Source organism: Scophthalmus maximus, chromosome 1 (assembly GCF_022379125.1).
Source record: "Scophthalmus maximus strain ysfricsl-2021 chromosome 1, ASM2237912v1, whole genome shotgun sequence".
Taxonomy (NCBI): Eukaryota; Metazoa; Chordata; class Actinopteri; order Pleuronectiformes; family Scophthalmidae; genus Scophthalmus; species Scophthalmus maximus.
In genome coordinates this window covers 23,645,209-23,782,500 of record NC_061515.1, presented here as the reverse complement: position 1 = coordinate 23,782,500, position 137,292 = coordinate 23,645,209, and the positions used below count along the sequence as shown (strand labels likewise).

The window sequence follows — 137,292 nt, the reverse complement described above, 5'->3', positions numbered from 1 at the left end:
AAAGGGTTCTTCCTTGGGTCTTATCCCACCCCTCCAAAAAAGTTTTGTTAGGGAAGATCGGTTCAGTTATTTTTGAGTGCACGCCAACAAACGGCAATGAAAACAACCTCCTTGGCAGAGGCGATAATCAACTTTGAACCTTGGCTGCTAAGCCAACATGGATGAGATGTGCTTTAAAAGTACCCTAACATAAACTTGGCATCGAATTTGATAGAACTGCAATATTTGACGCCAAGTTTTAGGTTAAAAAGTCAAAATTTTTACCGTAAACCCAGTCTCACTGGGATCTAAGGAAACCTAGGTGATAAACTTGCACCTGAATTCACCATTAGTTTATGTCTATGTGAGGCCAAAACGTGTAGTATGGGATCCCAGCGGCACCATATGCTCACCTTAAACGTCCTTGTCTGTATGGGGGGGGGGGGGGGGGGGGGGGGGGGGGGGGATGTGAACTGAGGAGACGGCTCCTTGAATCACAGCCAGGAACAGAAAGGTAGTGTGAATTAAACCCATATACCAGCCAAATGATATCATGCTACTCATGCTTGGAAACTCCTCGCCCTGCAGTGCTGGTTCATCTCCAACTCCTTTATAGCAGCTGTGTAAGAAAGGCAAAAAGAAAACGTATGCATTTCACAGCCTACCTCTTCATGTCAACAGGCTCGTGACAGGACACCACCCACTGAAGCTTGGGCCTCGGGGGGCCTCAGTGGGGCCCTCGGGCTCAAGAGGGCCAGTATAGACCAGAGACACATGACACGCAATTCTTATCAGCACTCATCTCCTTCAGGAAGTCCTTCAGTTCTCTGACTGTTTTCCTGTATCTTGACCTTTGCTTTTCTTTCTGTAAGCGGAGTGCAGGTCAATCATTCGACAAAAAACATTTACAAATCCTTTTTGGATCAGTAATTAATTGCACTCTCAATAAGATACAACTTTGAGACTTCTAGTTTAAAAAAGAGAGGGAAAAAACACAAACTTGTCATGTTGAACTGATAAAAACACGGCTGCCCCTGTTGCAGCCGCAGATTCAATTCCACCTTGCGGCCCTTTGCTGCGTCCTGTCATTAGAAAAAAACAAAACATGGTCGCTGTCGCCCCTGTACCATTTCAACTTATTTGGAAAACATGTTTAAAATACTTTTAAAGGAAAGGAAATGGAAGCTGGCATAAAAGTAAGAACATGAAACATCGTTATGTTATAAGTTTTAGATTTGGAGGAGTTTTTCTCATACAGCAGTGTTCAAGTCATCCATCATGTGCCCCGTCGTCTGCGTTTCCCTCCCTCTTCCTCCACCATTGTTCCTCCGCTTTGGTCGACAGCTTGGCTTTCGTACTATGACCTACTTTTAGTTATCCGTCGAAAGACACCGAAGCTGCTGCCACACTCATTCTGCGGGAGATAACGGAGCCAAGCTGAGCGGGGACGTCTGATCGGAGGAAAGGATCAAAAGGCGGCGAAGAAGATGGAGCAGTCTCAGCACAAAAAGGCGATAGAATCGACGGGAAAACCACGCTCCGGTGTCGTGTTCCTCTCCAGCCCCAGGACCTCGGGCTAACGTGCCCTATTACAGGAGACAGTAAAGACGACAGTGAAGTAATCCTTGTGAAAGTGACACCGAACTCAAAGCCTGGGCTGCTAAGGTTGTCAGCATGTCAGACACATCAGCCAAAGCCTACTTATTTATATACATTATCTCTTTGACTTTATCTGATGAACTATGTATCACCACCTTCCGAACTCAAGCTAAAGTTGCGAAGCTCAACAGGTTAGCTGACTTTCCAAGTTGTAAAATATTCCATCCTGAGTACATGCGCTGCTAATGTCACAATCATCAGCGATGAGCTGAGAAAATCAGCGCTTTCGTTCCTCTTCATTTGCCACTTGGCTCTTCAAAAGACCCCGAGCAGCTGCTTCTTCATTTGACTCTTTCATCCAACGATCGATTTTGAGATCTGTCCCTTTTTTTTTGCTTCTATAAGAGGTTTTTCTTTCAGACTAGTGGAAAGAAAAACGTTCAGGTATTTATTTTGTGCCACCAGCTTATGGAGTACATCCAGACCTGGTGATTTGAATCTCCTTGACAACCAGAGAGGGTCGTCAGTCTGTAGATTTCCATCACGACACAAAACAAAAGTCTAATCTAATCCCGAGTCAGAAATCTCCACTTCCGCGTCACATTAACCAGACTCTCCAGTTTTTATTGCCGTCTATATTCATGCACAGCCTGATTTATTGAATATTTTATTCTTACAGCATGGCGAAAACATGCTTTTTATTGCTGTTGACAGAATCTTCGGATTTATGGAGTGATGAAAATGGACATCCAAAATCCCCGCCGCAAAATCTTTCTGCTCTAACATTTTGACAACATGAAACAAGAATTTGGATCATGGTTTTGTCCTTTCTTCAAATTTCTGGCGTGGATATTGTGTAAACGAATCACATGTTTAATTAGCTAATGCCTCATTTGCATATTTGAGGGTCATAAGCTTCTGAACGGTTGTTCCTTTGCATCCAGATGAAACCCCTGAGGTGGTTCAGCATCTTCCTTGTGGAAGTGTTGCGCTGCAGGTGGCACCCAGTGGAGGACCCACAATGCACGGTGCAGACTAGATATCTCATCCAGTCTGCCGTGTGGCTGGCTCTGATGTATTCAGCCCACGGTAGATCAGTGGATGACTAGATTTTTTTGCGACTGATGTGAGCCATATGACACAGTGAGAGCCTACTGTAAGCGACAAAAGCCAAGTAAACCACTGGAAATGTGCTGAGGCAGCGTGCATGTCCCTCCCCCTGCCACATACACTCACACTCTCACACACACACACACACACACACACACACACACACACACACACACACACACACACACACACACACACACACACACACACACACACACACACGCAGTTAGTCAATTCCCAGAATACAGTAAGCACTTGATTTTCTGAAATAATTAGAGAGAGGAGTGCAAGTAGGATAAACGGGGCCTGAATCTCCAAGCAATGCAAGTGTGTGTGTGTGTGTGTGTGTGTGTGTCATAAACAGGTGGAGCTCATTGTGACTTCTGTTTATTTCCCATGACGTGTGTTAGAGAAAAAGTTGCTGAGAAAAACCCTAATGTTTAGAAAAGATTATATTTCTTGTCTAATGGATGTTTCAAGTATAACAAAGTGACATTTTCATGAGAATAATCATCCATTTGTTGCTGCACAGGAAGTGATGCGTTTCATGATTCTGGCATCGGCAGCATGTGTTTGTTTGAAATAAATCGATGGAGAATCGGAGAGAACACCACCGACAGGAACCCAAGTGTCAGCGAGTGAAACAACAACAACAACAACAACAACAACATGTGTTGTTTACTGGCTGCATTCAAGATGCAGTCATTATTTTTTTTCATCCCAAAACGTCCTTTTCCTGTAAACTATCTGACTGTGGTTGCTCTGATTCACAAACTTGTTGAGATGACGGTGCACTTTTATTTCCATGACACAGCAGCATTCAGCCACCAACACCGAATTACACATGCAAGGCGGCGCATGTTTGGGAAATGCAGAACCGCAAATCAGCGGGCTGCATACAGAACTATAATGCGTCAAGGTAGGGGGAGGAGGAGGAAAGGGCAACGTGAAGGCGTCTAACGAGCTGTGCAAGGCTGCAGGGTTTGGTGAAGGATTATTGGAAGCAATACGTGAGATGGCAGATTGGCTAAAACCCTGTCAGCACATCTGTGTGGCCCTGGCAACCGTGGATTGGACAAAGGCCGCTCATTGGATCCAGATGTTGGGAAAAGCTCTGGTGCGCCTGTGCCTCGCCGATTCTATTCAACGATCAAGTGTTTTGTTCTCTTCCTGATTTCATGGAACCTGCGCATTCAAATCTGTCGAAGTGAGCGGCGTTCAGGTGTTGTTTCTCTCTCTGGGGGGGGGGGGGGGGCAGCTCGAATTTGATCCTTAACAACTGTGCATGACACGTGGCGAGGGGGATTCCTGAATTTGCCAATATCCCACATACACACACAAACTTTAATGTGCCTTTCCTGAAAGTAAACTTCGGTCCAAATTCAGGGTTTGGCCGCGGCGCACCGCAACGCCACCCGCAGCACCTGCAAAGCGCGGCGTCGGAAACCAGCAAAACATTTCTTGGAAAAAAGCAACTTGGCGTCTCGGTTACCGCCATCACTCAGGCGAAAAATGCTTTCTCAGAATTTGCGGTTCCTGCTGGTCTACTGTGTGTTATAAAGAAGATCTCCCAAGAAAATATGTATGAATCTGGCGAGAGGCGGGTCTCGGAGGAATCGTTCTGATTTACTGCTCCATGGCTTCGGCCCTTGTTGTGGGCCTGAACCGCCTGAGGCTGCGGTCACGCTGCGCCGTGCTCTGCTGCTTTCCCACTGGCGTCGGCGCGCAGTGCACTGAGTGATGGTTAGGTTTCTGTAAGAGGGTCTTTCCCAGAATAAGTCCTGCTGTGGTTTTTTCGAGGTCAGCGTGACTTGCAGAGGCTAAACTAACTTCATCTGTCCTTGTTTGTGTTTCTCATACATCATTTGTGTCAGTGTTTCCTCCAGTTATCGTCCCCGTTTGAGGATGGCTTCAGCTGACAGGAACAAACACACGAGTGTTGGTGGATACACACACATGCACACAAACACGCACAAAAAAATGGCTGATTGGGTTTCAAGAGGCACAGACATGACCTGGCTGACATTTGATCTGTGCTGTCTGGGCTCCATCAATCCACTTGCTGGAATTTGTTTGACTTCATTTCCAACCCTTTTTTCCTCCCCCTTTCAAATCCATAAAAATGGATGAAAAATAGATTTTAAAATGGAGCACAAACAGAAGATGGATAGTCTCACTCCTGTCGCCTCACTTCCCCGGTTCATGTGTTGCGACTGAGCACAGTTCTTCCTTCATAGTGACTGAACAACCGTCCCCACGGTGTGGAGGGGAGGTGCTAACTTGCGATGAACGAGAGAGACATCATACGTGGATCTCTTAAAGGCCAGTACGAACCGGAGGAATGCTTACAGCATGCTAAAAAAAAGCTGTTTGACCATTGCCCGATGGAAGACGTGTCTCCACCTCCCCACGTTACGTGCAAAAATCAGGCAAAATTATCTTGGATACAGGTGCTGCCATCTTGCACTTTGGACATCGTCAGGATGATTAGGCTTCCCTTTTGGGAGCTGTCATGTCGTCCATCTGCAGTATATACAGTCCATGTAATGTGCATATGGGCATATGGTTGGCTTGTGTTGCAGTGGGTCTCTCGTGACGGGGCAAATGTTGGGGGAGAAAATCGACTTCATCAAATAATTGTCAATTCAAATTCTTAATCCATTAAGACGATGGTGTGTCAACCGAGCATCAGGCAAATTGTTTCATCAGCGAGTTTGAAATCAATCCATCTCTTTATTTTAAAATCTCTGCCTGTCCCTGAAAATCAGTGAAAGATACAGTAAAACAGGTAAAAGGGAACCATCACCTTACCGTGGTGGAGGGGTTTGTGTGTCCCTATGAACCTGAGGGCTGTGTTGTCTGGAGCCTAGTGCTCCTGGTAGGGTTTCCCATGGCAGAGTGGTCTCAGGCGAGGGGCCAGACTAAGTATGGTTCAACAAAGACACCATGGACAGCAGAGGAAGAGGAAAAGGGACCCAGCCCGGAGGAAGCCCGGGGCCCCCGTCTGGAGCTAGGCCCAGGCGGCGGGCTCGTCGGCGAGCGCCTAGTGGCCGGGTTTGCCACGGAGCCCGGCCGGGCACAGCCCGAAAAAGCTACGTGGCACCTACCTCCTCTCCATCCTGTGGGCCCACCACTCATAGGAAGAACCGCTGGTGTCGGGTGCGCTGCCACACGGGTGGCAGTGGAGGTCGGGGACCTCGACGAACCGGACCTGGGCTGCAGAAGCTGGCTCTGGGGACGTGGAACGTCACATCTCTGTGGGGGAAGGAGCCGGAGCTTGTGCGGGAGGTGGAGCGCTACCAGTTGGATCTCGTGGGGCTTACCTCTACGCACAGTTTCGGTTCTGGAACTGTACTCCTGGATAGGGGTTGGACTCTTTTTTTCTCTGGAGTTGCCCAGGGGGAGAGGCGACGGGCGGGTGTGGGGATACTCACAAACCCCCGGCTGAGCGCCGCTGTGTTGGAGTTTACCCCGGTGGACAAAAGGGTCGCCTCCCTACGCCTTCGGGTGGTAGGGGGGAAAACTCTGACTGTTGTTTGTGCATATGCACCAAACAGGAGTTCAGAGTATTCGGCCTTTTTGGAGACCCTGAATGGAGTCCTGCAAAGGACCCCAGTAGGGGACTCCGTTGTTCTGCTGGGAGACTTCAACGCCCACGTGGGCAATGATGGAGACACCTGGAGAGGCGTGATTGGGAAGAACGGCCTCCCTGATCGGAACCCAAGTGGTTGTTTGTTATTAGACTTCTGTGCTAGCCATGGCTTGTCTATAATGAACACCATGTTCGAACATAAGGATGCTCATAAGTGTACATGGTACCAGAGCACCCTAGGCCAAAGGTCGATGATCGATTTTGTGATCGTTTCATCTGATCTGAGGCCGCATGTTTTGGACACTCGGGTGAAGAGAGGGGCGGAGCTGTCAACTGATCATCATCTGGTGGTGAGTTGGATCCGGGGGTGGGGGAAGACTCTGGATAGACCTGGTAAGCCCAAACGTGTAGTGCGGGTGAACTGGGAACGTCTGGAGGAGGCCCCCATCCAGGAGATTTTCAACTCACACCTCCGGCGGAGCTTTTCTGGCATTCCTGTGGAGGTTGGGGGCATTGAACCCGAGTGGGAAATGTTCAAAGCTTCCATTGCTGAAGCTGCGGCGGTGAGCTGTGGTCTCAAGGTCTTAGGTGCCTCAAGGGGCGGTAACCCTCGAACTCCGTGGTGGACACCGGTGGTCAGGGAAGCTGTCCAACTGAAGAAAGAGTCCTTTAGGGATATGTTATCCCAGAGGACTCCGGAAGCAGTTGCAAGGTACCGACGGGCCCGAAGGGCTGCAGCCTCTGCCGTGTCAGAGGCAAAACAGCGGATGTGGGAGAAGTTCGGAGAAGTCATGGAGAAGGACTTTAGGTCGGCACCAAGATGCTTCTGGAAAACCATTCGACATCTCAGGAGGGGGAAACGGGGAACCATCCAAGCTGTGTACAGTAAGGATGGGACACTGTTGACCTCAACTGAGGAGGTAATCGGGCGGTGGAAGGAGCATTTTGAGGAACTCCTGAATCCGACTAACACGCCCTCTATGGTAGAGGCAGAGCTGGAGGCTGATGGAGGATCATCGTCAATTTCCCTGGCGGAGGTCACTGTGGTAGTCAAACAACTTCACAGTGGCAAAGCCCCAGGGGTTGATGAGATCCGCCCAGAAATGTTGAAAGCTTTGGGTGTGGAGGGGCTGTCTTGGTTGACACGTCTCTGCAACATTGCGTGGACGTCGGGTACAGTGCCAAACGAGTGGCAGACCGGGGTGGTGGTTCCCCTGTTCAAAAAGGGGGACCAGAGAGTGTGTGCCAATTACAGGGGTATCACACTTCTCAGCCTCCCGGGTAAAGTCTACTCCAAGGTGCTGGAAAGGAGGGTTCGGCCAATAGTCGAACCTCAGATTGAAGAGGAACAATGTGGATTCCGTCCTGGACGTGGAACAACGGACCAGCTCTTTACCCTTGCAAGGATCCTGGAGGGGGCCTGGGAGTATGCCCATCCAGTCTACATGTGCTTTGTGGATTTGGAGAAGGCGTATGACCGGGTCCCCCGGGAGATACTGTGGGAGGTGCTGAGGGAGTATGGGGTGAGGGGGTCACTTCTTGGGGCCATCCAATCCCTGTATACTCAAAGCAATAGCTGTGTCCGGGTTCTCGGCAGTAAGTCGGATTCGTTCCCGGTGGGGGTTGGTCTCCGCCAGGGGTGCGCTTTGTCACCAATCCTGTTTGTGATATTCATGGACAGGATATCGAGGCGTAGTCGTGGTGGGGTGGGGTTGCAGCTCGGTGGCCTGGGGATCTCATCACTGCTTTTTGCAGATGATGTGGTCCTGATGGCACCATCGGTCTGTGATCTTCAGCACTCACTGGATCAGTTCGCAGCCGAGTGTGGAGCGGTTGGGATGAGAATCAGCACCTCAAAATCTGAGGCCATGGTTCTCAGCAGGAAACCGGTGGATTGTCTACTCTGGGTAGGGAATGAGCCCTTACCTCAAGTAAAGGAGTTTAAGTACCTCGGGGTCTTGTTTGCGAGTGAGGGGACAATGGAGCGTGAGATTGGCCGTAGAATTGGAGCAGCGGGGGCGGTATTGCACTCGCTTTGCCGCACCGTTGTGACAAAAAGGGAGCTGAGCCGGAAGGCAAAGCTCTCGATCTACCGGTAAATCTTTGTTCCTACCCTCACCTATGGTCATGAAGGATGGGTCGTGACCGAAAAAACGAGATCGCGAGTACAAGCGGCCGAAATGGGTTTCCTTAGAAAGGTGGCTGGGGTCTCCCTTAGAGATAGGGTGAGAAGCTCAGTCATCCGTGAGGAGCTCGGAGTAGAGCCGCTGCTCCTTTGCGTAGAAAGGAGCCAGTTAAGGTGGTTCGGGCATCTGGTAAGGATGCCCCCTGGGCGCCTCCCCTGGGAGGTGTTCCAGGCACGTCCAGCTGGGAAGAGACCTCGGGGTAGACCCAGGACTAGGTGGAGAGATTATATCTCCACACTGGCCTGGGAACGCCTCGGGATCCCCCAGTCAGACCTGGTTAATGTGGCCCGGGAAAGGGAAGTTTGGGGCCCCCTACTGAAGCTGCTGCCCCCGCGACCCGACCACGGATAAGCGGTTGAAGATGAGATGAGAGGTAAAAGTGAGTCACAGATTTTTTTTTGGTCCACGCGCTTCACATCCTCCCTGCACCAATGATCCTGGCCATACACAGCCCGAGGCTGCATCTTCACGGCGCAATAAAGTGACTGTGTAATCAAGTCGATCAGGTTGGTTCCTGTCTGGATAGAGACAGTGATTTGGTTCTTAAACGGCTGAATCATTCGTTGAAATCTGCTGACGAGGGGAACTCACTGCAACCTTCAATCAAGCAGCAAATGTGTCAGGTTCGAACGCTCATAAAGCAACACCCCCTAATTTCATATTGTTCCACTGCGGTACTAAAACAAAAATGGGCATATCCCTGAGCTCATGCGTTGTCCTGGCATACCCTTGTCAAACACTCGTCCTTCATAAACTCTCTGTCTTCGGTCAGACAACTACACAGACGATTCACCTCTTCAACCAAAAAACTTTTTTTTTTTTGTTTGTTATTAGGTCCGAAAAGATGTATTCCACAGAAAAAATGTGAAAAACTTTTCCTCCAGTGGCCCCACAAGATCAAAACACAATGACATTTCATAAAACACAATGACAAATATGAAACTTGGTTGTGCTTTGACTCCCTGGGCCACTGTACCTCCCAGACATGCATCTGCTGAATCAATATTTGGTTGATTTCTAGAAAAAAGATCTTTAGAAAAATTCAAACAATACATATATTGAGTGTTTCCCAATCTCAGATACATTAAATCAACTCTCTTGTGGGTGCGGGCTTGTATAAACACTGTTACACTGTGGTTTAACACCCACAGAAGAAATAATGGTCTTCAACAATTATGCCCTGCGTGTAATAACATAGCAATATATGGAAGACTCTGCGGTGGGAGGACAATGCAGAGGTTTGTTTCACGGCGCTGGCGCAGCACGCATCAGGTGAGTCGTCTCACTAGTCGAAGAAATCCCGCCTTCGTCAGTGTCCTTGGGGATCCTGCATACCGTGGCAACGTGAGAGGCCAAGGAGACCAGCGCGATAAGCGGACGAGAGTTAAGAAGATAAAAAAAAAAAAAGGTTTTCCGTGAGCGTTGCAGATTCCTATCAGAGTTGCTGAGCTCGTCAGTCCTGCGCCCTGAGATTGTACGCCAATTGAACGCCATCCCCTCTCCTGCAAGCGAAAACAAACCAACAAGCAAAAGGTTTTTCAGCCATCACTCCTCCTCCCCCTCGAAATCTGTCGAGTATCGGATACGTGCAGCACAGCGGCGTTCCAAGAATCAGCCAGACCGCAGCTCTCGTCGTGCCTGCGCTCTCGTGAACGTTTGGTGATCTGTGGGTTCAAGCCAGAGCTGTGTCGTGTGTCTCTGTGCAGGACACGCGATACCGTAAGATGAGGGCACTGTCGGCTTGTTGTGAGTCAGAGTAATGCAGACAGAGAGTCAGGAAGCAGCGAGCGAACAAGCACCTCGAGAGTCCCTTTGAGCTGGTAACAAATGTTGACACGAAACACAGCCGGAGACACAGGACACAAGGTTTAGATCTGTCCTCCAAATAAAAGTGTCGATAAAATGTAGAGATTAGCTTAGCTTAGCATCATGACTGGAAACGGAGGGAAACAGCTAGCCTGGCTCACAAAGGCCCAAGCGTAGAGTGACCTACGTGACCTCCACCAAGGAGGTTATGGTTTCAACTGTGTTTGTTGGTTTCTTTATTTCTTTGCAGGGTTAATACTGACCTGTTCCCCATCAAATTTTCTGTGTGAATGTAGATCAAGGGGCAGATCTAGGATTCTTCTCTTTTGTTTAACCTCGGTGGATATCTAGAGAGAGATAAGATAAGATATACCTTTATTTGTCCAACAATGGGGAAATGTGGGCATTACAGCAGCAAAGTGGACAGAATGATAAAGAAAGAAATTTAAAAAAGCAATAGGTATGTACAAAATATAACAGAAAATATAAAAATAATAAATATGAATACTATATACAGTGCTCCATCCATTTTTGTTTTGTTTTTGTTTGCCTGTTTCATGATGTCTGTGGAGATTCTCATTCATCCAGGCCATATCCATGAGGGTGCTGAATCAGGAGCAACTGGACTTGCTTGTGTCTTGAAGATGTTGTTTTATGATGCCTTATTCTAAATAATTGCCAGACTATTTTTTGCTCCCAGTCAGGAAATAGTCTGGCTCCAAATCCCCTGCGCAACAGCTGCATGTCAGTTTGAGAATTCAGCCAATCATTTTCCAAAAAGGTAAAGCTATAACCTTTATCTCTGGACAACCTATTTTTTTTTTTTTTTTTTTTTTTTCCATTTTTATTATATTTAATCTTTTTTTTTAAAACCCACTTCCACTCTTTAAATCTTCCACCTGCGAACTTTAAGGCCATTATTTCTCAGCTCGCCCGTTTCTCCGCGTCGACTCGTCCGGAGCTGAGCTGCAGCAGCGAAGAAAAACAAACGCTAAACAAACCTTTCACCGAGCCGTCACTGACACGTCTCAATACCCACTACAGTCCTGATTTAATGACATGTCGTAGGTGCGGCCTGAGTCACTCTTCTTGGCAGAGACGGGCGTCTTACAATCACACTCGGGAGTTGATGGAAATCTGTCAAGGGGATGCACCTTTGTCCTCGCAACATATACACACACACGTGCGCTTGTTTTTTTCTTTTCTTCCAGAGCCGGATGTCTGTCATTTTCTTTCTAAAGGGTTTGACAAGGGTTGCGTTTCCACTTGTAAAAAGCTGTGCTTACAGCGAGAGAATCTCCACCTGGATCCTTCAAAACCAACGTCTGCATGTAGATCCGAACCAGTGTCTTACAAGAGCTTTTTGTTGTAGCGCGTTTGCAAAGCAAGGGTCTGAAAGCCTTCCAGGATTACGGCTTTAGACAGTGGCATTTCTCTGGGATTACGCTGATCGTGTGCTGCCCGTGCTCTTCTTGCCAATTCGCGGCAGCGGCTCAGGCCGAGTAAGTGAACCCGCCTGACGTTACACAAGGACGCAGACGTGAATGCATGTGACCATTTTAACCTTCCACCCTTTTGGACTTCTTTTGAATCAAGATTCTTCAAAGAGTCTGTTTTGTCTTGATTTAGTCCGACTCAATTTCAGGCCTCTCACTGGGGCTTTTACTTTGTGAGAAGTGGCTGCAGGAACTGGGAAGTTAGGGGCAATTCTCTCTTTTTTTCTCACTTTTTTCCACAGGTAAGTGAAAAGGTGAAATGGCAGGGGTTCAGTCCTCCACAAAACGTCAGCAGGGCAAATCCCCACCGCCGCATGGACCTGAACCTGAGTTCTCGCAGTCGAGGAGCGCTCCTTCCATCCAGCTCATCCAACTCAACCACGGCCGGCGAGGAAGTTGAAGTTTTCCGTCTCTCGCCGTTCGCAAACCATTTTCCTTCTGCAGCCAAGAGACAGAGAACAGGCTGCTATTAATTACAGAGAAATATTATCCTCTTGCAGGAGGTTCGCAACAACACCAGTATCCAAAGCAAACAGATACGGTGTGCTTGGAAGCTTGGTGCCTTGTACAGCTGCCATGCCAAACCCAGGCCCACAGATCCTCTTACAGCAGATCAGAGGCATGGAGGAGGGGGAGGTCTGTTATCATGCATGCTGCAGCATCGTGAGTCCCATTTCACATCATTCCATCCGCACGTCTTGACCGACGGGAAGGCAGCGAGTGCAAAAGTGATTCCATCGTGTTCTCTAATTGCCACTTCACAACACACGCGAACGTCCTCAGGCTCCGGAGAACCTGATTGCATGATAAATACTTTGGCCACCATGCATGCAGCGTGATAGCAGATGGTTGTGTGGGAGTTTTTAAGTATGCATAACACCATGTCATCCGTGCAACGCGGCGCGGGAGGAAGAGGGGAAGTTGCACGATCATCGCACTCGAGGTTGGTACATTTCTTTGCGATCCAAAGTTCTTTTCAAGAGAAGGTCACGAACCACTGAGATGTGAGGATAAAACTCATCAGGTGCCATGATGCGTTCAAGCGACGCACCCCTCATTCAGCTAGAAATGGATTTTGTTGCTGGAGCTCTTCACTATTGTCAACTTGCCCGGCGGGTGTGCTTAACGCAGCCGCTGTTTTTTGTGAAGGGTTTCGGGATTGGCCCCCAGGCCAGGTTTCGGGAGAGAGGCTACGTGTGTGCATGTTCTAATTTAGGTGTTAGATTTAGGCTAATTTAGTACACTTCAAAAGAGTTTTGTAATAATTTTCAATTATTCAATCAAACAAATTCAATAATATATATAATGTAATATTTCAGAGTTTTCAGGGATGAAGTTAAAGTTGAGACTCGGTTCTACTGGTGCATGTCCATTTCATAAATTCAATTAAATGTCTAGAGAGTCTTTTCCACAGAGCGAGTAAACTGAACAGGCATAAATCTGAGCACACCAGTCAAGACATAACGTGTCTGAAAACACGTAGACTTTTTCATCACCGGTTCCAAATGGATCTCTGTCAGCTTTTTCAGGCTTTTAACATTTCAGAATCTGACATACAGGATTCCTCTGCAAATAACAACTGCTGTAGTCATTCTCTTTGATACACAGTCTATGTTCATAGTGTTCAAGTGAATCTATCAATGTTTCTCTGTAACGGGCACATTACATAGAGACGCACCAGAAAATTATCCAAGAAAACACATGATATTAAAAATAAAGCGTCCGAAAAGAAACCACGTCATGCAATCACCATTTTTTTAAAAATCTCCTGCATCTTGAGCAAACAAGTAAAAAGGTCAACAACAACTTCTCACAACTGAGTTTCCCGCAACATGCCGGTTACTTCAGTAGGATGCATGATCTCCAGCCTGGGACCCAGACAAATTCTTGCGTCCGGAGGCATTTTGGTCTTCGTCCACTGGTAACGCCGCTTAGGAACCGAGAAATGAACCGACTTACATGCATTTGAGTCTGAGTTTGGCTACGCTAGGCTACACGACAAGAACAAAAAATGCAATCCAGTCCATGACTTACGTAAAAGACAGGCCTCCCAAGATGTGTGGGCTGCAGCACTGTCATCAAAGACTCCGTCGTCAGCTTCTTCCCACAAGAGGCTCCGCCGCAGCGCGCTCACATCACCAGGTACAGTAGCTGTTGTACCGAGGCCTGTGATCTTCTGCCTCCCCTCACCTCACACAACGCTCATTGGACTTGGAAGACATTCCTCCGGCAATTTCTTGAATACTTCGGATGTGTTGACAGTAACGGCACCGCCAAAAATAGTTCACACTGACTGCACTGATTGTCCCACCTCTCAACAACTGCACACAACGAACTCGTGGCATCGCAGAAGGCCGATCGACTCGGACCCCGTGCCACATTTTGTCGGTCTCCTGTTTATACCAACATTCTCTTCATGCGATGTCCGCATTCACACTGGAGCCCCTTGGGGGCTGAAGCGAGAGGCTGGCGGGGGTGCGCGTGGTTGACGCAGCCCGGTGACAGTGGCGCCCCCCCCAGAAACCAAAAGCCGTGACTGAATTTCGGACAATTCAATTGTGCCGTGCCGAGCGAAACAGAATGATTGATTACGTTTTGAACATAAACATGTCGGGCCAAGGGCAAGGTGTCACAGTTTATAAATTGCAGCTCGGAAAAGATAACGGCGTCATGCGTACACATTTGCGTGCACAAAATAAACTCCCCCGATTTCAAGCAGCGGCCATTTGAGGACCAGTCCAGCCCATACATGGATGTGGTGATGTCCCTCTTCATTGGTGCACATCATTTTAAAATGGACTAATGCAAGATGGAAAGCTATTTATTGAGGTGGACTAAGGGTCAAACGTTGAATCAAAAGTGTTGATGAGCAGGACGTATACTGCAGGACACTATGGATGCACATGTCTCAGTTTTACCTCATTCTGTTCTGTATAGGTCTATTTATCCTTAGACTGACAGATGGAGCAAGTAGTTGTAAAGGAAGGATAGGAGGGTCCCTTCGCAGAATGTCCCTTAGGGCCCCAGGGAGGTCAGAACCGGCGCTGCGCAGGAGAGACGTGGCTACTAAAGCTTGGTGGTATACAATTTCAAGGGGAAGGAGGAAGAAGAGAGAGCCGATTGGATCCTGGCGATGAACTAGAGAATCGATGAGGGATCAGACTATTCCTCGACCTATTAACTGAACATCCCAAACCATAACGTCATCTCCCCCAAAAAAACACCCTTTTTACACGCATGATTCAGATTTGTTGCAAAAGTCCGTACACAAATCCCTTCATTCATCACTGGCTACCACACCACGTGCTCATTCAGAAAGTACTGGCATTCGGTACCATGAACTCACGTCATCACAACTTGAACACAATTAACACATGATTGCGGAAACACTGGAGTCAAAAGTGTCAGAACCTCATCGACTAATCTTGCACACTTGTACGCTTTCCAGTCGGGAGATGTAGCCCCTGCATAAAGGGTATGGGGAAATAGCACCAGAGGAAGACGGAAAATATGTTATGAATACAAAAAAGTCCACACCACACCGAAGACGTACTGAAGATATACAGTGACCCGTGCGAGATATCCAGTTTATGCCGAACTCCTACAGCCCTGGAAGAATTCTCGCTATGTCGGACCCTGACAGATTTACAAGGGTGGTGGACCTAGGCAGTTTACAGACGGAGGAATTTACAGCGCATGCAGTGTGCACGGTGCACGCTTGTCTCTGACTCCTCGAACAAATGTATCTGGAACGGAAAGAAAGCAGAAGACTCATTCCAAGTCGAAGAAAGAGCTGATGTTTTAAGACTGAAGAAGCGAGGATCTTTTTTTTCTTTCTTCTTTTCCCACTGGCAGCTTAATTTCTGAATGAATGTGTCGAGGGGTGGAAGTTCCACCATGGAGGAGATCGTCTCGATTTTTATTGCCATTGGCAGAATTCATAGACTAAATAATGGTTGTGCAATGGAATCGGTGCTGCCTTAAACACAGGAAATAAATGGTGGTGGTCATGTTCATTCATGCTGGTAATTATCATTGCCTTTTTCAAGAAAATAAGGCAAAAAAAAACCCCTCAAAGCAAAGAAATTATTAACTTTGGAAAGACACCGCCTGCGCTGTGCTGATCCAAAATCTAAAACCGCTCCTGTGTGCTCGTCTGGTAAACTCAACATTTTGATACCGGGCGACCGCCGAAACAGAAATCGCTCGAGTTTCCAGCACGACTGATCTTGTAGTCACAACCTTTCTTTTCCGTCTTGTGCTCGCGAAAAGATGTCCAAACGCAAGTTGCTAGAAAACGAAAAGGCGAGACGGCGCCTTTTTACGTACACGCCGCGCGTTCAAATATGACTTTGAAAGAGTCTTTTGACTCGAGGACCATGTCGTAAAGAGACAACACTTACGCCCCCGCCATCACTCGTGTTTGGGAGTGCTCACATTTATTTCGTTTGTGATTTTCTCTCAGACGTAACGTGTCATAACTCGTGTCCTCCTGCAGGTGTCCTCCAACCCCCTCCATCCCCCTTTGGCCTCATCCTGGACCGTGAGGTTTGCATTGTTTCACCTCAGAGTGTTAACCCGCTCACTTTATTGGTTCTTCCAGTGATGCCTGCGAGATTGCAAGGTCTTCACAGGGGTCGACAATGTAAACAGCAAATCACGCAGACTTTAGTTGTGTGGGAAATAGTCTAAAACCACCATTACTGTAGCTATAAGACACGTTGTGTGTGACCTCTGCATTCAAACGGTTAATACGAAAACAGGTTTATTTACTTTCTTGAAGAGAGTTGGATTAGGAGATTGAAACTATACTGAAATGTCCGTACGGTAAATCAACATGCAGCAGGGGGACAGTTAACTTTTTGACCGCCCACAAGCAACCTCACCAACATGTAAGTACAAAGACCAAAGTTTCAGAGCTGACAAATGACAGTGTTGTGGGGATTCTGCTGAGCCGAGAAAGAGTTCAAATCGCAATTTCCCAATCTGGAAATGCAAGAGTCACAAAATAGATTCCACTTCTTTTTTTTCTTGGTGTCGGGGCCGAGAGGAAACAATTTGTCCTCGTCGCGATCCCGGGCCACGAGAGAAACCTCAATCTACGCTCGGCTGCAGATGCCTCACGGTCGCCGGCCCCAACAGAAGTCGGGCCCACGTGGATTCGAATCTTCGCCCTTGCGCTGGCGTGCGCCGGCGCAGATACGAGCGATGAGCTCTCCCCCTCTCGGGCACAGTCGCTGTTCCGGAGAGATTTCACACGAGCGTGAAGCTAAAAGGGGAGCCACCGAGCTGCCGGGGCGGGGACGCGGTGTGGGAGTCTTAACAGGGCCTGCTTCGCTGCTTTGGCGGGAGAGCAGCTGGCGCGCTTCAGCGCCGAAAATGCTCTTCCTGACTCACATGTGGATGTGAGGACGAGCCCAGTGTACCGTTTCCACCCCTAATTAGCCCGATCTCAGCACTGTTATCTTAAGGAAACCCTCAGGAGCTGTGGGTCGGTCAAACTGCGGATGTGACAGGAGCTGGGAGTGTTTTTTCCGATGAGCGCATGATAACTTCCTCAAACATTATCCAAAAGGCAAAAGGGGCGATCATGCATTCAGCGTCCCTTTTAATGAGCACGGAGCGGCAACAGAACACCGCTCTCATTTTAATCTGAAGAACTGATCGTCTTTGGGACGTCCAAAAAAAAAAAAATAGAAGAACAAGAGACGTGGAGGAGGAGGTGGAGTGCAAACCAAAACAAGCAGGTTGATTTTTCCACTTGATAAGAGCCGAGAGGCAATTTTTCCCCTGTTTGAATATTTACAGTCCAGTGGCATCCGCATGTGCCCGGGTCGGGTTTTTCCGCAGCCTGCCGAGTCTCTGTGTGGGAAGGTCACACGCGGGTCACGGGTTCAGGTTCACGTGGCGCATGGCGGAGATTTAAAAAAAAAAGGGGCGTGACTCACAGCCTCCAAATCCACATCACATTGGTTATTGGTGTTCAATATTGTTTTTCTTCTCTCCAACAACCCCGAAAAAGAAATGACGCTGACGTTTGGTGTTGACTTACGTTAAAGGGGCACCGAGTGAGAAAGTCACCCTGATGATGTCATCGGCGTTATTATCTCTCTGTTTTTGACTCACTCGGGGGACTTGAAATCCGACTATCCTCATGATCATTCGGTGTGATCAAAAAGCCGGGCTGACACTCACATAACAACACTTTTGGTCAAATAGGTTATGGGACATTTATGTGCATCGCACAGCTGACCGTCCGTTGATTCTCATTTACGTAAGGTTGAAATCCAAAGACGTTTCTACTGTTTCAGGGGAATGTCAACTAGAGCAGCGTCTATGCAGAACCGAAAACGTCCATCAATCGACCATCAGCCGTACGGGAAGTGTTTTCCAGAGATGCAAGCACAAGATTAAGACATGAAATCAGAAATTAAAAGTTTTGTCAGCTGTGCATTTGGAGCTGAATGGGCAATTGTGTAAAACTCACTGATGTGTGTTTATATTTGGGCATCGTAAAGGGCGTCCATGGATTTTTTATTTTTTTTTGCTGTCTGTAACTCAAATCAAATCTGCAGTTTAATTCCTCGAAATCGAACGTTTCATCGCTCTGATCAGAGGGAACCCGAAGAAATGCTGGAGGACGACTCGTTCCATTTGACTCAGAGAGTCTGTAAAAATGCTCCGTCGGGTGTATTTGAACCTCAGCACACGAGCGGAGCTCCTGCTACGCTGTTGGACTGAACAAGTCCACTTTTGGACTGGACGCCGTTCCGTCGCCGCAGCTCTTTCAAAGCGGAAGAAAAAATTAAAAAATTTCAATAACTTGGCCGTGGGTTGAACCCCGAGTCAGCCGGTATCAGGGTGGATGTTAACCTGCCGCGCCGCTGGTCTGACGCTTGAACTTTGGCCGCGTTGCTACCGCCTCGACGGATTCTGCGGGTTTAGTTTGTTTTGCCTTTCTCTCCGTTTTGTGCTGTTGAAATGTAACAACTTAGTCTGCGCACGTGGGATCTCTTTCAAAAGACTGTCCCTGAGCAAATAAAGGCGGCAAATCGGATCACGGCAGGACAGAGTGGAGGCCGTCCGTCCTCGGGCCTGTCACCTTTGCATCCGTCCGCACTGAAGATTAACGCACGTGGAGTGTCTACGAGCTTGCCGAAGCCCCCAGACCCACGGTGCACTGGGAGTGTGCCTCCCTCGCAGCTCATAATGTGCCGTGGCAGAGCAGCGGAGAGCGAGAGCGCGTATGCGTCAGGGGGGAAGTGTGTCATGCATATTTGTGAGTATGAACACCGTCTGCAGCCGTGGGAACCTCACAGAGTTTTGATTATATATATTTCTCTCTATTGCCATGTCTCAGGCGCCTCGTTGGTCCCCGGGGCCTCCAGCAGACGCGCCGAGCTGCTGCTGCTGCTGCTGCCTTGTTGACTCGGCAGCCACAAACAGACACCTGTTGTCAATTTGTGACAGTGACGCTCTGGAGTATTTCTGGTTTCTGGTTGTGGTCGACAAATGAGAAGGTTTCTTCAAACAAGATAACAACCCAAACCACAAAAGCAATTGAAAAAAATATAAAAGATTTTTCATGCATCACACTTGGACCGCGAGTAGCAGAACTGAGGGTTTGTGACTCCACTTGGACTCGTCTGCTCTGTGACGTGATTTATTGGCCACTTGAAGGCACAGAGCCGAAAAAGATTTGACCCCGGATCAGTAAATATATATAGATATATATATATATATAAAATCTATCTATGCAATGCTTCATTCTGTTCCCACAAGTTGCATAACACTTGTAGGTGTAGCCGCTGGCACCAGAGCAAAACGAGGAAGAAATTCAATTCGATGAGAAAAAATAGTTTTTCACTATGAAATTATTATTTTTTTATTCAAAAAAGACCTAAAAGGAAAATGAAGAACCAAACTTTAGCGATGGCTAATTCAAGAGTCCCACGACGTCGCAACACGAAGTGTGCTTCCTTTCACCTTTTGTGTCTTCCAGATTGGCTAATTAGAAGTATTTATAATGCTGCGTATTTAGAAGAAATATCGTCAGACTAGAGAAACCTCCAAAATGTTTTAGAAACATTTCAAATGAAATTGCGCTGAGTGTGTGTGGAGCGACGAGGAGAGGGAGTCCGTCCCGTCCTCACATGAAACTCATGTCCCTACCAGGTTTCCAGGTTCAGGGTTCTCGGCGAGTTAGTCCCGTGACACCGACGCCATTGTTTAACTTTATTATTCACACCAGTGATGTGTGTGTGTGTGTGTGTGTGTGTGTGTGTGAGAATGAGTATGATTAAGAGAATGAACGAGATCGATCGGCGTCCCTGTCACAGAGGGATTACACACATGGGAACTGAATACAGGCCGAAGTTTGACAGTGAAATAAAGAAATGAGGGGGAGGAGGGCAGTGGGTTAACCGGCAGTCACGCGCGCTTTCCGAGTTGTTTCACAAGAGGAGGAGGTGGAGAAGTTTTTCATATTTGAGTTTTTACACTTATGACCGATCAATAAAACTGAATGACTTAACCACCATGTACATAAAGGATGTGAAAATGAAAACCAACCTAAGATAGGAAAGCAACAGGTCACTGTAGACGCTGAGGTGTGAAAAAGAAAAAGGTAAAACCTTTGGGCTGTGAGATCTACACTGCAAAAAAAAAAGGAAAGCTAAAATAGAAGAATTAAACATTGAATTTGAGGAGAAAATTACTTAATACAAGTGAAATGATCTGTCCATACAGGAAGATCATGTTACTTGACAAGAAATCGTGAAACAAGACAAAATTCATGATCAATTCAAGAAAATACCATTAATTCAAAGATAGAAACAAGTAAATAACTTTGAAAACAAAATAGTTAATCCCATATTTCCAAATCATATTCTTTTTCTTCTTCACATTTTTAGACAAATGAACACGCGCACAGCTCCAACGTAACTGACTTGTATTGCTTTAATGTTCTTTTTTCTCCTTAGGAACAGGTAAGCCATGACAATATAATGTAAATGATAAGCGCAAACAAAATCCGAGACCCTTCGTACGTCTTATAGTAGCACATTCACACGAGTCCCGTCTGCACACGGGGGAGGGGGGGGGGTCACAGAAATCACTTCTCCTACGGTGGAAACGCACGGCGACTCTCGACTCAAAGTCAACAGGCACTATGCAATGTTATATTTTTCCGTTTTCTTTCTTTTTTTAAATTAATTTAGAGAACGTTTGAGCTTTTGTGCGTTGTTGGGCAATTAAAGGGGGAAATGAAGCTCATTAGTCGTCGATTTAAGTGCACTGTTCCTCTTGGCCTTAAATAAAGCGCCGCTGCGCATTCCTCCGTCCGTTAAAACTGCGATAATGTGATAATGAAACAGGATAAAAAAAAATAAAAAAAAGGAGAAATAAAAGAATAAATAAGAATAAATAAATCAGTGACTTTTTCGGGACCCAGCTTTAGCATCTGATTGTGTTTTACCTCCAGCGCGGACACCCATGTGGAATAATCCATGTCACTCCTCTTTTGGCATTTGTGAATATAAGTGCTTTGTTTACACATTTTTCCAATTGGGCCACAGCAGCAGGTCTGTTCACCGCCGAGCAGGCGACCGAGGAGGACACATCTGCGGCCGAACGTCTCGCCGTAAGGGCCCCCCCGGTGTTACATACAGTATGTGACCTTTGACCTCCGCCCCTGTGTGTCCTGGCTGGTTCAGCTTATTTTTGAGATTTGCTGCTAAAGCTGAGCAAAAGTGTGTCGTTTTGAAAAGGTGAAACATAAAAGTCGAGGAGCAGTTGAACATGAAAAAAAAAATGAAAAAAAGGGCAACATGCATCCCATTGTGCACAGACATGAAGTGTTTGAATCTTTGGCAAAAATTATAAGAGTAACGGTCATGGGTGCATACAGCTGTTTTCATATTGCATTTGAGGTTGGCTGCGGAACATTTTTCGTGCTTTCCCTTTTGTGTCTTTGCCTTTTATTATCTACCAGCTACGACGCGCTGACTTCTACGAGCGTGTTCCCGCTGCTGGAACATGCTCAGACGCTTCTGTCCATGCAACTCAGACTCTCGGCTTCTACGTCACTCATGCCCTACCTCGTTCTGAGAGAACGCAAAAAAAAAAGAAAAAGAAAAAAAAAGAAAAACAAACAAAACTGACGAGCCGAAAAACCAACATATACATGTACAAAGTAATGTACACCATATATTCAAACACATTTCAAAATCGTCAGACTTTGAAATCATTAGCCAAAATAAGTATATTTTTTTTCTCAACCCATTAGGTAATCTTCTTTATCTAGACTGTACAATATATGTATATATGAGTAATCATGAGGGACCAAAGCAACAAAAATAAATACTTTTTCGCTATGTCACCTTTCAAAGTAGTATATCTATGTACATTTATATCAATATCAATTTTCCTTAGCTTATTGTGAATGGTTGAGCGTGTGTTCAACAAGCAGGCATTTTGCGCACAGTGTGGAAACTCCTTGTGTGTTGTTGGTTTTTTTTTTCTTCGTTTGTCCTACGACGTATCTAAATGTAGATTTTGACGACACTGTGGAAAAAAGACTGGACCGTCCTTGATACAGCGAAAAGGTAAACCCTGGCTCAAATGGACCAAAATGAACAGAAAAAAAAACAAAAAAAAAACAAAACAGGAAACAAAAGTAAAAACAGAGCATCTCACCATCATGTGACTACTTCAACAATGGGTTGTCTAACTTCTTTTTCAGGACTCTGAGAGGAGTAAAAAAAATGTCGTCTATTTTCATGCAGTCTTTCGACAACGGCGTACAACCTTGGTGTACGCGTCTAAAGGCTTTTTTTTTTTTTTTTTTAAGTCGTTTTTTTCAGCACACAGCGTAAGAATGTTTTCAGTGATGGTGAATGTAGCTGTGGGGGGAGGGAGGGTTGCGTTTGGGGACAACAACATGCATAAAGAACAGTGCATAGGTCCAGGTCATTGGGGCCAGTCCCTGGCGATTTCCAGTGTGTTTCAGTGGCAGCGTCTATCAACAGATCCACTATGCTGCAAGCAGTCGGTGATGGGCAAGTCTATGGGACGCTGGGGGTGCAGGGGTCCAAGCCTTAATGAGTGGCGCCACCTTGTGGACAAACAGTCTTCCTCTCTCCGTCGGCCATGCTATCAGGCGCTTGCTGATTTCCAGGGCGGGAGTAATCCAATAAGCGAGTTTTGAGAGAGAGAGAGAGAGAGAGAGAGAGAGAGAGAGAGAGAGAGAGAGAGAGAGAGAGAGAGAGAGAGAGCGTGTGATCGGACTTGGACCGGAGTCCGAGGTGATGCTGAAAGTGTGCGGTGACCTTAGCGTGGGATTTTTAGGGGTTTTATTTTTAAAATTTTTCGTCTTTTTTTCAAGTTCGGTCTGCTATGCGCCGTTTAGATCAGTCGTTGTTTCACTGCAGAGCCCTTTCCAACACACAACAGACCTGGAAAAAGACCACCCTAAGGGTTTCACAATGACTTGTGGAAGGTAAGAAGAACCAAGCTTAAAGATCAAGCTAACATGCATAATGTCTTCAGACACTGTTTTGCTAAAAGCCATCGAGGCCAACTTTTTTTTTCTTTTTTTTTTCCTGAAGACAAGTTCAAGAAGAAAACTCTTATTTCTTTTCTCTTTTTTTGTTTTTGTTTTGATCAACACTTCATCTTTTGAAAAGAGGAAATAATAATGGCTTTGTAGCTACATCATTCTTGCACTTGTATTGCAACAGCCTTTGGTAAATCAATCAACAGAAACGACGACAGAAAACCCTGAAACGTACTCGAGTTCTCATGTGTTCCCCGACTAAACTTCGCATTGTTCCTTTAGTCATTTTCCCCTCGTACGGGTGAATAAATGTTCTCCCTTCGGTCGCCTCCACGTTTGTCACGTTCACAGCTCCACATCACAAATCCTCTCGCGCCACTTTGGATCCGTACCAAACCTTCGGATAGACCTTCTTTTCCAAAAAAGACCAAAGTCAAGACAAACCAGCAAGGCAGAGAGAAAACAAGAGAGGGAGGGAAACAGCAACAAATCAACAGGAAACAGAAACAAAAAAAAACAAGACATCATCGAGTCCTGGCGAAACCGACGAAGAAGGAAGGTTTAGAAATGACCACTGCCATTTAAACGTGTGGGTGGGGGGTTCACCGGTTCATCATCTTGGAGACGAAGCTGACGATGGCGGAGGCGGGCTGATCCGTGTCCAGCTCAGCAAACAGGTGGCTCACGTTGTCCGTTGTGCTTCCCTGTTTCCTGGCGACGAATCCAAAAAGCCTGGAATTCGAACAGAAAAAAAACGCCACCTGTGTTAAGTATTTTGGTTGCAGCAACAGAACAACTTACCATCCACAGAAACAGTTTCGACCCAACAATTAAGTATTTAAACTTACCTCACTGAGCCACCTCCTTCCTTGCCCCATCTACGCAGAGAAAACAAAAAATAAATATTGTCTTAACATAATGAAATCTTATGTTTGGGTATTTGCAAATTGAAACAAGGTGCCTTGAAGGTTCTTACTTTCTGTCTTGGGGGTCGGTGTCAATGTAAGTTACCGTGTTGATGGGATAATGTCGCCGGAAGAAGATTCTGGTGCAGGAGAAAGAAACACACACACACACGCACGCACACACACACACACACACACACACACACACACACACACACACACACACACACACACACACACACCACACACACACACACACACACACACACACACACACACACACACACACACACACACACACACACACACACACACACACAGTTGTAATAGGTAGTGAGGAATCATATTTAAAGACTTGTCAGATAATGTTTTTGCTAATTTCACCTCATCCTCAAATTTAAAGATGATGAGAAATTATACATCAGCCTCACGGGAGGGGCTTGGGCAGGCGGACGGTCGTGTTTGCAGTCGCCCGTTGTGTTTACTCACCTCCTCTGACTGTCCGTGAGCGTGATGCCCTGCGTCGACACCTTGAAGTGGACGGTGGTCGCGGCCGGCAGCGGGTTGGTCGCGAGCGTCTGGCTTATCGCCTTGGCGATGGCCTGAGGCCCCGTGAGCGACTCCATGTCGACGGAGTTGATGTAGAGAACGTTGCACGCTAGAAGTGATACAGAGTCGCTGTTGAATAAATACAGATATGAGGGAGGGGAGTGTGCATGCAGGTTGCTGTGAAAGGATGGAGGTTACAGTGACAAGCTTCCAATGAAATGTGTCGTGTGGTTAAGTTTCTCATGCACTGCACAGCTGCCGGAGCACACAATAAGACGGCCTTCCGTTGTGGCCATTCTCAATACGCCACTCATGCTTTTAAACCTTCTACTTTTAATTGGAACTTTTCCTTTTTTTAAATAAATTCTACGTTGAGGTCAAAAGACTAGCTGCTTGTTTCTGTGAGAGCAGGCGTCACCAACATTCACATTCATTCAAAGTGCATGAGAGCAGTGCAAACCAGTATTTATTTACCATGGGCTTCCTCAGGAACCTTCTGAACTGTAAGGTAAGGGTGACAGTGTGTGAACTGGTTGTCGTAGAAACTATACAAGTGTCCTCTAACATCAACACACGATCCTTTTTCCGACTGAAATCTGAGCTGGCAAAGTGACACTTTGGAACTCGACATGAACTTCAGTTTTTTCATGCTTACCTGCTCCCTGCTTAATAAGTTCGACAACCGGATCAGTAGGTGTGGCAAGTTCCAACGCCTCTTCATTTGGGTCTGTGAGCGACAAAAAACATAGTTCAAAAAAAGATAGATAGCAACAAACAAACAGCAGTTTACAATGCAACTAACGTCATCTTAAAAGTACTACTGCATAGCTTCGCTTCCCATAAAAGTCAGCAGAGAGAGAGCGAGATATGAGACAGAGAGTTGGGCTGACCTTTGGTTGGGATCATCAGTTTGCAGGGCAGAGCCAGCGGAGTCATCGAGTGTTGGTACACCAGCGCAGAGAGACAACCTGAGAGCAGAAAGTCATCTCTCCATTAACATTCCCTGGAAGTTTCAGAATGATCTCTGGGACAAAGCTATACACTCACCAAAGTAGGGTTCGTTGGGACAACCCTTCAGTCGGACGCCTTTGGGGCTCGTCTCAATCAGGAAGTGCCTCACCAGCTCGTTAGTAATGTCACCAACTTGGAGAAGAAAGAAAATGCTCAGTGATCATTTCAAAGCTTTTGTAAAACAGCATATTTAATTCAAATTGGATGTGAGAAAATCTTTATGCTGCCAAAGAGTTTTTTTTTACTAACCTTTCTTGGTTTGTTGGACTGTCGGTGGGGGGCAGGCCACCTTCATGGCCAGACCATAGGCCCCGCGGAAGGAGTGGCTGTCCCTTATGATGAACGCCCCGGGCTCCCTGTCCTTCAACAGATTGATGGCTGAAAGACGGAGACGGGAGGAGAACAAGGAGATGGGATGAGAGCAGCCAAGAAGAAACTCATTACTCGATTAATTTCACCACCTCAATAAATTCAAAAAAATTGAAATCAGTGGGTTTGAAACTCTCACCTTGCTCTCTGGAGATGTCTGGTTTGTACCAGTACTTGGAGGTGTCCTGGACAAATTTCACATTCATCTTGATGTCTGGACAACCGTCTGTTTGGATGAAGGGAGACCAGAAACGTGATCAGAGCAGAGGATAAACATACACACACACACACACACATCCTGCGAGCCTGAAAGGAGTCGCATCTGCTTTCAGCGTCTCACCGTATATGGACTTGGAGACATCTGGGAGTGTATGAGTGCCGGACAGATTCGGCGTGCTGCTGCCGCTGGCCGGTGTCGGCGTCAGGTTGTTATTGTCCATCCTCTCTGCGTCTCCACTGGACATGTGCCTCTTCTCTGGCAGCTGCGGGGAGACGGGGAAGGCAGGCGTGGAGGGCAGGTGGGCGCTCCCCTGGCGAGAGGCAGCCCCCAGCTCGTCGGGTGTGCTGTGGCCACTCGCTGCCGTGCGGCGCCCCATCAGGGGGCTGGGAGGCACACCGGCGGCCGCTGTCTTAGGGTTGCGGCCAATCAGAGGGCTGGAGGGGACGCCGGCCGGAGGCGTGTGTCTGGCCATTGAGGGGCTGGCTTGACCCAGGCGTCTCTGGAGGGCGGGGCTAGGCGGCGTGTTCGTGGCCACTGTACGGTGGAGGGTGTTGGGGCTGCCGGGGACGGTGTGGACGCCCATGATGTTGACCTGGCAGCCCTCAGGGGAGGTTGGTCTGTGGGGGTGGGAGGGGGTGGGGCTGTAAGGGGGGCCGTCTGAAGACCCAATCCTCCTACTGCAGAAAATACAAAAACAATGGACAGAATAATTAGTTTCATTATTAGTCTGCATCTATTATTGCTACTTTAAGGCTCGCCTCTCATCATCTCTCCCCCTCAGTTAATGGTTAAGATGCAGAGACGTAAACGTCTCCAGTGTATTTGAACAGTGAAAATGTTTGGCCTCCCTATCTCTCAGCCAGCTCGGTGGCTTTTTGATAATGTTTGCTCCCCCCTGATTTGTGCTTCATCTTCCCCTGCTACAACTTCTCTGCGCTATGTTTCCTCGTCTTCACCAAAGTAGAAGAGAAAAAAGTACAAATGCTTTTCCTAAACCTGAGGACTCACCCGTCAGCGCTGTGAGCTGGACTGCTGGAGGAGAGGGGGACGTGGAACGGTTGCACTCTCGAGTCCCCGAAACCGCAATTATCTAAAGAACACAAGGCATCACAACGCACACACACGGACACACACACACACAGTCTCAGCTCAGTGTGTCACACAATATTTCCTTTGTCCACGACCTCAGTGCATCAGGCATTGCAGCGACAGAAATAGAAAATAGTTCATTCGTAACACGTAAAACGGTCATTCTGTGGAAAGCTAGTGTGATGCATTATAGTCAAAGGTAAAAAAATAGTCAAAAAAAATGTTTGGTTGCAGTGAAACACTCAAAATGTGTCTTTGTTTAGGAGACTGTGATGGTGTTGGGTGCAGAGGCGCACGCAGGAAGTTTCCACAGAAATGCCCTTACCTTGCTCTCCATCGTTAGAATCAGAGTCTAGCGGCAAGGAAAGGCAGAAAGCAAGGGGGAGGGGGAGAAGAAGGAGAAGAAGAAGAATAATAGAATAGAAGCAGAAGAAGAAGATTGAGAAGAAGAGGAAGAAGAAATTTTTGGAGGAGAAGGGGACAGGGAAGACAAACTTGAGTGCAAAGCAAGGAGTGAAGGCTGTGGGGGCGTAGGAAAAGATGTGAGCACCAGGGGGCAGCAGAGACTAACAACTAACTCAGCTACAGCAGGACAGAACACAGTGATGCTGAACGAAGTCCGCCCCCCCATCTATATTATCATGATCTAAATGTTGCTTGAAATAACTCTGTGTCTTTGGAAACCTTGGGGGGTTTTCCTCTAGAGGAAGATCAAGTAGGAACACATCGAAGCAGACGTCTACACTGCACCTTTAAAACGTTATGGATGAGCAAAGAATTAACGAACAGGAAATGCAGAGTTACAGTTCATTCTGCAGGACACAGTATAAATGTAGATTTGAATATTCTATCCAATGTGTGTAAACTCACCTGATCCACCCTGTTGATTAGGCTTCAGTCCCAGTGCCGACAGAGGAGTCTTGGCCAAACCTGGAGGGGAGCGAGCTATCGAAAAATGAAATAGAAGATGAGACAAAAAGAGGGATTTTAAAGAAAAAGAATGAACGAAATCATACACAACAACATGACAATGAGAAGCCATGCAAGAACGTAATATGACCAAATGCTTGGGATAATTCACTGCTACATGAAAATGCATCAGATGGTGCATTTATAAATTTGAGGCCAACTTGGTCAATGAACGATTTCACAGTATATTCTTGTATTTATTGACGTGAAGGCTGAAGCCGTTTTAAATTACGTTTTACTTCTCAGGTTTGTAGCCAATGTTTTCTTCCACTTTCAAAATCCAGTGTAATCATTAAACAATGAAGTATTACTTGCTGCATTTGTTTCAGCGATACTGTGTTACTGAGGGATTTCATCCGGACATGTAGATAAAACAAAATGAATCGATGAGCGTGAACCGTGACACATACGCAAGTCATGAGAGGACGACTGCGGCTGGTCATGTTAATGTCAACATGCGTGGTGGACGAGACACATGAAAGTTATTCCAAACACCGAAGTGTTATGTCCCAAAATGAAACGCAGTGTTTCTGATGCCAGCGATGAATTTGAACACAGCGATGCGTTATTCTCAGCCACTGCTGCCGAATAACAGTTTCAATAGACTGGATCCATGATTCATCCTCCAATGGGAAAAAAAAGAGAAGAAGATAGAATCCAAAACATCACGACAGGGATTTGGGTCAATGCTCAGGTTAGGTGGCGTGGAGAGGGGCGAGGGGGGGGGGGGGGGGGGGTGAATATGACGTTTTGTTTTGTGCCACAGAGCAGATTCTTACTGCAACAGCTGTGTGTTCAGGACTGACTGCAGGAGAGGGGGCAGGGCAGGGTTACAACAGTTATCCTCACAGTCTGTCACACACACCTGCAGGATGCCGTCAGTGTTGTCGCCCATGTGTGTGTGTGTGTGTATATCTTAGCATATTTCATTTTATAACTTCAGAAGATGTTGTCTTTATATCTGCTATAAAACCTGAAATATATTTTTCCACTACAGTCCATGGTTCATATTTCTATACATTTAATTAGGATACAAAAACTGAAGATAAAGAAGATGAAAAAAGAAGCGTGTGTGTGTGTTTGAAGTGAAATTCTTTTCCTTTGCCATCCATCCGTCCATATTAATATTTCCAAATTTGTTTTCCAAGGAGAAACTATGACATATTACTTTCCCTTGTTATTCAAAAACACGATTTGCACACACCTGCACGTGGCTGTTGTTCGCTGTCAAGTAAGACAACACTCCGACGCAAATTCAGAATTTGTTTTATGAGTTGAGAAAAGCCATTCAAATGTCTGAATGAGCACGTGTCCGAAGCTGTTGAGAGAGTGTGACCTCCAAAGGGCTGTCCCTTAACAAAACCTTCTGCTGAGGGAATATTTGTGTGGTATCATTTTTTAAATGCTTTTTAAAATCAGCTGTTATTATTATTTTCTCTCAGACAATGGTTAAAAAAAAAGGACCTCAGCCTGAGAAACTCCATCTGCAAGGGAAGACTGTAGGATGTGACTGAAAGCTCCAGAAAAAGGTTTTAAGCAGACACTATGTAGATTTAAAAATGAAAGGTAAAACCAAGGTAAACAAAGAACGTCTGACGAATCAGCTCAAAATTGAAAGACATTTACTCCTATAATAGTTTCAAAACTGATAAATGACTTCAAATTAAAAATTAAAAATTGTCTACCGACTCGTCAAAAGCTGAAAGTGTTAAGATCTGCAGGTCTAACATAGATGGCTGCAGTAGTCCTCCTCTGTGTGTTCAATCTATGCAAATACTTGCAAATTGCAGCATGTACATCTTCAAAACCCGCTTACATCCCCAGCGTGCTGCGGGACTTGCCACTTCTTTGACTCAGGTCAGTGATGGATCAAATCAAATTCACCCGCTTCCTGCTCCTGCTGAGCTTGTCTGCAGCTTACGGGAAGTACGTCTATGTCCCGCAGTGGGTGAGCTGGAGTGAAGCTCAGAACTACTGTCGGTTGTTTCACACCGACCTGGCTCCTGTCAACGACAGACAGGACACCGACCGACTTCAGAAGCTTGCCGGCGACAGCGAGAATTTCTTGTGGACAGGGATGGAGAGAAGCTCCACGAATGGTGGGAAATGGATTTGGTCAGGCGGCAAGGAGGTGTCCACATTTTTCTGGGCACCGGGCCAGCCTGATAACCGACCGAGTGAAGACTACGGTGTGATTCAAATGTACGGGTGGCACGACGCGGTTCCGAGCTACAGATTACCCTTCTTCTGCTACAGCGCCGTCGTGGTGAGGCAGAGGAAAACGTGGGAGGAGGCTCTGGCGCACTGCAGGGAGCATCACAGCGACTTGGCCAGCGTGGCGTCGGAGACTGAGATGCTGCTGATCCGCAGACAGTTGGACAAGCTCGGCAGCACCGATCACGTCTGGATCGGTTTGCATTTCTTCCCCGGCGGCTGGCAGTGGGTGGACGGTCGGCCGCTGGATTACGAGGCCTGGGGTCAAGGGAACAAGCCTGCATGCCCTCAATTCCACCTGGGGTGTGCTGCCGTACAGGTGACGGGACGGGGACAGATTATCAGCAGTGCAGACCTAACTCTGGCCGTTAACGCCACAGAGGGAATGGGGTCTGTGGGGAACACTGCAACAAATATTGGACTGGATACGTCTGGAGCTGCAGGTGTGTGGGAGGCTCATGACTGCGAGGAGAAACTCCATTTCATTTGCTACTGAGAGTTTATCTATTAAATGTATCTCACATTTGGACTTTTTGGTTTGTTGTCATGGGTACTGACTTTGCTCCGTCTTTTGCGCTCTTTTCTTTTCCTTTTTTTGGATGTGAATTTTATTTTATTTATCCTTTTCTTTCTAATAAACTGGTGATGAACCAGGGTCATAGTTGAAGTAACAATAAAAAAAAATACTCCTTCCTGTTAAATACTTCCTGGCTTTTTTTCCACTTATCCGTGACATCTTTTTTCCCCCCCTTTTATAATCAATAAAATACAAACGAGAGGAATTCAAGGTAAAAGTCGGTGTTATGAGGATATGAGAGCGCCCCCGGCCTGCAGGCAGAGTGGACCTACACATGTTGAAGTAAGGAGTCTGTGGCGACACAGGGAAGCTGGGGGTCTGTGGAGAATTCTCACCACCACCGCCTCCGAAGGTGGGACTGTCGGCAAACCCGTCCGCCTTATCGTCCTCAAACGCCTCCCGATAGCTGTGCATGGGACCCTTGAAAGCAACGGAGAGAAACACAAGGACATTTTCAGTATTTTCAGTAATTTCGTTATTGACCATTCATATATAGAACAGAGACTTCTGCTTCCAAAAAATGACTAAATTCTAATTTCTATGACTAAAGTGTTTCCGAAAACAACATCTCTATTAGCAAAGAAGGCTCATTAAAGTACAAAACCGAATTTGGTTACACCCGAAAGACCTTATGAGGTGAAACAATTAATTTTAGAACTCAATGACATAATGAAATGAAAACTGATTTCTGATGGCTTCCAGTTGTTTATATGAACAAAGGCTACGGTATGTGCTTGATGTTTCAGGTTTTCACCAGACAATGCAGAAGAAAAATTGGCATTTTACATGTGAAATTACACCATATAGGTGAAATGTGCACATGGCTTGTGACCATAAGGCTGAATACTGCACCTCTCGGGGTCTCCCGCCTGGGTTCAGGGCCAAGTTGTTGGCAAAGTCCGATGAATGAACCGCCGGCGAGTTATCGTGGCTGCTCTGGTACTGTCCCTCACTGGTGGTCCGACGCCGGCCCGTTTCTTGCGTGACCTCCGGGGTCATACCTCTGGAGCGAACTCCTGCGTCAGCCCAAAAATATTCACTGAGTGGAACTGTCAACTCACTCAGTACATTTTGAAACTGCTTTTTTATATTTCTTGTGCACACTTTGTTAACCATCAGCAATTTTCCTTTTGTTTCGGAACTTTTGCCATCAAAAGTGACAGTTTCTCTCTCTATGCTTCACTTTTGTGTGCGAGCATAACCTCAGTGCCTCTATCAAGAAAACTGGACACAGAGAGAAGGAGGTGTAAAGTGTAAAGAAGTTATGAGCAGGGAATAAAAGAAGCGGCGGACAGTGAAAAAAAGAGAGAACAAAAAACAGGAACTGGTGAAAAGTGATGAAGAAAGTAATCATAAAAACATCTAAAACCATTTTTTTAAAGAATATTTGGAAAGCAGAGAATGATTCCACAAATGCAGGAACTCAAATGGCAGAAATTAAAAAAAGCGAGGGAAAGTGGACAAACCAGAGAAGGAATAGGAGCGATGGCGGTCAGATTGTTGCGGTGAAATGCTTGCACTGATGCCCCGAATACGAGCGTTGTACTCTGTTCCCCGGGGGAGGGGAGGTCGGGGTGGTGGATGGGAGGCAGGAGGGTGGAGGAGGAAGGTGAGAGAGGTGGAAGGAGACACATAGCAGGCAGATGGGTTTTGTAGGAGAGGAGAAGAAAAATCAGAAAATAAATGAATCTAAAGAAAGTGAAAGGATATTTGTCTGATGAGATGACATCTTGTTCATAGTCCAATCGAGAGGAACAAGGTGTGCGTGACGACACAATGTTAACATGGCAGTATAACACAACCTTTGGATGATCAGGTCCACCTCTGAAAACAAGGGAATTTATAACTTTTTGTCCACTGGATGGCGCCTGTCAGCTTCCACATGAAGGTAAAAACATATATATATATATATATATATATATATATATGAATGCAGACAATGCATGGAAGCAGGAGCCTCTGAACGCTCAGCTATTCTTACTCTCATCCTGTCTCCCCCTCTCACCAGCGCTGCTTTATTTCAACTGCAGGGCTAATTTTATGAGCACGGGTCAGAGCTGCGGTACAGCGTCCAGCAATGGATCGGTAACACAAACTGTCAAAAGCTGCACTCCTCTCGCGCTGTTTGGCGAATATGACTGAAGATGCTTCAAGCTGTTTTCGTAAGGCTATGGCATAAAGCTCTAAATGAGGGTCTGTGTTCATTTCAGTGAGCCACGTCTGCATTTCTGGTTGACACACAGATCATTATAGGTCATTCTAGCTTATTCACAAATAATAATAAAAACTTTACATTACAGCTCAATACTTTTAAAAACACAACATGCTCTTTAAATTCCCTCCCTCCAGCCAGTCATTGTTGATCTTTTGCTAAATAACAGCAGCAAATAATGAGCTTATTTTAGATACAAGAGTAACACCCTAACGCCCTATCTCACTATGTTAAAGAAAGTGAAAACACATTCCTGGATCCGCCCATTTATGTGGATTTGCTCCAAAAGTTAGTGGATGCTTCCTTGGTTTACGCCCCACGCTTCCACAACAGTTCAAATTGGTTTAGTAGTTTTTGGCGTAATCCTGCTGACTAACAGACAAACATAGCCTCCTTGGTATATGTCTGGTGTTTACTGTTACAGATCTCCACACATTCATTTTCATATTTCACAGAAATAAATTTGTGCGGGTATGTAAAGAGTAAAAACTAAATTCAAAGAATCATAATATAGCATGCCCAATATTGTCTTTAGTTGACCCCATGGCATTTTCTCAAAGTCTTACCAGCAATGCGGTGAGCCACCAGGCCTTCCAAGTTCAGCGTCTCCTCCTCCGCATCTTGTTCTCTGGCCAAGGAGGAGGTGGAGGTGTCCTTGGGCTGGGGGGTGAGAGCTGGGAGAGGGGAAGAGGAGGCACTGTAGCCAGGGTAAGGAGATGAACCCTGCAGCTCCGGGGAGTGGGAAACCCCGCTGCTTGGGTGTGAGTTCGCAGGCTTCAGTGGGGCCTGCTGGTTGAAACTTGAAGAAAGGTCAGTGGGGTAGTGGTGGGGCGCTTGGCGCGGCTGGAGGTAAGGCTCGGGGGTGTGCGTCGGGGTGGTGTTTTGGTGTTGGTAGCCGGCGTTGGGCCTCTGGGGGGAATACACTGGAGACTCCATCACAGGGCTCTGGCTGGGCAATGTTGACACTCTCCCGGGCGATCGCAGCGGCTGATGAAAAGCGTTGTTGACCGACCCGGAGCTGTTGTAGCCGTGGATGGCGGAGTCCGCTTGGTATGAGGGTCTGGCGAGGGTCTGAGAGAAGGGCACCTGCGACGAATTCAGGTTGTTCTCCCCAGGGGGTGCACTGTGCGACTTGGACATGTGGGAGTTGACCGGGTCCAGGTCGAGCATGAGCATGTTGAGTGCCTCGATGGACTGCTCGATATCCCGCTGTGAAGCAGGCGTGGGGAAGTGGGGCAAGCTGTGGGTTGACTGAAGAGGGGGGCCAAAGGGATCATCTGGGAGGCTGTACTGGTGCCAAGCGTTAAGACCCCTTTGAACTGCCTCTCGGCTACTGGTGCTTCTCTCGGGGGCCCTGGGCATCAGTTTAGGATTGGTTTCAGGGCTGCCGGCCGGAGGGTTCCCGAAGGACTGTGAGCGGTACATCCCGCCTCCGTTCTGGTAGCTGTCGTACCCCCCCTGTGGTGATGCAGAGTCCACCGACCTATCTTGCATCGCTGTGGGCGTTTGCGCTCCATGCACTGGCATTTCGCTCAACTTTTCCCCGAGGGCACCTCTCTCGAGATACGGCCCGTCGTTCTGCCCGCTAACGGGCGTCTGTGATTGGTAGTAGAGGTCAGCCGGTGTCGCCTGGCCCTCCAGGGAAGAAATTGTGCCCAAGCTGTCGACACTGTTGCCCTCTTGGCTATTGGGCAGCTCGTCGTCGAGGATATCTGTCTCACGCTCCTCTGCTGAAGGGGCAGCAGCTAGCCTGGTGTGGCCCCCGTTGACGTGCACCTGTGCCGGGACCAGGTGCCGCACTCCTCCTCCTGGACTGGTGGACGTGGACAGGTAGGCTTGCCGCAGATGATTCTGTGCCTCCAGACCACTCAGAAGCTGATCGAGCTCTCTCTTCTCCTGCGGGCTGAGCGGTGGGTTGGTCGCTGTGGGGTTGTTGTGATTTGCGGCGCTCTGCACAGACTGGCTTTGCTCATCGGTGCGATCAGTCTTGACGGACGCGGTAGAGTTCCCCGAGTCGCTGCTCACGGAGAGGGTGTGGTCAACGGCAGGGAGGGGGGCGTGGCCCGTCACAGGAAGTGTCTGGTCGGCGGTTTGGAGGGGATGGTTGGCGTGCTGCAGCTGAGTCTTGGCGTTGGTCAAGGGGTTTTCATGGACCGGGAGACCGTTGATGGTGACAACTCCCTCCAGGGAGTCTTTCTTACAGACACGGGCATACAGGCTTCCGTCAAGTGGACCCTGGGTATGAACAACATCTGAGAGGGACATAAAGAGACGTATAACATTATTAAAATGCCTCCATGTTTTCATGCAGTTCCAAGCATAAACAGAATCAATACACTGAACAAAATGTTCTTTCTGTGGATGAAACAACAAAACCATTCATTTCGTAGATCGAGTCACTTTTGCATGGGACCGAATCCCTTACTCCACATGCACAGTGACCCCCCTCAGCACCAGTCTTATTTGACCTGAGGTCCAGCATGTAGCTCACGCACCAGCAACAAAGCCTCCCCAGCGCTATTAATAGCAGGGAGGCCCTGTCACGTTGCGTCAGCGCAGGCCCACATGGTCTGTTGTTAACCAGGGTGGGTCCCGTCCAAGACACTGAAACAGCCGGTCTGTGTGAGTAAAGAGAAAAGCAGCAGTGCCAGTTTGAGAGGCCATGCAGAGCTGGACTGGGAGAAGGACAACCTTTCGTCTTCAAGTTGATTTCCGGCTGCTGAGTGAGAAATCCATTTTCTGGTGCAAGCAGCTTATAGCAGACTGGGCAGAGCTTTGGTTTATGTGAACGGAGCAACGAAACCAAATCCTTTTTGGCCTGGCTACACCTCAGATGACGGAAAACTTTCTGAACAGTCTATAAGCTTTTGCAAAAAAAAAAGAAGAAAAGCTCACTGTTAAGCAGCAATGTCTGTGAAAGGGCCTCATATTGAAATCAAGCCAAGAACTTTTTGGATGAAAGTTATTGCTTCTTCCTAATTACAGCAACCACAGTGGAAACGCCCCCATCTCCCCCCAAAAAAGATTAAAAAACATCACACGACTCGCAGCACCTGAACACATGGGTCTTGGGAGTGTGCAGTGGTGTAATTCACACAGCTGAGATAAATAATGTTTACTGCAAGTATAGACCAGGCCAAACTTTCAAACTGTAAAACACTTTCCATGGTTTCCATGGAACACAACAATTAACACGCGTGCACCAGCTCTTTCTGTGGTAACGCTTATGCTTACCAGGAGAAAGTAATACGGCAATATTGGCGTCCTGCATCCAGCATAATTTTTGCAAGGCGATACGCAACAAATATACAGTGACGGCGGCTGTAGCTCTAATGTGGGATGTTCCAAATTGAGCGACCCCCTTGGGACAGATGGTGGATCACTCGGGCTGCAGCTATTTCAAAACCCCGTGTCAACAACAACTCACAGGCACAGTGGTGACAAGAAGGAGTGGACAAGCGAGGAGGCTGTAAACACACAGTTTGTTTCTGTGGTTGTTTTTTTTTTTAAATTAATGACACAGGGATCCGGATTAGGAGCGTAGAAATCAGAGTTTAGTGGTGTTACATTTTTTTCTTATTTAATTGATACCTCACAAGCGTACTCTGAAGACGAATGTCTCCTCTTAAGTTCTACAGTCTTATTTGAAGAATGAGCATCAGATTTTGTACGTTCAGATTATTTTAATATCTGAAAATCTAAATCGTCGGTATATCTCTACATCTTGGTATCACATACTCAGTGAAAACCTCCTCCTTACCTGTTGGACAACCACCCCCTTTTTCCTTTTGCTTCTCAAAAAAAACCAAACACCAGAAAGGATGAAAAATATCCTCCTCTTCAGTGAGTTACACTTAGATCAAAAAGCCACACGTTGTCCACAAGTCAGTCCATACATCAAGAGTCTTTCAGTACAGCAGCGTCTGAGCGAATGGACCTTCTGCCTCCGACTCTCTCCCACTCTGATTCATATCCTCCTGTCACCCGACATGTGCTCCACTGGAGCGAGGCGGGGCCGTACCACTGAGGCGGCCGAGAAGGGGGTGAGCTGGCACTCTGGGATGATTCCTCGACTGTTCCCGGCAGCCGGGGGAGTGACTCCACCGCTGCCGTCCTCCACCGCCACTCTGCTTCCCGGAAAGAGATGTTGTTTCAAATAGACTACAACTCCCACACCATCTGTCTGCCCCGGCACTGCAGAACCCCAGCCTGCTGACATCATTGGGGGGGGGGGGGGGGGAAGACCCCCTAACTCAGGGCCTCCCTCCCTGCCCTCGACCTGAGTATCTTCAGCATTTACAATTACCACTGCAGGATATAAGACCTTCAATTTTTTGATTAGCTAAAGCATTTCAAACAAGGATCTTTCAGTGCTGCATGGCGAAAACGACTAGGGCGTGCCAAGATGACTCTTTTTCCAGCTGCTGGTTAACGCCATCCTGAGGTTAAACCGGGAGAGCGGACGGCGTCATCTGACATGTTCACGGCTCATCGAGGAGAGAAAGGAACTGGCGAAAAATGCACAGAGCAACTTTTGGTATACCATGTCGTAATTATAATCATATTACCAGGAAAAGAAATGTTTGATTTAGTGTCTCAGTTTTGGTGCTTGGTGTTGCGGATGCTGCCTACAAAATGTTTCCAGTGATTCACCAACCTCACAGACCCACAAATACCAACCATTAGCTGGTATTCCAAATTCAAATCATCCAAATCCTTAAAAAAAAAGTTAGCATATTTTAGACAAAAAAGAACAGAGTGATTTGCAAAAAAACCATCTATTTAACCCATGGTTGATATATCTCATCATGGCACTGACAAAGGTCAAGTGTGAGTGTTTCTGGAGTGAGAGGTCGCGAGGTCACATCCTTTACATTTGCCCCACATTCGTTGTGTGCGTTAACTGGGAAACAAACGCATCATTGCGACCACATATATATATATATATATATATATATATATATATATATATATATATATATATATATATATATACATGGCATCAGAGGGCGACTCGGGTTGAAACAGTTTGCCGTTCGTCCCGGATGAACCAGGGATGGGCAGCCTGTCTGAGACAACCTGACCTGCTGACGGGGACCTCGAGCAAGACACTGTAATCTCTGCCCAGCTTCAGCTCTTGCTATTTCTGTTAATCCTGCACATCAGCACCGCAGAGCTGAGGGGTAAAACACCTGAGGCATGACACAAACCAAAGACGTGCAAAGAAGAGAGGCTTTTATCTGACATAGTGGATCATCTTGTCAGATTAAAGCGTCTGTATGTCTTATCACATTGACTACAAATAGTTTACATGCACTGGGTAGAAAGAAAAAAAATTGGTGTTCGGAAGCTGACTGTCGAGTCCTGGATTTCAGCGCTTCAGAGGATCTCGGCAATAGTGTAAAATTATAAGGTCGTTATGGTTTAATGGTGTAATTACTGCCAGGAAGGAGGAAATCAGTGCATGGCTTTCTCATAATCTAAAACATGCAAAAGCAGTTATTCGTCAGTTTTGTTTTACTCAAGGAGCCAATTGATTCCCCAGAGTCAGTGTAACCCTAAACCCAAAGCATGTCTTGGCCTGAAGTGGAAAGTTAAATTAATGTGAAAATTGCTCTATCTTTGTAAGAGTTATAAAGATGTATCCCGTTTGAATTTGCAAAACAGCTTGAACAAACAGCTTTCCTCCAGTGTCAACAAATAGCTGCAAGCAGACCTCAAATTAGATCGGTTGTGTCACCGAGGCCTGTGTCACCGCAAATAGCTAAGAACTCGTTTCCGACCGAGGTGAGGCCGGTGTGACATTTCATTCTGTCGGCTCCAAAGGACAGAGCAACGATCGATGCCGCTCGTTCACGCATTCAGCAAAATCCAAATAAGAGTAGTTGAGTATTAAGTATAGTTAGTCAGTAAGGCTCATAGTTAAAACACAATGCAAATTATATAAAGCGGCTTAATTGGCCTCCTCACCATTCAGCACCACACACACGCGCTCACACACTCACACCTGTCCACTCTGTAGATACTGTCGGGTGACAGGTGCTTTCATCTCTTGTGAAACACACACACGCGCACACACACACACACACACACACACACACATTTGCCATTATTCTCTTAAGCGTTTCCTTCAGCGTCTCAATGCCACATTGCAGTCTAAACAGCCCTTAAAAAAAACATTTAAACACCTGTGACCAATGGTTTACTATGAATAGACGATGTGCTAAAACCTCTGTTATTGCCGTATCGAATGGACCCGCAGGGATGTGGAGTACACACAGTTAGTGCATTTGAGATTAACAAACGCAGAGTGATTGAGGAGGCCCATTTGTCAACATATCTGTGACCACACAGCAATGCGTACATGGCCGGTGTATTATTTCGGTGCTGAACGCCGTTGCTGAAAGTATTAATTATGCCTGAGAGATTACTCACTGCTCTTGGCAAAAAGAAACGGCTTCGAGACGAGAATCATCACACGGAAACTTAACTTCTATTCATTATCATTGTAGTAATTTATTTGAACTTTTATTTCATCACCAGTGATCCTTCATATATATTATATTTGGGCGATATTTCACTGAGGTTCCTCTGGGCTCTGCTCTAGGACCACTTCTTACTTATTTGAACCAAAACTGATGAATTGGGGTAAAATTTCCAGTTTCTCTTATCGCATGCTCTAATGAGTTTCCAGGGGTGGTGGAACCTTTAGGACGAGCTTAACAGTCTTATGTGGGACACTATGACCTTATAAAAAGGGCCAAACCCATTTCTTCAAAATGCCGACACACATAAATATAGGAACACACCTAAAGTTTACACGCATGATTGAAGGGGTCCTTTGGTGGGTCTCTCACTGACTCTGCAATCAAAGTTTTATTGGATATGGTGTGTGATTTCATGACGGTTTATTAATGCGTATATGAACTCAGACGCATATCATGCATATACACAGTCATCTGCAGTAAGAGCTATTTAGAGTCGGAAGCTGACCTCCGCTTGGCATCTTTGGAGGTGCAGATGTCAGAGGGAACCTGGGTGAGAGCAGTAATAATCGAATGATTATGAACGATGAACAATGAATTTATTTTCAGTCTGACCATGTTTTCAATCCATGTTTACACGCATTGGCATGCACAGGCACGAACAGCCATACGCACGCGCGAGTCATCCGGTATATCTTGCAGCAGGATGTGACATCCGCCCTTCGCAACTTTCATAGTCTGCACGCCAACAGTGGATGACTGGCAACTGACTGACTGCTTGTCTTAAAGATCTATGTATGTGTGTGTGTGTGTGTGTGTGTGTGTGTGTGTGTGTGTGAGAGACACACAGGAATTCCTGTAATGCATTTAATCTACCATTCGGTGGTGATATTTGTGAAAACTTCACTTTCAGAGTAAGTTGAAGGATATTAGTTACTTGTAAGTTCCAGAAAAAAACATTTTACATGATATTAGTCATTACTTTGCAGCAGAGCATGCGAGAGAAGCAGAGACATCTTCATGAGGGACGACGTGACAGTCCATCGGAGGGGGAAAGGTGTCATGGTTGGAGTATCAGTGACTGGCACAAGGAAAACTGTGGCAGTTTATATTTGCCGTGTCCGCCTCTCAGCCCATCTATCACTCAGTGTCCAGCTGTCACAGTCTGAGGTACCGTGGCGTGACTGTATCAGTGTCCGTCTCCACGACTGCTTTCAGGCTGATGTCATCCATCCGACTGGCTGCCATTTGAGTGGCTGTCATAAAAAGCTACCTGCTGGACTGTCTCTGTACATCTGACTGACAACACGCCACATGTGATCCACGTCATCTTGTTTCTTTCGGAAATAGACGAAGCAGCAGATTGGATTTTTACTATATTTTTTAATTAACTGCGCATTTTGAACGGAGACTCAAATTTGCATGTCGCTTCAAAAAATCCAAGCGTGGAGATTTTGATCACATGCAGTGCTTTGGAGGAATGTCCTCGTTTTGCCTGCCGCCTGTTTCACACCATCCCACTGATTTTTTTGCAAGAAACTCCACATGGCACCTTCACCCTCAGCCGCTGTGCCTGCTTCTGTCAAAACTCATAACGGTAAAGTCAAAATACAAAACCTCCACCAAGGAGGTGATGTTTTTTTGCCCCGGTCCGTTTGGTTTGTTGGCGAGAATGGGACATTGGCTAAGAGAGAACCCATTAAATGTTGGAATGGATCCAAACAAATGGGTGGATCCAGGATTTCTATATATATTTTTTTTTAAATCACTTTCTTTAACATTTTTTGACATTTTCATCAATTTCACAGGGAATAATGCATCTTGATGAAAAATATCAGGCACATTAAGAAGACTGAGATTCATGAGTGCGTGCAATTTGGTGCAGATCCAAATAAAACGGTGGACCTAGCAGATTTCAATGTGGTATCATGAGGCGACTGTCTGGCCTCGGAGCAGGTATGCGATCTGCTGAATGCCATTCTGGATCATACGCTGTTTTCTGAAATCTAAATGGGGACGAACATTGGGACAGAGCGTGTCCTTAAAGCCACCTCAGCCCTGAAAATGTTAGCCTGACATGAACTTGAAAACCTCAGAGGTCAAGTTATCATCCCTGCACATAAACGAGAGCAAATTAAACGGCCAGTGGGTCGCGATGCTGCTTCAGACATAAATCAGCGAGGACAATGTCACGGTAAATCTCTGGCCTCCGTGGGTCGCCCTGTCCATTCACTGATGGGATGGGTTTCTCTGCGCATCTGTCCATCCATCTGTCTTTGACATATACGAGGATCAGTGGCTGTCATAAAAGTGCATCTGCCTGCTGTCTACCTACATGGTGGTCTTTCATCTCTGGCTCTTTGAGAGCTTTGAGGCGCCGTGTTTAACTCTCAGTGACAGAAAACTTTTTGTTCCTACTGCACTGATGTGCATATATAGTCATTGTATGAATACATTTGTCGACACTGGGCAACCTTGAACTGGGGAAATTTTTTAAGAAGTGACCTTTTAAACCACAAACTCAAAAAACAGACACACCTTCAGAAAGTAGAAATGAGGCGGATTTAACTAAAAGCAATCGTTTACAAAAATAAAAAAAAAGACAAAAAGGCAGAGTGAGAGACAGAAAGACAGAAAGAAAAAACACATGGAGACATCTAGACAGACTGTAGGAGAAAGGAGGCATTAAAAGATGAGAACTGGCTCAGCTGGGTTCCCAGGGCTGGGATTTGAACCTGCTGCTACAGCTCACTGTGCTGTCAGCAAGAAGTCTAACGACTAGACTCACGGGAATGGATCTCAAATAAGTGAAATCCATTCCTGCCCTGAGAAACAACTGAATTCTGTTGGTCACATTAAATGTGTGACCTAACTTAGAAAGGTTTTATATATTTGGATACAGCAAATTCATAGAAATTCCGGCTGGTTGCAATACTGAACTCACATGATCTAATTTTAAAATGCGCTGAATCGTGTCTGTGAGGTTTCTATATTATTACACAATCACTGAAGTTACCTGATGCTGTCTAGTTGTTGGCACCAGAAGATGAAACGTTGGTGAAACAAGTGAAACTCACTTTGCAGGAGCCATAGAAAAATACCGACATATAGATTATAATACAGACAAATCAACAACAACTAAAATCATAGATGTTAAACTGCCCACCTCACTGAACACGACGCAACAGATTGTAAAACAAAAACCCCCGTCCCCGTCTAACTCTCTGGAAATCACATGCCGTTACCAACCGAGGGCCCTAATAGTTTTGGTGCACCCAAATTGCAGCCTGCCCGTAAAATGTTCCACACGCAAAGTGCTCCGTTCTCCATGACTCATTTTTGTGCCATATAGGCGCCAAACACACAGGATGCCACCGTGTTGACATGGAAACACAATAAACAGACAAACAGACTCTCGTGTCTGCAGAACAAACGCACAGTAGGCTTGTATTCTCGTCGTGTCGTGAAGAAACGGTGTCTTAGTGGGAAAAAAAATGAATACATTTGGCAAGAACTTCAATTTGCCCACTGAAAAAAATATGTATTTTGCACATTAGTTAGATGTGACGTGATAAAATTTAAGTTCACTGGCAGTTTCAGGCAGAACGGAGGTTTCTCATCCTGAGGCTTCACAGTGCTACTCACCAGTCAGTGCTGTTCAGCTGCTCTCCTTGATTTTTTTCTTCATTCCTCACTCTCTCCTCCTTTTCCCTTCTCCTCTCTATTAAAACTTCAAAAGAAATAATTAGAATAACTCTGGTAAATCTTTGCAAAAGTCTGATCTCGCCTTTTCTCTCTGTGGCTCCCCGTGCCTGCCTCACTATCTCTCTGCGTCTCTGTCTGTCTCCATCCAGCTATTCCAGACGCGTTTCAGGGCTCGGCCCAAACCAAATATGGGTGGGGGGCGGTGAACGAGTAAGACGGCCTGCGCTGTCACTGGGGCCCGCTGCCCTACTGTACACCACACACACACACACACACACACACACACACACACACACACACACACATACTGGAACACAAGCATACACACTGATTCTCCTGCGGCAAGACACCACATTTAGTGGTTCTTCTCGTTTTCTCAGCACCGAAGGGATCGTTTAATTCCTACAACACACACTGCAGCTATCAGAAAATTCAAGTCAGCAACTTCAAAAATACCTACTCAACGTTTTCATCGAACCAGAAACTGACAAAATATTCATTTGTTAGGTTAAAGATGCCGCCAGAAGCATTCGTAAATATCGGTATTCAGTATTAGCGTTTTCAATTCATGACACTATCTCTCTCTGTTGTTTAGTTTGGACAACAACTACATCTCCACCAAAGTCTACTCGCTTTAAAACAAGTTGGAAGTAATGTTTCTATCATCCTTGCACACGCTGCCAGTGTATAAAAACAGTGGCCTTTTGACAGGTTTGACCTGCGGGTTGACAGCTGCCACCAGACCACAGGGCTATTAGTGGAACACAGGCGAGCGGACAAACACAAGGTGCACTGCGCACACGCATAATCACACAAATCACATAAAACTGCAAAAAAAGACCCACAAAAATACAGACGTTTACAGGCACACGCGGATGGTTATGCATGCTACATGACAACACAAACTATGAACACACATACCTTAACCCACACACACACACACACACACACACTAACAACTGCTCTAGTCCAACACTCATCACAAATTCCCTCCGTGAAACGTCCCCCTCTGCTCACGTTCCGCCTGAGCACGTGCATCTGCGGGAATAAGCTGTGTAATCCCGCAGACCCTTTTAAGACTCCCATCTTTCGTTGAGTCCTCTCAGCCGGATTTCTGAAGGTCGCAGGACTCTGTTAAAAATGGCGTCGGGGGGCGAGCGAGAGATGCACTCAGACGTCGGCGTCTGAGGGTGAAACATTCGTTTTAACAGCCGCACAGATAAACAAGTCTGGATTCCTAAAACGATGCCTCATGAGTGATTCACTCGTACTGCGGCCGTGTAAAAATAGGCTATTCTGTCAGGGGGCTTACGGTATCAGTGTTATTCATGCGACATCAGTGTGTGCGTGTGGTCACCTGGGTTCGCCAACTCACGTGTGTATTTTACACTTGAACATTCTCTCACTCTTACTAATACGCTTTAATATACCTATGCAATTTTTTCCCCCTTGGTGGTACTTAGTTATTTTTCATGACACCAAAATAGAACTCTAAAGTCTCTTAGGTCATCAATTAAATGCTGCTGTTAGAACTAGTTAATGTTGATTTATGTAAGGAGAATAAGTTAAATCACATACAGTAGTTCAGTTTATTTACTAAAATATGTTTATGATGTTTATGTAGTTGTAGATGTTATTATTTACACATTTTCATTTTCAAATCTTTACAGCTTTAAAACAGTTATTATAATCTGTTAAAGCTACCTGTCATATGCTCTCACATTTACCTCAGTCTGATCCCTTCTAGCTTCTGATTGGTTGTCTCATGTGTCTCCGAACAAGGACGTGTTGTTGTGAAGTGTGAAGGATGTCTGATGCCGACACCACGATATGAGGTCGCTCTGCGGTTCACCGCTTGCGCGTGCGTATCGTCACAACTCCTGGAATTCCAAAGGTGGCGCCAATGACATCTTGTGTGTTTTCTTTGATTCAACACTTTTTAAACACACACACACACACACACACTCACACGGGGACTTAATTATCTGCTCCGGACGCCTTTACTCCACTATATCTTTACACAGAAAATGGTTGTTGAGTGCGATATTGATGTTTATGTTTTAACCTGTATATGTATAACTTTTAAATTATCCTCTCTGCAGTTGTTAAAACTCTTTTTTTTCTGGGCTGCTCATCATCGCCTCACTGCCCCGGCCCCTTTTGGCCGGTCGTTGCAAAAAAGAGACTGTGTGCTCCTCCTGCATCAGCTTCCTCTGAAGGGTCAAATTTCTCACGTCCGAGTGCAGGAGCAAAAGCTTTCAATTAGAAAAATGGATGAAGTTGCAGAGAGTTTTTTTCTTTTCTTTTTCTGCTGAGTGCTGAGAACACTGCCACCCATTCAATTAGGATCAAACTAGCTATCCTGGCGATTCCCAATGACCTTCTTGCAACACAGCAATTACTGCAACGGTTCTCTGGGGATGTTCATAAAAATGAAATGGGTCTTTGCGAAGCTATAAAAAAAAGTACCATGTATATATATATATATATATATAAGTGAATGCAGCACCACAATGGCTGCCAAGTCTTGACTCAACGGAGGGCGACTGCATCCTCCTGTTTGTGCAAATTCCTCAGATTAACAGCGGTGATCATGAATCTCATCATGCCTAAGAGGATCCAAGGGACTCTGCAAGACTGTCAGTTACCTTAAGTGGCAGCACTGTGTCCTAAAAGAGCAAAGACGGGTTATTTTATTATGTCTGCACGATGTCCAGTTTATCACAGAAATGATCTTGGAATGCTGTGATGTGTTCTGCCGTTTTCGGGATCCCACTGAGAGACTTTCCATTTACTCATTCTTGGTAATATCATACAGAAAATGACATCAGGAAAAAAAAATGTACTCTAATCATGACGAAGTTTCATTCTGTTGTTTCTGTGGGCTGTAGAGTTCATTGAAACCATTGACTGTATGTAAAGATGGACAACATGCCTCCACTTTTTAAAATTCTATCCATCAGCTTATCAGCTTATGAGAGTATATTTCTGACTCATTGTCATTGTTTTCAAGGGGTGCACATTCATTATATTTGCAGAAAAAGCTACCTAATATTTGGTATTAAATTCTTGCCTATGAAACATTTGAGGATTCCTGAATAGAACGGAGACACTTTATTACATCAGGTGCCCACATTTCAAATTTCCAAACTTCTGGGACAGAAGCAAAAGCAACGCCAGCGGATGGAGGTGGGTTTAGTCAGTTGTGGGACTCGGTGGTGTTTCAGGTTACAACCCCCCCTGGGGAGGGGGCAGCCAGTAGCAGGGCGACTGACGCCCCCCTATTTCTGCAGCGGCTATTTAAAGGTCTAATTGACAAGTTGGGGGAGGGGGGCGTGCGTGGGAATGAGGGTGAGGGTTGAGGAGGAAAGGGGGGAGTCGATCAGGAAGACACAGACGTGACAGCAGTATTTTCTCCTCAGGTGAATTAGTGAGACTGAAAGCAATGATTTTCATCCGAGGTTGGGGGGTGTATATGTATGTTTTATGTATCAAAAAAAATTATAGTGCAGCATGTTGCCTTCATGTAGCCAACATGTACCATACCAAAACTCTGTGACGGTGTATAATACTTTGATACTTTTTTACTCAGTGAGTATTAAAGTCTCTATTTGTGTGTGTGTGTGTGTTTATGGACGTACCGTGTTCCCCGTCCGTAGCGTCCACACAGCGGTGGCTGAAGTTCTCGTACGAGTCCCAGCGAATCAGAGTCTCCTGGGTATTGTAGTCCACTGAGACACTTGGCCCGTTCTCCAGGTGGCTCAGGCCTGAGTTACAAAAGGGCATGATGGGTAATGTGGTCCTCACAGAGAGCTGTGGGTTAACACATTAAATGTGGACGTAGTAGTTCTTGCCATTGTGTTTAATTAGAAATTTGTCATGATTGCCGACACATTAGATCCGATCCAGTATCTTGTCAACTTATCGAAAATGATTCGTAATATTTGTAAAATAAAATGTTCACCTTCAACTAAGAAGAAAAAAGATTACCTTTGATTTTTTCTGGTGCATAGGAGAAGACAAACTCCACCTTCCCATACTCTGGGAACCTTTCATCTGTACAGAGACACAACATAATAGAAAAGTATAAATGTATAAAATAACAAATACAGTACATACAAAATCAACATGTGGTTTATATATATGACATGTTTAAATCTGCTTGGTCATTATGTAAAAAACCTGGATGATGTAAATATCTTTTGTATTGTAAACATTAAATACTTTCAACTCTAGTTGATTTATCATATTTAGCTGCTCTTTTGCATTTCAGTTTCCTTTCCTGTGTGTTACAGTGAGGAAATGCTGAGCTGCCTTCACCACCAGAGGACCCTGTTTACTGCAAAGTGTGAGGAACAGCGTCCCCTTGATACAGGAATTCAATACAACACTTCATCAATACTACTTCAATATTTTTCAGATAAACTTAGAAAATTAAAAAATACCTCTACATTTAGCTGTTTAAAACACATGCTTGCAGCAAAAAGTACACCCAAATTCACAATCAGACACAAACACACACAAAAGCATCAGCTCTCGAGTTTAATATCATGTCCTGAGGTCACATTTTGTTCTGAGTTGCCCCACAATGTTGGTCCTCTGTGCTGTTTTTACATTAATCTTTCTTCTTTGCTCTGGTGAATGTTTTGGCACCGTTGTGCCGCCCAGGTATTTGCATTTGTGCTGAATGTTAATAAACCTGTTCCCCTCATTTCAACAACACGTTAGCCAAGGCTCTCTCACATATTGCTGTATTTTCCCCCACCCTGATTACAAAAATGACTGTCAAACACACAAACACAGACGCACACAGAATACTATGAAAACACACCCACCCAGAGAGCCGTTACCTTTGAAGGTATCGTCGAGCTCGCTCTTCCCGAAGACCACCCCGAGGTCATGGATGGCGCAGGTGTGGAACTGCACCCTGAAGATCACGTCCCTGTTCGGGTTCCTGTACCTCTTGTGGTAACACTTCAGCTATACGGTGAAAGATCAATATATTAATCGACGTATCTGGAAAGAGTATGTTTTGCTATTTTAATATTTATATGCGCAAACTCCTTCCTTGCAGGAGAGAATTAGGGACATTTCAGGCAAAAAAAAATCTCAAAACCTTAAAGGTAATGAAAAACGAAAAGAAAAAGAAAGAGATGGAAGAATTAATACAGCAAACATTGAGGTTAAAAATATTTAGATTAGAAGGGAAAGTTCAGTGTTGTCACAGGAAAATTACCAGGATGTCTCCTTTCAGCAGCAGCCCTGGTTCGATGGTGATGCAGATACTGGTGTTGCTGTCTCCTTGCACATTGCTGAGGTGGAAAAAAACAAAACAAAAACACAAACAACAATCTTAAAAATTCTTCAGGTTTGCCCTGGATTCAATCGCAAATCGCGCTGCACTGGAATAAGAGTTTCCATACTATATTCCTGACGTATACACCGGTTGCATTGCTTGGTAGATCTTCAGGAAAGGACGGCAGCCTGCGAGGGGAAATAAACAAGGGACACATTGGAGAAAATGAGCAGAGAGAGACTTGTTTTCTGTGTGTGTGCTGGCAGAGGGAGATACACACCTCCTTTGGCCTCAAAGTTGGGAATGCCGTGCATGATAACATGATGCAGGAACAGAGGCTTGTTGTTGATTTTGATGTGTCCGGAGAGAAGGCCGTTGAAGTACTGCACATACCTGCAGACAAAAGGAACGTAAGCACAGTCTCTCTGAGTTGAAAAGGAAAAAAAAGCCAGGTCAAAGTTGTGTGTAAATCCCAGGAGCTATAGTGGCTGTTAAGGTGCCAACTGTGAACGTTCCCTGTTGGCGTCCAGCCATGCCGTTTGCCATCACTCTCATCATCAATCTTCTTAAACTGCAGAGACAAAAACTCTGCCAGAGACTTAAAAGTAAAGAGTATTTACCTCCCTGTGATACTAAAGCTAAGCCCCCTGACAGTAGGAGATTTCAGGTCATTTAGTCAAATATTCATAGAGTCGTCTTGTGGTGTTAAGTTGATATTCTAGCCTGCGTGTGGTGTATTTAGGCACACAGAGTGCAATCACACCATTACACGTCTTCATCATGTCTGTAGAGGCATGAATTTCAGCCTCCTGGTAGTGAAGGGTATGATCACAGCAAAGCTCCTGAATGTCCAGTAATCGGGCCTCATGCAATAACCATTCATACGAACAGATTTGTTCTTAAGTGGCTCGAATTTTCACACGGCATATGAGTGGTCTACACCTGTTTGCGGAGTCACGTGAATTAAGTCTGCTGTTATTTAAATCAAGTTTTTCGACCAATAGATCGTATATTTTATCACTTATGGCCAAGGGAGTTCACTGACTCCTCTGTGCTACGAAATAGCAACCGGCATGCATCTCGCACAAGGGATATGGCTGATTGACTTGATAACTGTCGCCATAGAAGCTACTTTTAGATCATTTACCTAAAGTTCACTATTTTCTCGTGGGTGAGTGAGGTCAAAATATTTCAGTGTGCTGGATATTGTATAATATTGTAGTGAATGGAGGTGTTCAATTGGCTGATCCAGCACCGGCAGAAAAACATGTCAGTGCAACATTGTGAATTATGGCAAGATATTTTTTTTTCATCCTTATCAGTGTGGGAGACTTGCATGAGGCCCATTGGTTTTTAGACACGCCAAGGGCGAGGTTTTGACCCAATGAAGGCAATAGAATAAAAGGTCAGGAGATCACAAAAATAAAATATTGGAGTCATCTGCTGGGGACCATGAATATCCTCACCAAATTCCATTACAGTAAGTTGAATCCTCGCTGAGATAGCGGGTGCTGAAGAGCTACCATACCACTGGGCATGCCAGGATCTGCAGGCTACAGTAGTTCACACACTGAACAGACCCTCTTCCTGTGCGGTGCACCTTTACCGATGGCACGGGCCACAACTGAATTCCACTGTAAACCAGACCTCGTCCGCCATGGGGGAATGTCTGAGCGAGTTGGCCAGTACACGGGAGCAGTTGGTGGGGGATCTGTTGAGTTAGCGCAGTCTGGTTGTAAATGATGATAATGATGATGGTACCAAACGTGACCTCGACCGTGGGGTCGCCACATGCAGACAGCCTCCCCCCCCCCCCCCTGTTCTGCTGTCAGCCGCCAGATGGTTCGGCCTCACTGAAATTCAATTAGGCCGAGCGGGGTGACGCCACGAGAGCAGCGGTGAGAGGAGGAAGGGGCGTGTAGCTGCGGAACGTGTGCATGTTCTGTTTCTCATCAAAAAAAATATACAATATTAAAGGTGGGGTTTGAAACATGTAGGCTAAACTGATACAATAAGTCCAAGATGACTGTATATAAACTTTGTGTATCAGACCTGTGAAAGACATTACCCCACCAAAAAAGAAAAACTTAGCCAGAAATATTAATTCAATATAAAGAATGAAGCTAATGTCATTTTTAAGGGGAAGCTGTTTGCTGTCCTTAGATCTTTTTCTTTAAAACAAAATTGTGATCCTGTCTTTCAAAGCTCCTGCTTAACAGCCCACAACCTCCCCGTCACCACCGTCTCCTCCAGCCTGTTCCATAAGATTTGGCTGACGGTCAACAACCACATGGTTTTATTCCACCTCCATCAGATTATCTCTATGTGAGCATATGCTTTATAAAGACGCCAGGGACGGATTCTAGGCCCCATGTTGGAAGGCGTGTGGGTGCATTACTGGGCCTTTAGTGGGGTAACTGCACCTCCTAGTGTCATCACCTATAGAAGTCATTGAGCTTTAACTTCACACACAGCTCAAAAAAACCTAAGTGAAACTTTATTCAAAGAAATATAAACTGGCAAAAAATAAACCTATTTCGAGGCGGGTTGTTTTGTCTCTCTAGCGCTTAAAGGGTTCAAATTGTATTTTTGGGTAATATTTTCTTTCAATAACTGGATGGTGATCAGCCATGCGCCCTCACAAAAAAAAAGTTAGACCTAGTGGCGACTTATCCTCTCAGCAAGGTTTCACTTTGTTCACTGTGGCGTTCCGCCACTTAACAACAAAAACGGCGATGATTTAATGATGCTCAAACACTACACATGCCACGATACCTCTGCTGCAAGCTTTTTCACGAGCTCTCATAGCTCAAACTGAACTCATCTTTTGCTCCTGCTCTTAATGTCACACATTCCAGACCATAACACCGGCAGACTCCAGGGGCAGAGATAATTATATCCGAAACAGGAAATAGCAGCGGGGCAGAGGGCAAGCCTATAGACCCGTTAGAGAAGAGGCTGTCTGCCTAATTTGCTTGCTGAAATGAAGTGGTGTTAAGTCCCCTGGTGTTTCCCTGTGTTTCTTAGTTTATTCCTTCTAACCTTTTTCCTGCTCATCCCTTCTGAGAAGCTCAGATCAAGAATCCTCTCTCTGCAGGTGAAGATGGGTGGGTGTGAGGAGCCCGGGTCAAGCCTTTAAGCAGCTGACTGTCTATTAAAATGGTCGGGGCAGATTTATGAATTAAAGGAGATTGAGCTGCATTCAAGATACAAAATGGTTCGAATAACCTTTAAACCACTCTTGATTGGTTTGAATCGCTCTGGTTTGGATTTGACTCTGCTTGCTTTGCCCTCTGTCCATGGAAAGGAGATTATTTCAAAACACTCACTGCTTAAAGTGAAAAAAAGAATTGGAGGGGAAACATGCTCTGATGTCCTTAGAAGACAGGAATGAACTGCCACTAAGCCCCGCAGCCTCCCAAGAGACACCCGTGGAATCCCTCAGACGGACAAGATAGATCGCTTGTGTCCGTGCCACGACATTTACTCACAATTATCCCAATTAAAACTGATCTGGAGATAAACAGAAGGGAAAAATGAAAGAATTTCCTCTGCAAAATGCCTCTAAAACTAGATGAGACAGCTGGAGCTGCTTGGGCCACAACACTGATCAGTCAGTTTGCTTTTGTTTCTGGCGAAACCAGGGGTTCCCAAACGTCTTAGCCCCTGACCCCCAAACTTACTGTGCCAGAAACTTGGTGATGGTTAAAACATTCAAAGGATAATAAGTTAAGCTTGTTCGAAGAAGAAATTGCGTGCATGCAAATGTCGCAGTGTGCCCTGTGGAGCCGTGGCTTTGAAAATCAAAAGGCTGATGACGTTTTTACATTTACATGGTTTCAGAAATCTCATCTTTAGTAACAATTATGGCTAAAATATGCTGTTTCTTATTATTCTTTAAACTTTATTTGATTTCTGGAAGTCACCTCACAGACCAACAGATGAAAACATTTGCTTCATTAGCCGGCAAGCTACTGCTGATACTGTAAAAACTACTTGGACATGGCTCCTTTTTGTTTCTCAGGCAACAAAATCATTGGTTGCTGGAAAGAAATGAGAAGTCTGCTTTTTGAAAAATGACTGAGGGGGGATTGTGAGGGGTTGATCTCTCTCAGGTGGAGCAACAGTAGCTTTGGGGATCCGTGAATTTCTATCCACTTTATACCACAAAAGCTTTAGGAATCCGTGAAAACCACTAACTTAAATTAACACTTCTGATGCAGATTTCAAAACTCTGGTCCGGAGGAAAAATTCAGAAAGAGCAGAAAATGTGCAGCAGTAAAAGATTCATAACATCTCAAGCAGTCGTCAGAAAACAGGAAGAGCGGTGATGACTGACCTTCTCTGCGATGGCTGACCCACAGGAAGTGCTTTGTCCTCGTAGAAGCGCCTCATGGCAAATCTGTCCAATGCCTGGTCAGCACTGCAAGACACATATTTAGACGGGCGTCGTTACGACTCATTGCCCTTTAAACTTTCAAACCAGGCTGCGAGTTGTGTTCTGCAAAAAGATGGAACCTGAACAATTTTTTTTTAAGATGCAAGAAATATCCCGCGGCCTTATCCATTTACAAAGCCGCTTCAAATCCTCCTGGCGCCCTCCCACCTGTCAACATCTGGTTGCATTAAAGAGTAACAACATGTTTGGAGAGCTTCTCCTCACAGAGCCAGAGAAATAAGCCGACCAGGGCTTAGTGTTTTGTCATAATAATCACATCAGTGTTTGATTTTCGAGACTGCTCAGGTCCCAGACCTCAAGGCCCTAGCGGGCGATGGACTGGCGCTCCTGTCCTCACAGAACCTCGGAGATGAGGAGGAGGAGGAGGAGATTCTACTCTTCCAAAACAGGCTGAAAATCTCCACCGTGCCTCAGCTGCGTCTACTTATCATGATGCGGTTGGTACCTTGCGGATATGTTGCTGTAGTGCATGTACGCGGCCACCACCACCCCTGTTCGACCTCGGTTTCCCTGTCACAGGGAAAAACAGAAGGAAAAGAAAACGTTGTCAGTAGCATGATTCAGAATTCGACTTTGCTTTTTCTGCTTCACCTGGACAGTTTCAAGTTGCTGTATGTTTAAAAAAAGGGAATGGATTGTTTAATCATGATACTTTTTTTTTTTAGATCAGCAGCCATGGAACAGACAAGATAAAGATTTAATATAATCTTGTTTTACATTTAACAGCATAACATTGTGATTTTTTTCTCTCCCGTTCTGGAGCGTTGCTGCTTTACCTTGTTGTGTAGCACAACCACGTTGTGCGGGTCTCCATTGAGCCACGTGTCGATGGCCTTGCACATGCTGCAGATTTTGTCCAGTGCTGGTGCGTGGTGGTCTGGCCAGCCGAACTCCAGAACCTGGGGGGGGGATCAGGATCAGCCAAACAGGAGGTTTCATTTTTCTAACCTTCTTTGGTTTCCCACTTGAAGGTCACCTGACAGACATGTCCATGTGTGTGTGTGTGTGTGTGTGTGTGTGTGTGTGTGTGTGTGTGTGTGTGTATGTGTGTGTACCTTGTGGTTTAACTGCGATAAGTCATTCCTCCGATCGCTCAGGTTGAGCATCTGGAATCATAGAGAGAACAAATACAAAAACATGTAAGACAAAAAGCATCACTGATATTTCCACAAAGACAAAGACAAAATGCGCGGAGGAAGGCGCATCTCACCAAATAGTGTTCGCCGTGTTTGGAGCGCAGCATGGTCGCCACCTCCTTGAGGTTGGTGGTGTAGCTGTGCTCGTCGGCACCGGCCGGGAAGGAGACAGAGATGATCCTCTCTGTGATGTAGACCAGGTCCACCTCATAGCTCTCCTCCATGGCCTGAACCACACTCTGACCCCTGGAGAGGAAGAGGGGGGAAGGGTGTATAGCAAACGGTACGGTAGTTTCACTGACAAAAGGAACATCTCTCAACCACACGGCTAAGGTTCAAACACCTACACTGCTTTTTCTGAACAGGATACGAGGGTCCCGTTTCGAGCATGTGCTTACGAGAGGGTGTTTGTTATATTACCAACCTGAAGGCTAAATGGTTGAGTGGCATACACTTTGAGCATCAGGTAAAGGTTGGATGGACCATTCACTGCACGTGAACCCCTGCTCTCTCTCTCTCCCTCAGAAATGTCCCCAAACTACAGTGACATTTTTCAACTTATAGTTTCAAAGGTGGTCTGAAGACTTTGTTCTAGTGTTATTACCCCAAACTGAAAGAGAGACGTTATATAGGACGGGGAAAGTGAAACCGTGCACGTCACCAACAGTAATTTGTCCAATAAAGAGAAAGTGTCTGATGAGAGTTCGGCTCAGGAATGAAGGGTGCAGATGTGTGCAGAAGTTCGCCTCATCCAATTTATTGTTATACGACTGTGCCTTCTTGATTTGTTATTCTATGTAAAAAAAAAAAAAAAAAACCCAGATCATCAGCTTTGGTCCCTCCAATTCTTTCAGATCACCTCCACGCCAGCCGCTGTGAATCTTTCTTCTTTTACAGCTGCTGCGAGAAAACGCCTGAAACTCTCTCCGATCTCCTCCCGGGTACTAACGATCGAGTTCATCGCAAAACATCCACTTGATCAAACGCAAACTCCCGCAGCTCACTTTTATATTTCTTGGAGAAGGAAAGGTTTAAAATCCCTTCGCCGACTGTTGATGTTATGCAATCTTTCTCGCTGGCCAAGCAGCGCGGTTGGCTGGCGAGCTCACGGTAAAGCCCTGCATGAGAAACAACCATGCTTGAAAGATAACAGACAACAGAGAGCGTGGAATGAGAACTAGACAATTTTTTTGTCCCAACAATCATTTTGTAATCCTATGAGTCATTGAGAAATTCAAAAAAGTATGTTGAGGAAGCAAAGAAGCACCCTAGATGAGTCTTGCTTTAACTGCCATGATGGTTTTGCTGCAGGATAACATTATATTATCTTAATCTATTCTGAATAAACTGCATTTTTCTGGTGTGCACCTGCATACAACACGACTGTACGATAATGCCGCATCTTACCCGGACTGCTTTCGCCTTATCTCCACACTCTTGCAGGACCTCGTGGATCCCTGGGGAGCACACAAGTACACATTCAGAAACACATAATAAACACAGGGAAGGGAAGGGAGAGAAAATAATTCATAATCCTCCATCTGGTAATGATGATGATGATGTTACTGAATTACAACCCCCGCATAATGTATTAGGAGAAAGTCGGATCACAGTGAGCAAACTGAAAAACATTTTTCTAGAAAGAGAAGGAAGAGGGAGAGCAAGAGGAAACAAAGGGGAGGGGAAGGAGGAGAAGTTTAGAAGAATAATAAGGAGAAAGAAAGGCAGCAGCAGAAGGGGAGAAGAAGGCTAAGAATGTGACTTGAAGAAGGAAATGGAGAAAGCACAAATGACTAAAAGAAGCATAAAAAAGAGGATGGTGAAGAAGAAGAAGAAGAATGAGAGGAGAATGGATTAAAGAAAAAGAGAAGAAGAAGAAGAAGAAGAAGAAGAAGAAGAAGGGATGATGAAAACAAGCAGGGGAACAAAAAAGGGGGTAGAGGGCAAGAAGGGAAAAAGAAAGAAAGACAGCCCATCAGTGTGTTTCATCCCGACTCCTGAGCTCAGCACACACTCTAATTATCCTGTCCAGAATCCAGTTATTTGCAGAGGAACGAGGGGAAGTCAGGTTGTTTTAACTGTGACGGGAGTGCAGAGGGAAACTGCTCCTAAATGTGCTGCAGACTATCGAGGAACGGCTGCATAATAGATGCCGGACTTGGCTCTTCCTCTCACTGTTCGCGGGCCCATGGGGAGAACGTGTCTGCACGAGTCAGCGTCGGAAAGGCGAAGCCAATCCGAGAAGATAGAAAACGACGGCAGAATTCATCTTCACAGGCCTCCTCTGTGACATTTTTTTTTTTAAACTCCTTCCCACAAAGACATCATCAAAGACAGTGTTCACTTTACTGGTCAAGTGGTTTAACAGAGATGCTGGCAACAAGGGTCTCTAATCATGGCAAGGAAGGTTAAACACACAGCCCCAAAGCTCTCCACATTTGCTGCCGAGCGGCTTCTCACAGACGGAGCTAATCCCACCCCCGAGAGCCAAAATGGGAAGCAGGAGTCTCTGCGAATTTTGACAGGAACCAGATGCCAGGCCCAGGCCGCGGACGCCGGCCTTTGCCAAACCAAACAGCCTGCTCGCATTGGGCTTCGCGGGGGTGTTACGCCGGTGCGTTTTACATCGCAGGAACAATCTGTTGTCGTGTAGCAACATGGCTGCACAGGCGCCTCGTGAAAATCAATGCCGCATGTAAAAGTGGACTATCCATTTAAAAGTACCCTTCTGACAGAGCATGATGCAATTGCGGTATATTTTTTTAAAAATAGATTCACAAATATAAGAGAGTGTCCAGGGGTTACAACATATATATGTGTGTGTGACCCGGTTTTGGTTTTTCATCCTCAGTTGGAATGAATGGGTCTGGAGTCAATACCACCTTCATTTCATATTGAAGACACGGAGATGGTATTAGAAACAGTTAATGTTTAGGACAACACGATGATGCGGCAACTGAGATATTTCAATCACGGAACTCTGCGCTCAATGATAAAAAACAACCTGAAAACAAAGTAGCCACTGATGACACGTCAGCCACAGTCAAGGGGGTTAAATCCAGAGTTAATATTGTTATATATTGTCAAAGCACAATATTTGTATCCCTCACAATCAACCATCTATGGAGATATATATTGACCTGAATATCCACAACCTATGAAAACATGGGATTGTTCCCATCTCCGCCATTTATTCATCTATATTTATTTGCATCCATTCGGTTTGTTGAAGATGTGAAAATATATTGAATCATGTCAACCATTTCCTCTAACAAATACAGATAAAGAAGCCACAAAAAAAAGTGTTTTCAACTTAAACTCCCGCATTTACAGCAGGAGATTACTTATTTAAATTCCAATTACCTACAAAAAGGCGTTTGGACTTCCTGTGTGGGCGCATCCTACCTTGCTCCACAGGTGCCCAGTGCTCCACCTCCAGGCGGAACGCAGGTTTGCTAATCTCCCTTGGATGGAGCTGCCCAGAGGCATGTTTCAGCAGACTAACTACCGTTTCAATAAAACTCACTATGTTGCCAGTTCAGGTTTAAAAAAGTCCGGGACCTTCATCATGGCCGAGCGCGACAACGAGCAGCTCCCACTGTGTCATGATGAGAGGAAAGACGCTGCCATTCGTTCCAAACGCCATGAGCGATGAGGTAACGTATCACCATGCCATGCATCGTCCTTCCCAAACCGACTTTCTCCTGCTTTTCTCTCCTCCCACCCACTCTGTGTTCTCCGGAGCTACTCCTCCCTCTGTGTCATTATCTCTCATTATTTCTGACTCCCCCCCCCCCACCCACTCCACCATTCCTCTTCTCTCTGCTCCCTTTTTTTCCCCCCAAACCATATGTGTCGTACGGCTTCTATGTGAGTGCACAGTGTTCGTGTTGTTCTCTGCTGCACATGTAATTACCCTCAGCAATCTAGTGACTGAGACCAAAAGGTTACCAAAGCATCAGACGTGGACTGAAGACAAATGTTTTTTTTCCTGTTCTATCATTATATTTAGCCAATGAAATACTTAACCATTTACAACTGTTGTGGAATTAGATAATGTCTTTCCTTCATATGCTGTCATGCGTCATAAAACTTTCTTTTTTTCTGTCATTAGGTTGGATTTACAGCGTCTGGAGCTGACATGCATGTATCACGTCGTTTTCTATCCTCTCCTGAGCCACAAAAATAAAAAATCCCCATAGTGCACCGAGGTGAGCCCATATAAGTCTCAATTATGGTCACAATGGGGTGTTTCGATTTTCAACCGCCGTGGATGTATCCTATATATGGACAAACCAAATAAACATTACATCAGCAGTTCCCCTGTGTGTCCATACATCATGCACACACACACACACACACACACACACACACACACACACACAAACACACACGCACGCTTATATGCCTACATGTTTGGGAAACCCCATATGATGGTGATTCCTGGATTAAAGTATGAATGCAGAGGATGCCAGGAAGAAGTGACGATAAGAAAATGAATGGTTTCCTTTGAAGACCATTCAACCACTGACCACAAGAACATGAACATGATATGAGGATGCAACTAATTTTTGGATTCTCATTCCTTCTCATTGTCTGTAATCTCTACTCATCTTGTCATCCTCTCTCTCTGTGTGAATGGACAGAATGTGAATTAATCTCGACGTAAAATGGTGTCCACAGACCGATCCGTGTTTAGAATCTGACTCTGAGTCGTCGGCAAATTTAACAGCCAGGTGACGACTGACGCACACACACTGACTCGTTGTCCTGACTCACAAAAGAGAGAAGCGAGAAGGAAAAAAAAAGCCACGGGATGCAAGACGTAGGTGCAGCTATTATCTTTTGAAAACATACTGCTTGGTGGTTCTGGTTTCATGAAAGGGAAAAGAAAGACGAGATGGGACGCTTTGAACAAGCGGACAGATTTCTGTCTTTCTGACTGCTGGCTTGAATAAACTGTTTTCTTTTTGCATTAGCAGTCTCTCCTCTCTCATATATTTTTGGAATTTTGCCCCCCTCGACATGTGATCCTTCGTGGTTTAGCAATGTCAAGCTTAACATGCATGCTCGGTTTCGGGGGGGGCAGGCCCTGGCAGCGATTGTTGGCACAGTGATTTGGCAAAAAACACGTGGCACGGCAGCTTTTCTCGTTCTGTAAGGTATGTACCAAATATTTCTTCAGACTGGCACAGAGCAAAGAGCAGGTTCATTTCGTTTACTGCAGCCCACCTGGTTGTACAGAGTCTAATTTGCCACTAGAGTAGTCGTCAATGAATTAATACATTGGTGCATTTAACAACAATTCAAAATGCCTTCAAATGATTCTAGAAAAAAAAACATGTCATCTAAAAATCAAATGGGGTTCAAAGCACAGAGCAGCTGATTGGTCACCTCGCATGTTTTGCATGGTGCTGCCACCCGGTGCCGTGTGCAGGCACAGCCGTGAGCCTTGTTTGGGGTTTTAGAGCTCAACAGCTTTAATTTTTATGAATGAATTTATCAAGTAATTCATTGGTAAGAAAGCCTATAATTATTCTGGTGACATACACAGCTATCGCAAACACTTCCTGTAATGTGTTGTTCTCATAAAAAAAACATAAACATAAACGGCGTTTTTTCACAATGGCAGCCGAGTCGCTGTCGACGGTGTTAAACGTCGGCCAGTCAGCCGTTGATCACGGACAACTGGTCAAATGCTTATTATTTATTATGATGGTGGATAAACAGGAAAAGGCACGAGTTGCAATTAGTGGTCAAAAGTGTGTTGACATCCAACATTGCAAAACCATGAGAATGAATCTGCCCCTGTTTTACCGAAACGCCGAAGCCCTTCCCCAATCTGTCGCCGGAGAGTTGGAAGCACACCTACAGTTTGTCTAAAATACCGTAAGCTGTGGCATTTATCTTTTCCCTTAATTATAAGGCCGCAAATATACATTTACCACTTGCAGGCGCACAATGTCTGTCCCGAGTATCTTGCCTCCATTTGGAGCTCTGTTTGTGACGTGTTCTTAGAAATTAGCGCCCACATATATGAAAGATGCAAAATGGTCATGGATGGTATGGAAGCATGAAGACAAGCGAATGGACCAAGTCTTCATGTATACGAGTTTGTATGATGTGCCGTTGCCGCCGCTGCACATGCTTGTCAAAATAGCTGGCAACACATCACTGCCATTGTTTGAAGATGATATGCTGAAAATAAATGGGACTGTGCCAATGGCGTCCACCAGTCAACGGTCTCCTCTGCTGGCTACGGAGTTTAGACGCTCAGCGGATCGATTTTTTCAAAAATTGTTAAATCGTGCAAATCCAATAGTTCAATATAATCTGATCTCTGATGTGCACTCTACAGGAATCCAGTAACTTGTGCAGAACGTATGTTACACAAATGTACGTGGAGATGGATTGTTATTCCAGCGTTTTGTTGCAATAACAACAACAACAACAGCGTTTTAAAGCATGTCTCCTTGGCGTTAACACTGAGAGAGGAGAGGCGTTACTTACCGGTGTATCTACATGCTTTAATGGCAGCTGAGGAGTGGGAGGCTGGAGAGAGAAGCGAGAGAGAGTCAGTGGGTTACTCATTGTTTTCTCTCACAGCGAGGAAGAGACAACACGGTGAATGGAAGGATGAGGAAGAGACAGAGGGAGAAGAGGGAGACACTTTTTTTTCTTTTATAGGCCTCTCTCTCTCTCTTTCTCTCTCGCTTTCTCCCTGTCTGGCCGCCGGTGACACACCAGACAGTCATTCTATTAACCTTGAGGAAATCACACTCTCCCTGATCTATACACACTTTCTCTCACACACACATGCCCGCACACACACATGCACACTGTAGCCTGACAGTGATCCATGTGTTAAGGAAAATCTCTTAACTGAGTTTAAGTACAGCGTCCCGGGCTGACGTGAGCTCTGTAAACAAAACCGAGGGGACCATTAAACAAAGCTGTAGCAGCCCTTTAAAAAGGCCAGCCTTCCAAAGTAAATAAGTGCAAAGTAGTTACTGTAGCTTGGAATGCTCCTAATTTGGGCATGTCATCAGTGGTTAATGAAAAAAAAGAAAGAAAGAAAATGAACAGGACAGACTGCACCCGCTTTTTATTTGTCTTCAGAAAATACTGACTATAGGAATCCGGAGAAACTGCTTTTCCTGCTGTTTTTTGCTGATTATGCTGCATTGATGGACGTGAATGGAACCCCCCCCCCCCACGTCAAACTCATTAAAGTGAAGAAGGAGCAGTTCCAGGAGGAAAGGGGGGAATTATCAGCAGCTCAGATCCATCCACATCTAAATAGCATCCTGAACGTCCAGACTGACCGACAAACTGACAGTATCACTGAAGTGTTTTGAGTATGAACTGAATTCACACTTCAAAAGGACACATTTGAATATGCTGTTACTATGGAGAGTAGGGGGGGGCAAAGGTGACATCTCAGAAAACAAAAACATTAAAGATGCCTTATATGCTCGCTTTTCCACCAATGTGGAGGTAAATACTGCAGGATTTTAACATTTCAGCAGGGGATAGAAATACCTTAACACATTTGCTAACTTTGAGCATATGGGAGTGAGTAACAGTTAATGTAAACAGAAACTTTGTTTACAGGGAAATTCCACAGGGGTGACTCCTAACGGAAACATTTTCTGAGTTTCAAAAAAGTTTGGTTGAATTGTTTTGTTGTTAACTGGAAAGAACAAATTCAATAGATGATCATTATTGCTTCAATTATGAATGATCAAATAGTGCACTGTCAACAGAATGTTATGTCATAGTTGTAAGGCAAGTGCCGTGCACAAGGAGATGTAAATAAGTTTGAGAAGAGGGCACGATTCAATTTCTGAATTATGTTACATTTGAAAAGTCACATTTTTGGCCTTTATCCTCTTCAACACTGGTGCCCCATAACACAACATAATCATCATCATCGGCACCATCATCTCTGCTGACATCACATGCTCAGACAGTGTTGTTCGAGCTCTGCTGACAGGATTTCCCTTTGAGGAAACAGAGAATGCTCCTATGGTTATAGCTTCTGACCTTTGATCTCCATCAACAACCTCTCAGTGCTCCCCGTGTGTATGCGTGTGTGTGTGTGTGTGCGTGCGTGTGTGTGTGTGTTTGCGCGCATGTGGTTCCGCTACAATTCCAGCAAAGGCTTGTGGCATTATTCCTTTATGTCCAAACTCACACACACACACGCCACACAAGCACGCACACATGCACGTGGTTTACTTACCACGTCATAGTTGGTAGTTGTTTGACATGATGTGGTGACCTGGTGAAGAAGAAACAGAGATGAAACGACAGAAGGAACGCATCCTTACCTATACTGAACACACATCTGAGACAGGACAGAAGTAGAATTCAACCATGACTGAGGGACATAAACTAGAGACATCTCCTCAAATCTGATGATACAGTAGGGCTGTGTTTTAAAAGGGAGGAAGGGACTGACATTTTCCTCCTGAATGCCTGAATATTCCCCAAATCACCCTTAGCGGCACAGAAATAGCCACAGCCTAAAAAAAGAGCTCATTTGACTGTTCCTCTGCGTGGGAAACACGTCATGGCCTTTCCAGAGAAATTCACTTTTGGCACTGACTTCACATCGCAACAGAATGGTTTCCTGTAAAAGTCAAAAAAACTATTTACCATTGAATTAAACAGTTCACAGTGTCAGCTCACAAACGGGTTAAAACATTCGACCTCATTTCGCAAGACATGACACAGCACAAAGTGCCTCCTCATTTATCACAGCAGGGGGCATGGGGAAACCTGGCGCTGTCCCGAACTGCTCTGTGACGCGACCCGCTCTTTGAACACAAACACTCATGAAGGCACAATATTTTTCCCTTTTTTCCACACGGTCAGAGAGTCATAAGTTCTCGCTGTGAATCTGAGCAGACGGCACGTCGGAAACCGACCGATTGGAACTCTTGTCTGAGGTGATGGAGAATAAGGCGCCAGAAATTTACTTTCACCTGACGGCAACATCGACACAGGCAACAGAAGAGGCAAGCGCAAGACCCCATGGAGACGGATTTAAAAAAAATCTCATCTGCAAAACTTTATCACGTTACTGCATCTATTCTTGATTTTTTTCCCATCATTTTAGGATCTTGGCTGGACCTTTTCTACAAAATCACATTGAACGTGGCACGCCAACTAAAAGCGATGACTTGATAATGGGAATTGTGGCGGTTCGGGCGGTTCTTCTTCGTTGTTTTAGGCCTGCGACTTATGATTGTTTTCATCCAGGTCTATTGTTGGTCTGTAAAGGAGGTATAAAAGACAATGTCAGTTGCACTTTCCCAACGTCAAAGCACAGCACATTACACAGTATCCCGCAAGTAGCACTTTTAATGCTCTTGCTTCCACCCAGCACTGCACCACGACTGGGACTGCCAGCGGTTCTTTGATGCATATATCACCATATCCACCAAGGAGGTTATGTTTTGGACATTTTTTTCGAAAACGCCTCAGGGTTAGTTTGAGGCGTTTTGTAGGTGGAAAATGTTACTGTACATATATGCAGTTGTCATTTTAAATACTTTTTTGTTGTGTATTTGGGCCCCTTATTCTCAAGGTCTAGATAGCTTATCAGTGTGTCCCATTTCAAATATCATCATATGTCCTATATGTGAGTTTTATTTTTATTTTAAACCGTTTTTGTGAATAAACTGAACCCGAAACATCCATGGGAGATTTAACAGGACTGATATCTATGAGTGTGTGCAATTTGGTACGGGGGGGGGGCGCAATTCATGGGGACTGTTGTCTCTTGGCGGAAGGTATACGCTCCACTGAGTGAACATTTTAACATTCACCTGTCTCTTAGCAGAGCAGTCCGCATACTTAAAATGTGAGGGACACTGAAAGCCTCGGCTCCATTTGTCTCGTGAAACAGCATCCTGGGCCACAACATTTTTCTTTTTTCCCCAAAAGTTTCACAACAGAGGCAGCTGGGTGGCACACTGGTGCTATGAGGGAATGCAGAGCCCCGGGCCGCAGTACCTGTTGCCAGGCCTCCCAGCAACAGTATCGCTTGTCCCCTAATTATAATATCACCTCAAAATTAGAGCGGTATTGATTTCCTGATGCTGCGATGCAGCATGTAGCATCTTTAAATAGCAGTTAGGGTATCACAGGCCCATTTAGTTCTCAAAACAGTGTGCTCATAGTATCCGTGACAAGCGAGTGTGGCTCCTAATAGTCTGCGTTGCCCTCTGCACCAAAAAAAATCACTGGCAAACTAACTGACTTCCATTTGATTGTATTTACTTTGTGCACATTAACATGCAAGCATACGTGCGCGCGGTTAAAAAAAGTGCATGATGCAGCGGGCGAGTGCGCCAACGTGTTTGTTGTGAGGCTGATGGCTGTTTACGAGCCGCGAGGATGAGGGCGCGCTCTATCAGCGGACAACAGACCCGGGCAGGGGAAGGAAGCCGCCGTAATTAGTTTGCTCTGGGAAAACAAAAGACCCGTTGACTGTGCGATGCCATCATCAAGTGTATCAGAATACAGCAGTCGGATAACAATCACAGCAGAGCAGATCCCATCTACTGTAGCGCGCGATGGTGTGCTGAGATACTGCAAGAGAACCTTGCGTGTCGCAGATTTCGTGTGCCTTCGTGTGTTAGTATGTGCAGACCGTGGCACCGTGCTGCTCCCGATGTGCACATTGATCCTGCGATATGATCTGCATCATAAAATAGTCGTCAGAAGTTATTGTAAAGTGCCAAGTGAAAAATCCTCCTTGAGGCAGTGGGCAGGAAATAAAATGTCGACGGTCATTTAATAGACGAAATTTATGAGGCTCAAAATAAAAAATACAAAATTATGCATAGTGTTCAGCAAAATGCCAGTCCAGCTTTGTTAAGTGCATATATACCATATACAGCGTGTAGGTCATTCTGAGAGTGAATGAGTTCCACAGTTGCCGCTGCAGGTGCCACAGTTAAAAACTGATTCAGGGAAGAGAAAATGCAGTTTACAGGGACAAGGATTCATGCGCGCACATGGCTGTTTGCACAAAAGTACACTCGGTCGCCGGTTTCTAATGCAATAAAATGGCTCTGCAGGAAATCTTTTCCATCATATTCATTTTCTGTAGACATTTGGAGGTATTGATTTAACTGTATGTCCATTTTAGTGTTTAGGTGTAGTTTTCGTAAATGTCACATTTCATTTTTTATTTAGGGACTTTTAAATCAAATTAAATCATGAATAAATACAGGCACATGTTTTGCCAGTATTAATTTAGTCTTATCTTCATCATGGAAAAAAGTTTTTCATGAATACTTTTCTCTCTCTCAGCTGCTCCAATTTAAGTGCCCTTTAGCAACATAGCAAAAACCAAAAGTACTGCTGCTGCTTCACCGGAGCTTTTCGGTACATGAAATTGCTAGTACCGGGGGCCAGAAGCGAGGCAGATCGCGCTCGCTCTTTACTGCGCCTACACTCACCCGGGGGCCGCGGCTGACATTCATATATCAGCGCTGGCGGTCCCAGTGGCCCCCGGGGGCTTGTAGCAAGAGCATCTGCCTTTTATTCACAGCTGACAGGAGGTGCCGCTCGGTGCACTGTACTGCAAGCACGCGCCTGCAAATGTCCTAATCATGACTTCCTCCGGTATCGATCTAAAGGTCAGAGGGGCATTGATGACTTTGGGTCATGATTGTAAATACTGTATATTTACATCCAGAGAAACCAGACTGTTGGCCAAACACAGCAGCAGTCACATAACTCACAATTTATTCCAGTAAAGTACATATTTGTGCAGATAAATCAGCCATTCAAGTCTTAGTCACACAGTCTTGCATGCCCTCAAACACCACGTCTCAGTTTAAAGCAAAAATCCTCACCACATCACATCATGTTCAATAAAGAGAGAACAACGGCGAGAACAGACTTCATCCATATATGGTGGCTGCAGCTGGGAGCCAGACTAATACAGAGCGTCACATGGTTTTTTTAGCCGCTCAGACGGATAAAAAAAGTGAAAGGGGTCTCTGAGAGACATGCACACGCCTCCGCATCAGGCCAGACCAACATCTGAAATTCATCCGTCAGTTATTGTTTGTGCAACTCCCGTCTGTGCCATCTCAGAGTCTGTTCAAAAGATCCAGCGCAGTTATTGTTATAATTTTTTTTTGTACTCTGTCAAAGGTGAGAAAAGTCTGGGGAATAAAGCAAGATCATTCCTCACATGTCTTCATCTGTTCATCTTTCAGCCGTGCAATTCCTTCGTGCTCTATTCTTTTTGCTTTCCCCAGAAAATCCAGTTTCTGTTGGGGGTTTTTCAACCGTCTCTGTGTCAAAATGCACAGGAGCTTTTTCATTTATTCAAAATAACGCAAACGCTGACCTTTTCCTTTAACCTCTGCATGCGCCTTCCCTAATCACTTCCCAGCAAAGTGACCAGCAGACCGCAAAGAAAAACCGACAGCGACAGAAGGAGAGTCATGGTGGGTTTAGGCTTTTAAAACAGCGATCTTATAATCTCATCGGGTCACGAGGGGCGTCTGGGAAGCCACTGAGCAATCTCAGCCCAGCCAAGAGGCCTCATTAGGGGGCAAACAGAGGTGAGCCGAGGTGGGATGTCGCCGAATTAGCTGCAACATTGGTCAAATGTCTCAGGTGAGACTCAACAGTTTTTCGCTGAGCTGCCCTTCTCATTGTGTTTTGTTTTTTTTATCTCCCTCATCCTCGCACCGAGCGCGTGGATCAGCAGGAGCATTAATGATTTCAACCAAAGTGCTCCTCGAGTGGGTTTATATCTTGACGGGGAGTGCGCAATATCAAAGCGTGACTCTGGAGCCCGGTCCACCAAGCTGAGTCGCTCGACGTTAACGCGCCACTGCCGCTCACTCTCACACACCTTTACACAGGCTTGAACAAGCATCCCCTGATAACCGAGGAAGAGTACGACTGGCTCGCTCGGAAACCTTCGCACGCTTGGTTTGCACTCGTTCAGACAATGAGGGCATTTCCAGTGCAGTCACAGTTTTTAGTTCTATGCTTTTTGACACCTAAAAACGGTATGAACATCTTACTGAACTCTTAATATCTCACATGGCGCAGCCATTACAATTTTATTTTTATAGAGTTGACACATTTTTAAAAGTAGAAGTTGAGGTTTGTTTTCTCCTGCTGCTGCATTTCCCCCCAAAATCTTTGGCCTGTGACCTCTCTAGGTTAGCAATAATCTCCGCGATCTTGGGTCATTTGCTTCAGGCTCAGAGGTGGGAGAAAGCATGTGTTTGCCTCTGTGTATAAATCATCTCACTGGCTCCAATAAATAAGGCTGCCATTGGTCAGACCACACTCAAAATTCCTCAAGCACTCCTCCTGCCCGCACAAGAGCCACTGCCGCGCTGATGGCAGCGAGCCTGAGAAAGTAAATTCTTCACTTTCCAAATAAGGACTGAAGCTCAAACAGCCTCTTTAGGGGGATTTATCCATCGGCTGGGTTTCTTTTTTTTATGTTTTACTTGGAGGGCTAATAAATCCGCTCAGCACTCCGATGGTGAGGAGCATGTTCCTTTCCCCGCGTCTTGTTCGACTGGGTGGTAGCGCGTCGCTGGCAGGAGCGCGACTGGCAGCGTCGAGTGATGCCATCAGTGGTTAAACAATATGCGAGTTAAATCAGTCTGTAGTAAGATAATGGCAAACTAAATCACTCTGGCAGAATGGTGCCAAAAAAAATAATGTGTGGGAAAGTGTCGCCACTAAAATGCTTATCTATCTTCCATAAAAAGAGTCAAGATATTCAATCTCATAAAGTGTATAACAGAGAATAAGCTCTGTGTCAGCATGTTTATTGGTGAATTATCTACATGGAACCAAACTGAAACATGCCTTTCAGTCCGGGTCGAAAACCATGAAGGTCTCGCGGCTATTTCAGAGACTGTAGGACCCAAACAGGATGTAAAAAAAAAGGGCTGGTGTACAAACAGAAAGTCTAAATAATTGTTTTTGCTAAGTAGAACACACCGCCCGCCGACTGTTTCCACTGACGTCCATCAACATCCGGTCTCGCAGCACAAACAACGTCTTACCGCAGCACGAAAAACAATCCCGTGATGCACGTACAAATTACAACTTTGAGGCTCTTTGAATGCTTTGTAAGCGACGTGATGTCAACCGAGCAACAAGTTCCTGGTCTCCTCGTGCAGAATCCAAATCTCGTGGCCAAAACAAGGAGGGGGTAATATTTTTTCACACAAGAAACAAAATCACTTCCACATGGTTAACACACCATAAATAAGCATAAAAAAAAAATATCGTAGGCACAAATGTTTGCTTCTGGCATAAATGGTTCCGACAAAACACACCACAACATACAGGAGGTTGTTTACAGTGAGATTCATCATCGCCGACCGCCCTTCTTATTTCAACAATTTTCACCGCCAGCGAGCGAGCTCACATTCGTGTCCAACATAGGCACTGACATTATTCCACCTCGAAAACCGACATGCCGATGTTTGGTTTGTGGGGACTTCATCAAGTGGATGAACGAGAGGCCAGAGCCCACGGATCACCATGGAAGCAGCTATTTGATCACGGTCGAGCCACACCGAGTGGTGAGTGGGCTCTGGCTTGGCTGCCCCATCCCTTGTATGGTTACGACCGAAATCACGGCGGGCTACGAACGACAAAGTAGCCCGTTAAACAAAGAAATGATGAATGTCAGATGTGTGTTTGTGGCTCTGCTTTGGACACATGTTGGAAACCTCAAAATCTTAAAAAAGCCCGCTTCAAGAGTTTTTACGCAAGAGGGGCATGACCGCATATCATAGATGTTAGGTCATTTAATTGGAGTTTCAATCCTGGGAGAGGTCCAGCATTTGGCACGTTTGAATCCAAAGATCACCTCATTTTTTTTAAGAGCTTTGAATAAAAATGTGAGCTTTTTTAAAAAATATTTTGTGTTACTCTTCTATTGAAGGATGTTTTCATCATTACTGGACGGAGCCGGTTGTTGGACGGTGGTGACGGGTCTGTCCCGGACGGCGTTTGCCTATCAGTTGCTGTTTAATTAAGGGGTGGCTACAGGATGCTAACTCTCGTGTGACCACTAATAGCACGGCTGAGCGAGAATAAAGAAACGCCGCCAAGCCAAAATCAACGCTATACACACACACAGAAAAAATCCAATAAAATATAGGCTTTCCAGAACACGAGGATTCGCGAGGGCTCGTTTGCTGCAATTACTCCTGCAAAAAAAGCCTCGCTCTATTTTTTTTACAAGTGTAAATCTGAAAACAGATTGTTTGTTTTGGCTCGTATCTAAATATCCGGTCCATCTAAACTCGCGCCTTATTTTTCCCCGCTGCAGCCCGTCACTTATTGACAGAAATAAGTTAGTGGGTATAGGCCCAGGCCAGTCTCTACTAATAGATGCTTCACCTCTTGTGTGGTTGCACACTAAATGCCATCCTCCCCGGTCACTATTTCTTTCACAACACTTCAACAGCGCATACTTTGGAGCTGACGCAGTCGTGGGGATCTTTAAGTTCTCACAGATTACTGGTCCCACTCTGTGTTGAAGTATATCTTAAAAATTCAAATCTCAAATCTCCACAAACATGTCAGAGGATTCTCTACTTGGCAATTTTTTTCCCTCAACATTACTCTCAAGGTTGCCACGGTTTCACCTCTCTGATGTGTCAAGAGATGTACTGCCAAAGAAGGAGACGATAGGTTTGTTAAAAAAGGGATGGGAAAGACAGATGGTAGAGACAAACAGCTCAGGAGGGATGAATCAACAGGGAGAGTAGTGGCTCCAAAGCATCACTCTTATAGAGAACATCTTCATGTTATGAGACGCCGGGGAGACATGAGTTAGGGCTTTTTTTTTTTTGTGTGTGGTTGGAGAGCATTTCTTGACAAGGCAGAGAAAGTGGCAAAGCATTTTTCCCACGAGACTTATGACCAGCTTGACAAGCTTGATGCCAGGACGAGAGCATCGGGTTCAAGGTTATGTAATGCGGTCAAATGAAATCCAAAAAGAAACGGGGGAAAAAAGTGTGTTTGATTTTGTTGTGGTATAGGCACTGCATTCCTTTCTGCTGTTTTGGCTCTTTCAGTGGCAGCCATGGACATACAAGCCCTGCGACCTCTTGACCACTCACGTTTAACTGCCACCATTGCGTTAGCTCAAGGTCAGAGGTGAACGATTGCCATCATCAGTCTGCATCCTCTCTCGAAGGTGTCAGACAGAAAAGAGGCCGCAGAGGGAAAAATACAAAGCAGACGTGAAAAGACGTTTCCTGCATACACTCTCTGCTCCTCTTCATCTCCTGTAATGCGAAAGCAGATGCGGGTCACGGCGAGGGAGAGAAAAAACACGTGTTTGCCTGCTGTGTTGACCGTTTGCTGCGCGCCTCTCCGCGACTCCGCGGCCACAAATCACCGCTCGCCGGGTCAGGAAAAGGCTCGACAGCCGCAAACAAGAAACTCACATGCACGCTTGTCGGTCCCGCTCCCATGGGAGCAGGGTTCCCATGACTGTGTGGCAGACTGTAGCCTACATCCACAACATGGAGAGGAAAGTGCTATCAGCTGAAATGACATCCAAAGATTCCCTTTTTTCTTTTGTTGTTGCAGCTGTACAAAATCGTGCTCCAACCGCCTTTTATAACCAAAGAAACCACTTCAAAATTCTTAAAGGTTGACCTTCTGAAGATTCATTTTAGGCCATGAAAGAAGAAAAGAAAAAAGACTCATTGAACATTTCCCACCACCATAACAACAGATAAAACAAAAATCAAAACATTATGCATCCGAACATCTACTCTTACCTGCACACCGGTGCCACTTTCTCTCGCACTCTCTCTTCTATCCCCTCTGCCGTGTTTCTACCTCTGCATTCTCCATGCCCCCAGGCCCCCCCTCCAGGAGAGAAAGGGGGCAAGAGAGGGAGCACCAAATACAGACGCTTTCCTCCTCCTCCTCCTCCTTCCTCCACCTCTCTCACTCAAAACAACAGCAGTAATCCCAAACGCGTGCCAGAGAGCTACTGAACGCCGTTCTGTGTATATGCGTGCGCGCATGTGGACTGCGCCGGGATACAAGTCTTCATACTGCTGGCTTGAGTTCCTCCCGTCAATTGCCAAGAAGTTTTCGAAACACGCTATATAAGGCCAAGAAAGTGGCTTGGGGCTCCTTACGATTCCGGTACCCAAAACGAGAGCGCAAGAGCCATCCGGGGGCAGCCAGTAACCGTATCCCTCCGTATCCCTCCCTCTTACTCCAGCCTTCCCTTTTCCTCGTAAGCCTTCTCTGTAGCTGTTGACACATGCTTGACACACAGAGAGAGAGAGAAGGAGAAGAACCTCTCTGTTCTTTTCTCGACGCTGCCATGAATTCTTCATCCCGTATTTGTCAATAATTAATACTGACGTTAACTCTTCCTCTTCCCACACAATGCACTGTTATAGGTGTGGAAAAAAGGGGAGATCAGTAAGCTTACTTTTCCAATTTTACCAGATAAATTTACAGATTCCTTCTGTTTCATACTGGATATGGTCAATGGATGACCACAAAGAGAAGAGAAATCATCCACAGACAGAACGTTATAGTGACGTGTTGGACCTCTCATGAACGGCCTGCATCCTGGAATTGCAGCAAAATCTGCATGAGAAGTTTTAACCTGTTGACAGCCACTGTGTGCCACATGTACATAGAAACAGATAAAGGCCTGAGATGTCCTTACTGTCTAAAAACACTCGGGACAAAAATATTTGCCGAACCCCCGTCGGGTTTCGGACACTCTGGGGTGAACTTAGCTCTTGACCTCCGGTCGAGGGCCGAGGTAAATTGGGCCATCAGTCAACCCGATTATTAGGCTGCCTGTTCGGCTTGTCTGCCAGCGATATCTCCCGACCGCTGCGCTGCGTCTATACCGCTGAAGGGCGTCGCCATGGAGACGTGCCGCCATGGATCTTTGATGTGACGTGCCTGCGTCGGGGAAACAGACTCGCCTCTGTGAAGGGCTGCTGTGGAATGAGGAGGCTTGTCTCCCGCAAATGTGTGTGTGTGTGTGTGTGTGTGTGTGTGTGTGTGTGTGCGTGCGTGCGTCTCATCATTCTCGCTCGCTCCCCCCTTCCTCACCCTCTACCTCTCTCTCGCTCTCTCTCTCTCTCTCGTTCTACCTTTTTCACTTTCATGCTTGGATGGTTACTCTCTTTTCTGTGCCAACATTCTTGACCGCTCCTCATCCCTGCCTCCATGCACGTCTTACTGTGTTTGTGGTCTCGCTCCATGCACCTTCTCCTTTTGGATGATAAAGCAGACAAAAAAAAGAGAAAGGACAGCCTTAGAAGGAAGACGGCCTCAACCACACTATTAAAAGGGAGTCGTGGAAACCCGCTGACAAAAAAAAGTAAATTTAGCATCTAAAATCGCACTTACCGATCACTTTGGACGGAGTGACATAAATAGCTCTGGGTTTGTACGGTAGGTGGTAAAATGGGTTTGCAACCCTGCCTCTTTTCATATTAAAGGGCTTCTGGGTTCCAATTTATGGAGCATGTCATTTGCCAGAGGTCTAATTAAAGTCTTCTCCCAGTTTTCACACATCCACACATGTTTGGATGTGGATTAAAACGTTAGCATGCCTGGATTAAAACCTAGACCCTTGACCTCGAAATTCTGCGCCAGAGGAGGAGGCCCAGCTTATTTCAAGTCAGGCTTATAGTGGAGTTTGGAATGTGCACGGACATACATTTAGACAAAGAAATCGACTTTAAGGTCAGTTGGAAAAAGTAAAGACCCCGTGTTTAAAAGTCTGACGGGGCCTCCTTCCTTCCTCTGAACACCGTTTGGGCTCGTGTTATGTAAGTAGTGAGTGAGCTCCGGCTGACAGACGGGGATTTCAGGCTGCGGGAGATGAAACGGGACCATCTCCATCTGCGTACAGCCATGATATCCCCAGGATTTTCTTTTGAATGACAAAGGATGTATTAGATGTTCTACAAATAGAAATTCAACATGTGACTGGATGACTAGCCCCTTCAAATCTATGAGTGTCTTTTTATTCTCAAGATGAATAACTAGGTAAAATAACTGCCTTTGCCCTCCCACTGATTTACACAAAAGACATGAACAAATACGAGGCGTAAAAAGACAATGTTCGCACAGGACTAGGCTCCCTTTCTTTTTCTACATTTCTCACACCCTCTGTTATATTTTGTCTCGGACTGCGCATTTCCCAGCCGTCCGGTCCCGTTTCGGTCCTGCTGCCGCTCCGAGATCTGTGGACATCCACAACCACAGGAAGTGGAAAAGGCCTGATTACGAGAGCACTTTGTTCGGCTCCAGCTGACCGCGGCGATAAGTGAACGAGCCGATAAGTGAATGAGCCGTGAGATACAGCGAGAGTACACGCACACGCTGAGCAAAGAAACCTGCCAATGTTTTCAACACTGGACATGGGTTTGAAGGTTCGACGGGTTGAAGGTTAGCGATTCCGAACCGGGTCCAGGCCTTGCCTGCTGACCTTTACTGTTATAATTAGAACAGAATGAAACTGGTCTGTTAGTAGTAGCCACAGCCAACAGAATCACAGACTCAACTACAAGAAGACTCTTTCTGCTGCTCAGGGATGAACCCCCCCCAGCCCCAGAAAGTCAGAAAAAATCTGGAAAGTTTGAGGTGTGAATTATGCCAATCATGGACAGAATAACGTTGTTTCGGAGTTTTGGTGGGAGCCGTTTCTCGAAATCATCTATCAATTTCGGCACAGTTTGCTTGTTAGCGATACAGAACCAAACTTCGAAGACTAACACTGCGATGTGTTCCAGACCTCCGCTTTCGAAGCCAGGCTGTTCTGTAAGAGTAGAAATAACAGAAATACCTTTGACGGCACAGTCAATTCTGAACTTGCATCTATTTGTCTTGTGGGAGAGGTAGAATTGCAGCGGCAACACACATGGCATGTCAAACAGGACCACAGTGAATTGAGTCAAAATGACAAACATGTAAATAGTGTTTTATAAAATGCAGCCAAGGGCAAAAACCTCTCCAGCGCCGTTGTTTACATGAGGAATATTCAAACTTCTTGCGCTCTCGCTCGTCTTGTCCAACCTCTTCCCATCATTCCCCTCCGGCCCTGCCTTTCCCTGCCAAACCTCGCCTGCGTCTTCCAACCCCGAACAGCGCAAACCGCTGCAGCGGCATTCCAGGAGGCTCCTCCAAGACATGGCAGGGATAAATCATCAGGAATAATGAGGGCTTGTTTCCATGCAGGGTGAGGGAGAACAGAGAGCGTACAGACGCGGCGCTTTTCCTTCAACAGACATGGATACTGATGGTATGTGATTGGGTGGATCTGTTTGCATATTTTTGATGCAGCGGTGCCAAACTGAATACTGCATCCAGGCGGCGGGGACGACCCGAAAAGGAGTTCAGCCATAAAACAGCAGGAAACAACCGTGAAATGCAGGCAACGTTGTCGTGGTGATGACATGCATAGACACACCGCGCACAAGTCAACAACAAACCGGTCCACACATGCCGCTGTGCTTGGACAGATAAATCTGAAGGGGCTGCAAGACATTTTAACGTCTGAAAAAAAAAAAAAAAATCCTATAAAAGAATCCCAGGAGCAAGCACCACCTGCTTATTCTCATCTACAGTACATCCAATCACAACCTGGCACATTAGCCGTTAGCCAATCGCTCGTAAGCCGCCAAACACCAAAAGTATTTTTTCTCACTTGTCATTTTGTTTGATCGATACATGTTCCCCCCCTCCATCCACAATACCTGGTCATCTCCTACCAAGCCCTCCAATCAGAAGCCTCTCGTGAGATGTCCCAACCTCCAGCTCATCACCATCACCAGCATCCAGGCTCTGGGGGCTCCGGTTTGCTTCATATCTGAACAATGTAATTCATAGGACCGATCCTCATGGTGTTCTATTTCCTGTCCGCATCCAAAGACCAAAGTCTAATTACCTCCGCCAAGGACGTTATGTTTTGCCCCTGTATGTTATTTTGGTTGTCTGCCAGATTTGCACATTGGATTTCCACAAAACTTGGGGGAAAAGACCTTTAATTTCTCTGATCCGGACAAAGGGGGTGGATCCAGGAGTTTTTATCAACACTTGCTTGAAAGATAGGGCGCTTTTTTGACATTTTTACAGATTTGTCAGGGAATAATACACGGATTTTGATATCTCTGTGTGTGTGCAAATTAGTGCAGATCCAAATAAAAAATCTGGAACTTGCCAGAAAACTTGATATGTTGTGTGTTTTTACGTTTTAAATCAATATTATTGAGTGTAGCTTTGTTTCCAATGACTCTGCTTTTTATGGTGTGAATAAATGTTGATCTATTTATCATTCTTCTGCGAGGAGATAATGATTTCTTGATCTGCGTTGTTTTGTCGGCACAGTTAAAAGACTTGATTGAATTCAAGGGGACTGTTGGGCCTTGGCGGAGGTACTGTACAGTATACACTCTACTGAGTGCCATTCTAGTTATACTTCAAATTTTCTTATGAAAAATGTCACAAGTCGAACAAGTAGCTTAATCCTTCGTGTTTTTGTCTAAGCCAAATAGGTCTTAGGCAACTGTGTTCCATTAATAAATTAATTAATGTTGCATGAATACATATTTATCCGCTGCAACAAGAGGTCAAATGATTTTGTATAATGTGAAAGATGACGAATAAACCCCCCCCCAAAAAACGACTCTGCTGATATTTTAAGCCTCTTTTACCACAATGTATTGCAAACAAATTTACTCTAACAAGTATGAGGAGTAAAATTACCATACATGCTCATAATTTTAGCACATTAAATGTTTATAAGAGAAGCCCCTAAAACTATACAGAAGGAGATCTGTTTTGATTTTAACATCACCCAGACTTACCCCGGAGAAATTTAAGTTTGAATACAAAATCTTCTTCATCTGATTTATTACCCCCAAAATCTCCCAGCATGACTGAAGCTGCCTCAGAGAACCCGCAGCCTGGGAGTCAGGTATGAGCAGACTAATGCTAAACAGAGAAGCCTCTGTCTCCAACCCACAACTTGGGTGTCCGGCCAGATTTCAGGATGCATCCCAGCCGCAGCACCCCTGTCCCGACAAGCCTCCTCCTCAACACAGACACCCATAACAGGCACCGTGAGGTCGCCAGAGTATGTCTCCTATACACGCTGCTGGACAAGAACGCATCTGTCGCCGAACTGGAGCGTTCTCGGGGGCTCCAATAACACTCGTTCACACGGAGACGGCTGCGGCTACATGGACGGAAAGGAAAACAGACCAAGAAGCGTAGCCCAGAGACGATGAGCCTTGCTTTGTCAAAGCCACATCACTGGACATTTGTCTTCTGGATGTTCTCCACAGACATTTTCATGACTTTTCAAAGTTAATGATGGAACCGCAAGTGGTCAGGGATTTTCAAAGTTAAGCGGATCAAGGCTGAGGAAGGGGAACCCAATTTTTTTTATTTATAAAAAGTCAAAACCATTAGATTATTATCACAGGACAAATTACGACCTCACCAATGACTTTTGGTCATGCTAAAGTGCAATAAAATGACTTACATGAGACATAAATATAAAAGTCATTAAGTGATTGTGGGAATGATGCAGATACTCAGTATGAATAAATGGCGCATATTTTGTCTCACGTCATATGTTAAAACCATTAACCTTCACCACACCCTCATTAAATCCAACCTATCAAAATGCCATGAAGACACAAAGAATCTGCATGAAACATGATAACACGACCATTAAAAGATTCAAAACAACTTGTCTTTTAATGCCCCGGTCACTGTAACAGCATTAAAGGGGAAGTCGCCGCAGCTTGGAATGATAAACACATAAAATGAAATCAGCGCAGCGCAGCAGTTACCTTCACGTCTGGTGCGCTGCAAACCGCCCGGCGACAACCTCATTGTGCTTCATGACAAATTTACAGCTGGAGGTCAACGCAGAGTCAGACGGAGAAAGCACCGCCGCCTGACTGAGTCCACACTTGAATTTCCACAAAGGCGGAACTTTTCCGCACTTTTTTACGACCAGACACAACCCTGTTTGTTTTCAATCGCGGTGGATTGCAGGAAGCCAAAGTAAATGTTTGGTCGGGGTTTAGCACATGGAGGAAGTAAGGAATAGAAGAATTTGCGCCAACCATTTACTCACAATTTCTCTCTCCTGCTGCTTTTATCTACTGACAGTCCTCCTCACCATCTTCTCCTCTCAGATACACACACCTCTTACTCCTCCTCCTGTCACCAAGGCTGGATTACTGACCGGGCCAGTAGGGCCAGTGCCCCGGGGGCCTCGGACTGCCAGGGGGCCTCCAAGCCTCAGACATCACGCAAGCGCTTGGCCCAAGACTTCCAGAAGGAAGTTGAATTCCAGGGCCCTTAGTGTGCACAGCGCAAGCTGACCACCAAGTCCTTGTGGGCATACAATGTGAGGGCCCCGGGGAAAATATGAGCTCACCACTAGGGCCCCCCAGACGCCTCAGCACTTACAATTTGAGGGCCCCTGGGGCCCATGGTGTTAAAAACAAAAGTTTTCTTGGCATTTAAAGACCGAGCTGTCCAGAAAGACATGTGCATGGGCCTTATGGGACCATGATCCGGCCCCGTCTGTCTCCACCAGAATCGTGAATGACTCATGATTCTTGCTTTCCTGATTATTCCCTAAATTGCCACCACAAAATGGCTGGGCCTGCATGGTTTTAGAGCCATTTGGCAAAAATGTTTTGGGAACATATATAGCTTTTGTCCCTACAGTAATCTCTGGGTAGATACTGCAGCTTTGGCGATGGTCTCGGGGGAAAAGGGCGACGGAGAAGACATTTCAACATTTCTCCCCGCCAGTCACAACTCAAAACCACTAAGAATAGTCTTGCTACACTCTTCCCCTCCGCCCTTTTCCTCCCTCGCCTTCCCTTTCATTCACTCTCCCTGTTCCACTGCAGACTGGATCAAATGTGGTGAGCGCGACTGTGACGAGCTGGAAATGTGGAATGTGCGATTCGGTGCGAGGATGCAGAGTCGATGGCTTCACTTCCTCTCGCGAAGCCGTTTTCAGGATCCTGAGGATCAGGGGATGAACATTGATACTAATGACTTTTTTTGTGAATAAATGTACCTATTGCAGCACTAATGGCAAGATAAAACCACTCAACTGGGTTTGAAAGCCAGACCAAAAGCCTGCAAAGTTGCCTAATCAGAGTTTTAGCATTTTCTTAAGGACTAATGTCAGTTTGATTTCTCCTATTCAGGTACCTGGTAAAAACATGAATCTATGTAAGGGGGAACTGTCTTGGATTTTGATCGGCGTTTAGAGCAGCAAATGCACTGAATGTGCGTCACACCCCCTCGGCAGAGTCAACAGTAGCTCGACAATGAAAGGCATTACAACAGCCTGCTCTCTGTTGTCGAGGACCTCTGGCCAGCACCTTCGCCTACACCTGCAGATTTAACCTATGAACCAGACAGCGTAGGTCCCTGTGCACCAGCTGCTAACTGGCAGGATTTATGGCCAGTGGGGGAGGGAGTTAAACAAAAATCCTGAAAGCATTATGATTGGACCCGGACTGAGTAATACGGCTTTGAGCTTGCATGTAGGTATGAATTTGCATGTGTGCATGGTAGTGTTGAGGTTTGCACCACTAGCATATGCTGCAGAGGCAGTGACAAGTAACAAGTCACTGGTAAGCAGTAAAAGACGCTCAGTGTCTTACCTTTACTTCACATTTTCTATGGCAGGACAACCGGCACGCTGAAAAAAAAGACAGAGGAGTCACGTGAGTGTCACTGAACAGCTCGAGCGCACACGTGTGAACAATGTATGGGTGAGAGTCAACATTCACTCTTCAAGTGGAAAGAAAAGAAGATTGCCTCTGACTGAAGTGATCACTGCCGCTGAGTGTGCTAAACTTGTTGTTGTGCTGCCACCAAGTGGCCACATAGAGCAAACATCCATCCACTCATTTACTCGCCAGTATTTCAGTATTCCACTTTTTGATTCAGACACTCTGAATGATGTAGAAGAGTCAAGGGAGTCAAAACAATGTGCGGCTTGCTTCCTAAAGGATGTTTAAGTTTGAATGAGATAAAAGTAATCATTATAAAACAGAGAGACAGCAGCAGTGAGTCAACCTCTTTGACGCCTGGGCAGGTACGACCCCTTGACCCTGCACACCTGCTGCCTCACTGTCAACCTGGGTGGTCCCCGGGTGTGTGTGTGTGTGTGTGTGTGTGTGTTTGTGTGTGTTTGTGTGTGTTTGTGTTTGTGTGTGTGTGTGTGTGTGTGTGTGTGTGTGTGTGTGTGTGTGTGTGTGTGTGTGTGTGTGTGTTTCGAAAGCAGAACAAGTGAACAAAAAAAAAAAGTGATGTTGGCGTGAGGAGCCAGAAGGGTGAAAGTCTTCCCCGGGTGGTCTTTAAGGAAAAGGAGACTGTTAGAAAAACATTGGTGAATTGAGGTAAACCGGTGTAATGGTGATAAATGTGATTACATGGTGATTCTGTGTGTCGAGTGCTGATTGGTCATTATTTGGAGGTGGTAATATTTAAAGGGCAGCTGTGCTAGGATGGGTGTGGACACAAATATAAATAAGCGAGGATGTTGGACTAATGTGTATTCAAAGAGCTGGGATCCTCAAATCAACAACAACACATTTAACTTTTGTCTTTTTTGTCCCTTTTAGACAAAAGTTGAGCTTGTGAATTTAGTAAATGTCAACCTAGTGTTATGTTAAGTGCACCTGCTGCAGAGATTTCTGCAAAGTTATTGGGAGAGGTGGAAATGCCTCTGCACCGCCAGACTTCTCTACCATGCACTCTGAAGTCTGCAATACAATATAACTGTACAAATTAATGTTTTGGCATTAGGTGGTAGTCCAAGGCTTTGTTCATGGTTGGCAGTTTTGTTTTTCCCTCAATGTTGAGAAATTCCCCTTAAGGGGTTAAAGGGTTCCAACAGTAAATCAGAGGAAAGTGCAGGTAACAATAAGTGAGTTCGGACAAATGTGTGCACACATCTGACTGAATGCATATCGTCTCATTATCGAGTCTTATCTACTGGCCACAAGCGTCCTCCGTAGCAACGTGGCCGCCCAGCATCACTTCCTGGTAACCGCAACGGAACGGCAAGGACGCGAAGATGGACATGTGTTTGCTTGTGAACACACACAGCAGGAGAAGGCTCCTGTTTAACGACACATACATGTCATATTTTGTTATTAAAGTAGGACTTTAGGGCTTTTAGCTGGATGACTTTGATATTTAGCAGAGTTTAAAGCTCCTGTATTTTAACAAAGAGGATGAATAGACGGGAAAGTAATTCTCCAACACTCTCCTCTGCACCCTCTTCTCTTTGTTTCCCATGTCTATCTCATCCTAAACCCAGATTTCTCTCTCTTTATTCTGCCTCGCTCTACCCCTCCATCCCTCATCCCTCTCTCCCCCTGCTCCCTCTTATCTAGGCTAATGCAGCAGCAGCAGCAGCAGCAGCCATGCTAATTTTAACAGCAAATCCTCAGCCAAAGCCCTATACAGGCCCGCTCATCTACTGCTGGGCTTCTGTGTGTTTGTCAGCTCTGCTCCAACTAAAGACGCTGTGTTTGTAGTTCAAAAAAGGGGGGAGAAAAAGTGAGGTGGGCAAATGTTAATTTCCCCTGGATTTTCCCTGGAGTGACAATAAAACCTTTGGTTCGTCTAAAATTAGACTCGAAATATGTGTGACTGGATTGTAGATGGGGAAGGCCAGGGACGAAACGAAAAGTAAGAGGCGAGAGAAACCAAAGCTGGAACAAGAGACACACAACTACACACATACTGTACACACTGTACATGCACAGCGCAATGCAAAACAAAAGGGACAGAGACAAATGTACAATACGTGTAGAATTTGAATAAATTAATCTGATAATAAAAAAAATGATAATAAAAATGTAGTAAGTAGGCCTCCTAAAACGTGGAACTATAAATGATGTTGTCACATAGCTGCAATAATTCCAGCCACCAATAAAATATGTTGATCCTAATGCCGGGAGCAGCTGTGGAACAGTTTTCAGTTTCATGCAGGTGTATCAACACATCATACCTCATACCTTCTGCGATTCCTTTTTTTTTAATGTTGTTCTCATTCATTCCTTCAGGAGAACATATTTATGAATAAACCTCTCTCTCTCTCAGCCATTCCTGTAATTTTACCCCGGCCACTGTCTGGACACAAATCACTCTGTCTGATCTCCCGTCTGCTCAGATTCAACATCCCAGACAGACACTCACCTTTGCAGATGAGGCCCTCCTTGGTGATGGCTTGCTTGCATATATCACAGCTCTTGGCCTTCTTGAATGGCTTCAGCTTGAAGGTGTGTGTGTGGACGCCCTCCAGCTCGTCGGGCTGAGCGAGGAAGAGGAAGGAAGAGGGAGAGAAAGAGGGAGACGGGGACACAGGAGTGAGTTGAATTGACGGCCAATGGAAACACATTTGGTGATCAGCAGTGAAATATTCGTCTGTGTCTGCACATGGGGATTTGATCTCAGCCTTTGATGGCATTTGGTTTCAGCTGTCTGGATTCTCTTCTACTTTCCTCTTCCACGTTTGCTGAGAATACTTCTCTTCTCAGATGTGACACAATCTGTCACAAAGTTATAAAGAATTGTGGAATTCCTTTGTTCAGGGTAAAGCAGGGTGATGAATGGTAAAACAAAAATGCCAAAACGTTCACCGTTTTCTACTTCATTGATTGATAGACTCTTTATATATATTATTACATATTGATCATCTTTTGGTTTTAGACTCATTGTTAGACAAAGCAGTCAATCCAAAGATGCCACCATGGGCCCATGATGACTTCACTGGCAAATACTGTTTTCTGACATTTCATGTTAGTGAATGATGAATCATTTCATAAAAAACAAATGGGATCATCATTAACTGCAGCCACAAGTTTCTGAGATCCATTTACACAAAACGTTGGAATGTGAAAAAACAATTAACTCATAAACATCATGTTTTTTCACCATGCAATATAGTTTTTATGTAATTTAACAGAATAGCCCCCAAAGCAAAAAAAAATTTGCACAGTGACGCACTTTCAGTACCGACAAGGTGTGACAATATTGCAAATACAGTACACGTGCACACACACCTGTACATATGGGTGCACGCACACGCACACACACACACACACACACACACACACACGCACGCACACACACACACACACACACACACTGACATGGTCCGCCCACCAGCAGAGGATGTTTTCACTTTGAAGTTCTCTAATTAAATGACTAATTAATGATGAAGAGGAGAAAGAGAGAGAGAGAGAGAGAGAGAGAAAAAGCCTCAGAGCAGCCAACAACCTCAAAAACTCTAGGAATCATCTATGCCTGTGCGTGCGTGCGTGCGTGCGTGCACTGTACTGTACGCATTAGTCGGGGGGGAGGGTGGGGAGGTTGCTGGAACATTTTTTTCAGAGCAGCCTGAGGACACTGCAGCTCCAGGAACTGAGCAGAGCATCGAAGAAGTGAACTTGTTTGTTTCCCAATAAGCGAAAGATATCAAAACACACAGAGGGAATGACGGTGGCGGTGACGATGATGAAGGTGGGTTTGCCGTTGATGCGTGCGTGCTGCTCAACGGCAGGGAGACAACAGCGTGGATCCCCAAAGACCTCCGTGAAATTGATTCCATGACTCATCTAATGTTTTCCCCTTTGTGTCGTTTACACCGTGTTCAAATGTGGTGTGTCCTTCCAAACAGCTGAACGTTACTCAGTGTTGATTTGATTGGTTTAACCTGAGGCGTACAAAATGCAGCCAAGACTGCAGTAACTGGGTCAATGCTATTCCATTTGAAGGTGCCTTGACTCTAAAAGCATTTTAGAAGGCTGGTTGGGTTCATTCGATCTGCTTTTTTCCCCAATGTGAAGGTCAAACTCATAAAAAAAAAACAAGGATTGACGGGGCGAATTCGGGATCTGCTCTTTTCCCATTTCTGAAGAAATTGGCCACAGCGAACAAACACCCTCTTGGATTCCCCCACTGCACCTTTCCTTAGCTCTCTTTACCCACCATCCCTCTATCTGAGCACCCTCCTCAGTGAGTCATACTGATGATGTCATTTCCTCTGTGTATTTGTGCAGCTGGGCCGGCCTGGGTTGGGCTCCGCTGAGCTGTAAATCTTCCAGCTCTTTACTGAAAACATTATTTTTTTTTCAAATTGTCACCTTGTTCCAACTATCGCCGAGAACAAATGAATGATTAACTCCCTATGAGAATAATTAACACTAATCCAACTGATCTAAAGATCAGTGAGTCCATTTTCTGTAAAATTTGCGCAGTAATGCTTGTATACTCTTGCAATTTATACTGTTGAGCAAAGGTGAAACAGATCAATCGTCAGGAAATCCTTCCCGCTACAGTTTCTCAGGACCATATTTTGACATGATGACACACACATTTAACATTAACCGTAACTTTAACCTTAAATGGCTCCCATTTAACAGCGACCTGCAGTCTCCCACGTCGTAGGCATCGCACGCTGACACACATTCATGTTTGGGTTCATGTTGCATACACATGCACTCGAACTGGTCATTTTACTACATATTCAGAAAAGCAGGAGGAAATCACGAATAATCACAAAAAAAAAGTTAACAGCGTCTGACTTTATCCAAAGTTTCAAACTCACGCACCGATGCTTGTAGATGCAGGTTTTGAACCACAGCATATTGCTACAACTACTACTACAATAAAAAAAAATTGCACCAATAACATTCGTCAACAACTTCTGCAATCCATCTTCTTGTTGCTTTCTGAAGCGCCTCTTTTGTTCTCTCTCTCGTTCAATGTGCCGCCATTAATTCAACTCAAAGCTTTACCAAAAGTGTATTCCTCAGCGTTTTTGCTCCCCTATCTCCCTAAATCTGTATGGCTTTTGTCACACTGTGACTTGCTCGCTGAAGACTAAAAACCTCAATATGAGGGACACTTTTTGCAGTGTGGGCTCGGCTGGGTTTATAAATAGTGGTGAAAGCACCTCGGTGCCACTCCATAGCGTTCATGTTAAAGATGACCTGGCAGAAAGCCACCAGTTAAACCAATCAGATGCAGCCAGCTGTGTCACGGGCAGGCCCCATGGTTACCTGGCTGTCACGGCAACTTGGGTCAACGTGTCCTGTCCAACAATGATGAATGAGTAGGGATTTAAAAAAAAACTAAAAACAAAGGACATATAACCACAAGTTTGCACACAGCAGACGCACACAGGAACATGCATGCATGTACACAAGCCCACAGTGAGTATCGCCACAACAGGAGAGCAAATGGCACTTGGATGGCTGCCATGTAGCATCTGGGATTCTACTTTTCTTTTCTTTTTTCAGAGAAAGAGCCAAAGAGCCTCAGAAGCTTGAATAACAGGTAAACGACAAAGAGAAAAAGCGAGAACGTGGTCCCTGCCTCCTACATTCGAAATGGCAGCTCATAATGAAGATGTTACTAAAAGTTAACATTTGGTATGTAAATATGAAACAAATCAATGAATGAACACCATCAGTTTCTTAACCATCCATGACAAATTTGATTAATTGTGGGACATTTTTCCCCCCGATGTTCATATCAAGAAATGCTAAGGACATGCAGGGTTATATGTAATATGCAACTTTTTAAAAATGTTTGCATTTTTGAAACCAGTCACAAAAAAGCAGGTTCATGAAAGTGTTTACACTTTTGAAACATGCAAGTCCCCCGAAAAAACTCTACTGCTGTTTGGAGACAGTTTGGAAAAAATATGAGCATGTAAAAAGATGCAATCTGTATTAAGTATCTTTATAAATACAATATGGTGTATTCATGCTCAGCCAAGATGATTTTTTCTAAATAATATATAATACAGTATCAGCTGTAACTATTAAAGCTGCAAGACAAGCCAATACAGAGAAGAGAAGAACATTTTTTTGCAAGCCCCGTTCTAGGTGTGTCGTGTCGGAAGGACACTCCCAGGAGAAGCTGGGCAGAGAAAATGGAAGGGAGAGTTATGTAGAGAGATAGGAAGAGAAGAACAAAAGGAGAAGGGACGGAAAATGGATGTATGAGGAGAAAAACGGGTGGGATAAAGGGATAGAGTTTATGGTCTAAGAGCCAAGGATGGACGAAGAGGAGAGGGTTTTTTTGGAGTGTGTGTGTGTGTGTGTATGTGTGCGTGTGTTTGTGCGTGTGTGTGTGTGTGTTCAGGCATATAGACAGCAGGCCCAGTAAATCAAGGCTCTGTGGTCCTCTCCCCCAGTTGCACTTAGCTAATGAAAAGCATCACTACGCTACCTCGACCGCAACCCCACTTAGAGCCAAGAAGTGGGGGCAGGAGGGACGTGAAAGGAGGGAAGGGAGGCTGGGGCGGAGGGAGACGACTCGGTCAAAGGCACCGCTCCGTCCTTCTGCTCAGAGATGACGCCTGGAATTGGTCTTGGCCCGTACGAATGAACCTAAGAGAAATGTGTATATCCAATCATGCATGTGTGCACGAGGACATATATACAGACAAAATCATGGACTCGTGTTCATGGTTTGGAGTAGAAGTGCAATGTTAGTTCCTATGTCCGGACAACATTTTGCGTTTGGCTTAAGCTGAACTAAAATAAGAAGAAGAAGATTGTTTTAGAGAAATTCCTGATTATATTTCTTAAAGTACACCTGACCCTACCTACAGTATGAACAATGAGACAGAGCTGATGGTATCTTTCCATCCTCTCATTATGCCTTTTGCATTTCCAACATTATGTTACCACTTAGCTTATCTATTATATTGCTCAATGATTCAAAGCTATAAACCTAACAACTGCCCGCCAGGATAAGCACTAGGATATAGGCAGACACACATAAACATAAAAGGCCCGCGTTCATTCCCACATATACTGCCAACTTGTCTCTTCTCGTGTAAAACTCAACATGTGGTTTCCATTTAGTCCGAGGAAAGTCTTTATGCATGAATTGGAAGAATACGTTCAATAACACAAAGAGAGGGCGTGTGGGAGCGAAGATGTACTAGTATCATTTTGCATAATGATGTAATTTGACACAAACTCTGTAGTCCATTAATTGCTTAAGTCAGAGTGTCCCCCAATGTGCAATAACTGTCTCATAGGAACAATAGTGCGATAAATACAGGCCGTTGGAGATTAGAGCAGAAGGATCACGTGTTCTTTTTTGGATTTTTTTTCTTTCTTTTGTCTCTTAAAAAAAAACAAAAAACGGTTTACCTCCTGAAATTACTTTTCATCTGACAGCAAAGGCCTTAATGTACTGTAAAGACTTTTTCTTTCCTCTTTTATACAAAGACTACAGTATGTGTCACAGAAAATGTGAAGAGTATAGGTGAACCTCAAAGAGAGTGATGGCTGGCTGATGGACAGAATGAAGAGAGGGAGTGAATGAGTCACCCGTGGGGACAAAGACCACGCGGCCCAAACACTGGGTGACGCGACTCAGTGGAAGCCGAGCACGAGGAACAGCCCCCACGGAAAGTAGCACACGAGGAAAAGAGAAAAAGTCCTGCAGCCCCCGCCGACCCCCGCGCCCCGGGATGAAAAAGCAGAGCCACACCTGCTTTCAATTTCCACCAAATTCAAATTCTGTCAGGAACAATGACTGCCTTTGTGAGAGAGAGCAGGAGAGAGAGAGAGAACGTAATGAGAAACACAAAAAGAAGGGAAACTAGAACCAGGACGTGATATTTGTGAAAGTTGTGTTTTTCTAGATTTCCGCGTGGCTTGGTGATGGACTTGCATTTGGCATCAGGGCAAAGAGCCTTAGATAGGGATGAAGTAATATGAAAACAATTTAACTGGGTCCTGATTTGTTTTAAGTGAAGGAACACACCAGTGATTTATTATTGAACTTCCATAAAGGTGGCAAAATATCAGAAGACATTTAGCCCTTAGTCCGTCCCATAATGCCCCGCAATAGCATGTTTTCATTGGTCATTCTTCTCCCTCTCTGCCTGGTAAACACTTGCATCTATAATGATCCAATGACACAAATCTTTGCACGGCAGACATACAATTTATTTGTGTAAACTTCGTTCACGTCTGTTGTGAACTGTGCAAGACTCGTGAATCTGGGAATCTCAAACGAGCAGATGAAACGCGTCAAACAGCAGGAATTAGCAGGGTGGCTGAGGTCAGGCCGCGCAACGGTTTTAGATAAAACTGCGCCGCCAAATCGTGTCTGCTTTCACCGGCGTCGCTCTGCACAAATTAGTCAAGGTCAAATTATCAAGCCCTAACTCCCATGGCCCCCTCATGTATGAGGCCTTTTTTTTTTTTACAGAAGATGGGAAAATAACAGAGGGGAGAGTGAGATCTCTTATCAGGATAGTGATTATTCTGGTTATAACCCCAGAGGGGCCTTCTTCGCTGTGATTACGGGCACATCGGTGATTGGCAGAACAGAGGTATACACAAAAGCATGTGGAGCGGGCTGTGACTGTATGACGCACGGGCACGTTTAATCCAAAAGAGCTTCGCGATCGCAAGCGTGACGGACGGAAGAAATCAAAAGAACGTCCACTTTACCGTTTCTACATCGATACATCATGGGAGTATGGATCAGTGTACAAGAACATACATACGAGTTCAGGATGTTTTATTTATGGCTCTGAATACATCGGATCCCTGAGGTCTGACACCTTGGGCCTGTTGCCAGAACGTAGTAGATTCCTCTTTCAAGCATCAGCAACATTGAGAAACATTGTGTGTGTGTGTGTGTGTGTGTGTGTGTGTGTGTGTGTAACTGCTTATGTGTGCGTTTGATGCAGTATGAGTGCATTGAATCACGTTGTAAACATGTACATTCGTATGCGTAAACGTGTGGGTTGCAGCAGTTGCGGTGTTTGCCCGAGCACGGCGATGCGATCAATACCTGATGCAGACGAGGAGACGCGGAGATCGATGAGCTGTGATCATGAGGTCTAGGCTGCTTATATGATCGTTAGTCAGCTACTAATGAACTTTGAATGCAACGTTTGCAAATGAGCTCTCGTCTCTTTGGGTCCATCTCGGGCGGAACACAAAAAAAAGTTGGGAATGCTCTGGGTTTTTTTGTGTGTGCATGTGTGTGTTGTGTTTAAGTGCATATGTTGGACTTGTGCACGCCGTCTCTTATAACTTCAGTGTGCAGCTTTCTGCTCATCCTGCTAATGTGCAGGCTGGTAATCAATGAAGGCGGGCGAAATAACAGGAAGACCATAGAAAGTGAAACTGGATGTCGCCATTCATCTTCTATGATGGCAGTGAACAAAACAAGACATGCAACATTTTTTTGTGATTTGGGGACATTTTTCTGGATCACAAAAAAAGGATTTTCTTTTTTCCAATTCATTAACTCATTGACTCCTTAAATTTATCTTGTGACCCCTGTGGGATGCCGACCCACAACTTGAGACAACTGGTTCAATTGATTAATTGATTAGACTGATTAAATCATTGATTAGACAGAAGAGTCATCAACAAAAAAAGTGAGCATTTGCCTCATGGTCTCCGTTTGATACAGTTGGGCATTGAAAATCATTGGTTTTTGGACTTTTGTTCGGGCAAAACAAACTATTTGTCACAAACGCCATGAGCTCTGGGAAATATTCTGAAGTTTTACAGACTTAACAATGAATCATTGAACCAAAATGAATCGACAGATTGATCGATGGCGGGAGTAAAACCTATTCGCTGCCCTAAATTGAACGCGAGCTCGATTAGCTCTAGTGGCATAGTTATTAATCTGCAGCATTCTCGCCAGCACCTAAGTAACTTTGAGGCCAGAGATCCCAAGTGGGGGCAGAGCAGTGATCAGTGCCCAGGGGAAGTGTGCTAAAGCTCGGTCACTGGCAGGCTGGTGGGTGCCCGAGGGCATACAGAGAGGCATTCGGTCACATCGCGTATACATCACCTGGTCACAGATACACCGAGCATTGTTTAGCCAGAGTGATGGCTATCCACTCTCAGGGGACGGTCTCTGATTGTGGCAGATACAGTAGCACACGACGTGCATGCGCGCGCGCACACACGCACGCACGCACAAATGCACTGGTTCCAAAAAATGGAGAGCATGGCAGCTGAAGAGGACATGAGGTCCCTTTGGAGGCTGTAAACCAAAACTAGGTCTTGAGTGCAGTTTCATGTCACTTGGAGGTGGACATCCTCATCACAATGACAAATATCATCACCAATATTATAATGACAGGCCGAAAAAAATTGTTTTCATCTTTTTTCCTGAATCACATCAACAGCAGGATGAAGTAAGACATTGGGAGTTTGGAATAAAACTACTTTACTGCATTAATAAATGCATTTTCATTCTGGAGATCTAGCACGTGTCCTTTTCAAAGAGCTTGGACAATAATAACACCGTTTGCTGTCCGGCTGCACACGCGCACACACCGGGATTCATTACGCAGATGAATCTCTTCAGTCAACACAAGCTAATCGGCAGCCACGGCGAGCAGATACACGCTCTTATTAGCAGCGAGAAATGACATTCCTCAATACATGCCGGGCCCCCCCCCACACACACACACACACACACACACACACACACACACACACACACACACACACACACACACACACACACACACACACACACACACACACACACACACACACACACACACACACACACACACACACACACACACACACACACACAGGTGTAACGTCCAATCGAAGCCCAATTGATGTTCAGAGCTCTCGGGGGATTCTGGTCAGTCAATAAGAGACTCTGTTAGACAACTGAAGCCATGATGGATCTACCATACATCTTGGCTTACAGTGTTCCAGCTGTACTCCACTCCAAGCCTGTAAGTCATGGCAAATTCATTATGTATTACATCATGATATAATATTATCTTTTAAGTATTACTTATATTGTATCTTCAACAGTCATTTAGAGTCAAAAGAAACGCAAGGAAGATGAGAAATATGCCGTTCAACCCACACCGAAAAGGTTGGTTGAACCAACTTATCATTTATAATAAGCCACATTAAGTGTCCAAAATGACGGACTGGTCCTTTAACTGCCCATATGACCTTTTTCAGAATACCGTAATGTTAAAAAGGCAACGTCGGAGCAATACAGAATTACATTATTTCACTGCCTGCCTCGACTTTTTACAGTAAGGAGAGAGAGAAAAGATGAAGCAGTCTGCATTGGTACAAGGAAACATCTGAACGTCTGTTTGTCGCACTCGTGACACCAGAGAATATCAGGAACATAATCCCAGATCTTCACGGTGCAGCCTGACTGTAAACACTGGCAGGAAGTTCTCCCGCGCATATGTTTAATGTTGTTGTTATTTGTAGCGGAGCGGCTTGGCATATACTGTAGAGCGGCAATGAGCTCACGGAAGTATTTGGCCGGCACTGTAGGAGCTGTAGCCGCGTTTGTGGCTGTTTCTGTCGGCACGTGAAATATAATATTCTCTCTCTCTCTCTCTCTTTGCGTGTGGTAAATTATTGATAGCGTGTATTTGAGGAGCTTTCTCAGAACCGGCTTCTTGCACGTCACTCAGGCCCTTGCTCATTACTCTCCCTCCACCCCGCCGATGTCGCACCTCACGACACTCATCACTCTCTCCCTTCCCTTTCCTCATCAGTGTCCATCTCTTTTCTTTGTCATCGATCTGAAGGGCGGTGATGTCGGATCGGAGGCCGCGCATCTGGACGACTCAACGTCAGGATGAGCTGCACATGAACTGCGTGGGAGCTTCTCCTCCCACCCCTGCCTCTTTCCCCCTTTGCATCTAAATGGCTCTCTCCTCCACTGCGAGCTACAAAAAAGTAGGACAGATGCTTCGTTTAACACTTGGGTGCGATCATTACACACTGTGTATATGTTATACCACAAAAAAAAAAGAGCAATAATCTCCACCTACTTCTCCAATGAAGACAGTGTTACGCTGCAGCTCAGAGCATAAAAACCTCGGTAATGTGTGATTTGGCAAAATGTTAACATAAAAAAGGCCCCCGCTTTTTCACACTAACATATGACATGTATAGGAAGAAGGGTTTCTCAAACACAACCCTGATCAACGTGACATACAGGCCACATATTGAAGTTCACACGCAACTTTTTGTTTCGCATCCCTTCACCGAGATGCTGCGTTGGAGAGCCCCCGGTTCCTGATACTCTCGGCCGGTTCCCAGATAGGAGGAGATGCAAGCGGCAGCAGATTAAATTATACAGGAGAAACCAGAAATAGCTCGAGCGCCGAGGCCGCATGGACTCGACGCAAGAACACGCCGATGTGAGTCGCCACAGAGCAGTCAAGTAGATTAGTTTTGCACGGATCACCGAGCTGAGCCGGCTCCTGTAGGCTTGCCCATCGTGCTCGTGCAGCTACTGGACGCACAGTGGGATGAACGAGGAGGGACCAAACGCACCTGACCTTTAGTGACTAAAACATGAGGGACGTTAGTGGGGGTATAGCTAATATTCAGATTTGCTCGGAATGGTTTGAGAGCTGTGTGTACACTCCTGTAAAACGTAAGCGAGACTTCCTTCAGAGAAAAGCCCTCCAACTTTCAGACGTCAAACACATCCCGGAGGGAGCAGTCATGCTGCTGTGTTGCGATTTCAAAAAAGGAACCTCTGACCATGGACTGCTCTCCTCTTCACACTTCACACGTAAACATAACCCACCACATCATGGTCGTCATCATCATCATCAAGGTGAGGGGAAGAAGATCAATCAGGTCATTCATCAGGTTTTGCCTGTCAGGCTTTGCTCAACTACATGAGAACATTTTTTTTCCCCCAAGATGCATTAGACCTTTTGCTGACCCACATTCAGACATCCCCCGGTTTCTTACCCAAAACATGCAGGAGAGGCAAACCCACGTCCTGGCCCTCCCTGCCAGAGCAGAGGGCAGAGACAGAGAGACGGAGGGCATCTTGAAAAAAAAATACACAAAATATGTGCCACCCTTGGGCTCCTCAGGACTCACGGAAGAAATCCGCAGTAATTCCAGAAATTCCCACCGGCTCTGCGCGGGCTTCGGTGACACGGAGCCATGCCAGACGTGCGAGGTGCACGGAGGGTGGGGAAGGGAATGTTGCTCTCGTCTTCTCTCTCTGATGGCCTCAGTCCTTCTCCCTCATCTGAGCTCCCTCCCTCTCTTGCTTGCTTGCTCGCTCTGGGTCCTCCACTCCTGCTCCTCCACTCTCTCTTTTGTTCACTCACTCACTTCTGCCTTCCTCTATAACTGTGGTAACTTTATTCCATGAAGTAAAGGGGGGGGGGGGGGTCTTGGGCCTTTATTTTTCTCCCTTCCGAAACCGCCCCTCTCCTCAAATGCTCCTTGTTAGTCCCTCCTTTCCCCCTCGCTCTCTTTACTCCTCAAACACACACACATACACACTCGCTCTATTCATTGACCACCCTCCACCCCTTTGGCTTCCTTGCATTGCATACCTCACCTCTCTTTCCCTCCACCTCTCCTCTGCGAGCATGCTCGCTCATGTCTGTGCTAATGTCACTTAAATTTTTCATCGGCAAGGCCCTTCGTTTTTTCCAGATCTCCTCTTCCCCTACAAAATATCCGCAGGACCATGACACCAGGCCGAGTGGCACTTGCTGCAAAAGTTGTTTGGACAAACGTACCTGATGTACAGATGCTGCATATGCAGACTCATGTGTGTGCAAACAACAACAAACATGCGCAAAGGCACGCAATTATTCAGTTTTAACTGACCTAGCTTCATCCGAAAATCAATAAAAGGGGAAATGACCCACCTTTTCTTTTATGCAAGTGTATCCTATTTGGATCTCACCTGAAGCACTTAAAGGGTAACTCCTGGAATTTAGTGTGATACTCCCATGAAGTTCAAACACTTGAGAAACACATTTAAAAGCCATAATGGGCTGAAGGAGAAGAAAGATATACTTTGACTTACCCACTTAGTCATATGACTAAGTGGCTCTGAGAACTGATAGAGGATCAGTGTGTCTGAGATAAAGTGTGTGGCCCGATATCAGCTGACACTAAAAGCAACATGTTAAATCAGTTGTTAAATATATTTAAATATATCCATTTTTATGCATATAAATCTTTTATTTATTTATATATTTAAGTGAATCACGTTGATTTAGCAGGTTTGTCAAACCTTTATTTCATAAGACTGATGTTTTGGGGGTTTAAGGCAACACTGTTTTTAACCTCCCTGCATATGTCGTCATTGTGTGTCTTTTTTTTGTCTTCCCGTGTCCTCTGCATGTGCCTTGTGCACGCGTACATTTCTGAGCACACGTGTGAGGGATTGCTTTATGCATGTGTACATCTATATAACGTACAGCACTGAATCAACATTATATCAGCGGTGCAGACACATTACATCACTCCACAGTCAGATCCATAAAGGGCTAAGAGCCAATTCATTTTGAGAAAACACCCTCTATTGATCCCTACTGCACTCCATCACTTCCACTGTAACAGTTACCGCGATCCATAGGCAAAGCTGACACATAATCTGTGTGTGTGTGCGTGTGTGTCTACTGTATGCGTATACTCTATTAACATAATGTCAGCAAAGAGCAGAGAGTGCACGCATTGGGGAAATGTGACTGGTTGTGCTGCGGCGGCCATGTTAACTGAACTGAACTGGTGTTTAAATGGATTTGGTGCATGTGCATGTGATACACAACAGCCAGTCTTCCCCTGCTGGTCTAAACTGGGTCGCTAGCAGCCTCTAGTGGCCTCCGACCAATCACTGCAGATTGTAAGCATCGTTGTACAGTACATGTCTGCATACACAGCTCATGCATGCAGCCCATGCTGTTTTTCTTTCTCTCTTTCATTCTTTCTCAATGCAGCCAGCACAGCCATTTAAGTGACACTTCCCTACCTGCAAAGAGCATTGATTTTGGTGCTGCTATTGGGAGTGGTGTATTTTCTCAGTACAACATTTTTGCACAGTGAGGTCAGGTTCTTATTCCCTTAGTCCCAATGCAACATGCAGGAGCCTACTGAAAACACACAGGCAGGCAGACAGCCACAACGACACACGCTTACACATTCACTTTGTCTCCCATTCAATTGTACTCATGGAAAAGGGAATTTAGACCATCATTGGAAAGTTTAACTCTCCTCTAAAGGCCAGACTAATGGTGTTAGCAGCCTGCCGTGGCTGTTTAAAGGCTTTGACATGCATGTACTGTATACTACTGCTGACAAAATCCACATGGGGAGTGATATTTTACCGACAGCTCCAGCAATGCAAACACAGTTCAAATACGACGTTCAAATGTTTTGAGAAGAGCAGAGAAGAGAAGGGAAGAGAAGCAGTATTTCACATCGACTCTCCTCCTCTGTCGCTGGAGAATCCATCACATTAAAGCTTTAATGCTAGAATAACAAAGCATCCATCATGCTAAACGCCAGCCCCAGAATACAGTGAGCCATTCAGAGCAGAAGTCTGCAATTCTCTGGGCACGGCACCTTCGCACCGCTCGCCTCGGCCCGGCCAACATTTTCTCCGTGTGAATGCTATAAGTTGTTGGGGGCGTTTGATGGATGCAATGGCCAATGAATGAGGTTTTCATGCATATGCTGGAGAGGCAATCAGGAGGGAGAGAATAAGGAGCCATTCAGTGGACAGGTTTCCCATCACCCTCTTCTCTTTTGGCTGACTGCAGTACTGCCCGATGTGAATTTACTGCCCGGGGAGACATTAGTTAAATTAATAGGGAGGCAAGTAAACACCAAATACAGAGGGGAGGAGAGGAAACAAAGGGTGAGGAAAGGGAGACTCAAAAAGACAAGGAAATTAGATGCAATGGTAGTAAAGAAACTAAGAAATAAAATTTGGAGATTAGTTGAAGGGATGACAAGAGAGGAAAAGGAAATGAACTGAAGAAAGTGACCAGAGGAGAGGAAACAGGAGGCGAGGAGGCACAAGGAAAGAAGACATGGAAAGACGATGGAATTAGACGTGACATAATGACAGAAAGGACAGTAGAGTTGAGGAGACATTAGGAAATGGAAAAGCAAGAGAAAGGGAAAAGAAGGGAAGGAGAGGAGGAGAGGGTAAATGAAAGGACCAGAAATGAAAAGCAAGGAGACTGAAAGTGCAGAGGATGGAAAGAAACCGAAGGGAAGAAAAAGGAACATAAAGGAAGAGGATTTGCAGACATAGGGACACAGGATGTGAGGATGAGGGAAGAGGCGAGGAGGTTACCCTTCCCATAGTCCCACAATAGCGTCACCATAGTAACACACATGGAGAAAACACATCCTCATCATCATCCCGCTTGCCTCCCTCTCCGTTTCCCCCGCCTCCGTCTCGCGAAAAGCACAAACCATTCAAATAGTCGAATGCACGCCATACATCCGCAGCCTGTCTCCTATAGTAACCCGGCCCTGTCGTGCGGGGAACTGCCGCGTGAGCCCCGTTGCCATGGAAACTGAACACCTCGCGGCGGCCCTCGGAGGGAAGACACAAGGAGCCTTACCTCTCCACTTTCACCTCCCAGTCGATCACGTGGCCCAGCTCTAGTGCTGCAGCTGTGGCAACAGAGTGGCAACAGACAAGACGGTTGTCGTGCACACTGCAAAAAGTGACTCAGAGGCACAAATCCCCTTCTTTGTCCGTCCAATCGAAAAAAGACGGGGGCTAGAATTTTCCAAAACTTGCTACGAAGAACACTTAACGCAGTCAACAAGGTGCATTTTTATATGTGTATATCCGATATATATATATATATCCAACTTGATGACAGGATGAGAGAAAACGTGGGATTTTAAGACAAACCTACACATGGAACTTCCATATGTGCTGACAGCTGTTGTTTTCTCTGTTGAGTCTGAATTTACACTTCTGAACCTGAGGGGAAATATCTGTGCCAAATTAACACTGCAAAAAAGGGTTTGAGTTCTAAAAACCCTTAGTGGCAAGAATATATTAGAATGTGTCTTTTAGGAACTAACTTTTCTCCAACAACATTCTAGAAAGAATAACCAGGATGAGAGATTAAATGACTTCAGAAAAAAAGGTGACTTGATTTAGGAAAAATGCCTGAACTAAGTCAAATATAGACTTCTCTGTTCTTGGGTCTTCTTGATTGTTACTTCTGATGTAAAAGGAACAAGTAGAGAAAGTGGAGTTCATTTTACTGTACAGGTAGAATGGATGAAGACAAGGCAGAAGTGCCTCTCTCTCGAATAATGAGGCTGGGGTCGGTTTGAAAGACGGTGCAAAATAATAAATTTGCCAGATCGATTTATTGAGAGGATTCGTGCAAGTGTTTTTCTGAGAGTGAGAACATTTCAAACAATAGGAAATCCTCCTTCTAGTCTGAAAGAGAAAAAAGGAGCCGGTGCTGAAAGCGGCAGGCTGAGCAAAAGCTGTGAGTGAACGGACATAATGGGGCTGGGGGATTTGTTGTGTAGGTTCAAGGAGATGTACAGTTATAAGAAGCTCCACATGCATTTACACACACACACACACACACACACACACACACACACACACACACACACACACACACACACACACATACACACACACACATACAACGGAGTGCGACAGAGGGAGTGGGAATGACTGTGGTTGTAGAGATAAGGAGCTGCGGCAACGGGGCGGGTGGGAGGGGGGCTGCTGCTGCCGCTGCTGCTGCTGCTGCTGCTGTTGCTGCTGCCACTGGTGTTGGTGCTGGTGCTGGTGGGAGGGTGTTGGGGCTCAAAGAGACTGCATGCTTCGGCGTCACCACGAGCAAAATCCCAGCATCGCCAAACGTTACAATGCCGCTGTCGCCCGAACTGTTCCCATATATACGCAGGGAGCTTGCAGTCTAAGGGAGAGTTGCAACACAGCAACACTCAAGTTCCAGACCCTGTTGGCTCCGATTTGTGTGTCCGAGATTGAAGCTTTTTCATAGTGAAATGAGCCAAAGTTGAGGGTTAAAATGTGGGATATGAGGGCTACTTTGATGTTTTCACTGGCGGGACATTATCTATAAAAGTGCTGAGAATGCAGTGTATTACAGTGATTGGTTTCCCGGGCTTAGGACGACTGCTTTGCTCTAGAGACGCTTGTGCAGTTTAGAAATATGGCAGTGGGAAATGAAAAAAAAAAGAGGCTTTGCCACCAAAAACGATCCCACCCATCACCATTCATCAGATGATCACCTGCAGGCACCGTTTCTGGTGTCCTCGCGTGTTAGTGCGCATGTCGGAGTGTGTAAGAGGAACTAGTGCCATTTAGACAGGCCAGAGTTGTTACACATGATTGATTATCTGCAAGAGGAAAAGCAAAAAGGCAAAGATTGCAGCGCAGTTTTTTTTTGCTAATAACGTTTTCGTTCCGGGGAAACAGACAAAGAAAGCCAGAGTGTGCATTCAGCTGATACCATTCAATGAACTCAGATTGGCCCTTCCCGCTCACACATAATGTGCCATGCGATCATTGGAATATGACGCAGGGATGAAAGACTCACAACCCCCCCCCCCCCCCCCCCCCCCCCCCCCCAATCAAAAAAACGAGCAAACGCAGCATGGCGTGCAATGGCAAAGGGGATGAATGTGGCAAAAGCGAGAGCTCTGTCTTGGGAATACGTAGAACCCCCCCAAAATTGGTGCATCACAATTCTGCGGTTTCTGAAAAAGCAAGGTGACCTGATGTATCAGGAGAAACTGCCATTTGCTCAAGGATGGCTGCAGCGAATCCAAAATCTGATCCCCATGGTTCTCCACCATCTTTATCTGGAGCAGCCGCCTGGAGACCACTTGGAGATGTAACACTGACCTTGAACCATGCAACTAAGAGGGGAAACCAAACAGAGCCTTCCAGAGCCCATGGTCCACGTCGTTTTCACAGCTACGTCACTTGGTGGTCTAGGTGAAGCCGGCTGTAGACATGCAACTGCTGAGTGGTATGATTGAGAACAAAGCCCATCCTGGCGTATGTTTCATGCAAGATGAGGATTCCAGATGAATTTTATACTGCAAAAGAAAGTCACCCGAAGTGACACATGAGAGATAGCATGTGCAGTAAGTCGTCTTCTGAGTCCACTGAATCCCCCCCCCCCCCCATCTTCCCAATTCCCAGCACCCCTCCCTCCGTGAAGTCTTACCTTGTCTCGCTTGGCGCCCCGCAGCGGAAAGAAGCAGGCGAAGAGGAACTTGCCCCAGCTGATGACGGCAGCCAGGCACCAGTTGAGGCGAGCCATGCCTGCGTCTGTCCCGTCTCGTCTGCCAGCCTCTTATCTCCCCCCCACCTCCTGGGCTCCGGTTTAGGATCCTGCGACCCCTCGGAAGAAAGCGATGTCAAGTGAAAAAAGACCCTCTCGTCTTCGTCCGTGGAGCAGAAATGAATTGGAATCCTTCCTTCAAGACGACAACATCTGGGGATTTATTTTCATTTTAGGGTTTTTTTGGATACCTGTCTGGCTCTGTGTCTGCAATTCCAATTTGTGGGGGAACAAGGGGGGGGGGGGCTACTGGCGTCCCAAAATGGACAAGACACTTGGATGGTCTTGTGGGTCCCAGAACATCGAGAGCCTAAAACTGTCCTCCTGTCTTCCCATCCGTCCGTCTGTCGTCTCTCCTGTCTCCACAGCCGGGTCTAGATGAGTCAGTCCTCAAAGTGTGATGAGCACCGTCGGCTGCATAATGCGAAGAGTCTGTCGCTGAACGACGACACTGTTACACATACACGCGCTGGCATGCCCACACTAACTGTCTTTCTCTCACTCACACACATTCATGCACATGTAAACTCGCCTGCGAGAGGAAGAAGAAAAAAAAAAGACGCTGCCCTGGCTCATACATCCACAGGCAGAAAAGCCCCCCTCTCATCACACGGCACCCCTCCAGACTCAGGATACCCGGTGCTTCGCGCTCACACACTCCCCTCTCCCTCTCCCTCTCCCTCTCCCTCTCTCTCTCTCTCTCTCTCTCTCTCTCTCTCTCTCTCTCTCTCTCTCTCTCTCTCTCTCTCTCTCTCTCTCTCTCTCTCTCTCTCTCTCTCTCTCTCCGTGTGTGTGTGTGTGTGTGCTGCTCTCTCCCACATACACACATGCACCAATGCTGCAGCACTCACTCAGCCAGTGTGGGAGGAGGGGAGCAAAAGAGTGAGGAGGGGGAGAGAGAAAGGGAAAAATGACTGGGAACAGAACGGTTGAAAGAGGAAGAAAAAAAAAAGGAAAACTGAAGGGGATTCTATTGAGAATGACAGATTGAGTGTATTCATTCGGTGTTTATATATCAGAGTGGAAGCCAGCGTTGCTGGAGAGAATACGGCACGAACGAAAGTGCGCATCAAGTAGTGATCATTGAGAGGAGGAGGAGGAGGAGGAGTGACAGAATGGACCGAAAGATTGAATGGAGGAGTCAAAATGGACGGATGAGAGACACCGGGAGAAGAATGACAACAACAAAAAAAAGAAGGGACAGCGGCGAATGCAGGAGGAGCAGGGGGAGAGGCAGTTGGGGAGAATGTGTTTGAGAATATTGAGCAGAGACTACTGGTGAACACACACACACACACACACACACACACACACACACACACACACCAGCATGCGCAGTATGCACACACAAACGGACGCGCAGCAGCCGTCACGGTGCACGGCCGACACAAGGCAGGCACAGGGTGAGATGATTGTGGAGTGTGTGGAGAATTGGGTCGAGAAGGGAGGAGAGAGAAAGGGAGAAAGGAGAGAGGGTGGCAGAAGAGGAGGGGAGCGGGGTGTTGAATCATTGTGTCCTGGGCGATTATTTCCCTCGTACACACACACTCGCACACACACACACACACACACACACACGACTGCAGGTGGTGCACAGGCTCGTTCACTCTGCTGCAGTCTCTCTACGCTTCAGTGGGAGCACATTTTCACTGCAGAACGCTTTTCTCTGCTACACCCCCCCCCCCCCCCCCCCACACACACCCCCAACAGCCAACTCCATCCCCAACCCCTCCCACCCTGCACACAACCACCACACAAACACAATCACAACACATCAAAGCAATGAGCGAGGGAGATAAAGTGTAGAGAGAGGATGGTGTTCTGTCAACCAAAGCGAGATTAGCCTGAGGTGGAGGAGAGGGGGGTGTCGGGGAGAGGGTTTAAAAGAAAACCTTGTACCATATGGAAAAGCGCTGGCAATAAAAATACAATATATATTTAATATTATATAATAAAATCAGCTATATACATATACATATATATGTGATGTGATGTGTCTCTGAATGAACAATATGTATGTCATTGACACTGTTAGGTAATATTAGGTGTATTAGTCAAAATAATGTGAATGAATGAATGAATAAAAATCCAGTGTCATTTGTGTTTACATGGCACATTAACCAGTTCAAATGAACAGTGGCTGACATTCAAAGAAAAAAGAAGAAGAAGGTACTGTGGTGCCTTTGAGCAGGGCAGTTTTTGATGGAGCACGACTTCGATTATGATGAAGGGAAATGAAATGCAGCCTCCTCTCTATGACTTTGGACATGAGTTACGACCCGTGGTACACACACTTGATTTCGTGGGTCTGTTTAACTAGAATGCTAAAGGTATCGGGGTCAGGTCAGCGTTGGAGGCAACACCTACCGCTACAGTTTCACACCTTAGATCTCTGACAGTACACACCAAAAGGCACTTGTTGCTATGAGTCAAAGGGGAGAATACGGTCAAACAGCTGGGCTGACTGACTGTCAGCAGTCATTTGTGTCAAGCACGTGGTATTTAATGCAAGCATTGCATTTGAGGCCACCGAGGCTGCAGGTTGAGGAACAACAGAAACATCTCCATATGCAATAAAATGCCATGGGGCCCAGGAATGCAAAGTAGACAGTGTATTTTTTCCCTTTACATCAACAATATTGATGATATCCTGTGATGTCCTGCTCCTTTTTTCAGGCACTGGTTCCCCCGTCTTACTTTGCAAGGGCTGCAACACATCTATAGCACTTTTATAAAGATATCAGGCAGCAATTCACAGTAAATTGAAGTAGAATTAAAAAAAATAAAACCCACAGGGTTTCTAATTTCACTTTCCGCAGTGCAAGAGAATGAGGAATGTTTTTTTTTTGTACAGCACAGTTTTCTACAGCAGTGTGTACTGTACATCTCAGTGTGAGACTGGGCACGTGTCCCACTCTCTTGGCAATGCACTGACCTTTCTCATTAGGCATAAGCAACTTGCATAATCACTGCTGACTTCTATCGACTGGCCCTGTCACACTGTCTATCCGTTTGACGGGAAAACCCATGAAAAAGTGCAGCCTGAAAAATAAATAAATAAATAAATAGTTCTCTCTCGATGCCTTCCACCCATCGTCATCTGCAGCAGGATCCAAATCGTTCAGCGAGTGCACAGAAAACAAGATTTAACCTCCGTTGCATGAAATGTTTTCTTGTCGCCATCTATCAGTATTTATCAAACGCAAGCTATTTTAGAAATGTTCAATTGCATCGTTTGGTTTCGACCTCATGAGTAGCCCGATCTCCAGGTCTACAGCCTCACCTGCACACTCACATCGTCAGCGCTTGTAAATTTTTCATCACATAATCTGAGTAAATCTAATTTGAGGCAACGCTTCTTTTTTTTTAATGAATGTTTCATATGTACAGAGCGTCTTTTTTTTTAAACCCCTTGTTGATCCAAATGTCTAATGTGTAAACAATGGAGGGAGTTATACAGATTTGTTCCAAGTTTGATGAGATGTTTGACCTGTGTTCATCAATGCTGGTCATTTTTTATGTTTTTGGAGATGGGCTCCTGTAAAGTAATTTCCATTTTGGGGGTAATAACCTACTAGTGCAGCGCTTTCACCATGTCTGAGGGGCTTAGTAGGAAGCGCTTGTTGGAAGGTTATGGTTATATCCTAGACCAGAGGCAGCTGGCTAATGAACACAGGAAAGCGACAGGCTTTCCTTAAATGTCATGCATGTAGCTCAATTTAACAAGACGGAATCCAAAAAGTCTGCGCCGTCAGAGCACACACAATCAAAACGATTAGGAAAAGCAGCTCACCGCCAGAGTTTGCAGGCTCGCAGCAATGTCTCAGAGGCCGTGGACGGAAACCAAACCGGGCCGCGGTTGTGATGTGACAGCTGGAACAGCACTGGTGCACGAGCTGCAAGAGAAACGGGAGACAGTAGGAGGTGCAGAGTTTAGTTTTTTGCGCCAGCATCCCCCATTTGCATTCAGTGCACAGCGTGTGCACTATACTGAGCAGACAGCAGATTAGGTCCCATCACACACCTCATCATTCACTAACGCGCAGATTCGTCTGCCTCCGCCTTCTCCCCCACTCGTCCTTCCGCTCCCTCTTTTCAACTTTCGTCTCCATTTTAACTTTCACTCGTTTTAATTTCTCGCCTCTTTCTTGCCTCTGTTTAGAAATTTTCTCGCACTGGCTCCCTTTAGAAAACCAACAGTGACATTGCTTGTGACTTCAACCTCTTGCTTCCTTCTGCTGCCCCATGCAAAACCTGTGCAGGTTTGAAATTTGATTCTTAGAAATGTACTTTTTCCCTGCTAAAATTCCTCGATATCAAACTGTTCAACACATCCATAGCCATTCAGTTTCCCATCACATAAATAAAGCCTCCCTTGCCCTTGCACTGCAGGCATGCCAGTCCTGACTCGTGGCGGGTGCAGGGGGCCATACATAACACATAGTAATACATAATAATGACAACACCTCGTTGTACCAGAAATGTCCCGCTTCGTCGCATCTACTCCAAGAGAAAGCACTGCAGAGACAGGGGTGACCCCCGTGGCCTGTGATCAATGATCCAGTCTATTAAGTGAAGGTGCTTTGATCAGTAGCTCTCAATGACATTGCAGGATGTACTCCAGTGATCTCCGACGGATTCTGTGTTTTAACCGGATGTCTGGAGCTCAATTTGATTGAATTCCTTATTAATCATTGTTATTTCTAAAAACAAAGCTGAGGACAGAGATTCATTCACTTGGACCGCGGAGTATGGAGTCCATCTCCGCTCCAGGTGACAGGTCCATCTTTAGCGGGAGCAGATTATGTGCGGGGACAGGGGAAGCACTTGGATGCGCTTAGAGTGGAGGTCTATGAGCGGTGACACTTCTGGGGCCTGCTGCCAAGAGAAACCCAGTTATCCAGCGACGTTGACTCCCCTCCCCCAAATACACACACACACACACACACACACACACACACACACACACACACACACACACACACACACACACACACACACACACACACACACACACACACACACACACACACACACACACACACACACACACACACACACACACACACACACACACACTCAAAGGGACTTCCAACCTTTCTCTTTCTGACCCCAAGGGAGTGGGGGGAAGACAGGAGGGAAGAGGAGATGATGAGAAGTGGATCTCTCTTAGGACAACAGCAGCAACATACATCAATTTGTATTCGCTTAATTTTCATTTGTAAAAACTCCAACTGATTGGAGATGAAGGTGGCAAAGGACAATTCAAGATTCTTACAATTTGCATGCTTCTGCAGCTATGGTAACTTCAGATAGGACAAGGAACTTCGTACAGATTAGTGGGATTATCCACATTATTTTGTCTGACACGGCAAAAGTGACCAGAATTATAATGTCATTAATAATTGCATCAGAGAGATGTTTTATCCTTTAATGTGGAAAATATATTTTTACTATTGTGGACAAACCTTCCTTCGATGAAATTTGGTCAATCTCACCATTGACTTCTGAGCTTTAGAAATCCTCTGACTTTATCACAACCGTCACAATTGGGCCTTTGTAAAAGTCACAAAGATCCTCGTATCTTTCCTTCTTCAGCTTCTGCTGCCTGACATGAGTGGAATCCATTTGAACTCGAACATGTCTCACTGGAAACTAAGCAATTCTGACTTTCCAGTGAGACATTTTAACTTGAAAACCCGCTAACGTCGGATTCATGACTCAAGAAAGGTGGAAGACCGTTAGCCTCGACTCTGGTGTGATTTCTATCCCATCTACGACTTCCAAGGTAAATGGAACGCAGAATAAATCCCACCCCTCGACCGGTGCCATGCAGGTGTGGCTGATCAAGTGTATAACTTATTTGTACGATCCTCGTACATTTCATTTGTGGCCTCACGTAATTTTCACCGTCAAGAATTCATATAGACTTTTGACAGCTTGACTGTCTCACAGTCAGCTGATCTGGGTTTCAGCCCGCGACAGGCAGAAGGTAATCAGGGATGTTAATGCCCCTGATAAGCCCGCAATCAGGTATCAGCCAGACGACAGCAGCGCAATGCAACTCGACAGCGGCGTTATCGTCACTATCAGCTGCACCGCAAGGCCAAATTAGAATCGACCCTTTCGCTCTCCACTCCGTTCCTTTAAATCACGCACGGCACGCAGCGTTCACCTTCATGAGCCTGGAGCGAATGAGGACGGTGGATTCTTGTTTGGCCTTTTTTGAGAATTGACAAAAACCTGGAATAAAGGCAGCACAGCTGAAGGGTAATGGCCATTGAATCAGGACAGTGTATAGGGAGATAAGGAACTATAAAATGCTTACAGTATACTCATATTCATTAAAATTGTAGAATTGCTAGAATTGTAGATCATAACGTGAACATACATTTTTTTAGCTAGACAGTTTTATATGTATTATTAGCAAATGTTTCCACTGCTTCAAACCATGCTGCACAAAAAGGAAATTACCACCCTCCCTTATAATTGGTAGCTGCCCACGGTTACCCTTCTGCCCCCCAAACATGGGGCAACAACATGAACATTAAAAAGCGATTGAACAAACGATAGAAAAATCTTCCTATTATCTTATGGTTCTCAGAAGATGTGAACCTGGAACACAGCTGCAGGATACTGTATTGTGGATTTTTTTCTTTCATTTGGAGCAAGCTTGGAAAAAGCCTGAGGGGAAAGCCCCCCCGCCAATCCGCCCTGTATCCAAACATCCAACTCCTACCTAACATCCCGGTCCTGACTTGGCTGTTTTGTGACATGCTTTTAGCCCCGCTAATGTTGCTACCTATGTAGGTTAAAGACCCCCTCGTGGTGGAAAAACACACCGGTGCCGGGGGAGACATCTCAAGGTGAACACCGTGTTTAGATCACACGGAGGAGGCAGCAGCAGTAAATAGGACAGGAACAACAATGTCGGAGATACATTTCAGATGTGGTTGACAAATAAAAGCTTTAACTATGATAAATATTACTAAGAAAAAAGGGGTTTTCCTATATTTAAAAGTACCTTGATAATAAGGAGTTAGATCACGATATGAGTGTATCGAACTAACAAGAATTTCTACACACAATTAAAAAGCACAAGGGTACGGGTAAGTAAGTTTTGCGCCTTGAAATATGGGACCTTCTCCATGTAATCTCCTCATCCCGTCTGCTGTGCCTAGGAATTTGCAGGCCTCCTAATTCCCTAAATGAGCCATGAAATCAATAGGAAGACAACGGGGCCTCGCTCAGTCTAATTATATGCATTTATCACCAATCGCAGCCTTGGACTTGAGTACTGGCTGCTGAGACTCTGTTGTACTGTCAGGCAAAGTGACAGTCCAGCCCCATCCAGTTAATCCGTACAGCAAGACTCAGCAATGTGATATCAGGATGGGGGCAATTTGCAGTGCTGAGGATAAAAGATGAGAGAAAAGAACCATGAAGCCAGAGGGAGGGGTATGTACAGTAGAGACCGAATGTCTTCTGGATAATCACGGAACATGCCTTTCAGGGTAGAGAAGTATGAGAGGAGGCAGAGCCGAAGAGCACAGTCCTTCACACATTTCAAGCCCTTCACAAGAAAACGCTGTAATCCCGGCAATTACTGAGCAGCGGGGAAAACACAGGGATCTGTCTGGACCAATCTGCATTGGATTTATTGGGCTTTAGAGATGGAAATCAACAATCTGACTCTACGCTCTTGGCGAGACTTCTTTGTAATAGCTAGCTGCTATGAAACTAAACCTTAACAAGTGCGGACGTTTCATTTCAGAGCACCCGATTGGTGTTTCTCCACTGACGACCTTGCTGTTCTGACAATAGTTGGAGGGCGTGGACCGACAATGCATTTTGTCGTTGCGTTTTGAGGACTTGATGTAGCATGACATTGTGAGCCATCAATATTGTTCTGGGGGTGGGCGGGGGGGTAATAAAGATGCTTTTCTGTGAGTGAAAATAGCCAATTGCATGATTTTTGATCAACTAAGGATGGCCATGCAGTTTGTGCTGCAGGGTAAAAGAGAAATTTTGTAAAATATTTATTTGCAAAGCAATCTTTTGCACGATGCATGGAGGTGATTTCAAAGCCAGTTTGCTGCTTCTTTGTGTTCTTTGTCTGGACACACCTAGAGAAGGCGAATATGGCCAATACTATTTCCTATATTTACATATTCACACTGAAGTCTGTCTGCTTCTGTCGGTAAATGAGACCAATGGACAAAAGAAAATGGGCAAAGGCGGTACACTTCCTAACCTTATGCCTTACGGCATTGGAGCTGTTCCCCCCTTCCTTCTAAATCCCCTTATCTCATTTGAGAGGCAGAGAGAGGAGAAAGAAAGGGACAAACGGGTAAGGACAGCGACAAGGCAAACAGAAATGTAGAGAGGAAGAAGATGGAGGGATTCACATTAGCAGCCAGTGAACAAAGGTGGATGAAGAGAGGCGATATACCAGGAAAGAGGAGTTGCTGAAATGGTTCGGTTAAAGACCTTTCCCATGTTGTGACCTTATTACTGTTGCCCGGAATACTGTTCCACTGTGAAACTCTCCGTGGGAAAATATTATGTATTATACAAATATAAATTTTTGCATGTGCCCCATTGTTACATTACAGTACTGGTACAAAGGGGTCACGACTCACTGCTACAAAACAAGGTGACAAGAACTGAATTTTTTGTAGGTGATTATTAAAATGTTTATTAATCAGGTAGGTAGGGCGGGTTGATTGGTTGGTAGAAAACGTTGAACAGATATCATCAGAGACATTTCAAGGTAAAAAACACAAGAGACACCAAGACCTCCACTCTCCTTCTGAGCCAAAGCCACGAGAGGCAGGAAGCAGTGTGTGTCCTGAGGGAATTATGGGAAATGAGCCATTTTAAAGGCCTTGCATATCCAACGGGAGAAAACTTAAGGCGTCGCTGCCAAACTGTCACAACGCTGGCTGGTCATGAGTCATTGTCGCACACAATCGCAGATACAAACAGACGCTTACAGAAGCTATACAAAAATAAGAATATACAAATTACTCAAATTGAAGGGTTACTTTTTTGTGACCAAAATTCGATTGGTGGTAGCTGCGGTTATTTGGCTGTAGGTCAAAATGCTCACTAGCTGAGTAAAGGATGTGCTCAGATGGACACGTTTGACATGTACAGGAAGTGTGAACATCATGCCTCAAAGCGAACCGACACTCAGCTGACCAGACCGACGATGGTATTTTCCAGGGACGGCTCCTCTCCCTGCCTTTGCCTGGTGCCGGTGCACTGTTGCCATGGGAGATGTTTATGTAAGCCATGTCTAATCCCGTTAACTGTTACTGCGGCTGCTGAGCAGCATAAGTGCTTGGCAATGCCGCATTGCAAGAAAAGGCTATATGTCCTTTCATGGAATGCTGAGTTGTTTTGTATTTTTATTTGTAACAAGTGAAGAAAGGAAAAATGGGAGGATTTGATTGGGGAAAGAGAACAGGAGCAGGAAAAGGGGCAATAGAGAATTGGAATACTTTTTTGGCCTAAATATGTAAGATTGCAGTGCTCAAGGTATAATATATATTGGTATTGTGTTGTCAGCTGGGATTGGCTCGAACCCCACTGCAACCCTTAAATGTTAAGTGGTTTAGATAACGCCATGGATCGATGATATAATTTTGCGGACATGGTCACTTGCTGAAATCAGTGTTAACCAAATTTTAATCTTGTCATGACAACAACAAGTGTAGTGTGTCAAAAATATTAAGCTCCCTGTCACACCAGTCCTAACTTAATGTGAGTGCACAAGCCAAATGATGGTTACATGTTTCAGAATCAGATTTTGGTCAAAGTGAATTTGAAAATTGCATCTGTAAGCATGACACATTATTGTGTTTTTTTCTTCTTCTGTTGTCTTTAAAACATCCCCCATTGTCTTCCATGAGATGGATTTTTTCGCAAAAACAAAAGTCCTTTGTACAATTGAAATGACAGATATTTCAAACATTTCCAAAACTATTGACCCCGAAGCCCTATTGATTAAAGATCATCTTTTGTGTCAGCAGCAGGAAAGACGAGGAAGAAGTCATGCAAAGCTGAGCAGGACCCTGCGATGCAGCCTTGTATTCATTCATCTCATCCCATTTCCTACTGTAGAGCGTAGCGCTGTCGCTGACATGGATTCTGTCCTGGACAATCCAAAGCATCACGGGCCATAAACCCCCATCTCACTGCCTTGTCTTCAACCTTCACCACCGTCCTAGAAAATATAACCTTTAGATCATGTTTTAGATGATTATCCTTCAATAATAGAGCATTATTTAGCTCACATAGTCCACTGTCTTCCGTGGGACAGGAGCGGCATGGGAGACGTCTAAGCCTTATTATCCTGATTTAAAAAGCAGACAGTATGAACGAATCATACAAAAGAGGATTATGCAGACATGAAAGAAGAGAGGGTGGAAGAGGAACAGAGTGGAGAAATGGAAGAGCGCATATAAAGGCAGACATGGATGATGATACGTCATATATATATATATATATACGCCTCACAGAGGACGTTGGACAGGGCACGGGTTGTCTCCTGGTCTCCTCCCCCCACTTTCTCTATTGTCTTTTGCTCCATTAGTTTTATTATATTCTTGGCTGAGGAATCAGGCTACTGTACAACCATCTGATCCTGAAGGTCAACAAAAGATCCACTGTTGCGTTGACACTGCAGTCAGTTTTTAGGGTTCTCCCAAAAGCCACTGGTGGACCCTGTCGAAGGACCAGAGATGAAGAGAAGCTTTTAGTCATATCTAGTGCAATAATAACTAGAATGGCACTCTGTCACACGTGGAGGTCATCAAAAGAGAGCACTACCACACAGTCACACTCTGGCACTGACTGTGGTGATTCTTATCCATCCAGTTATCCACTTGGGTGTTGAATCATTCGGGATTCCTTGAAGATGTTTCACATTCATCCAAGAGGCTTCTTGAGTTCTAACTAAGTCGTGATGAATCCCAGGTTTCTAACCTCTGTGGAGCGTGGACAGTGTTCGTGAATGCTCCAGACTGAATTCACAACTGAAACAGTCTCCGCCCACACCCCACAGAGGTTAAATACCAGGGATTCACCACAAATTTAGAACTGAAGAAGCCCCCTTTGATGAAGGTGAAACGTCTATAAGAAATTACCACCACGTCTGCGCCAGCACCGCACAGTAGCCGTGCCTCTCGCCCATTAAACACCGTTTTATTCTACTCTGTGTGTCATCATCATTCTAATGCATCTGCTGATCGCAGCTCGCATAAGAACATTAATAGACAGGCTGCGTCGGTTGCCGGGTGACCACGGGGCCCGGGCCGCATATCAACCCTCCAAACCTCCTCCCTTCACACTTCCTGTCCGCCTGGACTTCATCTGACTCGGGAATAACAAAGAGGCAGGAATTCTTGAAGGCATTGTCATGTAGGTTATCATGAAGATCATAGATAAACAGGGCGACTGTTTGACCTCACACTCAGAGAACCAATTTTAGCTCTTTCTCTATGATTTAATGCTGATTAGAATTCTGACAGGACCATTGTGACCATCAGCACAAATTAACCTTTAGTGTGAACTGGTTTAATGCGAGACAATGCATCAGTTTGGCCATCATTTCATCAAATATACAATTATTTCCTGGCAGTACATTTGTCTTCCATATTTGACCTCAAGTAATATCAAAATGTGGCTTAAATCTGAGCATGACCTTGATAACGGCCATCTTACTGTGGACAATTAAATGAATGGGCGACGACGACAAAAATCCCCCTGGTTCAGCACAGCCGACGTTTTCTCATTTGCTGTGCAAATGAAAACGTTCAGTATATGGATAAGCACTGCTGTGTTTTTTGATGAGAGCTATTGTGAAAAGCACTATCGACCAGCCAGCGAAGCACAGCGGCTCAGCCATGTATGACATTTTCAATCGTAGAGGTGCATGTAACATCACAACTACACGCACTATAATTCACCCCGTGTCCTTTATCTACTATCTTAATATTGAAGCCTGCAGTAAGGTTTCAGAAAGGAAAGGGAAATCATTTCACTTACTCAACATCATTCATTCTCCCATCAAAAGTGGAAGTGCGTTGGGCCCTTCTTTGGACCAAAACTGTCTGTTGGGATCTGCCCTAATGTCAGGTTTAACACTGACAAACTGGATATCCTGGCAATTGTTTCCCGGTGCCAGAAACAAGGGGCGCCAAACAAGGTTTAAATCGTACAACAAGCTCATTAGTGCAGAGACGGACCAGCAGTCGACCGCCATTTTTGTGCCAACTCAGTGGCAGCAACAGTGGGGTGACAAAGTTGTGATGGAAGCCTATCCAGGACACAGCAGGTGCTTGGATTAGAGACCCAGGCATGATTTTGGTATGATTTTTTGGGGGCGGGCTAGAGTTTGTGCAACATAATGGCACTCAGCAGAGCACATACCTGCGCCAAGGCCCAATAGTCCCCTCGGATTCAATCAAGCCACCCCAAATTGCACACACTCATAGATATTAGTCCCCTAAATATGACTGGATTGTTTTTATCGAGATCTGTGTCCGGATCTTTGTCAATTTCTTTCCCCACATTCGATCCTTCCAGCAACTTTCTTGGCAAGTCGTTCAGTTATTTGGGGTAATCCTACTGACAACCAAACTAACTAACCCACAGACAAATGGATGGGTGTGAAGATATAACCCCCTTGGCAGAGGAAATTACACTCTAACCACACGTGGCTGTTCTGATCATGCAATTCAAGGAAGAGCAGTCTGTACTGTACACCACGAGAGAATCCCAACGAACAGCTCCTGAATCAGAGCAGCATGGAAGGCAAATGTGTTACATCCTCACTGACTAATTTAATTAAAAGTGCCATTTATTTTCTCATTCATCTCGCACACTCATTCTCGTTTTGCAGAGAAGCTTTTGCACTGAATTTTTTTATCTCAGTGCAGGGGTGCAATACTTTAAAAAGGATTTATTTGTATGTATTTTAATTTGACTGGCTCGTGACGGATTCCACGACGACTGCAGCAACTAGTGTATTTCTCTGAATCTGAGATCGGGAGCGAGCACAGCTGCAAAAGATCGTATTTTTCCTTCAATTGTTTTTGTGCAGGGTGACAGGGAATAACAGCCAGGTTTAAAAAAACAAAAAAAACAAATGTTGTCTTGACATCTTTATGTTGATCTACCTCTAATCTGTTTCACCCTGAATCTTATTCCTGTGTGAGATATTTATAGTGGTATGTTTTGTAATGTAATCAGTGTATGTGCTTTCCTTTGCATTATTGAGGGGGAATGAATATTAATGATACAGTTGTGGCACAGTTTTTCCATTTTCCTACAAGAGGAAATCATGCAACGGATTAGACGCAACCCACACACTGTTAAAAGCGTCCCACTGTCTAATCTCACCTTCTATCACTCGTCATGCACGTGTGAACAAAGTAATGCACAGGCAAGATACGCACAGCAACACACATTCCGTGCAGCTCAGCAGCATCAGCGCTTCAGCTTTTCCAGGCCTGCTGGAGGGTTTGACATTGTACAGTTGAAGACTATGTGATATGAGGGGGTGACCCGAGTGTGTGGAGGGTAAACGGAGTGACTCCCCCGGGGTGTGTGTGTGTGTGGGGGGGGTGGGGGGGCAGCTTGTTCTCTCTGGCCCTCTTTCAGAGTTCGGACAACTCCCATGATGCTGGGAGATTAATGAAGCTGCACTGGCACTGTGATCTCTACAGGACACGCACACCATCACAAACACACACCCGCACAGTTGCAGGCATACAAGCGTGCACATTCTTCATTTCAGATTACGGACGTTTCCACGTGCCTACACAGATGTGATCTTACCAAAGTCAAGGTATTTATCACACTGACACTGGAACACACATTGTGCACGTGTTAAATACTGTCACAAACATACCTGTACTCAAAAAAGATTAATATGACCCACTTATATATTTGCATATCGAGCCAAACTGTTCACACTAAATTTCAGTTGGATTATCTAATCAATCAATTGAAATGAAGGAACCTTTCCATCATGTCATGTTTCTCCCATCAGATGTTTGCTGCTTCTGGAATATTTCTTTTTTTTCATATCTCGCTTTTCAGTGGCATCATGACTATCGCCCATGACTGTAATTTCAGCATTACATCACCTCACAATCATCTGCAAAGCTTCGTCCGTCGGATTGCCGGGTTGTGTCTATATGCACCCCCCCCCCCTCCCAGTTTGACGATGATAGGAACAAGCTGCACCAGAGCCCAGGAGAGTCGAGAGGATGTCGCATTAACACATGGACTAACCTGCAGTCAGGCCAGTCATCTTTGAAAATGCAGCACTGCCCCGCTGTGGTTACAAAGGGCTACTGCCATCCTGCAACCAGCAAACCTTTTCTGCATGACTCTGGCAAAAAGAGAATCCAGGGGAAATGAATTATTCCTCAAGGTCAGATAAACCTTGGAAACAAAATCGTTTTAGATAGTTATACAAATACAGGGGCTGATGAGTCTTACAACTGGTGGAATTCTAGCGACAGACTTCCTGCCTTCCAATTGCTGTTCTCCACATTCAATCCTGGACGTTCCACAACTTTTTCACTGATGACAAGTCTGAGGTGTCTTTTTTGTGAAGCAATTTATTAAGAGGATTGTAGATTAACGTTTATTATTATTACTGTCAGTGGTTTTTCTTTCTCCAAAGCCAACATTCTTTTCAGCAGGCAAGGTAAGGAAAGGTTGCAGTTAAAGTGCAGCAAAACAAAAGTGTATCTCTTACATATGGGAGCCAATCCATCTAGTAGATTGCGGAAATACTGAATTCGCTTCAGTGTAAATTTTGCTGCTGGTAGCAATATGAGCAAAAGTGATAAAGTTTCATCCTCTGGAGGTTGTGACAATATCATGGCAATCCTTCTATTAGATGCTGAGCTATTTCTGTAAGCACAGCTGAAAATGCCGCCATCTGTAGAGCAACGCCTTTGACATAGCCAAAAAGTAAATGGAAAATAAGCCGTTTTCTTTTCCTTTAAAACAAACTAGAAACATGAATGATTTGTGTATATAAAGGCATCCATAACCTTCAATGATGTGCCTTTGGGATCATTGAAGAAATCTCCAAATACCCAAAAAATGAGGATTCCAGCTAAGTGGCAACCCACCGTGACGTCACCCTGCCATTTTGAAGCCTTGAGTTAGTGCACGTCACAACGCATACGGTGCTTTGTCGTCAATTTGACTGTAAATGGAACCGTATGATTCCAGCTTAATGCTAGGAGGACTGGCCGGGTGAAAATGCATCAACGACGACGATTATAATTATATCTCTGAGCCTCTGTTGTGAAGGTCAAGACGACAGAGCAAAGAACCAAACCTACATAGAGTCTGAGGGAGGACGAGGAAGAGCCTTTTGTAAAAATGGATCAGCAGTCGCTTTTTATTGACAGCCAATGATAAGTACGGGCTGCCGGAAACAATCACTAAAGAGCAGAAGCACAGCACGACACTGAACACGTCACACCCGGCAGAGAAGTCTGCACGTGGGACATTTGTACAATCTAGACACGGTTTTCTTTCACAAGAAGAGTAATCCACGTGATTGCACTAAACGTTTGGTCGGATGAACGTTTAAAAGGCATTAACTACTTTTCTTCTTCTCTCTCCTCTCCATCACATCATCGAAATGTGGTTAAAAGAAGTGTCTGGGAGCACTTACGGGTGGTTTGAGTTGTATATGTTATTATTATTATTATTTGATTTTTTTCCCGCTTGTGCTGCAGTTGGAAAAAAACAACAACAAATTACCACCAATTGATTTTTGTTGACAGTTTTTGTTGGTACGATAACATTTTATAGCTTCCAGTATCACTGTAGGAGCTTTTTTTTCCTATCGGAGCAAACTGAATCTGATTGAGGAAAGGAAATGGCTTCTAAAATATACATATTATCTCTACATGGTGTCTAGAATCTGTAGTTTTATTCGCAATGACGGCATATCATATAGAGGCCACAATATGTTAATGAAGTGGAGGTGCTGTGCGATAACAATACCTCCTCTTAACGCGTTGAGTTTCCCTGCTTTCTTTTTTTAATAGTACAGTAGTCATGCCCTTCCTGTGTTGCCATGGCAATTTCAAAATGTTGTGATTGATACGGAAATATCTACTGAATGAGAGACAGACCAACACGATGTATGCAGTACTGTATGCAGTTTAAAGGCGGTGGAGTCAGCAGGAGGTGGTTGGTGCGGCGGCACAAGAGCAGAGTTTACATCAAACTGTCCGGGCCATGGCTTCATTTAGCCAACAGAGATACATTTTATGCCCGATATCAGAATGGTGATGTACTGTAATATTGTGGTGTCTGACCTCTTCCATAGAAAGAGCTCATTTTGTGAGATTATATTTATTATATATATTCAAACAAGGCGATCTTGTTCGCATATTAAAGCCAAAATGAACCGTCACGGGTCATCGAGGATGCTCAACAGGGTCCTGCAAACAAGAAACCACCAGGACACAATCTCCCAACGAAGCAGCCTGGAATTTGAACAGCGACTGAAATTTATTTTGGAATTAAATAAAGTCTTGTACATTTCACAGCTATAGGGGCCTACATAGTAAGCAAAACAAAGTCTTGTGCAGTCCGTGTGCAGAGCTACACACCACAGGGTAGTTCAGTTTTATCGTCGTCTGAATTGAGGAGAGGGGGGGAGCCGCTGGCACGGAGCCAGAGAAGATACTCCCCAGACGACTGAGCGGGGAAAGTGAAAAGAAAGAAAAGAAGACGAGGTCCCGAATTTGTTGCATCGGGAAGCATTTTCGTGCTGAATCCTTCCAAAGATAAGACGTCCACACTTTGAAAACGAAAAGTCTGCGAAATGTCATCAAATGACCATGCTTTTTAAAGGTAGACACCTGAAGTTCTCTGTGACGAACACATTGTTATATTTTAGAGATACTGTGTGGTAAACATATGTGGGGGGGGGGGGGTTATTCCTCCTGCTCGTGTTAACGAAACATACTTTGGAAATGTCTCTCGATGAACCCGTTGAGCGCGGCGCCACGTCCCGTCGTTCCACCTCCTGGTCGCAGTTGAGACCGCCGCCGCAGACTCAAGAGAGCACGGCGTGGGTCTTCTTGACGCCGACCAGGTTGTCGGCGCTGACGGACCTCCTCATGGCAGATTTACCCAGGTCCTTGTACTTGTCCTCGCACAGCCTGGAGATGGCCTAGAGACAATATCGTAGAGCACAAATATGTTACTGCCCGGGTACGAGTACAAGAAGTATACCAGCCTGGGACCCAGAAGAATTCATTTCATTTGCTCTGCCATACTACGGTCTGGCTCCCCTCCACTGGGAAGGGATTTTCCCACCGGCAGAAATCTTGCCGGTCCAATCACAACCGATAATCTGATAATGGGAGGGGTTTATACCACGACGCGGAGAGAAGCGACTTTTGTAAACAACCAAGACTGCCGCTGATGAACAGGCATTTGTGACTAAAGGTACCCGATATTCTCAAATTTCTCCCAGAAAAACGGCAAAACTCGTTCACAGACATTGTGGAATCCTCATCACAGGCGTCTCCTCTCTGCTCTAGTCTGTTGACATTTCCGCGTCGCTCAAGAGACGTCACATGATTCGTTGCTCTCACTGGTTGTAGGTCTATCCAATTGCCTCCGGAGGCATTTCGGTCTGCGTCCGTCGGCAACGTCTCTTGGAAAATCGAGGATACTAGAAGTATACTGTATTTAGCCACAGAAACCATTGGATCAGTGAAAGACAAAATATTCTGAATTTGGACATTTGTTATGCAGGAATGGATCTACCCACCTCCAGCTTTTGGGCCCTCTTGTTGCTGAGCGGCTCCAGGGGGAAACTGAGGTTGTTGTCGTCGGCCAGCGAGCGCAGGTCAAAGTAATACTTGGCGTAGACGCTGGCCGGCACATTGATGTTGAACTGGAGCAGCTCCAGGAAGTGGCGCTCCATCTCGTTCCTGCATGGGACACGGGAGCACAGCAAGAGAAACTGTCACGATCTTGTGCTGCAGCGTGTCGGTTTGTGCGTTGCATCGAACGCATCTCTCACATGTCCTCCACGGTCATTTCTTTGAGGATCTGGCAGTAGTCCACATTCCACACGGCCTGGTCGTCCCAGACTTTGGAGGCCAGCAGGATGGCACCGAGAACAATGCGCTTCCAGTTGCAGGGACAGATATCCATCTCGGCGTAGGTCAGCAGCCTCTCCAGGTACACCTAACGCGGCACACACCACCGTCCAATCACACAGGCAGAATACGCGGGAGAGATTGTTTTTTTTAATAATCATTCATCAGACTGGTGCGATGATGTAAATCCGTTGTCGTGCGCCTACCAGGGTGACGATGGCGCACTCGGCGGTGAGCTGCGCGGAGCTAAAGAGCGTCCTGATGAAGCGGTAGATGAGTTTGTGCTCCGGGTCGACCACGGAGTAGTCATCAGGGATCTTTTCTCGCTGTTTAGGGAGCAGAGGGTCATCGTCATCAGCACAGAGTGGACATTAACTATCGCTGCTTTTATGCAATCAAACACCTCGACTTACCGACAGAGGGTACTTCTTCTCGTCGAATATGTCCACCGAGCGGTTGGAGTCTCTGCAGGAGAACATGAAAAGGACATGTAAGAGTTTTATCTTTTATGTCCCACTATACAAAATGACACTCTCGATTAAAACCCAATTCAATTATTACTTAAATCCCTAAATAAATACCAAAGTACAGGGCAGAAGTAAGACAGTAGAACAACACCTGTAAGAGGTGAAATCTATGACAATACCTCAAACTCTTCCTACCTGTTTTTTATATGATAGTATATGGCCAGTGCGACGCTGGAACAGAGAGAAATAGACACACACACACACACATGCGCACAAAATTAACCACTGGAGGCGATTTTATTCTTTTGCACCAAACAGAATCTGCATCGTTGCATTTGTGTATCGTGGCTCATTGCTGCGTCTGTTATGTAGATTACATCAGTTGCAACTAGTAATTCAAAGACGTCATCTGGATACTCAACCTGCAGTCCAGAAATGTCGCACAGCACTCCCGGACTGATAGGACGCGTTTGAACGAAAGCACGTGAGGAGTGGAGGCAGACGTTTTCTGCCCTCGTCACATGACCGCTGCCTCCTGAGGGAAACCCGTGACGCCGGAATTCAAAACTAATGCCGGCCAAGGCCTCTGGAGGGCGGAGCCTCGGAGGGGGGGGGGGGGGGGTCACTCACCATTTGATCGTGCTCTTGAGGTTGGGCTGGCTGACCGTGCTGTCGTCGATGTATATCGTTGAGCAGGAGCTGTACTTCTTCGTCAGGAGCCCCGGGGACGTCTGCTTTAGAAACAATGAGAACATGTGAAAGGAGAGAAGTCGGTGGAAACGTCAGTTTAAATCACAGGCCCCGCTGGGTTAAAGGTCAAGGGAGGTCACGCTTGAATGACTAATGCAAAGACTCTCTTAATTAAAAAGGTATTTCAAGCACAAGTCCTCACTTTCAAAGATCAAAAAACGAACAAACCAGAAAGTAGAAAAACGGACTAGAGACTAAATCTCATCTTTTACTTACATGATTCAGGTAGTTACTCTTTCTTTTCTCCCGCACTGACATGTGGAAGGAAAAAAAACAAGAGTTTGTTGGACTGGGAGATCCAGAGGAGAGTGGGAATCAGAACGAAGACATCAATACTGATACCGTCTGTCTGCGACTTGTTGAGGAAGAGCGTGCTGGCTCTGGGGTTGTCCGACGGGTTGGTCTCTTGGGCCAGCTCTGCAAGATGGCAAGTTACAGATTTCAACTGTGCGTGTGGATGTGACAGCAGGCTTTCATTTTGTACAAAATGATCTGAAAGACCACCCACCGTCCGGGAGCTCCCTGTCGCTGATGTGCTGCAGGTAGGTCCCGGTGTCCTCGCTCACGTCCTCGGCGGTGGTGATGGGACACTCCTCCAGCTCCACCTCCCTCCTGTGGATCTTGGGACTCTCCCCGGGGGAGATGCAGCAAGACACCGAGCCCCCCATCGTTGGCCTGCGACAACTGTCCCGCTACCGCCGGCGCCGTGTCCCATGCAACTGAGCGGGAGGGAAGGCGGTCACCGGCTCGTCTCTCAACTTGACAGCGGTGACCGGAAGTGTACAAAGTTTTAAACGTGGGAACCACTCAGATCGTCGGATGTGACTATAGTTTCGGGGATGACCCTGCGATCGCACCTTTGAGATGGTCTAATGAGTCGAGTTCAGTGCGTCGAGGAGCAGTCGGGCCCTGTTTGTTTGGCCGCGGAGTGGAGACATCCAGCTCCCGGAGGAGGAGGAGGGGATCTATGTGTGATGACACGCCGGGTTTCTGCGGCTGACACGTTCACTGCGTGTGCGCAGCATAGCACTGGCGCACTTTGACAACACTCGTACGCGGCGGGTCGGGGAGTTCTGGACGGTGGGTAACTCAGATCAAGTCATTGCGCGGAACGGACTGGCAGCAATACACAGTCACAAGCTCCTCCATCCAGCCTCCACGGCTAGGCTGGCTAATGCTAGCTCCCGCACCTCAAACCCGCCTCGGCTGCTCCAACACCACGGACCAGTCCATTTTGAGAAACGGCTGAAGTCTGCGTCACGGCGAAAGGAAGTTGCTAACCCACAGGGATGGCCAAATTCCACCGGGCGGTAAGAACTCGGGAGGGGATCAAGGAAGCGGAAAGGAAGCCCGGTAACCGGATTTTTTTTTTTTTAAAAACGACAGCCGACCTTAGCCTCCATCCCGTCGCAATCTGCAGGACAAGTCTGGGCTGTCAAACGTGCTGAGGCTGCTCGGTTTAGAGGGCGACTTCCGGCCGTTGCCTTTCACACTAAAAGTCCCCGCCGCTTGATTACGTAAATGAAGCCATGTTACCAATTGGAACGAGATTCAAAAAATAAAACGTTCTCATTGAGGAAAGGTTTTGGGGAAAAATGATCTTCTATAGCTTGACAAAGAAGAAGAGTAAGAATTTGACCCAGAAGGGACGCACGTCATCATGTAAGTTATCGTTGCCTATGAATCATTTACATCTGATATACACACGGTGGTAAAACACTGAAACCATCATCGTATTCTATGAGCACCGCTGTCGCTTGATCTCACAGCGTTTTCCATTGAGGTCAAGGAATAGTAGGTATAGGAAAAGACGATAGGTAGGACAATCCGAATCCATCCCAGTTGTTTTGGCTTTACTTTTCGGTAGCTTTCATGCCGTCCATTTTTATCTGCAGTAATTGGTTCATACTGACAAGTTTTGCACAATTCGGTGCTCTGCAATTCCCCCGTATAGTGCACTCAAAACTTTTCCAGTTTGAAAAGTGGACACTTCTCCGGCAGCAGAGCAAAGACATGATACAGAATTGGAAAAATACACGTAAACTATTACCAGATTTTACAGTGAGAAAGAAAAATTATTATGTAATGATCAAAATGATTTTTTCTCAAAGCAGTCCTACAGCGTATGATAACAACATCCACCTTTAAAATATGCAGAAGATATTCAATACAAAATTATAAGCGCGTAATATCAATTTCAAATCAAAAAAATTTTTTTTTATTAATTTTATTTAATTTTTAAGACAAAGAAGTCAAGTGGGTGGTTGTATTTTCTTTGTATTCATTTTTTAGTCTTTTTTTCATCTGTTTAAACTTTAATTTCCCACCCCAAGTGTTTTCTTTGCTTTTATTTTGAATGTGAGAAAATCTACACTCCTTCTTTGACCAGTCAGCTTTACAAACACTGGTGGGCTTCCTCTGTAGCCCCGCCCCCTTCATGAGGGAGTAAATTAGAGCCGTTGAGAGAGAGAGTCACGCGAAGCATTCGGAGTTCCGTTGTCGCCACTCTCTCTCTCGACGGCTCTGAGTCAAAACCAAGGAGAATATAGGCCCGCCACAAAACTAGGCTTTCCTATTGGTCATTTTTATCCAGGCTGTTACACGATTGGCTAGTGGGCGAGGAACATTTTTATCCAGCAGAATGGGTTTCAATAATGTAACTGAGACGCTGGTTCTGACATTAATAGGGAGTAACGTGGGTTTGTTATTCGGGAGGAAACATAAAGGGTGCCAGGGACTTAATGGAAGACGTGGACATTGCTTTTAGCAATGAAAAGTGCTCTACAAATGACATGTATTATTATTATTATTATTATAAAGTGAGACGACGAACTCCAGAAGATGGCAGTAATGAGTCAAGTATATCATCTGCCGTAAAGCGTCGAAGAAGAAGAACCTCACTGCGCATGGGCGCAGGGACGCTTACTAAAATATGACAATACAGTAAATTCCATTGATAATAACAGCATGGCTCTCGTTCCCTATGTAGAGAATCCGTTACCTGCGCTCTCCAAGCTCCACAGCGCGTCGGCACAGTTTCGCTTCGCCGACCACGAACTCCGTCTGTCCCAGGACTGGAAGAAGCTCGGAGTGGCAGCGGTCGTGTGGGATGCGGTGAGTGATGCATTGTTGCAACGTTACAGCTGTTCGCCATCTATTCGCCATAAGTGTTTTATTAAATGCAAATGAAGCATTCTGTTTCCAGGCTGTTGTCATGTGCATGTACCTGGAGCTGGGCGAGGTGGAGTTAAAGGGGAAGGCGGTGATTGAGCTGGGAGCCGGGACCGGGCTGGTGGGGATCGTAGCCGCCCTGCTGGGTGAGTTGGAGAATTACACTTAAAGAAATTAATATTGGAATTGATGTCAGCTGCTTCTTAAGTCACCTCTTCCACTTTCCAAGGTGCCGCGGTGACCATCACCGACCGACAGCCCGCCCTGGAGTTCCTCTCCGCCAACGTGAAGGCCAACCTGCCGCCGGACACCCGAGGCTCGGCGTCCGTGTCCGAGCTGAGCTGGGGTCAGGGGCTCGACCTCTACCCGGCCGGGGGGTTCGACCTGGTGCTGGGTGCGGACATCGTCTACCTGGAGGACACGTTCGCGCCGCTGCTGCGGACCCTGGAGCACCTGTGCTCGGACGCCACCGCCGTGCTGCTGGCCTGCAAGATCCGCTACGCGCGGGACACCGACTTCCTGGGCATGCTCAGGCAGCGGTTCGCCGTCGAAGAGGCCCACTATGACCAACAGAGAGACATCCACATATACAAGGCCTGGAAGTTGCCACCCAGGGAGGATTTGTGACCACACACGGCTCAAGTATTCTTTTCGCTGACCACCAAAGGAATTAAAAGAAAACATTTTAAAACCATCAAAGATTACCAGAAACACATTTATTACCAGCTGCCAAAAATGTAATATTTGAATAACTCTTGACATAATGCACTGTATTATACAAGTCGGTGCTGACATTTAGAAATTGTGAATACAAAATCCATGAAAAGCAACATAAAAAAAAAGCATACCGTCATGATGACTATACATAATACCTAAAAGAATACTGTGCGACTTTCCGTTAACAAACGTTATTGACTCTGCTCACTTGTGAATACGTTGTGTATTTGATTTGGTCGCACCTAGCAATTCGTTAGCAGGTTTAATTGATAGGTGGGGGGGGGCACACAAAATGAGACTTGATGCTCCGCACAATTATGCAAGCAACAAATAACCAACAGACACTTTGCGATTAATTACCGGTTAGCAGTGTTAATTTCAAGTGCGACCCTACGGAGGCATGTCACCTCGCGGCTGCAAGACGAAAACATGTGAAATGTAGCAGGATTGTATATGCAAGGAAAGTGCGAATGCCACTTTGTAATCCTGTAAACACAATTTGGACACAGCTGGCTGGTACAACACTCTTATCAGCAAGTTGCCCCCCCCCCCAAAAATTGTGTATTCATTAATTTAGACTTTCCCCTCAAAAACTGGTGCCGATACATGTTCAAAGACAGTAAACTACACGAACCAGGCAATCAATGATTCCAGTGAAGGGCCATGTGTCTCATCAAAAGTGTGTTCATAAATCTCTCTCCCATTTGCATAACACATAAGGCTTTTTTTTCTTTTTGGTTCTTGTTCAAAGTCCATGTATTAATGAAACTTATTTAAAAAACTGGGCTGAGAGGAAACATAAATATGGATGAAAAACAAAATAATAAAAAAAAGCAATGAAGGTTGACCTTCTTTTGTTTACATAACGTACATTGCATGACCAAAAGTACATTTCCATTTTATCTAGCAGATAAATTCATAACAGTAATTTGTTATCTTCAGACCGTCTGGGGAACAAACCACTGTGAATCCGCTCAAACTAATCTGCTTCTCTTTCATAACTCTGGTGATGCTTTTGCAAAGATCGGTGATTATAAATGTTCCACTTGTGGGAGCTAAAGGAAAGCTTAAAAAGACAGGGGTGCCCAACATTTTCCAAATTCAGTGCTGTCCAAGTTCTCCAGTCTAACCATGTCATCTCGTTTTTCTTTAAAGCTGCAACTAACATGAACAAAATTTGACAACCTGACTTGATGGTTAGCTTTTTTTTTGTTCACGTATCAAGGCAAGGTAAAAATAAAAGTCAACAAAAAAATTAAATGGCATTATCAGAGCAGATCATCTTATACATAAACAAAAACACAGCGCAAAGATAAAATTCTGTGACACAGCCCATCTACAGTTCAAAGCATTAGTAAGTAACAGATGTTAAACGCAGGACCTCAGTTACGCTTACAAAATGTCGCACACAAACGTAACCCTCGATATGATTCGAGTGTCTCAGTGGGGGGGAGGCAAAACTGTAAAAATGTCCATCATCATTGGTGGTGATGGGATCGAGCAGTTCCCTGTTTGCTGGTGAAGTCGCCCAGTTTGTCGAGACACACGGGACTGGAGCGCTTCCCTTTGGTGACGCAAAACAAAAACAAAACAGCCTCATTGTCCGTTCTGTCACGTCACCACGAGGACCCTGTATAGTTGTAGTCTCTACCACCTCTGCTCTTCTTAACTGGGAAACCGATGGGGACAGATTTGGCGATTTTTAAAACCGGTGATGTGGGAAGGGTGTGTGTGTTTTTATTCTATTCCTGGTGAAGTCACTTTTACAGATTTTCAGCAGTCTTTAAAAAGAAAAGCAAAAGAGTAGAAAAAGGGGGGAGTAGCGTCCAGGTGCCTGGCTCTGTGCTGAGTCTCTGTGCGCGGTGGACAGACGGGCACCGGCCGAGCCCCTGGCAGGCAGTTTTAGGCGACCGTTCTACTCAGATTTGTGGCAGTACAAGTCTTTGAGGGCTTTGAGTTCCTCGATGAGGGTTTTGTTCTGGTTCTCCAGCACAGCTACGCGGTTCTCCAGACACTTGACGTACTCCTTTTTCTTCCTGCGGCATTCGCGGGCAGCCTCCCTGTGTGTGACGTAAAGGCTTTGCGTGAGTGTGCGTAGAATAATGAATAAACAATGCAGGAAAGATGTGAATTCAACAACAACAAAAGTATACACAATTACTCAACCCGAGAACACACGCACCTGTTTTTCATAAGTCGGACCTCCCGTTTACGCGTGACCTCCTCTGTTCCGGTACCGCCCATAGCAGGCGAAGTCGTCATGACCACCCCGGGAGTGATGGTGCTGGTGGGAGCTGTGCGGATCTGATAGGCCTGGACGTCACCGGAGGAGGCTGACAGACAAACACCACAAGATTAAAAATAAAATTGAAACAACGTCACGTTACACGCTTGAACTATTAGTTTTTTTATATTTTAAACTGCGGTGAAAAAGCCCACTCTTTCATCAAGCTGGATTATTCCCCCACCTTGTACAACCACTTGGTTGCTGGGCACCAGAATTTGCTGCCCGTCGCTGGTCTGAGCGTACTGTAGGATGGTGGTGCCGGGCTGGGCTCCAGCGGCGTTGGCCATGGTCAGCGTCTGCAGACTCTGAACTCCATCTGTGCCGTTGCTGGCCAGCTGGATGGCCCCGCCCTGGGTGATGGCAACTGCAAAGGAACACCGGGGCATATTACAATTAGTCTAAAGAATTAAAACACACAACTCCGAATGTGACGCCTCTGAATCACAACCTCCATCTTCCACACAGCGTAAACACTGCTTACTGCAGCAACTCAAATTTCTATTTGTTATGCTGTCAACATGTGGGAAATGACGGTACAGTGTGCAGAAGCGACGTCCTCTGTGTTTGCATGAAACAATGCGTCTATTGACGATTCCTCTCTGACGCAGCCTTTAATGTGTGTCCAAGACAAACTCGGGCCTCAAGTCAAACCGCATTGAAGGCCAACAGCTCAACGCTTCATTCGCAGCATCAGTCAGAATTCGCTCCAAAACATCTGATTATCAAGACTTTTTTTCCCAACAACCTCCGAATTCAATTCGCCAAGACGAACCCCCCTTACCCGTATGTCCTTTCTGCTCATCCAATCGAGGGTCAATCGCCTCGCAGAGTCATCTCAAACAATGTTGCGAACCGACGGGCACATTTTGAACGGAAGCCTGTTATTTTCAGGAGCACTTTTATACTTACTGTACTGGCCACTGCTGGTCTGATAGATGGGAGTGGGCATGGTGACTGTGGTGATGGCGGGGGCCGTGTCGTCCTCTGACTTTTCCTCCTCAATCCGTGCCACTGCAGGAGCGTCCGACGATAGGTCGTTCAGAATCTTCCTGTTGGGGGAGAACAGTCGCAGAAACACATCAGCGAAAGGTTTCTGTATCGAAAGCAGCATATTACACGATTATATAACCCCTGCTTTCGTTGACACATGTTGGAGTTTAGTTTAGAAATGCGATAAACAAGCTCTATGTCTACGAGACACTAGTGACCGATTCATATCGTTGTTGATGAGGTGTGTCACGCAGACCTGTAAGACGGTCGCCTGGACAGGATCTCTCTCCTCTTCTGACAATCTGTCACGCTGTCAACAGACTCCTGGGAGTCCTCGCTCTCGGCAACGGTCGAAATCTGCACGCAAACAAAAAAAAACAAAACTATTTGTTCATTTCAACAGTTGACTGGAAAGCAAAAAACAAACAAAAGCCATTAGTGACAAACAGGGGTTTGTTTTTAAGCACTAACAAGCTGACCTCTACTATTACAATTCATTGGACAAGTTCATTGCTTTCTTCTCGTTTGTGCACTAAAAGCAAAAGAAGTGACGGGTGTGCCGTGACACAACAACAACAGATGACGAAGTCGATTCGATCTCCTCTCACCTGTACTGTCTGGACTTGTGGGGACTGGATGACAGAGGGCTGTGCAGCCTGGATCACGCCGTGCACTTGGACTGTCTGACCGTTGGGCAACTGCACTAGGGTGACTGTGGGACTACTGGTCGTCACCTGGCCGGCGGCTATGGATGCCTGCAACCATGACAACCCACAGTCACAGTCACACTCACACACACTGTCTTTCGCATGCAGACTTTCACAAGCGGTGTTCAGACTACAGCCACTAGGTCTTTAGTTTCAATGCATTCCAGACCGCAGTTGGGCAACTTTTTTACTATTTGTGAGGTGGAACTTTTTTGAAATTTCTAATAAAAAGTCATGCTAAAGGGTTTTTTTTTTACCTGGGCCAGGGTGATCTGCTGGGCCTCAGACTCTGAGACTGTTTCACCACTTTGCTGTGTGTCTGCACCAGCCTCCATGGTCATTTAAAATCTGCAAAAGGCAAGAAGCTGCTCGTTTGTGCGTCATCGCCGCTTCACAACACGAACAGTGAGAACGCGGAGACGTCCTCCGTCTCGTCCACAAGTCCAACTGCTCTGGCTGAGGTGAAGGAGGGTGTGGCTTAGCTCGACATGCTACTAGCGTACACTTCGTTTAAGAAAAACACAGTCAAATGAGTTTCCATGCAGCGACCAAAGGGGGATGATATCTCCTGACTACATTCATTTAAAAGGCAACGTAGCAGATGCAACGTTCAAGACTAGACGACATGAACCGGCTTTAAACACCGCTACCTTCCCACGACCGCCGGGGGCTAAGGCTAACTCCCCTCCCTCGGCGCTTCAGTTGGTTACCAACTTGAAGTTAGCACGTAGCATGTAGCATGCTAACACAAATAAAGCTAACAGGAATGCACAGGGGGTGTTCTGTTTTTCTTTTCTTCTCTTAAAATTCAACTCGGTTTTATTTCGCGGCGTCTAAAACAGGGGCTCGTGTGCTATTTGTGGCACTTTGTGGCCGTGGTGTCCAGCCGCCGCCGAGGGGCTAATGCTGCGCCGGCTAACGTCCACAGCGCTAGCCGTGTATGGAGGGAAATGTCTGCATGCAATTGTATGGCAGTTTAGTTTGCAACCAGGACAACCCCACTTTCACTGGGCGACTTGTGTTGCCCTCGATCGGACTTAAAAAAAAAATGTGCTGATCGGGAACAAGTCCCGAATATTTAACTGCTTCTGTGACTTATTTTCTAATATGTTTATTAAATAAATCAGAAGATGCGAGCCCACTCCCACATTAATACCTATGTTGCGAGCCCGCGAGCCCCTTTGCAGAGACTGACTCATTCTTTCTGAGCCTCTGCAACGCCGCCGCCATGATCTCTTTGTTGGGCTTTGTGCGAGTACAAGGCGCAAAATAACTGCTCCGTGCGGCCGCCTATCTGTCTAGCAAACATCGGATGCGTATCCTCTTACCAACACAGACTCGCTTCGTCACTCCCGGGTCTCCGGAGCTCCACTTTTATTCAGACCGACACGTAAGAGACCGCGTCAGGCTACACCTCCGTCGCGTCACCGAGAACAACAACACTGAGAGGAGGACGAGGGAGACGACGACAGCGAGAGTCGGCTCCGTCGACGGGACCCGAGCGGCCACGGAGGGCGCCGGAGAGTCACGAAGGTTCTGCCGAGGAGAAGCCGACGGGACGCCACGGAGATGGCCGAGTGATCTGAGCATGCGCAAGGTTAGTTACTTAGTTAGTTATCTATCTATCTATCTATTTATAAATATAACTAACTATCGATCTACCCATCTATCTATCTATCTATCTATCAAACTATCCATCTATCTATCCATCTATCTATCTATCAAACCATCCATCTATCTATCTATCTATCTATCCTTCTATCTATCTATCTATCTATCTATCTATCTATCTGTCTATCTATCTATATATCTATCTATCTGTCTGTCTATCTATCTATCCATGTATCTATCTGTCTATCTATCTATCTTAGGCAATGAAATAAACGATTAATAAAAACAAAAAACACACAAATACAACCAAATAAATAGAACTTTAATTAAGAAAATAGCCATTTTTTTGCATAAAATGTAAATAGAAATACACATCTTTTCTTGTGTTTTCATATAGATTGATTTTTAAAATGAACCCTTAAATAAAATGAATGTGACTTAATTAGATACAATTAAAACATATCTAATGGAATACAGAATTTTTTGGAAACCAAGTGAAACGTGGAGAGATAAAACAATGACTCACTGACATATTTCTTCATTATGTGTTTATAGTGTTACCTTAAAAAATTATATTTTTATGGCAATTGTAATTTCCAGTAAAATCTTTGATTTCACCAGTAAACAAGTAAGTATATTGTAATTTCAAAAACCTCATGAATACTAACTAAAACTGATTGAGTGTATGCTACAATCAATTGGAATATTTATTTTTTTACAATTTTATTTAAGGGAGCACTACTGCCATGTCATTTCTTGTCAATCCGATGTAAACTTTGATTATTTTCAGTAAATACCAGACACATTGTTGTAATGGTTTTTAGGTCCACATGGTGGCAGCAAAATCCCTCTTTAGTCCTTCCCACTACAGCAGCCAGCACTGACAACTCAACGCCTCATTATGTTGTGTTCAGACGTTTCCTTTTTTTTTTTTATCCCTGCCAGATGTGATCACTTTATCTGTGACCTGTGGTACTGGCTTCGCATCACCAAACTGCATTGTGATTTTAATGAGAAAACCAGTGGGCTCTGGCCGTGTATCACTTATTATTGTGTACTCTTTACATTCCTTGTGAATCACATAGCATTTTTTCTCTCCTTGGTCGTCGTCTCCAGCCATAAACCGCGCTCATTAACTCTGTCACTCGGCGTGTGTGTGTGTGTGTGTGTGTGTGAGGATTGGTGCGCTCGGAGTGAAATGGGTTCAAGCTGTGGCAGCTGGTCAAAATCCTGCGGGGAAAATGAGACTTCAGGCCAATTTATGACCATCATCTCTATGTGCGAGGTCATTTCGGAGGCCTCTTGATACACACGCGTATACACACACACACGGATGTCAAACATACCCATCTTCACCTATCGAGTGATTGACTGCATCAGTGGTGCAAACATATTCACCGCCGCTTCAACCAATCTCATGTCCTTTAATGGTATCCTGCAACAAAGCGCTCACGTTTTTTTTTGTATTCAAAGTGAGGAATGATAATGAACCGCGCAGGCACCTTTTCATCCTCTAAAACATCTCCCTGCAAATCAAATAAATATTCGCCGCAAAGCAGCTGTCGTCTCTGCTCCCGAGTCCAATGTCAGTGACCTGATTGGAAATTGATTTCCCTCAATAATAATAACCACCAGCTATAGGATATAGCCTTAGCACACCATAATTAGCCCGCTTCCCTGTGAGAGGACAGGTTTCATTAGAAGCCATACTGTGCAAGCTGTGCACATTCAGATTGTTTACAGTGTGTCTGTTACAAAGAGGCGACCGTCTGTATCCGCGTCGTGACAATGTTTTGTTTTTGCACATATAGAAGCAAAGTATGCGGGGAACAGAAACAAAAAGTCAGACACACATTCCCTTCCATATGTATATCAAACTTGCACACAATGCCACATGGTGACTTTTGTCACGTCACATGCCTTGTTTTAATCAGTCAATAGTCCAAAACTGAATGATATTCATTTTACTATTGCTATTTTATTATTATCACTATTATAAAAGATCTGGAAAAAAACCCTGAGTAGCTTAAAAAAAACAAACCCAAATGATTCAGTTCTTAAAATGGGTGCAGATCGACTACTCTTCAAAGCTCAACATTTTACATAAATACAGTGTGATTCTTCTTCTTTTTGTCACCGAAACCCAAAGCCGTTCACGTCCACTGTTGAAAACACGTGAACGCACAAGCTCAATCAGAATTACCCTTGCATTGTTCCCCTCTCCGTCTCATCCCCATCACAATTCTGCGAGTGCATATCAACATGGTCGGTGTGTCCGGTGGTTAAAGGGAAATTTCTGACTGCTAATGCCGGCGGGTCCTGGCGCGGAATATCTGATTACAAGCTTCTTTTTTTTGTTGCCGGAGCGAGCTCTGCGGCAAGCCCACCCCGGCAGCGAAACATGTCTGTAAATCGCTGCTGAAACACCCACAAACAGCGAAAGTGAAATGATGCCCCCGAACGTCCACAGTGGTGTGGGAGGAGGAGGATAGGAGTTTAATCTTCAGAATATATGAAGCAAAAGACCTGACTCCAATCCATAGCCCTCTCCTCTCCCCTTAAACCCAGCTGTCAAAGCCCCTGGCTTAACACAAGCCTCCAAAACCCCATCGACAGCCAGCCCTATAACCCTTTCCCATTTCCCCAATTTTTTGGGGTCTGCCTTTTTTTCCTCTTCCATCTCCTCGATCTGTTTCACTGTGTATGTGCCCAGCTTTCCCTTTTGTGCGTGTGTGTTTTTAATTTACACGGTCATGTAAAAAAAATAATCCCGACCCCGTACCTAAATCATGGCCCAAGGTGGTGTGTGTAACAAGAACACCTCGGCACGAGGCACATCTTAGCCGCACGGCCCCTGCAATATTGAGCGTATTAATAACATGCCTGATATATTCTGTCAACACCGTCGTGGAATTTTAAATGCAGTCCTCAATCAAACCGCGTGGAAATATCATACCTGCCACTCAAGCGGGGCATTGTGGGAGATATCTGCTCATGTGGGCACGCGGGAGGCCATGTGGCAGCCCTCAGAGGGAGGATGAATATGAATGCAGACGGGGAGAGCACGCCACGCATTTGAATACCGCTGACCTTATATGCATACTTTTTTCATTGTGGGTTGAATTACCTGAATCGCATATGAACCAATGCACCTGGCTGGGGTTGCCATGGATACTGGGCCCCACAGTCTCCCGCCCGCTCTCTCGCTCCTTCTCTCTTTCTATCACACGTGCACACACATAAGCGGGCTTCTTAAATCTTGAAGATGTGAGTTTCAGAGATATCCGGTAAAATATTTTGCCGCTGAGGTGCAGTATCAAGCTGCAGCTGCGAGGCAGGGGAGTGTTATCTAACACGCAGAGATTGTGCTGACCCAGACCTCTCGCTAATCTAGGCTGCAGGCAACACCGTGTATTGGGCGATCTCAATCAATCTGTCAAGGTGTCAGCACCTACCCTCCCTCTCTATCTTTTCCTCCTGCAAGGATTTTTTTTTTTGGCCCACTGCCCTCCCCCTGCTTCTTCAATCTGACCAATCCTTTCTTTCTTCCTTCTCAAAGGTTGGCAGCAGACTTTGTTCAAATGTGTCCATGTACAATGCACACAGGCCCGTACTCATTTTTTCCTCCGCAGTTTTTAATCCCCAAAGATACAATGTTTTTGACACTCATTTGGGCTCCACGTAAAACTTCAGAGTCACATCGATTAACATCAGGACCCCATCACAAACACCAGGACCCCTTTTAAAACGGATTCCTTTTCGTTCCATTCAGTGGGACACATAGAGTTTATAGTTGGAAGTAAGTAAGAAAGCCGTACTTCGGAGGTACCAGAATCAGTGTTGAGAAAAAAACGGAGAAAAAATAACAGGTGGATTGGTGCGTTCCTCACTTTGACTTGGCAGCGCCGCATTAAGGACACCGGCGGAGGCTCTGGTGTTGTTTTAACACATATGTTTTCCATCCGAGTGCCCCGTACATCAGCATACTGCTGATGCTTTATATTAGCTCGAGCCGCGCTCGGCAAGATGTCGTGCGTGGCACGAGGACGGTAGATTTTATCGCTCATCTTTTACAATCGAGTTATATTAGGAGCTTCATGGCCGCTGTGGACAGGAGCCACCCAATTACTCATACTCGACTGTATTTAAGTAGAAAAAAAAAATCGAAACCTCTGTTTTACGCCTGAAGCTGTGATCCCACACGACTCCAAAAATATTAATATTTCTAAATCATCATATCCTTTCCTTTGTGTTGGAACACACATAACGTGTCGGTCTGAAAACCCTTGCAGATACTACAAACATGGACAGTGAACATTTCAGTTTTTCATTCTATGCACCATCTTGTTACTCTCATTTTCAAAAAAAAAAAAAGTTCTCTGTGTGCTGCTACCGCATCTGTAATTTTCCTCTTTGATTGCCAGGAGATTGAAGCCAGTCTCCGGTGTTTCTTCATCGGCCGCGTTTGGCTTCACACAGCTACACGAGCACTTCCCCGCACTAACGTCGTGTTTGGTCAAAGCAAATTTCATCGCCTGCTTCTGCCGTCTGATCCTGCGAATCCTTCCGGAATCTAAGCTTTAATTTAGGGTTCCGCCGAGAGAGAGAAAGCTACTTGTTCGGGGCGCCGCACGCTGGAGGTGAAACATGTCGTCCGAGCCCGGCGAGAATTTGATGGACACAGAGGAAGTTCTACCTCAATGAGCAGAACATTTTCATAATACTGTATGAATAGTAAAATAAAAGAAAGAGTTCACTCTCATGTATCAGTATGAGTTTGATTTCAAAACATTTGATACGAGATGAAAAGGAAAGAAACCAGTAAGTTCAGAAGTGCATTTTTCATAGCTTTTGATCTATGACATTTTTTTCAGTGACAGTGGTAAAGACAAAGACTTACACACACACAATGGGCTTCGTGGTGAAGTGTGTTTTTGCGGGTGTGTGTGTGTGTGTGTGTGTGTGTGTGTGTGTGTGTGTGTGTGTGTGTGTGATACTTGCCGCAGTGCTCTTTCCCGTCATAACATGTCATTCTGGACACTATTACTCCCAACAGAGGCAGACACCGCGGCTCAGTGACACAGAGCGTAAGGTCATCCGTCAAACAGAGGAGGCAAGTGTGCATTTGTGAGTCCGTGCAGAATGAGAATGTGTATCTGCTCCATCTAAGCTTGACTTGAGATTGTATATGATTTTTTTGTGTGTGTGTCTTTACAAGATGAATATTTATTTCTAATTAAAAATTGGTGTGTGTGTGTGTGTGTGTGTGTGTGTGTGTGTGTGTGTGTGTGTGTACTGTACATAAAGACCCTGGGAAGCTGTCATTCACACGGGCAGTACACCGTTACCTTACAAACCCTTCTCTCATCCCTCACCTCCTCTTGCTGCCGAGTTCAAAGGTTGCCATGGCTACCGGCGTCCCGGTGGGAACACATTGCTCTCTGCCCTGGAGCCATCGGAAAAAAAGCGCGCTGGGTGGGTGGGGAGGATAAGTTGACCTCTGACCCGTCAAGGTCTTATACCACTGGAGAACAGGGGGGAGAGTGGGGGGGTTCAGCGGAACAGGGCTGCGCCGGGCTGTAAATTCAACTGATCCTCACTGAGAAGAGGCGGCGGGTTGTGGGCGGAGTGGTCGCATGGCTTCTGAGCCCGGAGACTTGTGCCAGCTGCCTCCTGGATTTCAGAGGGGCCCTGGGCGAGCGAGATAGCCGCCCTCTAATCCACCGCGTCTCTCTCACCTGGCCTCCTCCGTGTTTCTGAGATAGTGCATCTTTTGTGTCAGATCTTTGCAGCTGTCACCGCTGCTGCTTGTGAGGACGATGCCGGCTTTGTGTGGGGTTTGTGTGTGTGTGTGTGTGTGTGAATGTGACACAGAGACGAATACACATGAAAAAAATGTGTAGATAAGAGAGACGCTTTCATATACCACACCCCCAAAAAACAGCGAGGCACTCACGAGGTAAACTGTCATAATGTTATGTAGAGTTGAAATATTTAGTGTTGCGGTTTCTATAATAATAATCTCATCTTTTATTCTTTTATTCATTACTCTTATCCATTATCATCGTAGAAATGGCTCATTTTACAGGAAGTATCCATTTGATTAACAGCAAACCTTTAGTAAAAATGTTTGACCATTTACGACCTCTGTTCAGTGGCTTTTTCTGGAGCATTCGTGTTTTCATTTCACTTTTCATTTCATCTTCATCCCCCCTTCACCTGCTGATGATTGGTTTGGAAGTACTCTGTATTCGTGAAATGTATCTTAGGGGTACTGGAGCAAGTACACATTGTTTATACAGTGCTGTTTGTTGTCATTCTGCACAGCTTGTAATGTCGGAGTCAGCTTGTAAATCCGTCTGAACAAGTTATCCTGTTGGAAATTGGATGTTCAAATCATGCTTCCTTCAACATTAGACAAAAACGAACCATTTCACTCTTTTCCAGTGCAGTTTTCCCAAACAGAAAGCCGCAATCATATGACTTGATTAGACAATATATTACATTTCGCACAACTGGTCTTACACGAGAGATAATTATTTGCTTGAAACTTTTTGCCCTCTTGACTGCGGGGAATTTGTCTTTCTATTCACGTAGCGTACATTTTTAATGCTCAAAACTTGACAGAACTTTCTTCGCTGTCTTGTCGTAGTCAGAAGAAATTTGTAGAGAAAAAGCAGCCAGAATATGTGTGTGTGTGTGCGTGTGTGTGCGTGTGTGTGTGTGTGTGTGTGTGTGTGTGTGTGTGTGTGTGTGTGTGTGTGTTTCCATGCTGTGTATGCATAGGGGAATAGGAGGGGACAGTCAGGAGAAGGGTTATTTACTGCACGGCCCAGGCGACCTGTCCGTCCTCACGTCCAGCCCCAGCAGATTAAGATGCAGCCGCTGGCGGCTGCCACAGCAGTCTGAGATTGATGGGGAACACGGGGGCCACAGAGGCCCTGCAGAATTCTGAACAGAGCCCGTGGGTCCCAACCAGCCATGCTGCTAGCAGACAGCAGCTCCTCTCCCCTTGCTATCTTTTTTCCTTGCTTTTCTTTATCGCTCCGTTGCTCTTCTTGGCATTTTTTCCCCCTCTCTTTGTCACTCTGACGCTCTTTGCATCCCAGTTTTTCTGTCCCTCTGTCATTCTATCGTCCCACTGTGCCCCCCAAACCAGTGTCACCCCCCCCCCCCCTCAATACGCTGTCTCAGCAGCTTCAGTAGATTTGGTCACGAAACTGCAGGTGTGTCAGGTTCTTGTGTGTGTGTGTGTGTGTGTGTGTGTGTGTGTGTGTGTGTGTGTGTGACAGAGGGCAAAAGTGAGGAGGAATATGCGCTCAATAAATAATTCTCTGGTTAAGATGGGGAGCAGGAAAGTTAACGTGAGATGGATGTCCGTGTTTTTGCGCTGTCTGTGGAGCTGAAGAGTTTTTTTAGCCTGGGGCTGGGGCGGGGGGGGGGGGGGGGGGGGGGGGGGGGGGGGGGGGGGGGGGGGGGGGGGGGGGGGGGGGGGGGGGGGGGGGTGGCTAGCAATTATTGCAGTTTGTCAACATCTGCATGCGTGTTTGTACTCGCCGGTTGCTCCACAATAATTCTGATGTTGCTGTGAGGAAAGGAAAAGGATGAGAATGGAAGATAGATGCATGTGTGTGTGTGTGTGTGTGTGTGTGTGTGTGTGTGTGTGTGTGTATGCTGAACAAACTGCACTGGCAGGGTTTTTGTTGGAGTCCCCAGGGCAGAAGACGCATGAGTCAGCGGCCAGTAGGATTTATAGCCAATTGATTAAATTAGCATTTGTTCTGCGACTGGGGCAGCAGCCTGTCAGTATAAGCATGCGCCGAAACACACACTCGCCACAAACAAACATGCACCTGGACACCGACTGCAGTTAAGCCAACGCAGAGGGAGAGAGACGAGACAATGAGGAAAGAGGGGGGGAAGAAGAAAAAAAAAATCCACCAAGTAGCAGGACACAATTAGCGATGATGTCAATAAGTCAACATGATTAACATCAGGATCACTGGGATGTAAATACTGGAAGAAATGCACACTGCGACTCCGACAAGCCTCCGTCCCGAGCGGCTCCCTCGTGTGACACAGCGAGTGAGTGAGCAAAGGGGGTCGCGCACACTGGGCTCGCTGACAAGCCTTTTTATGACATTCATCAAAGCCATCTGCCATTTTCCGCTCAATTAATTTGTTATGGGAAGTGGGATCAATTAAGTGCGCACCGTAATGGCTTTATATCCTTGTTTCCCTTTTATAGCCCAATATTTTCTGTGCTCCACTCTGGCATGAAAAGGCGAAATCGATATCCCAAGCTATTTTCCCCTCCTGTGGACTAATTTGTTTTTGCCACTCTCTCCCTGGCATGATAAACTGGCTGTAATGAGGGGTTAGGGCGAGCGGACAGACTAAACATAAACCCGCATCTCCGGGCCAACAAGCACACTGGGCAGCATGCTCTTTTTTTCCGACCAAGTCGCCGAATCCCAGAAAGTACACACTCCGGTCTACTTGAGATCTCATTTGGATGTCAGGAGTGACGTTGTTCCCAACACTTAACTAAAGACCTAGCAGTATCAACAGGGATTGACCTTTCGGCCCGCTGTCATCCAACACACTGGGCACAGGGAGAGACAGTGAGTGGCTTAGCTGTGGGTGGAGACGGCGATGATAAGGACAATGGGCGGCTCGTTCGGAACAGTTAGTTTGACAGTGACGGGTGGAGCGGCGCCATTAGTACGAGTGTCACGAGCCAACGGTGTACTCGCCTCGCTCACCTCGACCCCTGCAACGTATTGATCCCTTCCCCATTAAGCCTGCTGATGGGCTTGATGATATGATGAAGGAGTGGGGAGGGGTGGTGTTTGTGTGCATGTGTATGACTTCAGAGCAGGTGGAGGGACCCACTGGAGCAGGCCTGATGACATTGCCATATTGATTTTGACATCTCCTGGTTGCGATGCGCTTTTAGAGGCTGGGTCTTAAACCAGGGCGACCAAAGTGTCACCTTGTTTGTGTCAGCGGGCTTTCAGGGCCACCGAGGTCCCAGCCGTCGGTCCATGAGCTTAACATTGCTGCAGCTGGGTCAAAGTCTTATTTAAGGTGTGATTTTAAAGGCTCTCATTTTTTTTCTTATTTATTTTTTTGGAAAACCACGTTGCCCTGTAGACTCACACTATCGCAGACTTTTTCATTTTTGGGAGAAATGCGGAGATTCTGCAAGCGATGCCGAGACTCTGCGCCGGCTGCTGCACAGTGAAGTCCAGGAACGGATACAGCGCAAAACATGCCAAGAATGTCATGTTCATTAGTAAGATAGTTTCAAATCTTAAAACAAAATAACATTAGAAATTAAAATACAGAAATATCCTGTGGAAAAAACAGCAGAAGGTCCATGCCTCGTACTAAGAAGAAAACTAAGGAAACAGGCTTACAGTGTCATATTAGTCATTGTCAAACTTTCAAATCTCCTCCAGAACCACTGAAAACAAATTATAGTAGTCTAGTACAGATTATTCCACAGGCTAAATAATTCTGGAGTTCTTGATCTTGGTGTTGTAAACACTCATAATACCCACCCAAATGTTTGTGCTGCCGCAGGTTTGCCTTCCACCCGAGGGGGGTCACAGTCCCCGCAGTTGTTGCCACACTGGCAAATGTGACTCCTCACTTGGATG

The 137,292-nt window shown here is 45.6% G+C and overlaps 5 protein-coding genes across 26 annotated transcripts; 2 read left to right on the top strand and 3 right to left on the bottom strand.

The window, feature by feature from the left end:
• Positions 1 to 20,708: 20,708 nt before the first annotated feature.
• tns1a (tensin 1a) lies at positions 20,709 to 113,164 on the bottom strand. 16 transcript variants are annotated; one of them, XM_047336492.1, is made up of 37 exons: positions 113,065 to 113,164; positions 102,551 to 102,653; positions 98,641 to 98,807; positions 81,804 to 81,918; positions 79,253 to 79,290; positions 62,764 to 62,802; positions 61,029 to 61,070; positions 55,926 to 55,975; positions 54,593 to 54,764; positions 54,438 to 54,488; positions 54,159 to 54,281; positions 53,828 to 53,892; positions 53,263 to 53,346; positions 49,204 to 49,316; positions 49,051 to 49,111; positions 48,864 to 48,939; positions 48,463 to 48,607; positions 47,618 to 47,683; positions 47,269 to 47,394; positions 34,004 to 35,689; positions 32,692 to 32,772; positions 32,078 to 32,241; positions 31,498 to 31,645; positions 28,336 to 28,410; positions 27,791 to 27,817; positions 27,385 to 27,466; positions 26,497 to 27,053; positions 26,296 to 26,382; positions 26,037 to 26,165; positions 25,824 to 25,919; positions 25,667 to 25,744; positions 25,432 to 25,503; positions 25,251 to 25,277; positions 24,717 to 24,885; positions 24,299 to 24,367; positions 24,171 to 24,200; positions 20,709 to 24,054 (listed from the first exon to the last, which is right to left on the bottom strand). In XM_047336492.1, the coding sequence occupies exons 3-37, from the start codon at positions 98,734 to 98,736 to the stop codon at positions 23,925 to 23,927; spliced, it is 5,169 nt and encodes a 1,722-aa protein (XP_047192448.1). In that variant the 5' UTR covers positions 98,737 to 98,807; positions 102,551 to 102,653; positions 113,065 to 113,164; the 3' UTR covers positions 20,709 to 23,924. The 16 variants fall into 16 exon arrangements, with proteins under 16 accessions (XP_047192448.1, XP_035482464.1, XP_035482875.1 ...); XM_035626571.2 differs by lacking the exons at positions 102,551 to 102,653; positions 113,065 to 113,164 and adding an exon at positions 98,949 to 99,422; XM_035626982.2 differs by lacking the exons at positions 102,551 to 102,653; positions 113,065 to 113,164 and having other exon boundaries at positions 31,561 to 31,645; positions 98,641 to 99,423.
• On the top strand, positions 30,287 to 31,487 carry LOC118302236 (C-type mannose receptor 2-like). The gene has a single exon (XM_035628277.2). It carries the CDS (start codon positions 30,299 to 30,301, stop codon positions 31,142 to 31,144), a length of 846 nt encoding a protein of 281 aa, XP_035484170.2. The 5' UTR covers positions 30,287 to 30,298; the 3' UTR covers positions 31,145 to 31,487.
• Positions 113,165 to 115,296: 2,132 nt separating the features above from the next.
• On the bottom strand, positions 115,297 to 118,867 carry LOC118301885 (cyclin-Y-like protein 1). Of its 4 annotated transcripts, none has more exons than XM_035627582.2 (10): positions 118,653 to 118,867; positions 118,487 to 118,561; positions 118,361 to 118,395; positions 118,025 to 118,128; positions 117,590 to 117,625; positions 117,341 to 117,392; positions 117,134 to 117,253; positions 116,849 to 117,015; positions 116,594 to 116,756; positions 115,297 to 116,505 (listed from the first exon to the last, which is right to left on the bottom strand). In XM_035627582.2, exons 1-10 carry the CDS (start codon positions 118,810 to 118,812, stop codon positions 116,383 to 116,385), a joined length of 1,035 nt encoding a protein of 344 aa, XP_035483475.1. In that variant the 5' UTR covers positions 118,813 to 118,867; the 3' UTR covers positions 115,297 to 116,382. The 4 variants fall into 4 exon arrangements, with proteins under 4 accessions (XP_035483475.1, XP_035483643.1, XP_035483557.1 ...); XM_035627750.2 differs by having other exon boundaries at positions 115,297 to 115,987; XM_035627664.2 differs by having other exon boundaries at positions 118,025 to 118,125.
• Positions 118,868 to 119,362: 495 nt separating this feature from the next.
• mettl21a (methyltransferase 21A, HSPA lysine) lies at positions 119,363 to 122,009 on the top strand. Of its 2 annotated transcripts, XM_035628394.2 has the most exons (4): positions 119,363 to 119,497; positions 121,134 to 121,258; positions 121,350 to 121,461; positions 121,545 to 122,009. In XM_035628394.2, the coding sequence occupies exons 1-4, from the start codon at positions 119,434 to 119,436 to the stop codon at positions 121,940 to 121,942; spliced, it is 699 nt and encodes a 232-aa protein (XP_035484287.1). In that variant the 5' UTR covers positions 119,363 to 119,433; the 3' UTR covers positions 121,943 to 122,009. The 2 variants fall into 2 exon arrangements, with proteins under 2 accessions (XP_035484287.1, XP_035484362.1); XM_035628469.2 differs by lacking the exon at positions 119,363 to 119,497 and having other exon boundaries at positions 121,007 to 121,258.
• A 2-nt stretch (positions 122,010 to 122,011) lies between these two features.
• LOC118302089 (cyclic AMP-responsive element-binding protein 1-like) lies at positions 122,012 to 127,487 on the bottom strand. Of its 3 annotated transcripts, none has more exons than XM_035627987.2 (8): positions 127,345 to 127,487; positions 126,274 to 126,364; positions 125,918 to 126,064; positions 125,566 to 125,666; positions 125,229 to 125,368; positions 124,501 to 124,683; positions 124,215 to 124,365; positions 122,012 to 124,092 (listed from the first exon to the last, which is right to left on the bottom strand). In XM_035627987.2, the coding sequence occupies exons 2-8, from the start codon at positions 126,355 to 126,357 to the stop codon at positions 123,948 to 123,950; spliced, it is 951 nt and encodes a 316-aa protein (XP_035483880.1). In that variant the 5' UTR covers positions 126,358 to 126,364; positions 127,345 to 127,487; the 3' UTR covers positions 122,012 to 123,947. The 3 variants fall into 3 exon arrangements, with proteins under 3 accessions (XP_035483880.1, XP_035483967.1, XP_035484057.1); XM_035628074.2 differs by having other exon boundaries at positions 126,274 to 126,472; positions 127,345 to 127,483; XM_035628164.2 differs by lacking the exons at positions 125,918 to 126,064; positions 126,274 to 126,364 and having other exon boundaries at positions 127,345 to 127,472.
• Between the last annotated feature and the right edge of the window lie 9,805 nt (positions 127,488 to 137,292).

What these genes read in the sequence shown, in the direction of transcription:
- LOC118302236 (XM_035628277.2), top strand. Translation starts at nt 30,299, where the DNA reads ATGGATCAAATCAAATTCACCCGCTTCCTGCTCCTGCTGAGCTTGTCT.
- tns1a (XM_047336492.1), bottom strand. Translation starts at nt 98,736, where the DNA reads ATGGCTCGCCTCAACTGGTGCCTGGCTGCCGTCATCAGCTGGGGCAAG. An exon ending in GGTGGCTCACCGCATTGCTG is followed by an intron (nt 32,773 to 34,003) that starts GTAAGACTTTGA and finishes CCCGGGGAACAG; the next exon opens with AGTACAACGCTCGTATTCGG. An exon ending in CTCACGGACAGTCAGAGGAG is followed by an intron (nt 24,368 to 24,716) that starts GTGAGTAAACAC and finishes CTCCTGCACCAG; the next exon opens with AATCTTCTTCCGGCGACATT.
- LOC118301885 (XM_035627582.2), bottom strand. Translation starts at nt 118,812, where the DNA reads ATGGGGGGCTCGGTGTCTTGCTGCATCTCCCCCGGGGAGAGTCCCAAG. An exon ending in GAAATGACCGTGGAGGACAT is followed by an intron (nt 116,757 to 116,848) that starts GTGAGAGATGCG and finishes TGTCCCATGCAG; the next exon opens with GAACGAGATGGAGCGCCACT. An exon ending in AGAGGGCCCAAAAGCTGGAG is followed by an intron (nt 116,506 to 116,593) that starts GTGGGTAGATCC and finishes GGCTAAATACAG; the next exon opens with TATACTTCTAGTATCCTCGA.
- mettl21a (XM_035628394.2), top strand. Translation starts at nt 119,434, where the DNA reads ATGGCCAAATTCCACCGGGCGGTAAGAACTCGGGAGGGGATCAAGGAA. An exon ending in GGAAGCGGAAAGGAAGCCCG is followed by an intron (nt 119,498 to 121,133) that starts GTAACCGGATTT and finishes TTCCCTATGTAG; the next exon opens with AGAATCCGTTACCTGCGCTC. An exon ending in CAGCGGTCGTGTGGGATGCG is followed by an intron (nt 121,259 to 121,349) that starts GTGAGTGATGCA and finishes TTCTGTTTCCAG; the next exon opens with GCTGTTGTCATGTGCATGTA.
- LOC118302089 (XM_035627987.2), bottom strand. Translation starts at nt 126,357, where the DNA reads ATGACCATGGAGGCTGGTGCAGACACACAGCAAAGTGGTGAAACAGTC. An exon ending in AGCAGATCACCCTGGCCCAG is followed by an intron (nt 126,065 to 126,273) that starts GTAAAAAAAAAA and finishes TCATGGTTGCAG; the next exon opens with GCATCCATAGCCGCCGGCCA. An exon ending in CAACCAAGTGGTTGTACAAG is followed by an intron (nt 124,366 to 124,500) that starts GTGGGGGAATAA and finishes TTTGTCTGTCAG; the next exon opens with CCTCCTCCGGTGACGTCCAG.